Source organism: Eptesicus fuscus, chromosome 12 (assembly GCF_027574615.1).
Source record: "Eptesicus fuscus isolate TK198812 chromosome 12, DD_ASM_mEF_20220401, whole genome shotgun sequence".
Classification (NCBI taxonomy): Eukaryota; Metazoa; Chordata; class Mammalia; order Chiroptera; family Vespertilionidae; genus Eptesicus; species Eptesicus fuscus.
Window position 1 is genome coordinate 80,653,673 of NC_072484.1, and position 144,179 is coordinate 80,797,851.

Sequence of the window (144,179 nt, forward strand, 5' to 3'; positions counted from 1 at the left end):
AATATAATGGGAACCCCCTATCATTTTAAATCTTCTAATACCCACATTTTAAAACACAAAAAAAGGTAAACTTATTAATTTTAATATTGTCATTTATTGACTAACTTATATATATGTAATAGTATTTCAGCATATAATCAATGTAAAATAGAAATATATACAGGGTGGGGTAAAAGTAGGTTTTCAGTTGTTCAGTAGGTTTTCCATTGTATATGGAAAATAATACAATAATTAATAAACAATAATACAAGAATAGCCCTCACTGGTTTGGCTCAATGGATGGAGCATTGGCCTGTGGACTCAAGGGTCCCAGGTTCAATTCCGGTCAAGGGCATGTGCTTTGGTTGCGGGCGCATCCCCAGTGCGGGGTGTGCAGGAGGCAGCTGAACGATGTTTCTGATTCTCTATCCCTCTCCCTTCCTCTCTGTAAAAAAAAAATCAATAAAATGTATATTTTTTAAAAATACAAGAATAAACTGTTTTGCATACTCACAACTGTAAGCCTACTTTTGCCCCACCCTGTATTTAACATCCTTTTTTCATACTAAGTCTTTGAAATTCATTATGTAGTTTAAATTGGTAGCACAACTTAGATTAAACACACTTCAGACACACATGGCTAGTGGCTAGCAGATTGGGCTGCACAGACCACACTGCTGTCATTTGTAGACATCTTTCAGAGGCTATCTCATCTTGTAGTCCTGAAACACAACTAGACCAGCTCCTCCCTCAGAACAGGGCTCTGTTCTTTGTATGTCTCTATGATATCCTGCCCAGGCCTGGGCACATATACATACAGTCCATGAAGACTTATTAATTGATTTCCTTTTGCCCTGACCTGTTATGGAGAGAAAACAGCCATCCCCATCATCTTCACACATTTAGATTACTCAGCTCAAGGCTCTCTAGTTCCGCATTGGGTATGACGTTAAATGAGCTGACTTCCAAGCTTCTTTCTGTTTCCAAGAGTCTATGATTTTATCCTTTCTAACACTAGCTGCAATCATTGTCCCACTACCGTCTCAGCCTCCTCTTTTCCTTCATTACAAACAGTTCTTACATCCCTCCCTCATTTCCTCTCTTAAAAACTCATTAATCACCTTCATGCTCCCTCTGGAGCCAACTTCAGGCAATTCTCAGATTTAGAGGCTTAAGTGGAACACTGGAGTCTAATAGAGGACAATTGGGGGCACTATATCAGATGCTCCTGTTTCTACATGCCCTCAGAACCCAGCCTTGTGTTTATATACAGCCCTGAGAAAAATGGCCCGTGGTTAAAGCATTAAGTGCCTGAGGAAAAGTAGAGTGCAGGGTTAAGTGCACAGGCACTGGGATCAGACAGCCTGTGATCAAATACCCGTTCAGCAAGAGAGCATGTAGAAAGTCTCTAAACTTCAGTGTGTCCTAGTAGCTATGAGGTTAAATGAGATAACTTAAGTAAAGGACTTAAGACAGTGCCCCTACATAATAGTGCTCAATAAGTGGCAGGTGACTATTAAAGTTGGTGTGTTTTTGAATTGCTAGGAAGGGACCTGATCTTCCTTGCATGACTCAGCCAGAACCGCTGTGGGCTGAAACGGACTGAGCACTATTTGGATTGTGCCTAACTTAGAGCAAAACTATTTTTCTTTCACATTAGACATTTAATCACTCTAATCTCAAGACCTAATTTCAGTCCTTATCTTAAAATGTTGTTGCTGGTGTCCTCATCTCCTCACTACCTGGTATTCGCTGGTGACTTTCAACTGGCTTTTAAGAAACTTGTAAATTGCTGGTATCTCAGAGAGCTCCTGAGCCAGGGCCTTGTCTCCATGCTGCTCAAAGACACCTTCATGCAGTTTGCAAATAAACAACTTCTCCCCCTGGAAGAAAGAACAAATAGTTCATAATTGGCAATCTGCATAATGAGTAGTGCATCTATGCAAATATAACATTTGGAATAATCTATTAATATCTCTACTCCGATGTCTGTGGGCAACCACTTCCCCTGCTAAAGAGTCAGAGCCAAATATTTTCTGACTCCTCTTGAGGTGGGAAGAAAGATTGACAAGCTGCTGTCTTCTTGGGGTTACAATTAGAAATCTGGAGACCACTGGAGTTGGAAGGGATCTCAGAGCCTTTTTAGTCCCTCCCCACACCCACCTCTCACATTAAGGATGAGGAGTCCAGTCCAGAGAGGCATAAAGACTCTTGGGTTCCCATGCTCTTAGTGACAGACCCAGTGGCAGTCCCCCATCCTCAGCCCTCCCCGATATGCCAACACATGTCTCTCCTGCTGATCAGGTGTCTGCTGCTATAAAATACAGCCTTCCACTTGGAATTGTCTCTAGCTATCACCTGCCTCCCCCCTCCCTTTATTAAATGCTTTCTGATCTGTACTTCTAACCTAGAGAACCAGCTTCTAGGACTGCAGGACAGACAGTTGGGGAACTCAGACAAAAGTGTCTGGTCCCAAACAAAGTGGCCGTTGGTGTTAACCAGAAGATACATCCCCTGGGTTGGGCTGAGCCCCTCTCTTGTTGTAGGAGACTCTTGCATACACACACACACACACACACACACACACACACACACACACACGAATAAATAAACCCTCAGATTTGCATAGGTAATACTACTGAACCACCAGCGATGTGAGCAGGACAGTCTCTGTGAGCAAACGGCCACATTTCTTTAACCTCTTCCTTTTATCCCATACTCTCCAGCCAATCTTCGGCAGCCCCACCATTTCCATTATGCTCTTCTCCTTCCCTAGAGGCAACAGTGGCTCCTTCTGTCACCCAAATAGCTAACAAGCAGCAGTGCATGTCCACATTCCTGCTGGCCAAGGAAGGGTAAAACACTGACTGGGGACAATGAACCATTGACCATGTTGGAAGAGGAACAGTGTGGGTCTGGGAGATTTGGGCTACATCCTGACATGAATACTACTAAGTCATAAGTTCTTGATCTTTCTTTAAGGCACAGGGCAAATATTTCCCCCTCTCTGGTCCTTTCACTAGACTTGATCTCACTTCTTCAATTTAATTAACAGCCCCTCCTCCTGCTACAGCTTCTACAGAGCACCATTTTACTTTTCACAATTTATATTTTGCTGAGTTGTTCACATGTCTCTCCTCTAGGCTGGATTGTGAATCTCATTGTCTCCTAAAGTCCTGAGCACCTTGTACAATGTCTGCCACTAATAAACACTCAGCAAGTGTTTGACAAATGACAGATGAGTAAATTAAGTCATAAAAACCTCTCCAGACTTTAATTTCCACATCAGGAAAATGAGGTACTTGGACTTTCTCAATTTAATTCTATGACTCTAAGATATTATTGAGCACCTGCTGTGTGCTCAAATCCTGCTAAGGGTTGCTGAGAATGAAGGGAAGTATGAAACCTGCTCCTGGCCCTCATGAGTCTAGTTGGAAAGACAAACATTCAGTAAAGAAAATCATTTCAGGCTAAACTGATTGGTTTTAGTTTACACAGTAGAGGTTCAGAGAAAAGACAGATTACTGCCAGGTGGAACATTTATAGACATTCTCAATGGCATGCGGTAGGTGGGTGGGTGGGTGGGCACAGGGTGGGAGCATTCCAAGAGGAGATGACTACATGAGCCTTGGCATGACTTTAGGGGTTGGCATTTAAGCCCTTATCTGTAGAAGGGAAATGGCAACTTCAGGAGCTCCGGACACTGATTTCTGGCCATCAATTCAATAAGAGACATTTACAAGTAGATTTTGGTTCTTTTCTCTTGCTCTTTCTTTAGCCTCTCACTGTATACCCACTTCTTCCTAAAAATAGGTCCTTGTATTTCTATCTTAATAAAACATTTTCCACCCATGTTATCCTCTCAAAATGTTCCTTCACTTCCTAACCCCTTTGAAATGTGACTTATATTCCTGCTCTAACAGCCCCACACCACCTGCCTGCTTCTTCTACCATGTGCTGAGACCCTTTACGAAGACCTCCAAACATCTGTAACTGCCAAACTCCAAAGCTATTTCTTATTCCTGATCCCCCTTTACCTCTGGCACTATTAGCTCTGTTGACCACCAGTCTACCTCTCTGGAAGTGTCTTCTCTGGTTTCTGTGGTCCATACAACAGTGACTTTTTCATCACAGACCTCACTCTCTGTCTTTTTTTACTGCCTCTCTTCCTCCCTAAACACAGATATTCCCCCCCAAACCTGAGATCCCTACCCTCCATTCCTTGATGGTTACATCTTTTTATAACATTGGCTTCCACCCAGATGGCTTGTGAATTCATAATACTAAACATAACACCTATCCCAAGCTTTGGACACTGGCTTCCAACTACCAGCTAAACTCTCAGCCTGGAATCCTAGCAACATCTCAAAACCAGTGTCTAAAACCAGCCTTTCATATTTGCTCTTAACCTAGCTCTTTGCCCCACCTCTATTCCTCCTTTCCCCTGTCTCCTTCCCAGCCACATTTATTCCAAAACTTACACCTTGTAAATTATCTCTCCTTGGCACCTCAGATTCATCTTCTGTTCATTTCACATGCCCACCTGTTTGTTTGGATAATCTCTAGTCTTAGACACCTGCCCTGTCACTCTCACTTCCAATCCATATGAAACTGCCAGGTGCACCTGCTCTGTGCTATGGTTCTAATGATCTCAATTTAAAATGAACCCTTGGTCTGGGCATCCTAGCCTCTTTCTTCTATGGCCCCATTTTCCAGCTTTACCTCCTACCAGTACCTACTCAATCTCCAGTTATAGGGATCTTGACTGTTTTGCAAAGGTATCCCATAAATTCTAATCTCTGTGGCTTTCTCAAGCTCATCTGCCTTTCTAGAAGATCCTACCCCCCACAATTACCATAAAAAATTACATGTCATTCAAAATTCCTGTGAAATTGCCTTTTTTTCTTGTACCCAGAAGTCAGTGTAATCTCTATCTCTGTTTTCTGTGGCTCCAAACTAGACAATGAGCTCCTAAGGCTAGGAGCTAAGTCTTACTCGTTCTTGAAGTCTCTGAGTATTTAGCATAGTGCCTTAAAGGCCCCCATTATAAAATGAATTGAATTGGATTGAACTGAACTTAATTGAATTACGGGTAAAGAGGTCTGAAGACTGCTCCCTTTATTCCTTATCTCCAGAGTAAAATCTTTGGAGAACTACTTCTTGAGACAAATATGTGAGCTATAGTACAGTTAACATATAGAATTGAACTTGGGCTGCTATCTCCTATTTCTAGTGAAAACTGATTTCAAAGACTTCTGGAAATAGTTTTTCCTTTCAAATTCTGACATAACATGATATAGGCAGGTGATTTAGCAGAAAGTGTTTTGGATTAATTTATCCCTCATATGCAAACACACTTATGGGCCAACATTTTACTAGTGCTCTTTGGAAGGTACGGTTCCTGTTTGAAAGTTTAAGAGCTTAATGGAACTCTATGAGAAGAGGGTCCATGTTTGTTTTATTTACCAAGGTTACCCACAGAACCTAGAAAACGAAAGTGTACAGTAGATTTTTACTGAATGAATTTAATGAGAAGATGATACTTGACCAGAGAGATAATTAAATTAAAACCCAAGGTAGTAAATGATAAAACACATACACACACACACACACATACACACACACACACACACACAAGAAAGACAGGTGACTGCATGTTATTAATCCTTGAATTTCCCTTCCTACCCTCACTCCCACCTCAAATCTAGCACAGTGTCTGGAACAACCCGGACGGGCATGTTAGAGATGGGACAACCATAGGTGTCACAGAAAACAAACTCCCACCTTGTACAGGAAATGCTCTCAAGAGTCTTTAACAAATGTCCTCCAGGCTCTATTTAAATTACCTCAGGAATAGTAAACTCACTGACATCTACATTGTTGGACAGTTCTCTGTGTTAAAAAGACAATTTCTATATTGAGCCAAAAGCTGGCTTCTTATAAATTCCACCCCCTGGTCCTACTTCTGCCTCCAAAGTAACATAGTGAAAGTCTATTTTCTCTTCTATGTGATGGCCTTTTCTATGTTTGATGACAGTTACTATGTGTCCAACATGTGACCTATTCTCCAGGCTCACTGCCTTGTCCCCATTCCCTAGACCAGTCTTCCTATGACCTGGTTCCAAAGCCTCTCTTCATAATCATTACCTTCCTCTGAATGTGTCACAAGTACCCAGTGATACTCTAAAATGTGATTTCCAGACCTGCTCTATCTGAACTGTCCCCTTCTACAATGCAAGCCCCATCTACCTCTTAATGAGGCCTAAGGGCACACCAATTTTTATCAAAGCTTTACCATTTGCTCACACTAAATGCATAATTATGTAAACTTTATGCCCTTTTTAAGTAAATTCCTCCCCACCAAGGTTCCCATTTTCTAATTTTGCAGTTATCACAGGACTTGACCATAGCCAAAAAGAATGTTATGCATGTACTCCATTTTATGCCTAGATTTGTAGGAAAGGAGCTCTCCACAAACTAACTAAAGACCATATGTAAGTCATTTTCCATCTCACCTTCCAAATGGCACAGTAATGCCCATTCCACCTTCCTCACTAGAGTAATATAAAGCTCAAATAAGAAATAAATATTCAAATAGAAATTATTAAGATGATTCAAGCTGCCTCTATACTCTGAGCCTCTCTCCTATGATGGTAATGAGGGTTAGCCTTGTTCAGATTGTAGTGCCCTGGAAAGAACAAGGGGTTACATGCTACAATATCAGCCCTTGCTAACTCTCTGGCCATAAGAACCCATTTAACCTTATAGAAATTGTCAGTATCCTGCAAAATCCACCAGGAACATATCTATAGTTGAACATGTTGGGTTTATTACTCTTTGCAGCAAGGAAGAATGCACACTATGAGTAACCATGGGTCATCTCAGTAATAGGATATTAGAAAGAACCTATTATAGAATTGAGGCCTTGGTTGGGTGATTTACAACAGAGTTAATGAAATAAAGGTGTGCTCTAGTTTGGATACTATCAGAAAGTGGAGAAAAATCTATGATTGGGTATCTTAGTAAATCTTCTCTGTAGTGAGAATGAGAATAAATCTATAACTGATAAAGAAGTCACTCATGTTACCCAAGGGGGGGAGATTGTTTTGTATTTGTGGGTGGTATGGTAGCCTGGTTTTTTCTATGATTAGACAAAATTATGAACTAGCCTTGCTTTGTCTCATTTATCCTGGTCTCAGGGTAACTTTGTCTGAGGTTAGTATTTTTTTTATGTTCAACGTGAGAATAACATGACCTAACTGTGAGTGGTAGGCCAGCTTTCAGATGTCAGGGGCTGCTCTTTTTTTCTTTCTCAAAATTAATTTAGCTATTGTAAACCTCCTTGAATCTCATCTAGAAAACAGAAATAACAACTCTCAGTACTGGGGTCAGGGATCAAAAGTGGTAACATTTATAAAAAATGCCTTGTCAATGCTATAGTTGTTTGATAAATATAAAACTGCCTTGCTCAGCTCTGGCCTCCAGGATCTATGACCTGTAGATGTTCTTGAGTTTTCTGGGGCCCCATTAGGTCATCACCTCTCAGAAGAAAAATCTTACCTTTAGCTTCGTAGCTTGAGTCCTCTGAGGAAGCTGCTCTTGAACTCTTCTGATAAACCTCTCTCACAGACAAAGCCAACCAGCTTTCTGCACTTGTTAGACACTTAATTATCTCCTTCCCCAGCTGGATCAGAGCTCTCTTTTTTGAGCAGAACTGAGCAGGCCTGAATCCCTCTTCCATGTAATTCAAGTGGATAGCAAAGCTTGGCACACATTTGGTTAAAAAATAATTGTACTTTTCAAATCAAAACATCATTGGATGTTAGATTTGGAAGACTCTAGACACATTTTTTGACCAAACCTCTTATTTTATAGTTGAGGAAATTAAGGATGAGGAAAGGAAAGACCTCCTGAGTTTAGTTTCCTGTGGTCTCTTGACCACAGTCATGCCAAACTGCATAAGCCACAAAGACACAAGACTGGATTTGATATATTCCCTTTGCTTCTAGATCCTGACCTGAGCCAATTGAGGACTTCAACACTTGAGTCAATATTGTATTTTATTTTTCTTAGCGTATCTTATGCATAGTTTTTAGGGATCTAATAATATGGACTACAAATGCCTTAAGGGACAGACTAGCTGGAGACAAAATTGTGGTTTCAACTCAATTCAAGTAACATTTGGGAGTAATACTTGTGTTAGATGCTGGTGATGTAAAAAAGAATGAAAAACAATCTCTACTTTTAAAGAGCTTTTACTTCTGCGGTAAAGATAGTACATGGCAGAATGTATTGATTAGTATAATGGGTCTCAAGGACAGTGGGGTTTCATTCTACCTGAAGGTATAAGGGTGACTGCATGCAAAATGGGCATTTACACTTTAGTTCCTTTCTGTGCCTTGGTCTGCAGTATACCTAGCTACCATATTATGTCTTCCAAGATTCCCCGCATACATACTTAACTCCACACCATTTTTGCTACCTGGACACTAAATGATTACCTACCCTGCCTTATTAAAAAGAATCATATGTGTCAAAGTGAGCTTAAACCAGATGTCATTAGTCCCTGAAATATTTGTATTTTAGGCATAATCTCTGTATAAAAAACATAATAAAGTTCTAGACACTTGGTAGCCACTTCTTAAATACTTCCAATTGATTGCATGACACTAGTATTTTTAGATGTCTCTTTTTATACCTAATGTAACTCTTTTGAAAATTGCTGCTAGATACCCTTTGCTCTCTGACCATGGCTGTCTTGCATAATATATGGTATAGAAAAAGTTTAGAACTGCAAAAAAACTTCTAAATTATCTAGTTTAGTGATGGAAAACAATTTTAATCTCAAGGAAAAGTTCCATTTGGTTGATAGTGACTGTTTCAAATTGTGTTGAGAAAGATTCTAAGTCTAGTTCAGTAGGAAAGAGCGATGTGACCTATTAACACTATATACTCTGGGCACAGACTGCCTGGTTTAATTTGTGCTACACGTGTACCTTCTCTGATGTATTCCAGTGCCTATATTTGACATAAAAATCAAATTAAAAACTAGAGAGGGAAAGTTACTTGTTCAAGATCACAATGGGTTAGTGAGAAAAGCAGGACCTAGACCCAGGTCTCCCAATTCCATAGACTGCTTTTCCCACAATTCCATGCAGCTCCCAGAAGCAGCTAGAAGTTCTATGCAGACTGTCTGTGGAAAACTAAATACTAAAAGAGCTCAGCTCCATGTGGAAAACACAGTGACCATATGGAAGCAACTTTAACCAAAACTCCATCCAGCTCATCAAATCCCAGAGGCTGAGTTGAAATGGCTTAGGGGTCACCCAGAGGAACTGTCCAGCCAGTGCAAGAGTCTTTTCTACAGTTTCCCTGAGCATCTTAAACAAAATTTCAATATAGGCAAGGTTTATATTTGTTACACCCTCACCTCCCTTGCCTTCTCTCCTTCTCCCCAACCTCCTGGGGCTCCTTTCATGGGCCTCCAAGTGTTCAAACATTTATGATGTTCTCGATCCAATTCTACCTTCAACCTAGGTTTAATCTTGCTTCACCTTGTTCCATAAGTTAAAATATCTAAATCTTATCCCTCCTGGATGTTATAGAAGAACAATCTGAAAAATATCCTTAGGTGGCTTCCCTAATCTCTGTTTTCCCAGCTTCTTTATTTTCTCCACTTCTGGACCCATTTTTTCCTGCCCCAAGGAGCCCCTGACATTGAGGTGAGGTGAGAAGGATCAGTGAGGTTAATGTGAGATTCATTTGCAGGGTAGGTTGGAGGAGAAGAAACAATACCAAGGGTAAATCCCCAGAAAATGAACAAAAGTTTAGAGAGCCAAGGAGTGTCTTTTGGTTGAGTAGAGGGGGAAGACAATCACTCTTATACACAAGTTTATGCTAGCATAGGCACTACACAAGGAACTAGAGATTGGACGTAAATTACGCTTGGCTGAAAATGAGAGAGCTGACACAAGAAGCCTTTGTACTTTTTCTTAAGACCATTGGGACCTAACCCCACTGCACTAAAAGGAGGAGTAAGAGCTTGAGGAGACGCATTGACTAACTATGACATGCTGGCTCTGCCTCCAGCAGTTGATTTCACCTTCAAGGTGAAGAGTACCATGGACCCGCCCAGGACCAGCCTGGAGATCCATGAACAAATTCTCTTGCTGTGCAAAATTTGGATCATACCTTTGCTCTCTCAAGGGCTTCATGGCTCTAGGATTTTCTATGTTCCTCAGTGAAAATCAGCCCACAGACTTCATAAAAGTAACATCCCCCACTTGCTTGGGGCTACAGAGGATGCCCCAAAGACACCCCCAACCTGCCTTGGCCTGTCTGTAAATAAAGGAATTGATTTAGGATTGACTGTTAGGCATTGCTGCCCTCTGCTGGGTGGTATGTAGCCAACTGCCCCCATAAGGTGCTCTGTCCACCTCCCAGCTGCCCAACCACTGCCCCTGTCTTGCATTTCATGTTCAAGTGGAAAACCACAAGGACACTGAGGACCCAGAGGGTATGCACATGTTTGTATTTGGGGGATATGGACATGTGAGTATAAACCCAAATGGCCAGTAGCCCTCAATTATGTGAAAGCTCCCCTATGACTGAGATCTTAACAGCTCTCTCACTCAGCTGAAAACCACACACTATCAGCATGATGGCACCTTCAAGCAAAAGTGACCAGGGGACTTTCAAGGTTCACCTGCCTTTTGTTATTGATAAGCCAAAATACAGAAGCAAAATGGGAATAATTGGACAGCAAGGGAACATCAGGATATTGTAATTGTTCTCCTTGGAGATGAAAAGGGAAGCTGAAAAACATCTGCATGCTGAAATCTGCTCCGATGTGCTAAGTGGGCCAAGAAAACCTGCAACCACGACATGGGGCTAATTTACTGCTCTAATCACCAGCATCCAATCTGAAGCCAGACATTATCTTAAAGTACACACCAGTTCCAGGTGGTGCACAGCAAATGTTTGATTAGTGCTACCAAATTCCCTGCAACTTGATAAGGCTTCCAAGTGTGCAGGAATGATGGGGCTGAACTGCTGGAGCTGGGCTGCCGGCTCCAAGGCAAGCTGTTTGCCTTTGGGTCATAACCTTCCTAAGAAATGCATCCCAGCCCTCCTCGCAGGGTGCAGAGACACTGGGTTTAAACAGGCAAAAACAACCAAAAAGAAAATCACACACACACACCAAAAATAAATTTACACAGGATCACAGGGAGGTAGACTGAGCAGATGACAAAGAACCAGATTATTTCCAGTGAGGCTTAAAAATGGAATAAAGGGAGAGTGGGAAATTAAAAACCCATAGAGTATCTAATATGTGCCAGGTGCTGGATGCTTTATATATCATTAATGTCATATCAAACTACATGGTTATCACTATTTTCCCATTTTTCAGATGAGAGAACTTAGGTGCAGACACTTTAAAGCACTTGCCTAAGATATTTAATGTTTTAATTGATTTTAGAGAGAGAAGAAGGGAGAAGGAGAGAGAAAGAGAGAGAAACATCAATGATGAGAGAGAATCATTGATTGACTGCCTCCTGCATTCCCCCTATTAGGGATCGAGCCCTCAACCCGGGCATGTGCCCTACCTGGGAATTGAACCATGACCTCCTGGTTCATGGGTAGACACTCAACTACTAGGCACATTGGGCTGGCTCGCCTAAGATATTTTAGCTAGAAAATTATGGAGTCATATTTGAACCCAGGATTGAGTTAAAAGCCTTCAAAGTAAATGGCTTTGAAGAAATAGAGGTTCATATGAGGTAGTAGAGATGTTAAGTTGTTCTAGCAGTTATACAGAAAAGTAAGAGGAAGAATATAGGTCAGTTAATGGCTTCAGAAAATATGGAAATAAATAGACTTGAGGCAGCCCGGGCTTCCACTGCATGCTGTGGGTGAGGCAGAAGACACAGTGCCTTCCCTCAAGGAACTCAGGGTGTATTTGAAGGAGAGGAGATTGGTTGGCCAAGAAAGGGGAGGTGCAGAGTTGAGAGCTGCATAGACAAAGGATGATCAAATCAGCAGAGGGAGGAGCTTCAAGCAAATGGTGGAGGCCAAAGTGATGGTGGTGGGTTATTCTGGGGCAAATGACAAAGCCCACGTGAGAAGTTACATCTATCTAGCTGAAGTTGGTTAAAAAATTGCAGCTGGAAACAACTTCTCACCAGTTTTTACTTCTCACCAAACCAAAGAGTCAAATGTCTCATGGAAATTTCATATCCCAAACCCAATAGATGGGATGGGAGATAGTATTAAAACTGAAGGGTGGGCCAGGACAGAGTTGGGATTGGTGACAAGGAACTCAGTTATCATGACACCTGGAGTTAGAGCTGTTTCTTTCAGTGTCTTCTAGAATTGAGACCTCAGGAGGGTTTTGGGAAGCCAGGAGCCAATCACAACATTGTGGTCTGAAGGCACCCTTAGTGGACCCAAGCATTGCCTCTGCACCCATCTTCTCCATTAGAACTTATCTAGCTGGGTCCCTTCTGAAAAGGCTTGCTTCCTGCTCAGTGGCATGGGCATAGCTGCATTAACAGATAAGTCTTGCTAACACATAAATAACTCTAGACTCCCCCTTCATTCAACATCTGCTAAGATGCTTTTCAGAAGCAGAATATCGCGTGGTTGACAGCATGGATGCCAGGGTCAGGCTGGGATTTGAGCCTCTGTGGTGATACCCACTGGCTGTGGGACCTTGAGTGTGTTACATGACCTCCTGAAGCTTTGGTTTCCTCAGCTGTAGAATTGGGATGATGACAGCACCTACCTCCCAGGGACACTGTGAACGTTGACGGCAATAATACATGCAAACCACTTAGCACATAACCAGACACATGGTGAGCACTTGCAGTAAATAGCAACTTATTATTAGCATAATTATGATTCAGCCTGAATTATTCACTGTGAACATTCTATGAATGTTAACTCCCCCTCCAGACCTGGGTTCAAACTGTTTCAGGAATGCTCTTGTTTGAATTACTCTTTTTCTCTAAAGTGGTCCCAGCCCAGTTGCCATTTCTTCTTTTGGGTGCTCACTGATACTCTATACTTTGAGGAATCTCTCTCCATAAGAATGTTGCTATGTCTACCTTACAAATTTCTTCTTTATAGCAGTTATTGATGCCCACGTCTTGTTCCTACATTATAAGAATAAGCTCCCTGTATCAGTCAAAATAGGCTAGACTGTTCTGTAGCATCAAATAACCTCCTGATCTCAAAGGTTTTAAACAGTAAAGGCTTTTATCTCACTCATGCTCCTTGTCCATCAGCTGAGGGACTCTGCTCATGGCAATCACTCAGGGGCCAAGCTAATGCAACAGTTACCATCTCATTCTCTGCTGGTCATCATGCATAAAAAAAAAGAGAGAGAGAGCTCTGGAGGCTCTCACGCCAGCACATGTATGCTCCAGCCTGGAAGTAACACACACAACTTCTGGACACATATCATTAGCAAACTAGTCATCCGCCCTGCTTCCAGCACAAGGAGGCAGCCAATTCAACCCTACCAGTACCTCCTCACTCCCAAGGTGAGCAGAATGAGTAAGTGGTGAGAGTGAGTGATGACTATCGCACTCCTGGAAAGCAAAGGCAATCTCCAATTCCACTTTGCCCACACAGTTAACCCATACATCTTTACCAAGCAATGTGCCTTATACAGAGTAAGGGCACAGGAGAAATCTTTGAGTTAAAAACTGAGTGACTATATCAGTGTACAATTGTTTTATCTCTCCCAATAATAAACTTAGATCAAAAATCTCTTAGTGCATGGTGATAAAAATCTTGAGTATCTTCAGGACAAGTCAGAAGGGATGGTATTTGGGTACAGGACACAAATATCATCTGTTATTCAAACCACAGGTTTTTAAATGTAAAAAGGTATATGAATTATTATGACAGTCAATAACTGAGAAGGATTCATTGCCCTAAGGAAACTGATTCACACATGAGATAACATTTACACATGAGGTAGCTGGAAAACAATCTGCAGCTACTTGTAGAAAATGCATGAAAATTGGTACATAGTGTGTCCAGTGTCCACAGGAGGAACTGAAAAATAGATCAATTCTTGAGGTCAGGTTCTATGGGAAGGAGGTAATTCTTGACCTGATTTTTAAGGTAGTATGCAGCTTGGAAAAGTTTGGAGAAGGAAAAAGTCCTGTATCTAAAGCTCACCTTGTTCATATCTTGAAGAAACTATGAATCTGAAATGAGGCCTTCCTCCATCACAGAGGGGGAACGGTTTTACCCTTAGTTCTTAACAACAAGAGCAGTTATAATTATTTGAGAGCTTCTTCCATTCCCTCTTGACATCTGTGGCCACTCTGGTCAGTTCTCTTCAATGCCTCAAGGCTAGGTGCACCTGGGGTTGAAAATGTTTATGGATTGAGGTATAGAATCCTAAACTCTTCATTTCTACTATCTCCTCTCATATTCCCTAAGAGAACATGAAAAAATAGAAATTCCACCCATGTTTCTCATTCCAGATGCTAGCTAGAAAGAAGAGCATCTTGGCACTTGCATGGAAAAGAGGAACAAATCACAAATTTCTCCATCACGATCTATGAATATAGACTGTAGGCGTCCTCAAACGACGGCCCGCGGGCCACATGTGGGTGTTTTTGCCGTTTTGTTTTATTACTTCAAAATAAGATATGTGCAGTGTGCATAGGAATTTGTTCATAGTTTTTTTTTAAACTATAGTCCAACCCTCCAACGGTCTGAGGGACAGTGAACTGGCCCCCTGTTTAAAAAGTTTGAGGACCCCTGATATAGAAGGTGCATAAAGGCCACAGGTGCACACCCATATGTATTTGTGTCAGATCGGACTATGAAGCCAAGGGATCCTTACACATCTAAACGTGGGTTTCCACCTTCACAGAGGCATACTGGTGTGCTGGAAGCATCAAATAAGGATTTTTAAAATATTGAATACATAATTAAGTGAAGACAGAAGTAAAATATTCACATATATAAATATGTGCATATAGACACACAGTAATCTGGCATGGTTGAGAACAAGAGTTAATCCTTTGAGACATAAAACCTTTTGATTTAAAACAGTTTTGATAGAAACTTTTCTAAAACATGGGGCACAAGTGTGAGCCCTGGGATACAGAAGTAACTGACCATCCTGAAGCTATTTCCTGGTGCTAAAGATCTTCTTTCTGAGCAATTATTGGCTGGCTGTGGAAACTTATAGCTTGGGGGGTGAAACAGAATGTGTGCCAACTCCAGCGCAGGCTTGCAATTTATTTTCTTGACTAAATTTTCCTATTGGTTTGATGCTTTATAATTTTTCTTCCTCATACACGTGGGCTACCGATTCCATCTTTATCATTTCTTGAACCATGGAACATTGCTCTCTTTCTTCAAAAGTAATGGTCAATCCAGAGGCCAAACTAAGCTTTTCCAAAAGGATTGTCTTATTCTTCAGCGTCATACTATTCCTCATCTTCAAAGGACCATTTTTGCAATATAAAAGGCATCTTGCCTTTAGTTACTCTCAGGGTCCCAAAGCAACTTCATCCAACATTTTGTCTCCCTTGGATTAAGTCAGTGGTCGGCAAACTGCTGATTGTGAGCCTACACAGTTTGCCGCTCTGTTGACTAATGAGTTGCCGACCACTGCTAGACTAAATGTTACCGTGTAGTTGGAAGCTGTGAGGATTAGGCAATTGTGGCATATTATGTACAAAGAGGTAAAGAGTAGAATATGACAGTAGTCGGCAAACTCATTAGTCAACAGAGCGGCAAACCTCGGCTCGCGAGCCGCATGTGGCTCGCGAGTCGCAGTTTGCCGACCACTGGATTAAGTAAATGTGCAAACATTGCAAAATTGCCACCTTTTAGGGTTTTACTGAAAACGGTTTCCCAAACAGTTGTTCAACTACTACAGAATTAAAAGCTGCTGTATATTTGAGGATATTTGCTCACAGGTGCCAGAGGGCAAGGTAAGCCTTGGGCAAAATAAGAAAATTGGCTGTTTGTCATACCTCACCTAATGCTTCTCTCTTTCATTCTCCCCTATTTCCTGAGCCTAGTGCCCTTGCTAACCCTTATTCCAAAAGACCTGCATATTAGATCCCACACTCACTCTAAGAAGCAAAATTGTTGCTAAAAGACCTTTGCATTTTGACAGATATCCAAACTTTAGGCTATAAGGTCACTGTGGCAACCCTTCAGTGTTTGGGAGAAAATTTGCGAGGAGGAAAGGGACTTTCCATAGGCCCTGGAGCTGCAGAACATAGGTTGTGCCTTATTCTCCCTACACACAAGGCTGCAGACAAGAACCGTGCTCTGGAAAGAACCGAGTTCTGGGGCAGGCACTGACATGTCCAGGTGGTGCTAAAGAAAGACCTCTTTTTGCCCTAGCCGGGTTCAGTCCCAGTCAAGGGCATGTACCTTGGTTGCAGGTTTGATCCCTGGTCCTGGTTGGGGCATGTGCAGGAGGCAACCAATCGATGTGTCTCTCTCACATTGATGTTTCTCTGTCTCTCCCCCTCTCTTCCACTATCTCTAAAAAATCAATGGACAGTATTCTCAGGTGAAGATTAATAAAAAAAAAAAGAGAGAGACACCTCTGTCCTGCTTCCTCTGTTCCTCCCTGCCATCATCTCACTGGACTTCATGAGGCAAGTAGTGAGTTATCTCAGGCAGTATCTCATCACTGCCTCATGTGCTTGTAGGCCTCCAAGAATGGGACGATCTGGCCATCTGTCAGTCTACCCAGCCTCATGGCAGGAATGGTGCTCCATTGTGCTGTCTGTCCACATCCTTATGGGCCAATTCATTCATTCCTCATGGACTAATTCATCATTAAATAAAAGTTCCCTGAACACCTAATAAATGCCAGGGACTTTTCTAGTAGTGAACAAAGATATAAAAATCTTACTCTAATGCAACTTGCATTATATTATCTAACAGAGATAAGAAAAGGGGTGCACAAATAGAATGGGCTGTATATAGAATGTTGAGGAAAGGGGTTAGGAGGTGAGTGTGTATGAGGGCCATGATTTTAGTTGGGGTGATCAGGTAAGTAATGTCAATTGCTACCTGTCATGAATGGCCACTGGGGCCAGGCATTGTGCTGAGCACCTTTGAACTTTCACAATAACCCCTGATGACACTCAACATTGCTAAGGTCCATTTCACAGATGAGGGAAGCAACATTCAGAAAGGTTAAATACACTATCCTGGGACACACAGAAAGGAGCAAAAGCAGGATCCAAATCCGAGAATCCTAATCACTGTGCTGCATCACCAACTGGGAATAGGCAAGGTCACACAAGGACATCTGGGCCCCTTGGGAACCTCAGGACACGCTCTCACCAACAACCTCCCTGCCCCCAGCACACACACTTTTCACCTATCCTTGCTGGTTTTGTACTCTTTATCTAAGGGTTTAATTATATTTGATTTATGTGAATTCTTGTTACTAAATGTTCAGAAGGAGGAGAATTGAAAAAAAGCACAGTTGACTGGTTCCAGGTAAAGGCTGGTGGGCAATGAAAGTCTCGGCGCTTCATAGCACAGCATGGTATCAACGTGCCCAATGTTGACCGGAGTTCACCATAAAATGTCAGAGTGCATTTAATAGCTCTGTTTAAGGTGGACCAGAGTAGAATAACATATTTTTAAAGAATTCCATTGAAACAGTTATTGTATACAGTATTTGCTTTATTTGGCACATACTATGCTTACATAAAGAATTCACTTACCTAAAATGCTGAAGTAGGGTATCATTTTGTGTGACTATACATGTTATATCTGAATCTTTGAACATATGTCCATGGATTTATATGCGAATATGTATGCATATAGTTTCCTATCTCATGTTGAAATAAAAATGCACAGACAATTAGAAAGTTCCATTTTTATTTAAATTGAGACTAAACTTGTTTTTTAAAGAGTACATTTGCTTTCTAATAATGTGCATCAACTTCTTTTCTTTCTTAAGCAGTAAATTCTTAGTAAATGAAGATGGGGCATGATAGAGTTTTCTTCATTGGCTCCTTCAGCATTCTCTCTATAAAAACACTTGACTGGAAATCCTCTCCTCTCTCAGTGTCTCCCCTATACCTATGTGATGATATTGTTAAATATTAATTTGATATGTTGATAACATTTTAAAGCTATTTAATATTCATATTATCTTAACCTATATTTGAAATAACATAAAAAGGTCTAAGAAGACCCCCAAAACCCAAACATGCCTTGCCCCCTTCTGTCTATCCATGCCTGAAATTTTTCCCATAGTTGATGACTTGCTTGATGGAAGCCTTGTTGTCTGGCAGCATACACTTATAAAAGGTATTCATCCCTCGAAGATGTGACACGTAAGTTGCTTTAATGGAAAATCAAGTGCCAGTTCATTTTTGTCCACAGAAAATGTTGTCTCTGTGCGTCATGGAAATTCAAGGTCTGGAACAAGCAACTCAGAAAACTTTGAAGGTCTGCTAGCCCAAAGGGTGGGAGAAAACTTGATGCTCTTGAGAGCAATAACGCAAGCCCTAGGAGTAGACCCAACTCATCCACTCTCACTTGGCCTCTTCCAAGTTGTCTGAGGGAACACCCAACTTGCTCTCTTCCCCACCCTGTTTTGCATAGCTCTGCTTTGTAGGCTGGATGGACAACACCCATCATTTTTCTACCAGTCTTCTTATCAGAGCAGCAGCCAACACTCACTGAGTTCACACTGTAGAGATGCACCTTACAAGCATTATGATCCCATTGAATCCTCCCAAAGCTCTCTACGGTATCATCATTCCAACTTTACAGAAGAGAGAATAGAGACCAAGGTCTCACCATAGCAAGTGATGGGGGTGGGATCCAGATGCAGGTGTAAATGGCTCCAGGCTCTTAGCTCCTCCTCACCCTTTCAGATGCTCTTAATTCATTCAAGTTTGCCTAGTTAGAGCAACTCAGCAGTTTATGATTTGCCTCCTAAAAGAAGCCGTAAACATTATGCACATTAAATACTATTTTGTGATGCAATGATACTTTCACTAGTTCAAGATTATGGGGCCAATAACTTAATTAAAAATGCTTTGTCTACTTCTTCTCATTGTTCTGTTGTGTACCAAGATATCAGGAGTTATTTTGTACTGTCGTCAGTTTGCTGCTTTAGACATCCCCACTCCTCTTCATTGATTTAATATACTAGTAATATATTAGGGTGCTGGAAATAAAAAAATCAGACTGTAAAACTGTGTTTAAATAGAAACTAAAGACACACTGAATCAAGTCCTTGGGCTTCATTACAAGTAAAATATATATGAGATTCGTAGCATCCTTTGCAACTCACAGTGTTTGGGTTATTTTAAATTTAGAATCACAGATTGTCAAAGTAGAAATTACTTTTAAGACATTATTTTTTTATAATGGTCATCCTATATATATGATATATGTCTCGTTATGGTTTTGATTTGCATTTCCCTAATGACTAGTGATGTTGAGCATGTTTTCATATACCAATGGCCATTATATGTTTCTTTGGGAAAATGTCTGTTAAAGTCCTTTGCCCATTTTGGGGGTTATTTGGTTTTTTTTTGTTTTGTTTTTTTGTTCTTGAGTTGTAGGAGTTCCTTATATATTTTTTTTCCTTTATATATTTTGGATATTAAACTCCTTATATGAAAGTTATATGACTATTTGAAAGTTATATGACTTTCAAATATTCTCTCCCATTCCATAGGCTGCCTTTTTACTCTATCAATTATTTTGTTTGTTGAAATTAGAACCCTTGTGCACTGTTGGAAATCTAAAATGCTGCCACCATTCTGGAAAGCAGTATGGAGGTTCCACAAAGAATTAAGAATAACACTACTACATGGTCTAGCAATGTCACTTCCAGGTATTTATATTTTTTAAAATGGAAATAAAGATCTCAAAGATATATTTGTACTCCCATGTTTATTGCAGCCAAGAGATGGGGACAACCTAGATGTTCATCAATGGATGAATAGATTTAACAAATGTGGTATACACATACAATGAAACATCATTCAGCCTTTAAAAAAAGAAATCTTGTTATATGCTACAACATGGATGAGACTTGAGGACGTTATGCTAGGTGAAATAAGCCAGTCACAGAAGGACAAAATCTGGATGATTCCTACTTTTAAAAAGTAGTCAAACTCATAGAAGCAGAGAGTTAAATGGTAGTTGCCAGAGCTGGAGGCAGGGGGATATGGGGAATTGCTCTTCAATGGGGTATAGAGTTTTAGTCATGCAAGATGAGAAAGTTCTAGAAACCTATACAACAATGTATATACAATTAACAATACTGTCATGTACACTTACATTTTATTAAAAAGTAGATTGTATATTATATGTTTTTTAGAACAACGAGAGAGAGAGAGAGAGAGAGCGAGAGAGAGCGAGAGAGAGAGAGAGAGAGAGATCTAATCTAGCTTCTTCTTTTGCCAATGAAAAAATTGAGGCTTAGAAAGAATGGGTAGTTTTCTCAAATCACAAAATTAGTTAGAGAAAGAACCAGACCTGAACCCACACACTCAGTGATCTGCTCCTGCATTTGCCAAGATTTCTGCCTCCTTCACTGCAGGGCCCCCAGGGAGAAACACAAGATGCATCGAATCTGAAGTTGATAAGGACACCACGTAGCCACAGCCATTTGAATCCAATCCATTGCCTGACAGAGAAATGACACCTAAAACATCTCTGACAGCTAGTCCACAAACTTCTGCCTGAACAAAAGGATGAGCTGCTCAGCATTGGCAAGGAACTCATTCTAGGTTGAATTGTGATCATTTTTAGGACATTATAACTTATATGAAATTGCAATCTGACCCTTACTTCTCCCATTCATGTATTCCAGTCTTACTTTATGGAAAGGCTCCACATGGGAGCCTTTCAAATATTTGGAGACAACTACATTATGTCCCTATAAGTCTTCTCCCCAAGTTAGAATAGGTCCCTCAGCCGACTGGTCATGTGTGATGTCATTTCCAGGTCTCTTACCCTAACCATTCTGATCATCCTCTTCCACACAAATGCTAGTTTGTTTAGGTCCTTTTTCAGATAGTGCTCCCAGCACTGAACACATTGTTTTAGATGTGATCAAACCTATGCAGTGGCCCCCATCTTCATCTGAGTACTCCACAAATTGCAGGGCCTAAGGGAACATTCGATGTTTGTGAAGCATATCCCACAGCTGGAGCATGAAGTGTTTCTGGCCAAATAAATCATTCTTAATCTTTTTTCACTTAACTCCTGGAAAGTCAGTTCATCTACATTCCAATTGTGTAGTTGTTTATTTTTTTTAACCTGAGTTTAAATCTTTATATTTATCTTTACTACAGTTTGTGTTCTTTATTCTTCATCTATATCATATGCAGAGAACTTTTAATCATCTAGTAGCTCTCTTTCCCAGAACCATGTGATTTTATGATCCTTCCTTCTATCCTTTATACAAGCCATTGATAAAATAAAACTGCTGACATGTCAAGGCAGAGTCCTGAATAACTCTACTAGAAACTTATCTCCATCTCTATGTTGGTCCATTATCCAATACCCTTGAGGTCAACTATTTACTCAGATACATATTCATGCAATACTATCATCCTTATTGCTTCCCCAATCAACTTACATCAAATGCTCCAGTGATGTCTTTTATAGCAAAGGGGACCCATCCAGGATGTTGAGTTACACCCAGTTATTTTATCTTTCTAGTTTCCCTGACCTGGAACAGTCCTTCAGTCTTTTCTTGTGTCTCATGCTCTTGAACTTTTTGAAGAATACAGGACAGTCATTTTGCAGGATGCCCTTTAACTTGGGTTGGTCAAATCCTTCCTCAGGATAAGACCCAGGTTACACATTATTTGGTAGGAAATTCCAAAATCAACATTGTATACTTCTCATTGGCATTCTTTCAGGTGGTGTGCAATGTTAGCTTATCCCATTCATGTTGATGCTATGATCACTTGACTAGATAATGTTGTCCATGTTTCTCTACTATAAAGTTACTTTATTCCTTTTGTACTTAATAAGTATTTCATGTGGAGAGACTTTGAGACAATGTAAAGATCTCTTTCATTAGCCCACTCTCAACCACTAGTTTTAACATCATGTTTCTTGCCTTAGTTCATTGTTACTATGATGATCACCAAATGGAAATTTTCTAATTCCACCATTCATTCTACATTTATTAGTTGGAATTCTCCAGTAATGAATAGCTTTATTTTCTCACCATATTTTTATTCACTTATTTATTTATATCATGTTGACTCATGGATTTCTATTCTATTCAATGGGTCATTCTCTGATAAATTAATTTGAATTGTACTTTCCCTGCCCAGCTCTGGAGTCAGAGATTTCTCCAAGGATGCCTAGTTATTTTTAGTGAAGAATGGGCTCAGAGCTTAGGTCTGGGTCCTAGGTGTGCTCAGACTTACTGGGTTTTCTTTTCTCTGAAGACTTTTCAATAGACAGAGCTCACTCCCCTCCTCCCTCAGGTCTTTACTCAAATATCATCTTCATGGGCCTTCCCCGTCTACCCTATTGAAAATTGCAACTCCTGACCCCATTCCTAGCCACAGTTCAACACTCTCCCCTGACTTCATTTTCCCCTACCATTTTTTATCATATAATATTATGTGATTTTACGTATTTACTTTATTATGCCCCTCAATAAAACATTGACTCCATGAGGGTAAGCACTATTCTAGGTAACCAAAACAGGGGGAAAAATCCTTGTTTTCATTAATAAATATGAAAGATATAGAGAAATTACCCAGGAACAAAAGTCAAGGAAGAGTATATACAATGGCCCTAAGCTCAGGAGAGCCAGTCACACCATACGGGAAATGGCAGGAGGCTTGGACTGCTAGTCAAGGAAGGAAGAATAGGGTAACTTGCTGCAGAGTGGCCAGCTGAGCTACACAAGCCAGGGCTATGTGGTTCAGCAAAATAATTTGGTGTATTTCCTACATGCAGCAGGAAATCCCTGTAGGGTTTTAAATACAGGAATGTCCTAATCTACCTTATATCTTTCAAAGAGTCACCAGTTACTTATGGAGGAAGAGTTACATGGGGGCAAGATTTTTAGCAGAGATACTTAAAGGGACATTTGTTGTAGTGGTCTAAGACAGATGATGATGTAGGGTGATGGAAGTAGATGTAATGGTAGAAGATACAGGGAATATTTTGGAGACTATCTCCCTAAAACTACGGGTGATGAATTAGGTGTGATGGGTGAGGAAGAAGAAAGTGTCAGTAATGATACCCAGGTTATAGTTTCAAGAAGAGGGAACTGAATCTGGACCTGCCTGGCTTCAAAGCCTGCCATCATAACTACCTTGGCATCCCCAGATGAAGCTTCACAGGTGAATGTCTGGATCAAGAGTTGCTTTATAAAACCTGTCCTCACTTCCTTTCTTGCCAGGGAGCCAAATCCTCTTCTGGTCACAGAAATGATGATGTAGGCCCTCTACACCTATGGTAGAGGCTTTTGAGGTCTTAACTGAGACCCAGGAGCTGGCAAAGGAAACCGCAGGCAAACCCAGGAACCAGGAATCACATTCCAGCCTTCTCACTCAACACCCCTCCCTTCCTTTCCTCCCACAGAAATGTTTCTCTTTGTAATTGTCTATAAAAGATTATTGTCTGCATTTTATTTAATTATTCCGTATGAAGTAATTATGAGAGAATAATCAGCCAGTTTGCCGATAATAGATGTTTCATGAATGAACACAAAAGATGCTAATAAAAGGCAGAGCCAGCCCTCATCGCTGTCATTATTAGTTTCTCTACATCTTTAATTTTCCTACATTTTTATTGTTTGCCTGAAATTAATTGTCCATTTCTTTTCCCAATCAGGTTTATTGCAAGTGGGCCACTTCTAGATAGCTGTGCCATTGGTGTGTTTATCTGGTGAATGTCCCAACAGGTCTTGTCAATACTGAAATATCTATCTAGAAAGCTAGAAAGAAAACAATCACAAAATCATTGTGTCGTGGTAGGCTACAGGACCTTGCAAGAATTTAGCCACTCCCACCCCCTCACTCCCACCAAGCATCCACTTTTCATAAAAAAAGGAATTGGAATCACTGAGCAAAGTTTGCACAGCTTGCTGCTGGCAGTGCTGAGCCCAAAACCCGAGTCTCTGGGGTGACTCTAGAACAGTGAAGAGCTCTATCAGGATTTAACCAGCCTCACCTGAAAGCTCACTTTCATCCTCTGAAGTACTTCAGAGGATGGTGTGTGAGCTTCACCACCCCTGTGCATAATGTTTACAAGGTTCTTAACCCTCAATGCTGATTTCCTAAAAATAAAGGTTTGTTATGAATAAGACATTTGAGTATCACCTAACAGGATGTATTAGTCTGCTAGGGCTGCCATAGCAAAATACCATGGACTAGGTGTATTAAACAACAGGAATGTATTTTCTCACAGTTCTAGATGTTGGAAGTCCAAGATCAAGGTCAAGGTTTGGAAGTCCAAGATCAAGGACTTCTCTCTCTCTCTCTATCTCTCTCTTTCTTTCTCCCTTTCTCATTCCCATCCTCCCTCTCCACACCTTATTTAACTTTAGTTACCTCCTTAAATGCCCTCTCTCTCTCTCTCTCTTTCTCTCTCTCTACTTTTAAGCTAGAAACTATAGTAATTGCTTAGAGGCAACAATGGTGCTCTATAGCTGTAGGCCATAGACAAAAGGTTTCTCAAGCCCTTGGGAGTGGTTGCCCCTGAGCCCTCTGCATTCCTGTTCACTCTTCCTGTTCACAGGCTGTAGGGCCTGTGTAATGTGTGCAAACTGGGCATGAAGCAGATGGGGACTCACGGGACACTCCGCAGCTTAGTTCACAGCCTCAGCCTTACTCACCGCACTCTCTGGGTAGAGACCATGCTTTATCTGTTCTTCTTTGTATCCCAGCATCAAAAATGGGTTCTGACACAGAGTAACCACTCAGTCAGAGAAGAATGAATGAATGCATGAATGAATGAATGAATGAATGAATGAGGGATTCTCTCTATGAGTCGGATTTGATCACTAAACTCCTCCGCTTAAAATGCTGCAGTGGCTCCCCAGCACCTGGAATGTGAAGCCATGTGGACTTCCATGGCTGGACCATATGACCCTCCAGCCTCAGCACTTCCCACTTTGGCACCAGCCCCTTTCTCCCTGTATGTCCATCTAGGCTAAGCTTCCTGAAGTTTTCAGAATAGCTGAAGCTCTTCTATACATCTATGCCTTTGCTCATGCTGCCTGGAAGGATCCCTCCTTTGTCTGGCTGGCTGAGTTCACCTTCAGGACTCCCTCACTTCTTCCCAGTTTGGGAGGTTCTCCCATTCTCTGGGCTCCCATGGCTTTCCATCTGAACCCTTACTCCAATGTTATATGTGTCCTTTAACTTGTCTGTCTCTCTCTTTTAGGTATGAGGTAACTCTTTAATCTGTGTGTGTGTTTTTAATATTTAGCACAATGCCCAATACACCAGGGATCAATTAGCCTAATGAATTATGATATTAATTTTTGCATTATGTAATAAGAAGACTAGGTTTCTAATTCATTAATCAAAAACCAGTACAGTACACACTTACGAAAGAAAGTTTATGATCTCGGGAGTGCAGGGAATTTGGCTGACTCCTGATTTCCCTCCTTCCCTTCTTTCTTTCTTCCCATCAGTGGGGAGGTGTCTCCCTTAAGTTGCTTCTTTCCTGCTGGAAGGGGAAACTTGAATACAATGGGCTTGATGTAGTAATTCCCAAACCTGTCAGAATCTTGAATACATATCCCCAGGCCATGGTCCCCATGTCTAGTGAATTAGTCTCTGGAGGAGGACCCCATGTGTTTCTGTAATCAGCCAAGTGATAACCGCTGGGATAAGGGAATGGAAACTGAAGTTGGAGTTTCTAACTGGTCTGGCCACTGATGAACTGAGTCTCCTTGGTAAAATCATTCATCTCTTTAGATTTTAACCTTGCTGTCTATGCATGAAAAGGGCGAGATTGGATTAGTATTTGTCAATTTTTTTTTATCAATGGAAAAAATCTTGCACAAAACATAAGACTGGAAATAAAGCAGGTTGTAATGATTGAAGATGAATTCCCACTTAGCCTCATTTTCAGTTCCTTTAACATTGTCCTGTAAAGTCCACAAGGGGCTTCCATGTGGGACTCTAGGACACTCTAGCATAGAAACTGATAAATCCTGGACCAGAAGATATATGTCTCTGCCAATAGCAGCATTTTGTGACTCCATGGTAACAGTGTGCTTACTTGGAGATGAGCCCTCAGGTCACTTTCTAGACAGTCTGGGAAGTTGCAGAACACCCCCAGGGCAGAAGAGCAGCCTGACAATGTACAGGGAACATCTCCAAGCAAGCAAGCAAACAAACAAACAAACAAAAAGTACAGAAGGACACCTGGGACCAGCTCTGGAGCTCTGAGATGCAAAAGTACCTGGAGAAAAACATGGGTGAGCAGAACATGTCTGTGAGATCCAAAGCCAAAGGGCTGAAATAGAAGAATCCAAAGCATCCAAGAAGAATGCTTATAAATCTTAGTAAGAAATCAAGTTGTGCCTATTACTGAAACAGAGGTCAATATCAGGGTTTATCCCAACTAATTCTTCTACACGGAGACACATATAATCTTAATAAGTTCTTAGGACCCATATGATTCTGTTTTAGGACAGTGTCATATTCAAAGAAATAAAATTTAATGACCAAAGCCAGTTTTAAAAATCTAGTCTTATTGGTATCTTTGAAGTCCAAACCATAACACAATACTTTTCTAAAACCCCCTTTTCTCACCTCTCCAATTCTTTTCCATCTCCACAGTTAGAATCTTTCCATTCTGGACGTTCCTCATTTTCTGCTCCACTGACTTCGCCCAGCACTCAGATGAAAACTTCCTTGTCTGGCAAGGATCCTGAGCAGTTTTTAAACATGTGTATCTCCATCTCATGACTCCATGCTTGTGCCTATCTCAGGCTCATTCCTGAATTTCTTTCCTTTCCATTGAACCCACCCAGTAATTTTAACCCAGTTACTCATTCAGAAGAGATGTTTTTGAATGCTGTCTCCAGCACACACATCTTTCTTGATGCTGAGCTTCACTATTACACTCTGCTTGGTTTGACTCTCCCCCTTCCTCCCATCTCCATCCACCCTTTCACCTTGTCTCCTGTTCTGACACTAAACAGACCCACCCAGGCTGGAAGAGAATTCCTGATCAATTAGGCTTAAGAGGGGGCAGACCCTGAGGAGCCAGGTGATCCCGACCTGTCACTCCACAGACTCTCCTTATAAAGACTGTCTCCACAGTGTCACAACCACTAAGCAAAACAGTTGCCCTCATCTGGGACACTAGCAACACTTACTTGCCTGTTCTCAACATTCAAAATCCTGAGTTCTGTAGCTGGTGCAAGACATAGCCCTGACCCTGATGTCAGGTGCCACTCTCCACTGATGTCTCAAACAACACATCACGTGCATCTGGTGGCCTTCCAATGGGGCAGCTGCAGCTCTAATCCATGGGCTGCTTAGAGGAATCCAGCCACAGAGCCAGATCTCAGCATTTCAGCTCACATAATAAGCCACTGCAATTATGAACCTCCCCACGTGCTTGCCTAATTATTACCTAGGTCAGGTTGAAATACACTTGGTGGAAGTCGAGCTGCCTTTCTTTAAGCTGAGGCACAAAGGCTTCACTCTTCACTGTAATATCATTGTTAGGGAAGTCAAGCTGGCATATGTTTTCAGGAACCACCACTGAGATCATTTTTCTCTCTCTCTGGGGTAATTCTGGGAAAGAAAAGCATTCAAAATATTATATTTGCCATCCCTTTGCACATTCATGTCATGTAGCACCTACAATTAATGAGTGGTACTTGTGAGGATGTGAGTCATTACAGCAAAGCATTTAATTCCATTCTTCTCCTACGTGCTGATTTAATCCGCCCTGAGTTAAACCGGAGCTGTACTGCGCTTCCCTGAATAGAGCTCCATGCGATAACATGGTGTGTCCGAATGACAGCGATTTTGCACATGTACATAGTAGCTTCCAGGCTAGGATCTCCAAGAGTTGCTTCACACATGGTAATTGATGGCACCTCTAAGCGTTACATTAAACATTTAATTGAACAGTTAAATGTGGATTAATGAGGCCATTAATTAATATAACAGGGAAGTCTGTAATTCTTATCTGTGGACCACAGAGAAGATTTCCCCACACCATGTATTTGAAACTCCATCACAAAAATTCAAAATCGTGAAGCTGTTGGGAGTGAGGAAAAAAGAGTGCAATGGTGATAGAAATAGCATAAGTCCAGCAAAAAGGAGACTCAGAATTTAGAGACATGAATTCAAGACCAAGCTCTACTGCTAAGAAGCTGTATGACTTTGTGTAAAATACTTTACCTTTCTAGGACTTGGTTTTCTTCACTGAAAAATAAGGAATGTACAACATTGTCCCTAAGATTTCTTTCATTTAACCAATCCTGAGTCTGTGAATTTAACCAAATGGAATCTGAGAGTAGATCCACTTGCTCAGCTATTGACTCCTGTCCATCAAACATTTGGCTCAGAGCTCCAGCCCTTCCAGTTACAGCCTACGCGAGGCAGGTGGAGCAGCACTGGACTTGGAGTCCTAAGTCCCACTTTCCATTCTGCTGCTCCAGGTGATGTTTCAGAAGTCAATAAATGCCCCCAATTCTCCACTTATCATTTTTAAAATGCAGATATAATAATCTACTACAAAGATCATATGAAGTACTTTATATGTGAACCAAAAAGTATAATGCATATGTGAGCTACTATTTATTATCATCACCTACTGAGAGCTGGTTCTGGGAGTCATGTTAGTACCTATGGCTGCTCTTTCATCTCTCTACCTCCCTTCCCTTCTTCTCCCCCTAACTTAATGTTCATTCTCAAGTTTCTATTTTTCTAAATATAGAGCAAACTATCAAGCCTTTGGTAGCCATAGTTCCATAAACAATTATCAAACCCTTTATGACTATGGTAATGAAAATGAAACAGAAAGAAAATCTGAAGTTCCACATGGAGGCATTAACTCTTCCAAAGTAAACCCAGCCCACTGAGCTTTAAGGCAAGCTTGCTTTCCATCCACCCCTTTTCCACAAGAGTGCTTTCAGGATTTTTCTTAGATGGAAATGAAATAACAAATGTATTAAGTATTGTTTGTAGGGTTTTTCCCCCATATAAAGATCATTATACACAGTAGCTTATCTAATGTTATCTACAAAGAATGAGTGTTGGAAAGTCTATAGGCAATTTTGTGGAGAATTCCTATCCTTTAGTAACAAGAAACTCAACTGTTCCTTCCCTCAGAAAAGGAAGCTAGCTTCTTCTGCCAATAAGGCCTCTTGGGTGAGCTTGTAGAGTTGCAGACTTGCTTGTAGAATTGTGTTGCAATATGGTAAGAAGTCACATACATGCCTGAGTTAAAATGCTTAAACAACAGCACTGTTCTAGCATTCTTCAGCTTCCTTTCTTTTTTTCTTTTGTCTCATCTGGACTCAGGCCCAAGTCCCTGACTTCCAGAAAGGCATTCTTTCCTCTCCTTGCTTAAGAAAGAGTAATCAGAATTTTAAGGTAATAGCAACATTTTTGTTTTAAAATATGAAAGTATTTACAACATGTGACTACTTTTTCACCAACATTGTCATTTGGCAAATTGATCAGAGATTCATTGTTTCTGCCAGTGCTCGCCCATAGCAATTAATATGTGGGATCCCAGAATGATAGTTCTGGACCCAATTAACTTCTCATACTAGCTGTGTATTTTTGGACAAGGTGCTTAACTTGGTCCCAAGCCACAGTTGTCTAATCCTAATATATACAAAGCCAGGGGCCGTCATGACCAAAACAACCAGACAGATGACTAAACACAGGCTGAATTGGGCAACAAGGCCGGCGGGGGGAGTGGGGGTTAGTGAGGAACAACCAAATGACTGAACAGCAGGCTGCATGGGGCGACCAGGCCGGCAGGGGGGTTAGTGAGGGATGACCAAACAACTGAACAGCAGACTGTGTAGGGCAACCAGGCTGGCAGGGGGGGCAGTGAGGGGAGACCAGGCTGGCAGGGGGGTGGGGGCAGTGAGGGGCGACCAGGATGGCAGAGGCGGGCAGTTGGGGGCAATCAGGCAGGCAGGCAGGCGAGCTGTTAGGAGCCAGCAGTCCTGGATTGGAGAGGGTGCAGGCTGGGCACCCTTGCCCCCATGCACAAATTTCGTGAACCAAGCCTCTAGTATATAAATAAGCTAATGATAGTGCCTATTTCTAGAATGCTTTGTGAGGGTCAAATGAGATCATACATGTAACTTTATATGGGTGAAAAACCCTACAAGTAATCTAACAGAGTATGGAAAAAAGAAGATCATGTGTAGGTCTATATATGCCTGGCACCAAGAAGTGCCCAATTAAAAAGAGTTAATATCATTATCAAATAAGGGCATGAATGCCTCTTTGCTATGGAGTATTGTGATAATAAGGATACAGCTGCATAATTTCCAAAATAAGTGCAAGTGGAGCGAGTTAGTCTAGGCAAACCCACATTTAGTATCATGTGAGTGGTGTATGGGTTTGCCCTGGACAATGGAAAAGTGTGCACTCAGGCCATTGGTTTAGGCCTAGCACTCAGCATTGCAGGACTGAGTTTCGGTACCTTGCATGGAGCCCAACCCCAGACCACACCATGGGGAGTGCTCAGTTGGAAACTGGCCCTCATTAAATAATAAGCAATGAAACACTCAGAATTTTTCAAGTTATTTGGAATTCTAGGATAATGATTGGGTACTAAGTCTCCTGGGAGAACCCAACAATATAAGAGGAAGGAAATTTCTTCTTTCTTTCTCTCATCACTCTCTTCATTCTACCTATCTATTCATATATCCAGTGAGAAATGAATTGGAACATTTGGGTACATATGCAATTAACTTTTTTAGAGGAAAGTGTGTCTTCTGCAAAATTATATAATTGCATCAAATCCTCTAGAATACAATGGGCCTTTCCATGTTCCAAGCACTGTGCTAGGCATTTAAGATATAATAATTGAGAAATATAGTCCATATCCTCAAAGATCTCATAGCCTTGGAGACAAGATTGTCTTTGCAAAGCCCCAGACTTCCCTTTTCTCTTTTAGTGTTCCTCCCATCCTAAGTGCCCCATGTGTTCACTTGCTCTCAGCAAAGAGTCTGATAAACTTCTTTGCATCAAAGTCTGCTTGGCTACACTACACTAAAGTCTACATATTCAACCTCTTCAAATCACAAGGGGGTCTGCTTTGGATAAGATGATATATCTTAAACCAAAAAAAGTTCTCAAATGACACAATTTTAAGCATTCTTGGAAAGGTATGTAGAGTGAACATTTACATATTGGTATATACTTGCTTACTCTGAAATGAGCTAGCTATTTGGCTAATGAATATATCTTAGTCAGGATCCGCCTTGGTCTTTGCAAAGGCTTAGTCAGGAAGCCACATACCTTGTAGGTACCCTATCACAGACTAGTGAAGAAACTTAAGTTTTGAGTCAGAATTGAGGCCCAGGGGCCGAGGCTGTTTTTCTCTAATTTTATACAACTGAGCACTTCTAGTGTTGCCTGGAATGCCCCATATGTTTGTATACTCTGAGACTTGACCACATACTGAATTTGCTCATCAAAGCTCTAATTGAGCTATCTCCAGTGTTAGATGGCATAAGTCAAATATTAGTCTTAATTTGAATTAGACCATTAACACATCAAACTTCTCTGTCATTCTAGACAACTTCAGAGCCAATCGCTCTCACATTCCAAAGTGTTAAAAAATTGCCACTTCAAAGGGTTCAACTCTTCCCCAATTTTTATTTAGAAAACTGATAATGGTTGAAATAAACCACAGGGGGTCAAAGAGCCAGGTGGCCAGGGAGCTTATACTCAGATGAGAAAAGCTTTGCTGCCTGCTGGTTTAATAGGCTGCCTTATTTCTAATGGGGCTTGAGTGAGCTGAAATCGAGGCCGAGAGAGCATATCAGAGCGATCTTAACATTGAACCACCTGACATTGGATCTGTGGGGGATATTTCATCATTGTCTGCTTGACCTTTGGCCCCTTAGACTTACAACCCATCATTTCTAGGAAGCAGGGACTAAACAAGCCATTTGTTCCCCATCAAATGTACCTGTCCTGATGTGCTGTCAACAGCTGTTTGCATTGCTAACTGTGCCAAGGGAAAACATTTGATGCCGACAAACTCGAATTTCTAACCACCTCTTTTATTTTTGTCACTCCTGGTGCTAATGATGACCTATATTCTCTACCATAATGATTATCTTAAAAGTCTTTTTGGCTTTGAAGAGAGTGTTTGAGTGCTAAGTGCCCGTATTTTGAAAGAATATAATATGGAGAGGTCTATTATCTTAGAATTCATTTGCCCATTTCTTTTCTTTTCCTCTTTTTTTTTTCCTGAGGCAGTGCTGTAAATTAAACTGCTTGAGTTGGCTTTGTAGGTCTCTTTTTTCTTTCCCCTTGTTTTTTTTTTTTCTTTTCTTTTCTTTTCTTTTTTCTTTTTTCTTTTTTTTTTTTTTTTGCATACACAGCAAGGATAACTACACCTCAGATTTATGAGCATTGTGAACAGGTTGCCATAGCAACCACTCTGGCTGCTCTACACCAAATAACCTTGTCATGTGAGCGTTTATCACAGGAACATCAAGGACTGGATTGCACTGTACGCTCTTTGGCTAAACAGCAGGATTTTTCTGAATAATAATTGGTCGTGGCCTTTTATTCCACCAGTCAGAGTTAATCATCCTTGGAATCTGAAATTAACCATAATGGATTCAAGGCGTAGAGTGCAGCCATTCAAAAATTCATCTTTGGAGGAAGAAAACTTTCCACTGGTCTTTGCTCTTTGTTGTATCTAACCACTGTTGTTATTGTTGTTGTTATTATTATTATTGGGAAGGCTTAAGGAGAGGATGAGAATTTAGAAATGGTATATAGAACTCATGAGCATGATATAAGTAAAATGGGCATCTTAACTAGCCTATTATTTATAAGAAGTAAAGATTTTTGAAATGGCCATCAGAACCAGTAGTCTTTTGTTTCCTTCTCAAATTAACTTTACAGGACATTTCATCATTTGAATGGATTTTACTATGTTAAATTATTTTCCATAGATTCATGTTTTACTACACACCCAGAAATTTCAATGTGCTTCTGATGTATCATATTAGGAGGGAAAATGAATGGGGTGTCAAGGATCAGCGAGCTGTCTCCATGCCTATGCAGGATGTGAGTGTGTGCACACAGACATGTGGTACTTGTGTGCATGTGCACAAACCCACAAGATGGACCCCAGAAAGAAAATAATTACATCACAGAATACATCTGGCTTTCTGTCACAGGCAATTATGTTAGATCTGGGAGTGGGTAGGTTTAAAAATTTCAGATTGTGATTATTCATCAGCAGAGAGGTTTTCTGGTCCACGAAGAGTTATCACTTAAAATTCTGCTAAAGATAGGGCCAAACTTCAGAAAATTCACCAAATTGTAGTTTCCTTGAACACTTCCTGTTTTTAGTGACCCTCTCTTCTACACCTTCTTTTTGCACTTCCCTAGTCCCAAAATCTCATATCTTACTGGTCTTCTGTCATCGTTATTGTTAATAATCTTCACACCTTAAGTGTGGCCTCTCCCAATTTTTACGTTAAAAATTAAACATTGAATCTCAAATGGAAGAATTTTAAAAATATGGAAAGAATAGTTTTTTTAAAAGATGAATTGAAGGAGAAAAGGACATTTTTTAAAATTCCCATTAAATTATACCTTCTGGGTAGCCACTAACTTCACCACCTTCTACGAGAAAGATGCAGTCAATAACAATTAAATGAAGTTAAATGATTGGATTTGGAAATGAAAAGTAGCTACATGGGCAGTTGTTGGATAAAGCTCTTCAGGGAAATGACACTGTCCATCCTAAGTCACAACCCTACTCCTGTCTTTTTTAGGTTCTCCCTTAGAAATAAATGTATATATGAGATAGGCAGTAAGCTGAGCTTTGGAAAAGCAAGAACACAGTAGTGGGAACACAGTAATTCATTTATTCACCAACTATATATTAAGCTCCTTATGAATTCCAAGGTCACTACTAGGTACTGTGAGGAAACAGCAACAAATGAGACTATTGCCATTCTCTAGGCACTTACCAACTTGGAGGTGAAATAAAATACTTATAGAACCTCTATGAAAACTGCACTATTGAATGAGAAAGCAACCTCTTGTGAGTGGCATAAAAGTCTGGAGGTGGCAACAGTCACTGGATAATCATGGGAGGGGTCCTGTTGTGTGTAGTATTAGAACAGGACTAATGCTCCAGTGATGCATGGAAGGCTGGTGGCTGGGAAGTGAGCATTCCAGGGCGAGAGGATGGCCAGAGTGAAAGCTAAAGGCACAGAAGTGCTTGATGTGTCCTGAGAATGATCAGCATTTGTTGGGCTCCTGGTTCACATCCATGAGTTGTATGTAAAGTTAAAACTGGAAAGTATCTTGAGGCTAGATTTGAAGCAAGAGTCACTTAAGTGTCATCCTACGATGCTTGGACATTTGTTTGGATGGCATTAGAGAATCATTTCAGATTCTTAAGCAGAAAGATATTGATCGGATTCAAGCTGCGGGAAATTTAATGAGTCTGGGTGAGGAGTAGGAAGAAGATATTTTAGAAGTTTTTTCATCACTTGGAGAGGTGTATTTACGTTAAGTCTCTGTTGAATGAAGCTTTTCTTATTATTTTATGTCTGGGGATAGAGAAGAGGTATTTCTTTTTTGATGGTGGTTTTGAGGTGCTGTTAGCGTTGGGCAGACAGCCCCCTCTCCCACTCCTGGTGAAAACATCAGATCCATGGCTTAGCAATTGGGTAGGAGAATCATTAGAAAAATGCAACTGGTCATATTTAGGCTGGTCAGGCTGAAGTACCAAAGACACAGCCAATTTTATTTCTTAAGTTTTAACAGGAGTTTTGTGAAGAGGGAAGAAGTGATCAATATTGTTGTCCAGTGCTCAGTAAGCTATGACCAAACTGCCAATGAGCATTGCTGCTCACGGCCCATGAGTGCTGGGGTTCGATACTAACAAGAAAATCACATTCACACTGTGTGGCAGAAAACCTTCACAGAATTGTGTCTGAAGCGCAGGGCTCAAGAAGCACACCTTGACCTGGGTTCCTAGTGGCTTCTTCTGACTCTGTTAGAGGGTATGATATGTGTATTAGTAGTTCAGTTTTAAAGTGTGAATAAAATGGAAAATGAGTCCCTCTGTGGTTCCCCTTTACCCTGCCTTGCTCTTGACCATGGAACGATTGAGCAGATTTGTTTTGTGTTGTGGCTCTATCCTAGAAACTGTTCAAAATGATTTTATTTTCCTTTCTCCTTTATCATTTATAAGCTCCATGAGGACAAAAAACACGGTGTCCTTTGTACTCTCAGAAGAGTGGGCATTCTTCCTGCTATTAATGCTCAGCATTGGGTTCTTCCTGATGCAGAACAGCAGCTCTGTGAGCAGTGGTGTGTTATCTGAAGCTGCATAGCAAAGTGCTCCAAAACATAATGGCTTACAACAATAATAATAATTTAATATCTCTCAGTTTCAGAAGGTCATAAATTCAGGAGCAGCATGGCTAGGCTGTTCTGGCTTGGGGTCTCTCATGAATTTTCAGTCAAATGTCAGGGAGGGCTACTATCATCTGAAGATTTGACTAGGGCTAGAAGGCACACAAGTGAGATGACTCACTCGCATGGCTGGCAAGGTGGTGTTGGCTGCTGTTGAGCGTCTTCATTTCTTCACCACAAGGGTCTCTCCACAGGGCTGCTTGAGTGTCCTCACAGCATGGTGGTTGACTTCCCCCAGTGTGAGGGAGGTACTGAGCTGGAAGCTCTTTATGGCCCAGTCTTGGAAGTCACACATCATGGCTTCTGATCTACTCTATGGATCTCGTTGAACAGCGGGATTAGACGGTGTTACTCTAGAAGGTAAAGATCATTAGGAGGCTTCTTGGAGGCTACCTACCACAGAAATGCTGTATCTTGTACCTCATCAGTGGAGTGTGAGGTTCTAGTCTAGTATTCAAAAGATAAATTGCCTTGTTTCTGCTCAAAAATTCTGGGGAAATTTTTACTCCTGTGCTGAAGTTGAGCGGTGTTCACTAGAACACTGCTTTAATCTGACAGTCTGGAATAATGGTTGATAGTGGACCAAATTATTATAAGCATACGCATAAAAATAGTAAACTTTTTATTTTAACTGAAACATAAATGCATGTTCATGTACCAATTCTTTCATATAGAACCAATAATTTTTCTTTGAACAAGGGTCTTCTAATTAAAGTTCTACATCATCTTTCCCCCAAAACCATTCCCAGAATACATAATTCACATTATCTAGTTTTGTTTTTTTAAAGTAAAACAAGAGCCTGAAATGTATTTTTAAGCAACCTGAATGCAGAGTTCATCAAGACCTTTATCATCTTGGCTAATTTCTTAGAGTTGTCTCACCCACACTCAATTCATCACCGGCTCTTTTTTTCAACTTCTCATATTGACTTGTTCCAAAGCAATCAACTTGGTTTTTATCAAAACAACAACTCTCTTTGCATTCATATTTAACAGTTTTGCATAATATTTAAATAAATTACAGAATTTTAACTAAAACTAGCATTAAAAGGTGTAGGAACACACACAATTGATTCTTGGGAAGCATACAGCATAACAAGTAGGAGTGGAGTGCACTGGACTCCTAGAGAGGAGTGTAGCCCTGAAGGTTCATCAGGATGCCTTGAACATAGAGTGAACAGCATCAATTAAGTGGTCATGGACTAAGACAATGTTTGTAGTTAATATTTTAATTTACTTGAATTTCCTTAAAAGTATGCTTTGGAATGACTGACCTTTGTGCTCCTTCCTCAAAAATCAAATCTGTGCAAATAATTGAACTTCCCATGCAGCTGATCATAATCATAGATGTCAACTAACCCCCAATGCTCTCCTCACCAAGCATGTAGGAGAGACCTGATGAAAAAGAAATAAAAGAATGGGAAGATGAATGCTTAAAAATTAATTATGTTTGACCCCAAACCTTAAGGTGACAATGCAGATCAGCTTTTAATTCAGTGATAAATGGTAATACCTAGGCAATAAGTGCATCAACACCAGGCTCAATAGTCAGGGCAGGCTTTGTGGAGGAAAGAGTCTTGACTTTGTCCTTAAATAGGATATGAAACATCCACTCAGATAAGAGATTATATGAAAGGAGTGAGAATGAGTGGGGACAATAAGAGTGTTCATGGAAACAGCAAGGAGAACATGAAGAGAACCTGAAAATGTGATCTCTCAGGGAAGATAGGGCCAAAGAGACCTAGGAGTTTTGATTCACTGTTGGAAATAGAGAGTCATGGCAAGTTTCTGAGCAAGGGAATAGCATGACTAATGGAGTAGTTGAGAACTAGCAGACTGGCAAGAAGACATTGGGTAGATTCAAGTGGGAAGAAGCTGGAACCAGGGCCAGTTTGCAGGGGCTGTTAGAGTGAATTAGGAATAATGTGTAGGAAGGTCCTAACAATTGTAGTTTTGGGGTACAGAGATTTCACTAGGAAAAAATAACTGAATTTGTGAACCCTACAAGCGGGGAGATAAGTAGAAGAAATGAAAGTTTGAGTCTAGGGAGATATGAGAAATCATTGGTGCTAGTTGGTACCATTGATATAGTATGAAAGTTTGGGAAGGGGAGCCAGTGTGAGTAAGGAAATGATGAATGAAGATTTAGGCTGAGTAGGAAGTGACAGTTGCAGTGGGAAGAGGGATGGTGGAAGGTGGAAGACACAGGAGGTCTGGACCCAGGAAGGAGAAACAGAAACCAAGGGGTAGATTCAGGAATTATCCACAGAGAAGCCCATCAGAGACCCCAAAAGTGGGCAGGTTAAACCTCCAGGGAGGGTCCTGCAGAGTGAGGGAAAACTAATGTCAGAACTGATCTTTAGCCAAAACCCCTGCTCCATCCACTGAGCCAGAGCTTTTCATGACAGAAGTGGGGGCTAGAGGTGCTGCTCTCTATGATCTCACAGCCTAAGCTTCCTGCTTTTCATTCTTCATTCTCCCCCTTTGGGAGTTTTGTCCTCTGTCTTTCCTTTCTGGGTCTCCATTTAGACAATAGGCAGTTACACTCTGTAAAAGCATGTGCATAGGTTCAATCCAATTTTATTTTACTGTTATGTGTAGACTGATCCTGGTCCCCCCCCCCCCCCCCCAACAGCCTCTCATTTCTGCCCTTTCTTTTCCTCTCCCCTCCTAACTTTTCTACTGATTCTATTACCTTAAATTTCCCCCTTGTTAAGGATGGGAAGCCCTCCATTAGGACCCACACTCCATTATGTCACACATCATTTAAATTTCTTTATCATTTTCCCACTGGGAAAAGCAGTAATTGATGGTATTTCCATTTATCTTCACTTTCTATGCTCCATCTGGGGAAAAGATGAGGGTTTCAAATAGCTCATTATTTATTTTTCACCAGGCTCAAGTTGAATTCCAGCACCATCCTTATAGGGACCCAGACTTCCCACTACCCCATAATGTTTTATGAGCAGTTTTACAATCCAGACACTGTATTATCATGTCCTTCTGAAAGATGGTTATGTGAATTGTCAGCAAACAGGAGCTGAAAGACAGGGTAATCTGCCCCTGCTTGACGGTTGCTTCGCAGTCCGCCCTGGTGAGAGCCCTTTGCTCTGGGTGCTGTGTGGAGGGGCCTCTGCAGTGGGGCAGGGTGACCACTCCTGTCTAAAATGCTTTCAACCCAGGCTGGTTTGGCTCCGTGGTTAGAGCATGGGCTCGCAGACTGAAGGGTCCCGGGTTCGATTCCTGATCAAGGGCATGTACCTTGGTTGCAGGCTTAATCCCTGGCCCTGGTTGGGCACGTGAAGGAGGCAACAAATCAATGTGTCTCTCTCACATCAATGTCTCTCTCTCTCTCTCTCTCTCTCTCTCTCTCTCTCTCTCTCTCTCTTTCTCCTCCCTCCCTCCCTTCCACTCTCTCTAAATATCAATAGAAAAAAAATATCCTCAGGTGATGACTTAAAAATAAATAATTAAAAGGCTCTCAAGTTCAATGACAGTGCATAAGCTGAGATGCTACCTTGGAACATTCTCACTGCAGAATTCAGAATTGCTTAGTGAGCATCTAGGCTTTCCCATCTATTTCATGGATGAAGAAACTGGAAACTGGGGAACCAGGATCAGGACACACATACAATGACAAGCTCAGGACTGGAAACCAAGCTCTGACAATAAAATAAAATAAAAATCTTGTTAAACAAATTGTTTTGCTAAATACATCACAAATATAATATCCAGCAGGTTTATTCAACTGTCCTCAGTAGAAACGAAAACCCACAGGTGAGGACATGCAGTAATTTGAACTTGCTGTTTTATGTTGAGAAAACAACGTGAGCACAAGGCCTAGCAATTGGCCTGCTTCATCTCATCCCCAGAGTTGGGGCTCAAGTGTTACACTTTTGATTTACCTTGTCAGACTGCATCATTTCACTCGAGATTTATGGAGTTGAGGTGGAGTTTTTTGTATTCCTTATTCAACTTCCTTTTGCTTTTCTACAAGAGAGAGAAATAACTGGCGAGTGGGATCGTTTCTCCCCATTATTTTGGGAACATGCTAACCAAGGCCATTCTTAGGGCTGGCTTTCAGAGATATGCCTGAGATGGGTGAGGGAGTGAGGGCACAGACTTACAGATTTCACAGGACAGCATCAATTAGGAGTCCAAGCTGCACCCTGGGCAGATGGGATTTCCTGTAATAAAATGGGGTTGGGAAGTACAATGTTTAAAAGGCCTGCGATGACATGCAATAACAAGAATACTGGACTTGCACACAGGTTCTGGTTCTGACTTTGCAACCAAATAGCTGCATTACCTTTCGGAGACTCCGTATTCTCATGTATATGATAAGGGAGATGGTTTTGTAGATGCAGAGAGCCAGTCCAGCTCTAACATTCCAGGATTCTATGGAGACTTTGCATCCGGGCGATGGTGAGCAGTGATTGCAAGGAGCATGGGCCGGAAGGGGAATGCAAAGCAAAGACTAATGGAAAACACATGGTGTGGATGACTAGAGGCAGGAAGCTATGGGGTAGGATCAGCAGGCCCAGGGGCTCCCATAAAGGCTTTACTTCTCCAGGGGAAGACTGTTTCCAAACTCACAGCTGAGCACAGGCATGACGAGTTGAACACCCATAATTTACTTTTTCATTGCTCATCAGAGAAGAGCAATTCATAATCATCTCTGTTGACTTTCAAAACACCCCTTTGAAGCAAACAGATTCTATTATCCTGAGTTTACATATGAGATAACTGAGACTCCAGGAAGGTAGGAGACTGCTCAAGATTTATTGTTTATGGGCTGACTTGGATAAGACCCAAAGTTTTCTAGGTCCTACTCACTTTCCTTTTCCAACTCAGTTTGTTATAGCAACCACTTGTATTTTTGTAGAATCTCTTACTTTTAAAGTGTGTTAAAAAAAACACACGATTACCTCACTTTTATCCTACCATGAGCCTGTCAATTGGAGGTCCTAGGGGCTATTTTTCTTGTTTTAGAGATGAGAAAAACAGACCCAGAGAAATTAAGTGATTTTTCCTGTGTTTCCCTTTTTTCTTTTTATTGATTTATTTATTTGTTGTTATTATTATTTTTTAGAGAGAGAAGAAGAAAGAGGGATAGAGAAATAGAAATATTGATAAAAAGGAGCATCAGCTATCGGCTGCCTCCTGCACGTCCCCTATTGGGGATCAAGCCCTCAACCCAGATATGTGCCCCAACTGGGAATCAAACTCTTAGTTCCTGGGTTGAAGCTCAATGCCTGGGCTTGATTTGTTGAAATAGTCAAAGCATGTACCAATGCTTTCCAACCTCTCAATGCTGTCTTTCTCTACCTTCTCAACACCATACCATTGTCTCCTCTATCCTAGATCTGTATCCTTGGTTCAGTCCCTGTTAATCCCCACTGTTGGATTGCCAGTGCATCAATGGAATAAGCTATAGAAGAACAAAGGCTAGATGGCCAACCTGTAGAGATGGCTGGAGAAGAGATATCTGCCCAGGGAGAGGGCACTGAGATTCTCTCCATCTTTAAGGACATACAAAATATACTCACTGGAAGGTATTACAATTACCTTCTAATTATGCAGCTTCTCCTTGAATATGGTTCTTCAGTCAGACCCTCAAATATATTAAGTTGTTCAGAACTTTCCAGTTGACAAGCATTAACTTTCAACCAATCCTCAAAGCAGTTTCCACATTTCCTTTCAAATCTTTTCTGTAGGTAGGTAACACAGCCATGGTGTATTTTTTTTTAATTGGGAAAGGAAGATTTTATTAGTCTGAAAAACTATGTGCTACCCCTGCACTTTATAAATGATGCTTCTTGTCTATTATCAGGATGCACTTTGAGCCTCTAGAAGTGGAGTCAAGTTCATCCTGAGGCACTCACACTCCCTTGCATACAAGATTTGTGATTACAAGAGGGCACGTCCCTGGGAACATAAGAGCAGTCTGTGTCTAGGAAAGTGAACCAAGTAAACTCTCCTTCTTCCTCCTCCTTCACCTCTCTTCATGCCCTTGGCACCACCTCCCTGATGACCCTTTCTATCCCACAGCAATCCAGCACTCAAGACCTAGCTCAAGTCCCACCCCTCCTCTGATCCTTTGTGGACCATCCCATTCCTCTTGGACCTCTCCCTTTCCTGTGCTACCACAGCTAATATTCCTATCCTTCACTGAGAGCCACTCATCGTAATTATCCTCGAATTGCTCACTGACTTGTAAGCATGACTTTTCAACTGGAGTTTAGGCTCCCTGAAGGCAGATGACATACTTTTAACCTCTACACTAGCTAGTCGCATGGAATATGTTAGTTGATTTAAAAATGACTTCCAACTGGAACACACTAATTTAGCCCTTGGCAACACAGACCAGAGCTGACTGAATGAGCGTATATATACGCAGTGGAATAACAGCCCTTGAACAAGATTGAACATTTGCTAAGGAAAGCATTGTGCTGTCCCAGGGTCCTGGCTCGGTCACAGGGAACTAGCATTGGTCACACATGCCTGTGTGAGGAAGCCCTTTCTTTGCTGATTCTGGACCACCCATCACAACAGCAGGAAATCTATCCATCTGCTATCCTCTCTCAGGGAATGACTGCATTGCAACCATCTCCTTCACCTAGTAAGATGCCAAATGTATTCATTCTTCAACACAGAGTTGAAGAAATATTAGTATTGGCTCAGTTGAGACTGTGGGTCATTTTACCCAGCTGAGAGTGACCGAGTTATTCCAAAATACCTACTGAGGGACATAAGTAGCATGGAAATGGATACCCCACCCCTGTCACTGGAAGAGTGTGAGAGGGATTCTTTACATTTGTCATGGGGAAAACCAAACCCCTGAGCTGACATTCACTTCATTTTTCTTCATGGTAAAAGCTATTGACTTCTCCTATTAGTGGGATTAGAAAAAGAAGCACTGGCCTGGAAATCAGGAGGCCTGACTTCTCACCCTGGCTCATGCCCAAGACCTCCTTCCCCTGATTCTTTCCATGAGACCACACCACTTGCACACCTGCCTGTCACTCAGTACCAAGTGATGGGTTCATTTGGGTGGCATGTTTCCTTGAAGACCACCCAGAAGTTCCTGCTGACATGCATGCTTTCTACTTAACATTATTGGCAGCAGGGAGACCAACCTCCAAGGTACACAGTGTTTGTGTAGAAAGGTGTCAAAGTTCCATCTAGAGAGCCTGGGAACCAAGTTCTCTCCCACCTCAGCCACTAATCCATGTGTGACCAGGAAAACTTCTTAAGTCTCTGGGCTTATTTCTCTGTCTATAGATTGAAAATAATAATAATGATAACCCCTACCCAAGGTTTCCTCTGGGACTCTTGTGAGAATTAAATGGTATTAGAAATATGACCATAGTTTGGAAGCAAAACGATGTGGAGAACCAGATGTTTGTCAGAGAATCATCGTGTGTAGTCAAGAGGGCAGTCCAGGCAGGAGAAGTAGCATTGGGTTCTAGTTTGGCCAAGAACTAGGTGACCTTAGGCAAACCATAAGATCTATCTGGGCCTTACTTTTCTAATCTGTCAAATGGGGAAGAAGCTAACTGCCCTATCTTTCAAACAAGGGTTCAGTGAAGATCTGAAATAATGTGTATGAAAGAGCATTGACAAGTATATAACAGTGTTTTCAATTAAGAAAGAGTTCACTGTTTTTAGCAAGTCTATCTGGATTGAAGTCCATTCATTCAGTGTAAGAAACCCATCCTCCTAAGAGGGAGTCCCAGAGGAAGAGATATGTAAATTACCCAGTTACTATACTTGCATTACTTCTGGAAGATGTGTCATTCAATAGAAGCACCAGCCTGGGAATTAAAGATACAAGATAGACATTTATAAGGAAAACTCACAACACAGCCAGTCCCTTGGGATAGCATATATCTTAGCAGTATTATATCCAACTCAAATAAAACAACACCTTTCAAGGGCACAGTGTAACTTCCTCGGATTGTTGGATAGAAATGATCCATGTTTAAGAAGCTATAAAATGGCAACCACAGACCATAACTTTAACATAAAAAACCTGCTTTGCAGAACTATAACTGCAGAAATTGTACACAATATTGGATGTGTGGAGGAGAGATGGTGCTAACATGAATATAAAGCAGAAAACAGCACTGTGTGGGTGCCACAGAATCACAGGAGAGGGAGATTCCTGAGGGCTGGGCAGGTAGCCATCCCTATGAGCTGAAGGTCATGGGAGCCCCCAGGGCACATGGTACCTAAGTTGGTCCTGAAACATGGGTTATAATGGGAAAAGCAGAAGGGAAGGGAAAGATGCCGAGGTGACATGGGGGCATCTAGGTAGGGAGGTGAGCAGAAGAGAATAGCAGGTTTAATGGCAGAATGGGCCAATCCCTCAGACTGCACTTACCAAAGACCCTGCCCTCCCTCACTACCCCAAGTCAAAAGAAGAAAAACTAAAGAAAACTTCCATTGGGTTCTGTTTAATAAATATAAGACATAGAGGTTCAGCTTCTCTGAAATCATTTAAGATGATGACTGGTGGTGCTTGATGAATAGGGTTCATCTTTGGCAATGAACTGGTGATGACCAGTGGTTCCTGATGAGCCTCCCAACTTGTCCCTTCCTGTTGGTTCTAGATTTCTGAGATGAGATGGGCATTTGTTGCTCTCATGGGGGAATCCACATTCTTTTCCTGCAAGCACCGACACTATTCCCTCACAGGACCTGATGGATAAAAGGACTGAGTAGCAGGTGCTTACTGAACAGAGATGAGAGAATCCAGGAGCCAAAGGCAAAATTTACTCTTTTATATATTTGGAGAAACAATTGCCCTGACCATGAATTCAGTTATTTAATGGAGGACAAGGACAAAGATATTAGAGTTCTGAACTTATTGTCATGAAGAGATGTTCACCATGTATCATTAAATTTAAAATCCCTTATAAAATAATATATACAGTATGTTTTTATTTTTTAGAAAAAAATACACTTATTAGATGAATAAGCACAAAATTTTAAAGGCTAAATCCATCAAGCCAGGAGTCTGGGGAGCTCATGTTTCTAGCAAGACCCTGCCTGTGACAGCAGGAGGGCCATGGCTAATCTTAGACTAGAATTAACTCATGTATTTCAGCCTCACAAATAGAACCTAGTCTGAAAAAAGGCCAAAGGTAAAGGAAGACAGAGTGCTGGAGTTTGATCCTCCAAGTCAAGCTACCTCCTGGGGCAGCAGGAAGTCTCCTTCTGTGGCTCCCCTGGAGTCACTGAGTTCTGGTTTCCCTGGTGGGAGGACCTGCCACTTTAGCCAGGTCAGGTAAGGTCTGAGTTTGAGGAACCAGATCCTCTTCCCTCCAGAAGATTTTTTAGTCACTTTCTAAAGAATCAGAGGTGCTCACTGAAAGAAGATCAAGTTGCTTGGGCCCAGTGATTTTTAAGCCTCTAGGAAACTCAATAATCTGCCTTAATTAACTGTCCAGGCTTTCTCCCACTCCTTCATTCATGTACTTCTCACCCAGCCTCCATTCACAGAATACTTGTATGTTAAGTGATTTGAGTTTAGGATGAGCCTTTCTTTGCAACTTTCTCTTTCTGCAAATGTTTAATCAGTTCACGAAAGTAGAGTTGCAACTTTGCAGAGTCAAACGTCATCATTTTTGCAGGTAGAGAAAACAGTCTTTGAGAGTTAAATAACTTTCCCCAAATCATAATAGCTGGTTAATAGTAGAACAGGAACAAAAGACAGGTTTCCAAATTACTAATTCAATATTCTTTCTACTGTTTTATTTTAACAGTTGTATTTATTGGGCACTTGCTACAGGGGGTAAGAGAAAAGCATAAGATATGGCCCCTACCCTCAAGGCTATAAGTCAAATTGAATAGACAAAAACTACATGAGAGAGGTACTTGGATAATTAAGTAACACTGACCAAAGGATTTCAGAGAAGAGCAGTGCGGATGGGAGTCACTGGACTGGCTCCCCCTGTGGAAGGCAACTAGAGCATCAGGAAGACAATGAATAGGGAAACTTCAAGAGGCTGATTGGAAAGTAACTTAACCTGGACACAGAGGACTTGCCCAGGTGGGTGGGCTTCAGATGTTGGTAAGAAGGGATCCACTCACTGCCCACCAAGACAGCGAGATTCATGGGTCAGTGGAGCTGACAGGTGGAATGGGAACCCAGAGAGAGTTGTGAGCTTTTGCCCAGTGAGAAACCTATTCTACCACTGGGTGTGGATGACTTTTCAGAAGGTGGAGGAAACAAGGAGGGAGTTTACGACCTAGGCATGGGTTATGAAAGATTTGGAGAAGGATAAAATGAAGGTAGAGCTCTTACATAATCTACTTTAGATCTTTTACCTTGTATTTGGGTTGATAAATGGACAAGGCTTAACATTGACTAGGCACAGGGAATAGCTTTCTATATATGGTATTATTTGTGCTAAAGCCTGACAATGACCAGTAGATGCTCTTCTTATGAAATTTCTGGAGACAGTATATTTTTAAAAAATTAAGAATATACATGCCTAGCAAATGAATGAGTGTATACTGTGTGTGTGTGTGTGTGTGTGTGTGTGTGTGTGTGTGTGTGTGTGCCATGTCTGATCAGTGAATGAACCCTGGCTCATCACTAACTAGTTCAGTTACCTTGGATAATTTAGTAGACCTCCATGTGCCTTACTTAGTTTCTTTACATAGTTTATTTTATCTTTATAAAGATAATAACATACCTTACAGGATTATGAAAAGAAGTAAATAAGATAAAAACAGCTCACATAGTGCCTACCATATAGTATGCACCCAAATAATAGTTCTCTTTTTCCACTTTCCTGGCTACAATAACCTGGCAAAGAGTAACACTTGAGGGGAATTGGTCTTGGGAGCCAGAAGGCTGGAGGGTAGGATGCTTCATTGGCACAGTTAGAAACTATTAGAAACTGGGAGTCATTGACAAGCAAGAGAGAAATAATGTGTGTGCCATGTACTTTAGAGAGAAAAAAAGAAGCAGTACACATGGATCGGTGACTATGAATTAGAGCTGATGACCTGCCTTCATCAGTCAATCCTCAGTGCCCAGGACTGGGCTTTGCAAAGGGCCCAGGTAATCAGGTGAGGTGAAGAGTCCTTCAACAAGATGAAGGAAAGTAGGACGCTAGGAAGAAGAAGAAACACACTGCCCTGGGTGGGGCCCTGAGCCCTTGGAGGGTTCTTGTCATTCTAACAGAGTCTCTTTTGTTAGGTTGCTTGACAATGGAAGACAGTACATCTAATAAATGAGTCCACACAACCCCTGATTAATGCAAAGAGGGAGATAAAAACTGAGCACAAAGCTTCGCTGTAGAATATCATTCCCCCAGCAAGACAATGCCTCATTTGACTATTTATTCCTAGTCACTATTTGTTTTTATTCTGAGCAGCCATTAACCTCCTACTATGTCTCCATCTTTTATAATAAAAATAGCAATGTTAGAAAAGATAACAACACTCCCAGCATGACACCCTCCCCATGCAGTGTTCTGCGTGGCAACGGGAAGAATGAAAATGACAGGCACTCCTGTGCCAAACGGTGAGACCACAGAGGCCAGCAAGACCCAGGCAACTATTTGAATGAAGCTTCTAGTGTTGCTTTTAGGAAGTTACCATTGTGAAACCCTCCTCCAAGGAAAGTAGCTAGACGAATAAAGGGGTGATTAAGTGACCCAGAATATTCAGTCACTGATCAGAGCCTCACTCAAAATACATGGATTTTTATAACCCAGGAGTTAGCAGGGCACATGCATCCTAACCCAGGGGGCTGACTTCCATGCTGGAAAATAGCCAACATGATCCAAGAGAAGTCACCAACTCCTGTTTCTGTGCTGCACCCTAACACCCTGGCCCTGACCTTCAATCCTGAATTTGGCTGAGTTGGCTGTGATGTGTTCATGATTATTACACTGCTCTTTGCAATGGATTGCATCTACCCAGCATTTTAATTTATACAGTATAGGGTCTTTTAGGTACTCAGTACAGCCTGTGGAGGTGTATAATCCTAAAATGGGCTTTGATAACATAGCCTCAATCACCAAGTGTCTGCTGGGTTGACCTTGACCCATCAACAGCCTTAGGCGTAAGAGTTTGCCTAGGATTTTGATTTCCTTATATTAGCAAATCAATCTTTTTTGCACATTTCTCAAAGACCCTCTTTTATCACCACAGTAGATTTTCTAAACAATCTCTCTTCTTCCTCTTCTCCTAACCCCTCCTCATCCTCCTTTCTCTCTCTCTGGGGATGTGCTCCATCAACTTTTCTCTTTTACCTCCTAAGAATAAAGATTTACCTCCCATGTATTGTATCCTTCTCAATATAGCTGAGATAAACATAGGCCTGAGTCCTGACTTCAACATTTATCAGCCAAAGGACCACAAGCAGGATCATTAACCTAATCAAGCCTCAGTTTCCCCAGCATACACTGAGTGGCCAGATTATTATGATCTCTGAATGCATAATAATCTGGCCACTCAATATATATATACATATTGGAGGCCCGGTGCATGAATTCATGCATGGGTGGGGTCCGGCCAGCCTGGCCAGGGGGAGGGGACATGGGCAGTTGGCTGGCCTGCCTGCTGGTTGAACTCCTGGTCGAGGGGACAATTTGCATATTAGCCTTTTATTATATAGAATATACACTGAATGGCCAGATTATTATGCATTCAGAGATCATAATAATCTGGCCACTCAGTGTATATTCCCCTCTAAGTGCTGATGTGAGGGTTAAATAAAATAATGCCTGCAAAGTGGGGTCCAGAACAGAGAGCATGTCATAGATATCTATATATATAAAAGCCTAAGTGACCATTTAACCGTTCAACCATTTGACTGGTAGCTATGACATGCACTGATCACCAGGGGGAAGATGCTCAATGCATAGGCATGGAAACATGGGACAAACTGATGAATCTCAGGGGGAAAGGGGGTGGGGGGGAGGGCAGGAAGAGATTAACCAAAGATCTTATATGCATATTAGAGGCCCAGTACATGTGTTCATGCACCAGTGGGGTCCCTCAGCCTGGCCTGTGGGGATCGGGCCAAAATTAGCAGTCCAACATCTCCCAAGGGATCTCAGATTGCAAGAGGGTGCAGACCAGGCTGAGGGACCCCACCAGTGCATAAATCCATGCACCAGGCCTCTAGTTCTTTTACAATTAATAAAACTAGAGGCCTGGTGCACGAAATTTGTGCACTGGGGGGGGGGGTGTCCCTCAGGCCAACCTGCACCCTCTCCAATCTGGGACCCCTCAGGGGATGTCCAACTGCCTGTTTAGGCCCGATCCAGGGATCAGGCCTAAACAGGCAGTCAGATATCCCTTTCACAATCCGGGACTGCTGGCTCCCAACTGCTTGCCTGCCTGCCTGATTGCCCCAACCGCTTCTGTCTGCCAGCCTAATCACCCCCTAAACACTCCCCTGCCAGCCTGATTGATGCCTAACTGCTCCCCTGTCATCCTGATCATCCCCAACTGCCCTCCCCTGACAACCCGGTCATCCCCAAATGCCCTCCCCTGCATATTTCCTCTTTATTAGATAGGGTTTTTGTTCTTTAACATATTGGACAACCCTAACTGGTTTGGCTCAGTGGATGGAGCATCAGCCTGCAGACTCAAGGGTCTCAGGTTCGATTCCAGTCAAGGGCATGTACCTTGGTTGGGGGCACATACCCAGTGGGGAGTGTGCAGAAGGCAGCTGATCGATGTTTCTCTCTCATAGATGTTTCTAGCTCTCTATCCCTTTCCCTTCCTCTCTGTAAAAAATCAATAAAATATATTTTTTTAAAAAAGAAACATTTAAGATTCCTCCATATCTGCCTGGCTGGTGTGATTCAGTGGTTGAGACCCCAGGCTGCCACCGCTGGGAGGGGGATCATGCCGTGGGGGTGCACGCCCCTCCCAGCCTGAGACCCCAGCCTAGGCTGCCGCTGCTGGGAGGGGATCATGCTGTGGGGAGTTAATTTGTTTTTGTTTTTTATAAAGGGTTAGGAGGGCCTCTGGGCAGCATTCTGCCAGGCCGCTTACTCTGCCGGCTCTCAGCAGTAGCCCTCCCTGAGACTGGGGGACTCTGGCAGGGCTGAGAGGACTGGGTGTCGCCATCTTGTGGCTATGAGCACCGCCATTTTGTCGTGGAATGATGGTTAATTTGCATATTACTCTTTTATTAGATAGGATTATATTGCCAATATAGTTAGCCAAACAGAAACATTTGTTTTTCCTTGAATGTAATCTCAGCCTGCCTATGTTCATGCCTTTGTCTTCACTATTCACTTATCTTCCTAGACATTCTTCTATGATGAATACAAAAGCCTCAGTCGTTTTTAAAAGTTATCTGAAATGCATATAGCTCCCTCTGGTTTGCTAAATGGACATGCTCATTTTGTCTCTGCACTTTATAGTATTCTTGTGGCACGTACCTTATTCTATAACTTTTCCCTATCTTGAACTTGCCACTAGATTAAAATGATCTGGAATGCTAGGAATATGCAATGGCCAGCCCCTGATATGAGATCAATAAATATTTGTTGAGCTGCATTATCTTAAAGTATCCTGATATCTGTATCTGAGGATGTACGTGCTGTTCAAGGTCACAGGACATTCAAATTCTGAGGAATAATGAGAGAAAGGATATGGAATGGACATGGAGATACTGAGTGGGCATCAGTGACTGTAGTTTTTTTTAAAAAAGTGTGGCTTTTCCTCCTCTGAGAGGGGAATGGTGGAGGGGACAGGATTCAGTCTGGCCAACTTCTCACTGCCTTTGGTTCACTCCATGCTCATAATACTTATTCCTCAACACTATATGGTCCTCTCCACCTCACAGATCTTTATCTCCATCTCTGAGGGGCTTTCCTGGGTTTTGGTGACCACTCTTTATTCACTTATTTCTTCCATCTCTGAATCACAGGTGATTCCATAGTCTGAACCTCCCCCCTTAGCTTTATAGATTGTCTCATACTGTTTTCTCTCTAAAGCATGAGCCCTCAGGGACAGACACCATGCCTTCGCTGCCTTTACTTGATCCATAGCCAGCCAGTGTGGGTCCTTAAGACCGCTGGACTGACAGCCCTGCTTACAAATGGAGGTTGTCTGTCCTCAGTGGTGTGGAGAGGCTTTTTAGTCTGCCAAGACTCTGAGATGTTAACTGTTACCAAGTAAAGGAAAATGTTGTAAGACCTATTTTTTATTTCATGACCTAAAAAGGCTGAAAGTGTAATTCAGTTTAATCAGAAAAGTGTTATTGTTGTTGTTTGTACGAGTTTAAATAAGTTTAGTCCATTAACTGATGGAAATCTGGGTTTTCTTGGACAGAATCAAGAGCAGGGAAAAGCCACGAGCCAGGGCAGTCCTCAGAATCACTGCATTGTGAGTGGGTTTGCTAACTGGCAGCCGGGAAGCAATCTATTTTATTAAGAGATTGAAAAATAGTTTAAAAAACCAGCATGTGAAGATTTCCATCAGAAATAGATGGGCACTTTTTAGACTGCAATTGGTTTCTAAAGAATGGGCAAGATAAGAATTGATAGAGGTGAATAGCTATCAAAACGTGGGATGAAAAAAAGAAGCAAATTGCTACCTACTTGAAGTGAATAGCTCTTGTAATGTGATGGCTTTTAAACTTTAAAATTGTTTTGTATTATGACATATGTAACAGTGGAAATCTGGGTTGAGAGTGTGTATTGGTGTGTTTTTTTCCAATGGAAGATTGCCTGTTTGGTATTTGAATAATAATCTCCATATAAAAATATGGTAATGTAATTATGCTAACTAGTATTTTCTATAATTTGAGACTCTGTTTATAATAATGTATCATATTTTGCAGACAGATAAGAATCTATTTCTCCCCTCCACCTGGGCCTAAAGATAGGAAGAGGAACTTTAATATATAGTTTTCTCCAACCTGGTCCTCTCTAGAGTTAGCATTTCCTGAAGGTGATACAATAAATCTTACCAGGAATACCTTCACTTAACACATGCTGCCAAGGGGAGATGAAGCTGATTCTTCAAAATTTTGCAGATAAACTTGTGTTGACCAAACACACAGAGGTAAACATGCTAGTGTGACAATATTATTCAAACTCAGAAGCAAAGGAAATAAGAGAGTGTTTAAAATTACTTTAGAGAAAATAGAATGGGTAAATTACATGTGTTATTCACGGTGTGTTATCATTGAGAAATTTGTACATGAAAAGTACTCCATCAGCTAGTATAACCATATCATCCACATCAGAAAACGCAAATTGCAAAGTTGTAGATGGGTTTGCACTTGGTAGAGTCCTCTTTTAACTTGGCATCGTACTAAGACAATTTGCACAAGATTGGGTGGTTGTTCTCATTTTTATACGGAAAATATTAACAGTGGTGGAGCCACTACAACTTCCCAGGCAGAAGTTTGCCTTTGACTGGGAAAACTAATTCTGAAAATACTGAATAATGAAGTAAGAGCAACCCATTGGATAGGGTCTGGTGGCTTGTCCCAGGGTCCTGCATCAACCCTGCTCAGGTTTATAGCCTCCTTAACTAGGATGAGCCTTCAGAAAGCTACAGTTTTAAGTAAAAGTGGTAAATATATTGGGAGGTATATTGCAATGTAAATTGGTCTCCATGGCTAATAAGATGGGCCAAATTTAACCTGTTAAAATTTACAAGGCTAAATATAAATTCCTACCTGTAGGTTTCTTAAAAAGTCACAACCAATGAATCACATTATAAGGAAAAGGTAGCTAAGCAGCAGCATATTACATGCCAAAAAAATGCTTAAAAAGTATTTGGGCTCCATTAATAGTAATAGCATGTCCAGAAAGAGGGAGGTGATTACTCCTCACTAAACATAACACACTTGGAATTTTGTGTTAAATTTGAAGGTTTTACCTCTTTAAAAAAGAAGTTAATAAATAGGAGTAAATGCCCAGATTGGTGAATGAGGAATGCTTGAAAAAAATAAGGCCTTTTATGTTGAAAAAAGCAGTCTGCTTTTAAATATGTTGGGGGCAATCAGGCGAATGTGAAAATGGACTTATTCCAAGTGACTGCAGAAGGCAGATGTGGTTCCTGAAACAGCTGGATCTACAGACCACCTTCTCCTTTTCATGATTACTCCCAAGCCCTTTGTTATTGTTTTTCAGGTTTATTGGTGTATAATTGACAAAAATTTACCTACAAGCCCTTTGTATATCTTTGCATCCTCAGAGCATCTCTATAGAGGAAATAGTGAGGGCAGCAATGATCACGCTCCCTCTGCAGACAGGAGAGAGCTGGGAAGGAGGCACATGTAGGGGTGATTAGGCAAATGTTACAAGTCAATTTTTATAGGAACAGAGACAAGCCCTTCCAAAGAGTCTTCATTTCATTTCCTCCATCACTCTCTTCTCTTCTTCCCTTCCCCCAAAGCTTTTTCTTCACAGGTGGGAAGCTCAAACATAATGAACTGACCAGGAGAAGTGTGTTGATTCAAACCTCTTGCAGCATCCTGATTACCTTTCTATGTTTGTTCAATCGTAGTGACAGGTGATTTGAGTTGATGATAGATCTATGCATTTAAAGCCTTGACTGCCTGGATAAATAGGTTGGATGGCTTCCATAATTGGATAATTAAAGCAAAACGGAGATGCCAGGAGGCCAGGCGCTGAGAAAACCAGGGTGGCTGGAGATTTTATTTTGGAAAAGTTAGAACCCATAACTGGAGTAGTAGATGAGGTAAAACCAGAAGGTGCATATTCACAGCAAAAATGGCCTTAGGGAAGGAGGGAGCTTGATTGAATTGAATTGAAATAAAAAATGGAAAGGAAAGACACACTTGAACTTCTTTGCATGTTTTCTATCTAAGCATGTTGATCCCCTTCTCAGGATTCCAGGTTGGGCCAGAGAGGAGACAGCAGGGGGTGGAATCCTCCTCCGAGTAAGTGCTTTCCACTATCAGACCCTCTCTCCCCAGCCTTGTTCAGGGCTCAAGCATGTGCACACACACACATTCCTCTGCTTTGCCCTTTCTTTTCATCTTCTTCCCATGTCCCTCCCATTCTCATTGCCCTTTCAGCATGCTCCATGAGAACTATAGTCCAAATCCAAAACTCTGTAAGAAGTCACCAGAGAGGGCATCCACTAAGACACAGCTGATACCATCAGACCCCAAGGCAGCAGAAAGGAGAGCAGAGCCATAGGGCTGGTACCTCTTTGTTTCCAGGTGGTGAAAACCCATCTCAAGGAGATAGAGCCATTTATCTAGGACCCCACTGCCAAACAAGAAAGTCATTTTCTTCCCCTGCTGATAGTCCAATGTTCTCCTCTCCAGGAGCCAGACATGCCCACCATCACTGGGACACCTCAAGGGCCCCACCTCAGTCAAGCCTCCCCTCTGGGAGCTGGAATATCTACTTTGGCTCCTAGCCACTCCTGTCTCACATGGCCCTGTCTGATTTTTCCCCATGCATACCACCCTGCACTCTAGGTCATTAATGCTCACCATGCAGATAGAGCTTAACCACCGTCCCCCCAACCCCACCAGCAGCAGCACAGAAGTTGTACTTATATGTTGAGCACTCATATGTCAGACACTGTGCTAAGCACATCATCAATAGCTTAGCCCCAGAAATCACCCCATCATTTCTCATTTTGTTGATGAGGAGAATGAGATTTGAAAAGGATAATTCACTTCTTAGCAGATATAACTCACAGAAGGTGAATTCACATTCATACTTGAGAACAAAACCCATACATATGTGAACCAGGTTCCGAGGGCCTGGGAATCTTAAGTTATAAATACTCTTATACTCCTGACTTCCTATTGCCCTTCTGTCTTCAGTCATACACCCAACAGCACATTTATTGGGCAGATACTATATAGGAGAATCCATGCTAGGCACTGAAACTATAGAAGTGAACAGCAGCATGCCACCTTCAAGGACATAGAGCAGGGGTCCTCAAACTTTTTAAACAGGGGGCCAGTTCACTGTCCCCCAGACTGTTGGAGGGCCGAACTATAGTTTAAAAAAAAACTATGAACAAATTCCTATGCACACTGCACATATCTTATTTTGAAGTAAAAAAACAAAATGGCAAAAATACCCGCATGTGGCCCGCGGGCCATAGTTTGAGGACCCCTGACATAGAGAGACAAAAATAAAGACTTCCAGTAAGCATACAACATAGTAAGTTCCTTGCCTATGCTAGGCATTTAATGCATATCCTATATAATAAAACTCTAATATGCAAATCGACCGAATGGTGGAATGACCAGTCACTATGACACACACTGACCACCAGGGGGCAGATGCTCAATGCAGGACTTCCCCCCGGTGGTCAGTATGTTCCCACAGTGGGAGTGCTGCTCAGCCAGAAGCCAGGCTCACAACTGGCGAGCACAGCAGCGGTGGAGCGAGCCTCTCCTGCCTCCGCTGCAGCACTACGAACCCCTCAGGGGGATGTCCGACTGCCAGTTTAGGCCTGCTCCCTATGGGGAATGGGCCTAAGCCAGCAGGCAGGCATCCCCTGAGGGGTCCCAGACTGTGAGAGGGCACAGGCTGGGCTGAGGGATTCCACCCCCCCCCCCGCCCAGTGCACGAATGTCATGCACTGTACCTCTAGTTTGATTAAATAAAATCACTTGAATTACACCTCCCAAATTCACTACTCTGAAAGTAGGAAGCAAATCAGCATTTCTCTGCATGACTGAAAGAAAGGCTCTGTGTGAGCACATGTGTGTATTCATGTATGTGTGTGTGTGAGGAAGAGAGTTTTGGTATAAGACTCTGATTATTTAAGTTGGTTTATAATAGCCAAGGCAACTCTTTAAAGCAAACCATGCTGCTGGAAGCTAAACCGTACCATTTCTATTCAAACTAGCTATGCATAGCATCCCTCAGATTAGAAACCAAGAGTAAAAATATCTTAATGATCTAGCAATAAAGTTAAAGGTTTACGTCTATCCTATGATAGGAAAATGGCCTGGAAGACCAGTTTCTGATGCCTGGAAGGTAATCCAATGACAACAAAGTTACCTGACTAAGAATTCAGCATGGAGCTATGAGGGACATACCTGTAGTTCATTATTGCCCATACCAGACACTAGGTGCTTTCTGTACAATGTCTTCTTTAATCTTTCCTGGTGACCCTGTATAACCCAATTTTAGCTAGGACCTCTAGCATTTCAAGATTGGGTAAAGGTGCCTGGTTTCCTTGTCCGATTCCAGCATGTCATGAAGTTGAGTTAGAATAAGGGATTTGGTATTCATCAAAATGTTCAGTAAAAAAATTGAAGAGCCCTGGCTGGATAGCTCAGTTGGTTAGAACATCCTCCCAATACACCAAGGCTGCAGGTTTGATCCTCAGCCAGGGCACATAAAAGAATCAACCAATGAATGACTAAATAAGTGAACAACAAATCAATATTTCTTTCTCTGTATCTTTCAAATTAATAAATAAGTTTTTGAAATTTTTAAAAACTGAAGTAAAGAAACTACTGATTCTCAAGCTGTCTGTATTTTCTGGGATATTTTCCCCTTGTTTTTTCTCTTAAAATTGTCAATGAGCAGCTATTCCTGGAGCATCTACAACATGCTTGGTCCTGTGGTCAGTTCTGGGATGCAGGGATGAACAGGGTCAACCTGGTTCTTGTTCTTATGATGCTTAGAGTCTAACAATGAAGAGATGCCAAGGACATGTAAAATGACCTCAGACATGTAATTAGCAAAATCATTACAGACTGATCTCTGCTCTACCATGCTAAGGAAAAACACAGACAAGAGCTGTCTAGTCTTAAAGAAGATGGCACCATGTCCACACTAGTGAGGGTTGGGTTCACGGGAAGCTAGAGAGAGACCTTTGTAAGTTGATCAGACCATAGGAATCACAGTGTGGGGGAACCCAGAAGAGAAGAGACCACTCCAGGGACAGAAGTGGTGCCAGCTCACCCTTCCTACCAGAAGAATCTCCCCCCAGACTCCGCCCTGCATATTTCATTCCTAGGAGACTCTGTGCTTTGTTCTCATAGGCAAGGCCACTCCCTTACAAGGGAGCAATTCAACTTTGGAAAGCTGGTTTCAGTGCTCAGCAACTAGTTTAACTGAGTGTTTTTCTTCTCAATGAATTGCTGTTGGCATTATTTAAGCCCAGTCATAATATTGTGGTTCACAGGAAGCTAAAGAGTGACCTTTGTACGTTGATCAAATCATAAAACTAATGAAAATGGATGGCTGGGGCTTCCAGGGGCATGAATATAGGCCTTCTCTAGGCAGCTTAGCCCAAGCTCCTCCATGCAAGCACAGCTCTAAAGAATTTTTTTTCAAAGCCTTTCTTTTCTTTCTCTGAGCCATTAATTTATGCCAGCCTGAACTAAATCCAGAAGTGTTTCTCTATAGCTTTTGCTGACACATACATGCACTGCTCGTATGGCTGTCCTCTGACACTCTATCCATCCCAGCCAGGTCCGTCAACAGGCACTCATTCCAAGACCATAACAGCAGAGTTGAGTAGCCTGAGATTCCAGCATCCAGTCTGGACCTGGTTTCCTCTCACTCCTCACCAGAAGAACTATTCCAGCTTCTTGAAAATGAAAATGGTTCGCTGGGTGCCAGACCACATGGTCACATCAGCAGTTAAGTGGCCAGTGAGCCTCGTAATCCTAGTTAAGTGAGAGGTGAACCTACAAGAGGACAAGGTCTGAGACCACAGCCTAGAAAGTGATTTCCCTATGTGGCGGGCAGAATTCTAAGAGCAAGACATGCCTAAATGGAGTCCAGGCACTATCACTTATGAGTTGTGGAATATTTGGCTGGTTTGACTGTGGAATCCTCTGCTTTGGCATCTGTAAATGAGGAGAGTAATGGAAACTGCATCAGAGATAAAGCCCTTTGCTCAGCCCAGGACACAGAGACATTGTGCAATTAAAACAAAAACAAACAAACAAAAATCCAGCAGCTATTGTTATTGTTACTTTGAGTCCTAGATGAGAATCTGCCTCCAGTGAAGAACTATAGACACCTTGAGTTTTTGGGCCCCCTGCTGGCTTTGCCAGGGTCGCCTCTCTCTGGGAGAAGAAATAACTTCCTGTGTGAGGAGTAGCAAGGCTGTTTTGTTGGTGCTACATTGTTTTCATCTGGTATCTACCTACTTCCCTTCTTTTGGTCTCTTGCTTGGCCTGGCCTCAAGGTTGGACTCTTGGTTTGCAACTGTCTGTCCTACTTTTGCTGCTCCTGGCTGTCTCCGATAGACAGTGGTGCCTTCTCCTCTTCCATGTTGGCTGTCTCTGTCTGCATCCTAGTCAGGCCGATGTTCCAGCCCAATGGGTTGGAAAAATAACAGGGTCCTCTTTTCTAATATAGTTTTGCATAGTTTCTCAGCTTGGGACGTGCTGAACAGAGGCCCTTTCTTGCAGAGATTCCAAGGATAAGTCTGGAAGTACTCTCCTGCTGAGGGGTACTAGATTCCAGGGATTTGGAAATGGAATCAAATCCAAGCAAGCAGCCATTGTGCTGCCCTGGGGCTCTCCTTTTCTCCACCCAGTTAAAACCCTGATACAAGGGTTCCCATCACTGTGAAGGCTGGACCACCGTGGATTTTGGCTTCAGGACAGGTGGTGGGAGAAGGCTTCTAAGGGTGGGACCACTAGTGCTTAGTGCTGGATGGACAATAAGATGAGGAGGCCCCAGAGGAATCTGGTCTGTTTGGCTTCAGTAAAAGAGCCAAGTTAACTTTTAGGTAGGTATGTGTATTTGAAGGCTGCATGGATGGATACCAGGCGATAAGAGGGCCCTCTGACCACAGAGACCAGGAATAAGGGAGCATTTTGTTTTAAATATACCTTTCCTTCTTGCTCCTGATGAATTTAGGAATTAACTCTCTCAGAGACTGTATGAAAGTATACACTGTATTTGTGGGTCTCCAATGCATTCCCATGGCTAAATAAATAAAATAAGAAGATTGAAGTGAGAAAGTTTACTTTCTAATGCTAGCTCTAGGCATTTGATTTGGGGTCCTGTTAATTGCTAAAAAAAAAAAAGGAGATGTGGGGAAGAAGGGTACACCTCAGGGTTATGAGTTAGTGGTAGGGGTGTAGAATAGGAGATCTGGCTGCCCTGTCCCAGGCTGAGAGAGAAGGCATGTCACAGCTGGCTTGTAATAGAGAGAAAATTGGTCTTTTCTATATTCCACTACACAGACCCTCAAATAAAAGCAGCAGAGCATGCAGAACTAGGTTTAAATCCTGGCTCTGCCCCTTTCCAGCTGTGTAGCTGTAGGCAAGTTGTTTAACCTCTCTGAGCCCCCCTTTGTAAAATGAGGAACAGTGCTCAACATCTTTGTATTGGCTTGCTAGGGCTGTGTAACAAAGTACTACAGATTTAGCAGTTTAAACAGATGTTTAGAAGTCTGACATCAAAGGGTTAGCAGGTTTGGTTCCTTTGAGTCTATGAAGAAGCATCTGTCTTGTTCCTCTCCCCTAGAGTATGGTGGTCTGCTGGTAATCTTAGGAAGATTAGGCTATGTAGATGCACAGCCCAGATCTCTACCTCAGCTTCACATGGTGTTCTCCGTGTGTGTGTGTCTCTGTGCCCAAATTTTCCCTTTTTATAAGGATAACAGTCATATTGGACTAGGGGTTCACCCTATTCCAGTATGACCTCATCTTAACTAGTTACATTGGCAGCAACACATTCTGAGATAGTAAAGGTTAGGACTTCAGCATGTGATTTTTTTTCCGGGGCAGGGGGGGCGGAGGGACACACAATTCAATCCATAAGAGGATTATTGAAAAAATTAAAAAGTGTGGCATGTACATAAAGTTCTTTATAGAGACCCCATTACAAAGAGTTCAGTAAAGGGCGCTATTGCTATTGTTCTTTTTTGTTTTGTTTTGCTAAACCTTAATTTACTAGAGATTTATCTTTAGCTGAGCCAGATGACTAGCAAAAAAATCACCTCCCCTATGCATCAACTGTGTCATTTCAGTTTACCCAGGCCACGTGGTGCAGGGGAAGTGGGGTGCTAGACTTTAGAAACTTGGAGGCTATGCCTACACAATGTCAATATATGGGCCAGGCATACTGGCAGATGTCTGGTTATGTACATGTGTGTTTTGAAAATTTTACTAAGGGAAAATCTCTTTGCTTCAACATCTAAACCCCTGAAATGCAACCATGAGATTTATCCTGGATTAATTGCCACTCACAGACCTCATTTTGAAAGATGGTAGACGGCATTCCTCCGCTTTGCTTGAAACGTAGGATTAGGGAAGGAGGAAGACAAGATCATCCAAAAACCTGAGCCCCGTGGAGACAAAACAGGTCTGGTTAACCATGGGAAATGCCTGAGGAGGGGGACCCCTCCAAAGTCAAAGGGATCCACAGGAGGAACTGAAAGCACAATAGAGTGACCGTCACCAAGTCTGCAAATTTGCTTCTATTATAAACAAAGAGGGTTTGGCTCCTCTGTGAAGCTGTCAGCCGTTTACCTGAAGGCAGACTTCTGTGCATGGGCTGGGCGACATCAACCCCTATTCCAGTGTTTTCTGTGGTGCTAGACAAATTGAGAACAGTATCTGTGAATCCAGAGGCTGAGGAGCCACAGCTTGCTCTGTAGCAACCTTACTGTGTGACCTTGGACAAGATTCTTTTCTTCTCCAGGCCTCGGTGGCCTCATCTGTAAAATGAGTGGCTGGACCACCTTCTCTCCATGGACCCTGCTACATTCTTTGATATTCTGATCCTGGCTCAGGCCCAACCCCAAAGTCACTTAGGAAGAAATTCTGCGACACCTGAGTGTGAGGGATAAAGCTGTTCTCAGCTTTGGTTTCTTTCTGGCTGGACTGCTGCTGTGCTTCTGCTGTGCCCCTGGAGCAGGCTTTCGGAAGGGAGAGAAAAGAAAGAAAAATCACCTGCCTGTCTTAAAAAAGGAGAGAGAGCAAAGTGCCATGTGATGGGAAGCGTGGATCGGGCTTGCTCATTCCCACCTCTGAAGCATGAAAAGGCACTTTCCCTGAATAGTGTGAGTGAATATGATGAATGAGGCTATTTGACTAAGCAGGATGAAACTGGCGAGCCAGCGTTCTCTGTATTTTATTTTACCTAATGGCTGTAATCAGAAATCACACCATCATCTTTGAAAAGTGGGAGCCAGTGGTGTGGCGATGCTCACAGGTAATTGTGTGTCTGCAGCTCTTTTGAAGGCCCCACGTCTCCCCTGGAGCCTCCAAGAGATTGAGAACATGGAGGGGGGTCTCCAAGAAAGTCCCAACCAACAGCAAAATAACCAGATCCCTTTGTCAATGCAGTTACAGGGTCTTGCTTCAACTTCCTTTTGTAGATTTAGATGAGATCATCAGTACCTAGTGCAGTGGCTGGCACCAAGTAGTAGGCTTCAAACATATTTATTAAATGAATTAATCAATGAGAGAATAGAGCCATAAGGAGATGGAACTGTGGATAATAGATGGGAACCTCATAGGTGAGGTAAAACATGCACAGATGACTTTTTAGCTCTTTGTGTTGAATTGACACAAGCTATGACAGCGCACAAGAGATGTGTGTGATTTATTCCTTCATGATAAAAACAAAGATGCCTACTTCTGAGCCCTAAGTCTCTCCTTCACTTACTGGGTAAAGCTTAGCGAAGCTGTTCAACCTACCCGTGCTTCAGTTTTCTCATCTCTAAAATGAGGGTAATAACAGTACCAACCTAGCTCATAGGCATGGTGGGAAGACAGAATGAGATAAAACATGTGAACACCATTGTGGCCCAACATGCTACACGTTAGGTTAGATGAGAATGGAGTCAGCCCAATGTGGGCACCACAGATGCACAAGGCAGTTGCTTTTATAAAGGCATGATTTCAAAAGGCTGATGAGGCCCTTCTCTTCTGAATATCATTCCACTGACCTGTGCTGTGCCTAACATTCCTACTCTTAGAATTCTCTATAGGCTAAAGAAATGCCCAGAGAAGTCCCATTAGTGAAGTAAGTTATGTGAGAAGGTGAAGACATTCAGCTATTAACCACTTGTTGTTTCCCAAACTTTAATCTACCTTTAAAGACAGGGCAGTATGCATAGTCATCAAAGCCTGGGCTTTAGAGTCACTCAGATTAAATCTGGGCTATGCTGTTAACTAGCTGTGTGACCTTAGGCAAATTACTTAACTTCTCTGAATCCTAGTGTTCTTGATTGCAAATGGCTATGATATGTACTTGTTGGTGTTACTGTGGAGATAATATGAGATAATGTACATAAAACTCTGCATACATCACTCATGCTCAGTTAAAGGGAATGATTATCATTCATACAAATTTTCTCTCATTGAAGATGTTCACAAGAACATTGTTATGGACTGAATGTTTCCTCTCCCCAAAATGTATATATTGTCCCCCTAAATTTGTATGTTGAAGCACTAGTCCCCAATGGGATAGCACAAGGAGGCAGGACCACTGGGAGGTAATCAGGTATAGATGAGATCACAATGGTGAAAAGTCTTTATAAAAAGAGGAAGAAACCAGAACACTCTCTCTCTTCATCATGTATGGACATAGTGAGAAGATGGTAATTTACAAGCCAGGAAGACACTCCTCACCAAGAACCCATCCATGCTAGCACCCAGATCTCAGGTTTTGATCTCCCAGAACTATGGGAAATAAATGTCTGTTATTTACGCCACCCAGCCTACGATATTTTGTTATAGCAGCCCAAGCTAATACAATGAAAGGCGATTCTCAAAGATTTTCAACAATATTTGGAGCCACAGCAGCATTATTGAAACAAGTTTCAGCTCCCAAAGTGACCACTTTGAAGGATACCCTCATCTTCACGCAACCCCCTTCTCACATTATACAATCAGTGTAGCACGGACCAGTCCATTCTAAAAGCAAACACTGCTGGAATGCACAGAGGACTAGGGAAGGTCAAGTGAAAAAGGTAGTGCCTGACCGGGTGGCTCAGTTGGTTGGAATTCCGTACACAAAAAAGGGTTGCAGTTTCGATTCCCAGTCAGAGCACATACCTAGGTTATGGGTTCGATCCCCAGTTGGGGTGCATACGAGAGGCAACCACTTGGTATTTCTCTCTCACATAGATGTTTCTTTCTCTCTTTCTCACTTCCTTTCTCTCTAAAATCAATAAACATCCTCGGGTGAGGATTTTTAAAAACAGAGGTAGTCTCTAAAAAGAGTTTACCATTTGCAACAGCATGGATGGAACTGGAGAGCATTATGCTAAGCAAAATAAGCCAGTCGGAGAAAGATAAATATCACATGAGCTCACTCATATATAGGATATAATGGTCAACATAATTTGATGAACAAGAATAGATCCAGAGACAAAGGGTGGGGAGTGGGGTGGTTAGAGAGCAACCAAAGGACTTGTATGCATGCATATTAGCATAACCAATGGACCCAGACACTGGGGCTGGGGCGGTGGGGGCTTGCCCCGTGTGGGAATGGCTGGGGAGGGGGGGGGTCAGTTGCAGGGAAAGGAGACATATATAAAACTTTAGACAATAAAATAAAAGAGTTTAGAGTGCTGGGAAATGGAGAGAGAGATCATTCTTGCTTCCTGAAATTGTCAGTATTTTCATGAGCCCCTGGCTTCCTGATTCCCCCTTTTCTGGCTCCCCTCCTTGCTCCCATTCCCCACCCTCACCTTGTGCCAAAGGGAGCCAAGGAGAGAGATTTCTCCCCCTCCTTCCAAAACCTCTGTTTTCAGTTTATTCCTTTCCCCCCAGCATTTTGTAGCTCACGAAGCTGGGAGGTTGCTCTACATGTCTTGTTCACCAGCTGTCACACCCGGGGTCAGTCACTCCCCCAGGGAAATGCCCAGACTCAAGGAGGAAATACCAAGCTAGAAAATGAAAGGGAGCACGAATTCTAGTCTTTTGCTTGTTGTAGAGATTATCTTTCTCTTTTGACTAGAACCTCGCCTTGCCTCTTTGCCACAAGATAGAATTGAAGAATCCACAAGGTCTGCATATCCCACTATTCCACCTTCAATCTTCCAGGGGGAAGTGGAGGTCAGAGAGGAGCAGGGAAGGAAACGCACAAAACAACTCAAGGTAGTGCCATAGTTGGGTTGCAGCAAAGAAAAGGGTTAAACAGAGATTTCCTCCTCTTATCTTATTGAGATCATTTTATGGCTCTGATCTCAAGGGAAAACGAGCAGTTTGCACATTTACCGTTTCCTATCAGTCGACCATCTGTAGGCACCACCTTTCACAAAGAGCTTATACATTAACTGGTCACTTTATCTTTGTAATATATTTGGAAAATCAAAAACCAGCTGTTAGAAAGCTATAAACTGGAGACTTTATTGCATATTGTTTATCATTACTTTAGTATTTGGAGCTTCGTAATGCACGGACTTGGATATCTATCTGTATTGCCAAGGAGGCCAAAGTTTATTTCCCTAATAATATGCAAATGGGGCCTTTATACCAGATAATGAATAATCACTTTAGATTAAAGGCTGAATTTTCTTTTACTGATACTGGCAGTGCAGCCTTTTGCATGCAGTTAATAATTAATTTAAAGAATTACCACTTCAGTGAGCTCTGCTTACATTATTTATTAAGTGTAATTAAAGTATTTATTAGTCAAGTAATAAATGAGGGACAATCCCCAGCACCTTAACAGTGTTGTAAAATAATCAGACCATGTTTATCTGCAAAGCAAGACTGAGTGTGGCTCAAGTGTGTTAATAGATTATTCATGATCAAATGAGCGTTAGCAGCTACCTCGACAATGGGCATGGTTTTGAGGTGCCCAGCTGCTCCCACTGCTTGGTTCATTCTACAGAACACGAGTGCCTTGACTTTTTCTCATTGTTGATTTGCATTGTGTTTGTTGATTTAGAAGCAATAAAAGGGGGATTTATTGGTTCAAGCTAACAACCCCAGTCTGCCATGTTGCTTGTGGCTCAATATGGCTGACCCAATATGCCATTTTGGAATTTCTTGAAGGGCTGCTGAAAGTATTACCTATAATCAAGATACAATTCATTGTCCAAACCAGGACAATGTTGAAAACAAAAGAGGATGTTATTAATAATAATATGTAAATTGAGAGGGTTCTAGGCAAAGTAGGACAGAACCTCTGAAAATTAACAAGGGTTGTATCCACCTAGCTGGGTTGCTTTTATCTGGCTGTGAATATGAGAATCAGTTTCTACTCCTGACTGCCACTCACCACATAAGATTTCAGATAAAACCCTGGCCTTCCCTCAAGTTCAGGCAACGTTGGGCTGTCCATAGTTTTCCTCAGGAAAGCTTGCTTGGTTCCTCCAATCACAAATGGTTACACCCTCCTATAACTCCTACCACACCACTTATACCTCTGTTGGAACATATCTCACTGGCTTGCAGCATCTTCATTTATGTACTTATTTTTAAATCCACTCCATGAAGAGAATGCAAACTCTGAGGAAAGAAAGAGACTGTACTTACAGATTTTTAGTTCTCCCAAATTTCCTACTTTAGCACCTCTCTAATAGTAGGCACGTAATAAACATTTACTAAATAGATTTTATAATTGGGGAGCCCCATTGTTTGTCTTTCTAATCAGCAGAGAGGGTACATTTTTAGTCCAGGATCACTGACCATAACTGACTAGATGGGCCTGTGGAGTGACCATAAGCAGAGGAAAAATGGTCAGCAAGTGATTATCCCAAGGGACATTCAGGTCTACCATGGAAATCACTTGCTAGTGGGATTACTCACAAACCAATGAACAAAGTCTCAAGGTCCACTCTAGTTAGAACAGGGCTTTATTGGCCCTTTAGTATTATGCTCAGCCTTTGTCCTCTAAGTTCTTAATCTGCAATGTTCTCCATCCTATGCTTTCTGTACAACAAGAATAAAACCTAACGAAGTGTATACAGGTTAAGAGACAACTAAGGTTGCCCAGGTGACTGGAGGTTCTCTGTGAATCCTGTGTCTTCATCTACATGAATCCCACCTACCTCATATTCCACCTCTTCTCTGAAGACTTCCTCTGATCACCTCTCTAATCATTTAAAAATCCACGTTGTCCATACCACTCATTTTTTTAACCTTTACATCCTTGGGTTGCACTGCTTCATACACATTAACCTCTGGCTCTCTAGGAAGGGGTGTTGCAGTCTCCTTTTCCTACGTTACCCCACAGTTCTGGGCACACCGGAAGTGCTCAGCAAGTGGAGAAAGGAGAACCAGATCTCACCCAGTTTTCCCTAAACCCTTCCCTCTCCTATCTGTCTGCCTGCCCCCTCACTCACTTCCCAGAATCCCACCAGAAGGGCATTGTCACTTATCAAAAAATATGACCATATTAAAAAGGAAAGGAGGTGATGTGAAGTCAAAGGTAAAGGGGTTGAGTGGCATTTGAGAAAGCAAACCCAATGAATCAAATTTCATGTTTAATAATAGCCAACACAACAGGGCCCAAACTTGTGGGCTTATAAATTGATTTGTCTTCAAACCCCTTTACAAAGCTGTTTCTAGGCGACCGACAGGTTGGCCGTATATCATGTGTGCTCCGGCCTCGTGCTGTGGCAGCCTGCTCCTGACCTCTTAATCAAGCAGAGTGCTGGGGCACAGAGAGGAGATACACGATCACTTACGGAAACACCCAGCTGGCGTCATTCCCACAAACCATCTGCCTGTCTCACTATGGTCAGACTGACTGTCTGCTAATGCCCCCTTCTCTGATGAGCCATTTATATATTTCCCCAGCCTTTTTTTTTTTTTTTTTTTTTTAGTGGAAAACAAATAGTATTATTGGATGTGCTCTGCTTGGCTGCAGCTGTGAATCACAAAGTTGGAAATCACTCCAAGACAGAGTCAGACAGCACATGCTCTGCTTGGTTGGGGAAGAGGTCCAAACTGCTGATCTAGCCTCATGTGATCTTTGATGTTTTATTTATCTATAAACTTGACATGGCCCTGTTAGGAAACATCTTACTGTTGTGCATTTTCCCATCCTTTTTTCGTTTTCAAAGGAAAGGGGCCTCTGCTTTAGTCGTAACCCAGGGTCAACATCTTTGCTTGTCCTTGTCAAGAGGTAATCAGTGTGAAGATAATACAACTTGAGGACTATATGCAGCTGGTAGCAGCAGGGATGGCAGAGGGATAATAGATATCTGACATAATTCTGCTTATCTCTTCACTACTTACCAAAGTCAATAATGGATCAGAAATACAGAGAAGTGAACATCATCAGGTGAACCAAAGGTGGAACCCTTGCCCGTCATTATTGTTCCATTCAACCAGGATTGAATTAGTACCACTGGGAGGAGGGCATCATGCCCTCTAATAGAAAATACACAATCCCTATGTCACAAGGCAACACTCTGACAGTCAGTTAGTCATCCAATCAACAAGTCAATGTTGACTGTATTCTCTGTGGCATCTTAGTGCTTGGGTCTAGCTGAGAGTTTAAACTCAGAGAAACCTGGTTTGAATCCCAGCCCTGTCATTTTACCAACTTTGTGACTTTGTGCAATTTGACCCCTGTAGGCCTCAGTTGGTTTACCTCTGAATTGCAGGTAATATCATCTACTGCTAGAGTTGTTGTCGGGATAAAGTTAAAAGGGACAGTGCCTGTAAAGTATGTAGCCCAAGGTCCTGACACACTAACAATCCACCGTATAATGATGATGAAAATGAAATGCATTAAAAAAAATACATCAAGTGCATTTTTGCTGTCATCAAAGGGTCAATACTCTTCTTCTAGTTTTAGCACTTCTTTGTCATTTGATTTTACATACTAAAACTATTGTATTAGTTCACACCAAGTGTGAGTGAGATGGGAATTTGGTATTTCTGTCCAGGTACCTTGCATTTTAATCCATACATACATTTTAAGTTAGGACAAAATAATGTGACAGAAAATGGGTCAAAGTTTAGGTTAATAATATAGAAATAAGGTTTTTTTAATTCACATAAATGTCATGTATTGATCATTTTTCTTATCATTTACATTTTTCTCTTCAACACCACAAACTAGAAAAACACCATGCTTCCTTATGAGGGTTGTTCCTGGGACAGCTGCTCTGTGGTGCTAGCAGCCAGGTCACAAGTCAAGACCATGAGGGGCTGACTCTGGCAAGACAAGGGCAAGGTCAGACATATGAAAAATGGCTATAGGCAAGAGGTAAGAGCTATAAAACTAGCTAAGGTCTGAGATAGGTCTGAAGAATTCTTCCAGTGGTGTTAGACATCATCAGAGACCAGGTCTTGAATGAAGGACAGCATCTCTCTCCCTTGTAGTGGTCAAGAGAAGCCTTCGCAGCAATTGCTTGGAGGGCTACCTGACCATGTACTCACAGCCAATCTGGACAGTTCAAAGAGCAAGTAGAGGAATTAGTATGATTTTCTCTTGTTTATTGAGTTTATTGGGGAGACACTGGTTAACAAAGTTGCACAGGTTTCAGGTACACAATTCCACAACACATCATCTGTACCAGACATGCCCCTTGCTCTGTAGGTCCCCCATTTCAGGCTGGGCCTGTGGTGAGGAGAGTGAGGCATCGCCTCAAGCCCAGCATTAAAGGAGGTGATTAAAAGTTCAGAAAGCAAGACAAATCATATTTCAATATGTTTTTAAAAATCAAAATTCATGCCAAAAAATCAACATGAGCAAAATATTTAAACTGTAAATGAAGACTGTGCAGTACTGTGCTGAGCTCTACTGAAGCCTGAAGTACAGGAAAACCAGTAGCAGTGATCGCATCTTTAGTCAAGATCCTGATGTTTCACTCATTATGGGTTTTTGCCTTAATCTTTATTTTTTTTAAAATATTGCATTAAAATGCTATTTATCTTGATGACTGAGGTTTTGGGCACCTCCTTCAATTTTGTGCCTAAGGCTAGTACCTCATTTGCCTCACCCTAATCCTGGCCCTGACTCTACATAAATAACAAAAGCTACCACTCACTGGGTAGTTGGTGGGAACATGGCCTTGGACTAAGTGTTTTCTTGTTTAATGCATACACTATCCACAGTAAGTAAGCACTCCATCCTAGACACTCTGCCTTCACCATGCTCCCTCACTTAAGCCTCCTCTTAGTCATTCACAATTCCCAAGCTTCACTTACTTATAGACTAAAAAAAGCCTAAAACTAAAAAGACCCATGGAAATATTCTAATCTTCAGATTTCTTCTTTCTTTATGTAAGAAGTAGAGGCCCAGTGAATGAATTTGTGCATGGGTGAAGTCCTGCCGGCCCGACCCCAATCAGCAGATCAGGGCCAGACCTGTCAGGAGGAGGAGACAGCGGGAGGTTGGCCAGGGACTTCACCATTGGCCGATCAGGGCCGGGCTGGCCATGGGGAGGGGCTGCGGGTGATTGGGCCTACCGGCCCTGCCCCTGAATGGGGCGGGGGGGCTTATCAGGGGCAGAGCTAACTGGGGGGAGGGGCCACAGGCCGATCAGGATGGTGGGGGCTGATCGGGGGTAGGGCCAGCTATGGGGAGGGGCTGTAGGCAGTGGGCCGGCTGCCCTACCCCTGAATAGGGTGGGGGGGCCAATTGGGGTCCAGCTACTTAGGGGAGGGGCCATGGGTGGTTGGCCTGCCAGCCCTGCCCCTGATCGAGGTGGGGGGGGGGGGCAATCAGGGGTAGGGTCGGGTAGGGGGAGAAGCTGTGGGCCGATCATCAGGGTGGTTGGGGCCCATTGGGGGTAGGGCCAACTGGGGGTGTGTGGCTGCAGTAGGTTGGCCAGCCAGCCCCACCCCCTGATAGGGCTGGTTCACTGGCCACAGTGGGTGTCATAGCAACCGGTCGTTCTGGTTGTTACGGTGTTCTGGTTGTTGGCTTTTTATATATATAGATCCTAATGCATATTAGTATGGTCAAGTTATACAACTGGTCCAGGGCTACACAGCTGCTTGGGACTAGCATCTATTCATCAACTCACCAAATGTTTATTCAGCATCTACTTTTGCCTCTGTTGTACACATTGGGACTAGAGTAGGGAACAAAAGAGACAATATCCCTGCTGTCATCAAGCTTACATTCTAGTGGGGGAAGACAATTAATAAACAAACACAGATACACATGTACATATATAGATAAGAATAAGAGCTATGAAAAAGAAAGGAATCACGGTGATGGGGAAAAAAATGATTGGGTGAGATATGGGGCTTTTATTGTATATAAGACAGCCACCTGAGAAGGTGGCTCTGAGCAAACACCTAATAAATGAAGGAAAGAGGAAGCTATGTGGAGGAGATGCGGGTGATGGGAACTAGTCCTAGCAGGGTTTACCCATTTTGGAACTATTGACATTTGGTACTGGAAAATTCTTTAGAAGGGGGGGTTTAACCTGTGCATTGTAAGATGTTTAGCAGCATCCTTGATCTCTACCTACTTGATACCAGCAGTACCCTTCCAAGTTGTAACAACCAAAAACATCCCAGACAGATTATCCCATGGCAGATAAAATTGTCCCCAGTTAGGACCTTGGCTCTAGGCACAGTCAGAGGCAGGTGCCAAGGCTGTGAGTAAGTCAGACTTCCCACAGCTCAGAGCAGTGCCATCTCCAGCCCATCAGCTCCAGCCAGCCCTGAGCACACATCACCTGCAGAGTCAGCATCCTCAGACACACTGCTTGTTTCTGATTAATTTTACCCTTGCCATTGGCTTCCTTTCACCCACAAAGACCAAAAACTCCCTGAGAGCAAGTGTCCAGCCTTCACTCCTCTGTATCCCACAAAGGCCTGGGCTCTGTGCACGGTGGCTGTGTGTGCACACTCCATCTGCTCCTCCCTGGTGGGGACGCTGTCCACGCACACTGTCCCTGAGCTGCAGTCAGCCCATTCTCCCGTGAGTTGCCCTCTCCACATATTTAAAGGTGTGCAGCTTTCACAAAGGGACAGCATGTGATGAAAGTTCACCTTCCACTCAATTAACCTTGAGAGAGAAGAGTTGTTGTTGTTTTTTTCTTTTCTTCCCCAAGAGACTTTTTTTATGACCTTTTGAAGCGTCTTATTTTCTGGGCATAAAGCCAAATGATACACTCTCTTCCCAGCTGCAGGGCTGTTGCAGATTTTCAAAGCTGAGGTAAAGACAGCCTTGGAATAAATGCAAGGTGGGCAGTGGGGTTGGGGGATGTGAGGAAATGCCTTATTATTTCAGCCAAGATGTGCCTGAAGGGATGGAGCCTTTGTGGAGCATGAGCCTGCAGGGCCAATGAGATGCAGGGACTGGAGACAGGGCTGCCAGGCGCTCCCCCCAATTAGAGAATGCACATGAATACACATTTTAAAAAATCAATTCTACTTTGGGTGAAAGTTGAATATTAATAAGTCATAACAAAACACATCTTGCACAGTACTTTTCAATAACCAAAGAGGTTTTTCCCCCCACATATGTAATCTCTTCAAGTCTCAGATTCAACTATCAAATGAGATTGGATGTTGTTTAAAACTGGATCAGTAGAATACAATAAAGAGCAATAGTCTCTTTTCAATGGATTTGTTGGACAGTGGTACCCAAACGCCTCCCTGCGCCATCAGAGAGGTGCAGCTTCCCTGATGGTGGGTTTAGAGGGGAACAGCCCATGCCTCCTCCATCCCTACCCAACATCAACTGCATATATGTGCAGAGTGGAAACGAAGAGAAAGCACCCCAGCCAGCTCTATTTCTTCCTGGGACTTCACCTTTGGCCGCTCTGGTAGCAAATGGAGTATAATGAAACTGGCCTTGTTTGCTTCCCATCTCCCTGTTGGGAAACTTCTAGAATCCTAGGAGCATTATGTGAAAGCAGCAGGCTGGAGAGAGTCCCTGGGTAGTGGTTTGCTGCTGGGGACCAGGAGATTGTGATTGGGAGAAGAGCCACATGGTCAAGAACACAGTCCTAGGAGCTGGACCACCTGGGTTCCAACTCTGGCTTTGACACTTACTGTCTGCATGACATTGGCCAAGTCATTGTACTTCACCGTGCCTTCATTTTCCCATCTGCTACATGGAGATGATGAAAGTAGCTACACTCTAGAGGTGAGAGGAGACAGAGTGTTCTCCAATGTTCTCCAATGGGAAACTGAGTTCTAAGAATTGGAAGTCGCCAAGAGAGGTGGCAGGGAAGTGAGGACATGCATGTACAAGCTCTCCTGAGAAAGAAGTGTGGAGAGAAGGGCCAAAGAGCTGATATGACATTGGGGGTTTGCTCTGGATATGAGAGAGCTAGAAAGAGTCTACTCTGGGGTCTTAGGGTTTCAGCCATGAAGGGAGACAGATATGGAAGAAATGCCTGCTGCCAACCATCTGCCCTCCTGCAGCCTCCAAGTGAGGCCCTTGTACCAGAAACTGAGTCCCCCAAAGGAACAAATATTCGCCCACAGGGACTAATGCAAAGGCATCTCTTAAGTCCCCGTTTCTATCATTCATCTCCACTTGCTGTCATAGGATGAAGGACCAGTGATTTCTGTTCCATGAAATGTTCTTCCCAGAACATTAGAAAAGGGGAATTGGCATCCTAGCAAAGCCCAGAGTGTCCCTGCAGCTTCTGGGCAGGCAATCACACTCCAGGGGTGACACAGGAAACGCTATGGGAGCCCCACACCCCCAAATGTCTTCATCCCCCTCCCCAGCAAAATAATCCTCTTTTCTTCCTGACATTGTGTTTGAAATGACCTACTGGCCATGCATTGAATTCAACAACACCTGCTGGCCCTTCATTGGTCCCACGTTGGTTAAAACTAGAAGTAAGCTTAGAATATTTCTAGTCCAGCCTCCTTTTATTCAGAATAACAAGCTTCGACTCAGAGAGATGTTTGACTTGCTCAAGAGCACATTTACTTGCCTTGGGACAGTCTCTGAGCCCGTGTCCTCATAGGCTTGTGGAGCTGTGATGGCAGAATGAGGGTCAAGTAGTGTCACCTGATGCATGGGTGGTGTGTGAAGTGACACTGTCTCATGACCTTTCACGAATCTGGTAAAGTTAGAAAACCTACAAAATGTTCAGTGCAAGTGAATAAACTAATGTACAGAATACTCTACTTTAGGCTACATATGACTGTAAAATAGGAGGATTATAACGAGGTGCTCTCTATACAGTGGGGGAATCCGAGATGGGAGGATCGTGTGTGGACACTGGTTCTGGGCAGGGATTGGCTTTTAGAGATCCCTCACTTTGTTCGTGCAGCATGTCAGCTAAGTGATTCTATAGAACTAATTGTCAAATCCAAACTCTTTCCAGCAATGAAAAGAGCCCCATCTCAGGTAGGAAAAACTAGCCTGCCATTCACCTCCCCAGGGTGCCCCTCTCTCAAGCTCCAAGCAAATGAGTGTCTTTGGCACTGGGCCATGTTGTGAGAGGGCCATGTTGTCAGCTCCGGAGATGCCACCTGTGACTGGCATTCCCTGAGCTCCATCTACACGTTCACAAGACTTCAGTGTATTTGACCTCCAGGTGCTCTAAAGAGGGATAAATACTGTCCTCCTGGTGTCCTCACCTTCCTTCTGCAGAGAAATTTTGTTTGTCTTTTGGAAAGCTTCCCACTTGGCCATACTGGGGGCTGTCTTGTGATACCCACTATGTCTTCTCCACCTCAAAAAAGCAGTGTGACATTGAGTGTGTCACCTCCCAGGTGGGCCTCATGTCCCTCAACTGTGAAAAAAGCTGAACTGAAAGCACATGGAATGCCAGGACTGCAACTTGAAACCTTCTATTCCTTGGACCTCACCCAGTGCCTGGTACATAAGGCTGCTCAGAAACATTTAAGAATCCAGGGAATATACAGTCCCTTCCATTTCTGACACCTGGGGACTAGATTTGAAAGCTAGAAGCTCTCATGCCAGGACTTCTCTCATTTCGGTGGGTGGCTTTGATCCTAGCTTTGAAGGAAGAGCTTCCCATTAGAGCCTATAAACATGTGGTGAAGGCCTCCCCTGACCCAGCCATTAGGTAACTGTACTTGAAGAACTCATCAGAGACCTGGAGATGGTTGCATTCATCCCCTGGCATCTTCAGCCTCCCCTTCACTGCATCTCCTTCCTCACATCCTTAGCTGTTTCCCACCTGCACCCAGTGCCCATATATGCTCCCACCCAAGTCTACCCTATTTGGTCAGTAATTCAGGATTCCATATTCTATATTCTTCCAACTTCTTTAATACTCAAAACTGCTCTCTTAGAGCCATTGGGTTCTGCAAAATTGGGAGGCCATTTTCATGAAGATGTCAGTGATCCATTCCCTTCTCAAGCATCTTCTCATTGGACAGAAAATAATGCTGCCTTAAACCAATGATGATCCCACCTGGTGCATTTCAAGCAGTCACCGAAGTCAAGTATAGAATAGAAGGTGAAGGCTGAAAATCCTCATTGAGGGCTCTCCACAAATCACACACTGACTTTTCTCCTGCTTTCTGACCACCACCTCCATGCTGTACCCTCCTACTGAAGTCTCCCTGTTGGGATGCTGTCCCCACCTGTACACACCAGGGTTGCCCACTCCACCTTGGGGTAGGGCCAGCCCAGAATCTGTGATTCAGGAGACCTTCCTGACTCTTCCTGAAACCCCTCCATGATATGAGAATAAAGGCAAATAGAATTGGAAAGTCTAGGCTATAGAAAAGCTAAGACAGCCCTAAGGAAGTTGACTCAAGCTAACAACCAAGGCTATGCACTGAATAAAGAAAATATTAATAGCATTTCACATATCTTAAATTAGTAATAGCGGTTACTAATGAGTTCTGTGCTATTAATTCCATTTACCATCCCTCCCTCCCTAGAAACTTTCCACAGTCTCCCTCCCCTGCAGCTTTAATGAGGTACTTGTAAATTCATGTTGCTTTGTTACGGAATATACTCATCCTAAGAAGCATTTGGAATGTGTGGGCTTGATCCTTGGGTGTCTTTAAGATTTTATTGGCTCCTGCCTCCTGGGTCTTGCTGTGTGATTTGGAAACTGGAGAGAGGAAAGACTTCAACTCACTTTTATTGAATTTATTTGGAAGCCAAATGAATATTTTTTCAAACCCTTTCCCAATACCTAGTGTTATAGGCACCTGTTGCAATCCTTCCTACTAGATTTCACCTCCCACTTTCCTCACAAAGGCCATATGAGGCCAACATTATTTTCCCCAACTCATATTTTCTGCCCCCAAAAGCTCACCCCTCTCTTCCACCCACTTTGCCCTTATTTTCTATTTTCTACTCCACCCTTCCCAAGTTCTTGTGTTTCTTATTATTTCTGACACTGACAACCTGCTGGTCCCAGTGGCTCTTGGTTGCAGAGCAGACATGCAGAGGTAAATCATAGTTTGTTAGAAGTTTTTATTGAATTGGGGAAACTTTTACGGGGGAGGGGATTACTATGGTCACGTCTCAGAGATGCTTCTTTGCATTAATTAAGGGACATTGGAGAATGTGAGAGTGAATCTGAGTAATAGGGTCATCTCCAGGAGCCACCTAGCTTGGGTGTAATGGAGCAATTTATAATGAGAATTGCCTTTCTCTTTCCTCCTCCCCTGCTAGGAGCAGCATCTCAGCCATCCCTCTGTAGCACCAGAGTAATCTTTTTCTTTTTTTTAGAACTTAGTCTAATGTATTTTTGACCCTGGGACCTATCCCTCAACTTTGCTAGGAAGCCTCACACAGATATTTGAGATCAAAGGGTCCCAAATAATGTTGGCTCTGTAAAGAGGTAGTTATGAAGCAAAACCCACGTTTGTAGTCAGAGCCAGCCTTGTGTTTAGGCAGAACCTACCAATGCCTGTGTTACAACATGAAAGGCAACTGAAAGACCTTCAAATTCTACCCAAACTCACTTACATGTGCCTAAAATTACATTACTTGAGAGTAAGGATATACTTGGTCAGGTAGCAATTAGTCATCTTTAGCATTTTATAAAAGACAAAAATCCAAAAGGAATTGTGATCCACCAACTTTCTATAATGGGTATGAATGAATGCTAGATAGCTTCCCTCCCTGGGACAGTCTGCAGGGGCATGGAACACGGGGATCATTGCAGGTGAGAATTAAAACGGGACCATGGGGTGTGAGGGGTGTAGAGTGGGAAGGAGAAAGTGCGAGAAATGAACTTCCCAATTTCCCCAGGCACCAGGCTTACCTGTAAGACTTGTGGCCCTCTCAAAGCACTAGAAAACATCAAGTTATCGTTAAAAGAGTGACAAACCCCAAACAAAACAAATCAATGTTTCTGTTTTCATAAATCTGTAGAAAACAACATTTCCTTTTCCCTCTTCAGCAGTTTCAAACACAGGGCAAATATTTTCACACTACTCTATAAATCTGGAGTCTGTTGAACTGTAGGGAATTTCCTCTTCAACTGTCCCTCATAACGACATCAAGAGGGAAAATAAAACCTCAGTACCAAAGGCATAGGCTTTTAGAGCCCACAGACTCGCTAGAATAGGTCCTGGTTTCCATGGAGTCCTCAGCAGGCTGTGGCCTGCATCCTGAGCAGTCGAGGGTTCGCAGGCTGTCTAGTGGGGCAGTAAATCCACCAGTTTTAAGGCCCCCTTGTGAAGCTCCAGGCAGGAGGTGTGTATCATCTACTAGACCCTGAGTGTTGGAGGTAGAGGATTTGAAACAGAGCCAAGGAAGAGGATAGTCAGGGAGGTGGTTCTGCCTCTGTGGCTGTTCCAGGTACTTGAAATGTATCCCTTTAAGGACTGAAGTTTTAATTATTTAGTAGGAAAGCTTTGGAAATGGTAGTGTGTACTTTCTTGAGAGCAATGTGGTGGAGAAGCTTTAGAGGCAGGTGGCTTAACATTTGAATCCCAGTCCTACACTTAAAATGTGAATAAGCCTGAATTCAACACCTGCCTCCTCACCCGGCAGCCATGTGGCCTCCCTGAGCCTCAGTCAGGGAAACAGGAGGCAATGATGGTCCTGACTTTGCGGTGTCAGTGAGGACTAAAGGGGACAAGGCACGCAAAGACTCCAACAGTGTCTGGTGCAGGGTAGGTGCTCAACCAATGACAGGTTTTATTATTTTTTAAACATATTTTTTTATTGATTTCAGAGAGGAAAAGAGAGGGAAAGAGAGATAGAAACATCAATGATGAGAGTGACCATTGATTGGCTGTCTCTTGCACCCCCTCTACTGGGGATTGAGCCCATAATCCGGGCATATGCCCTTAAACAGAATCAAACCCAGAACCCTCCAGTCCGAAGGCTGACCCGTTCCATCTATTGAGCCAAACCAGCTAGGGCACAGCTTTTATTATTATATGGGGATTTTATTATTAAAGACTATAGGAAACAACCAAGGCCATTCAATCTGTAACTTTACAATTGACCCAATGGTGAGGCATGATTTGGTCATAGCCAGGTTTTTAGGGAGTCTTTCCTTTCTGCCTACTTCAGTCATCCTTTCTGCCTACTTCCATTTCCTCTGCGGTTTTCTTCATGTTGGGTGAGGTGGCGCCACAGTGCATACAGGCAAATTCCTATTATGAGGCTGGTGGCCAGCGAGTCAACAATCCCTGGGTCACGAAGGTTTCTGAGGGAGAGAATGTGGGATGTAGAAGCATGCGCTCAGTAGGTAGGGGGTGCCCTGGCACGTAATGGACCCATGCCACACAGGCAGCCCTTAGCCAAAGGCTGATTGAACATGAGTAAGCACATGTGACAAGGTAAGAGCCTCCAAGTTCAGAACTAGCTGAAAAAGCTCAAATCGGCCCAAAGGGATTAGCCCTTCCCGCCCTTTTCTCAATATCTCTGATTACCAGGATGCTTCAGGAGGTTAGTTGACCGGCTGAAGGGACATACTCTTAAATAAATGAGATTTGGGAAGACATTGGAACTCTTACAATGAATAACCGAGTGACCTGGGCAGAAAGTGGTGTCTCCTCCTGGGAGACGGGTGTCCTCCCCTATTAAAGGAGAAGGACTCCACCCTGCCTGCCAGCAGGGGCTCTGCAGTGCCCCTCATCTGGGGCCTGGAAACCTGAGTCCATGTCGGGCCTTTCCTACTAACTAACTGGCTGCCTTTGGGTAACTTTCTCAGCCTCTCAGGACCTCAAATTAACCAACTGCTAAATGATGGCCTTGGTATACTAAATAGCCTCTCAAGTCCCTTTCAGCTCTGAAACCCCATCAGCTTGAGAGAGAGAGAGAGAGAGAGAGAGAGAGAGAGAGAGAGAGAGAGAGAGAGCGCACTGTCAACTTGCAACAAAGTTGTGTGGATGAATTAGTTATATTTCAAATAAGGTAGATTCAAATGCTACCTTTAAAGATAATAAATTAAAAATGGTATGCAATATTAAAGTGTGTGTGTGTGTGTGTGTGTGTGTGTGTGTGTGTGTGTGTGTGTGTTGGGGTGCTGGTATAGTTTACAATTTCTGTTTTCCACTGCTCCTTCTTCACTCTGTGAAATGCTAGAAAGTCTGGAGGGATGATGGCAAGTCTGCCCAATGTCAATTCCACTCACAGAGCAGTCCGTCTTCTTTGGAGTGTGTGCGACCTTTGCAGGTTGTCACATCCTGGGCACGGCACCAAGCAGTCCTCCAAGGGGGCTGGCGTGAAGGAGCAGGCCCTGAGCCATGGGGCGGTGCGAGCGGCAGTTTCCGGGCCCCGTGCCAACCTCCAGATAATTGCCAGCAGCGGGAGAGAAGTGGTCGAGGTTGGCGGAGCCTGTCACTGGCAGATAGACGGCCCCTGCAGCATCATGGCTGGGAGAGGGATGCTGGGAGCCACAGTGCAGAGGGAGGAGGGGTGAAGGCAGAGGGCAGGAGAGGGAAGGGAGAGTCAGAATGTGAGAGACAGACAGACACAGACAATGAAGAGATAGCTAGAGAAATAACAGGAAAGAAAGGGATGGGGATCGCAGAGCTAGCTATCAGTTAAAGAGAAAGACAGATTTGTGGAATGAGACAGATGGAGGAGAGTAAGAGACACAGGGAGAAATGGGGACACAATGGGAGAGGAAAAAATGTGCTCTCTGTCTTAGAGCTTTGCCCAGCATTAATCTCTGGAGCTATTTTGGGGTTTGGTTCAGCAAGAGAGGCAGCCCCTCCAGATCCCACTGAATCTATGTGCAGAAGGGGAAATAGAAAAAGCCCCAAACCAGCTCCATTTCTTCACAAGCCTCATTGTTGGCTGCTCTGGTGGCAAAGGATGGTCAATGAATATGGCCAGGCTTGCCTCCCTCCTTGTTTTGAACCATCTCCATCAGTCCCTGGCAGGGTAGTGAGAGGGTGCTGAGTCCTTCCCTCCTCCATTGGCCCAGGAGGTGGGGCAACAGTGGTGAGGGGAGGACCCCAACGGCCCCTGGGCTGGCTGGTGGGGGAGATGGCTATACCGGGAGGACCCTTGAAGGGAGTAGATGTGTGGGAAGCCACCCAAAGTATGAAATGAAGGTGATTGTCAGGTTGTAAATATCAGAAGCCTCACTGGAGGAAAACAGAAAGAACAATGTCCTCTTGGCTGTCTAGGCACCTAAGATCCGTCAATAACAAGCACCATTTACTGAGCACCTACTTTTGTGCCAAGATTTGGGCCAAGCCCTTTGCATGAGCCATGTGTTTTATCAGCCACAACCCAATGAAGCCTATAATTTATTAGCCCCACTTTGCAGGAAAGCCATGCAAGCTGATTCGCAGCTTGTCTAGTCAGGCCAGAGTTTACTATTTGGTACCCATGTGCAGATGGAGTCACGTGAGATGATATTCGGCGGACATCCACTTTGTGTGATACTGTGCAAGCACCTGGTTAGTAGAAAGTGTGGTGGGGGTGGAGAAGAGGGAGGCAGAAGTAAAAGATGATGGACAAAGATAAAGAGAGACAGGACGCTGCATGCAAGGAGCCTGGAGTCGCCTGGGGGAGAATGGGATGTGCTGTCAGTAGCTTTTACTAATGCAATGGCAGGAGGTGGAGGCTGAAAGTGCTCTGAGGGTCCACCAGAGCCTGAGAGTCATTCTGAATGGGAGGGACAGGCCAGCCACATGGCATGAGTTCAACATGTGCAATTGAAGCGCAGAGAGAAGGTGCCTTCCACATGAACGGAATCACCCAAGCAAAGGCACAGAGGCTACAGAAGTAGGCCACGGTCAGGCTAACATATCTCCTACTGCACACTAGGAGGTTCTTTGTGCAGATAGGGAGCAGTAAGGGACGAGGTTAGATGGGTAGGTTGAGGTTGGACTGAGGAGAGGGTTAAATCCAGGATGTAATGGGCAGTGACTAAGATGTCCAAGCAAAAAGAGATAGGCATCTCAGCCCTCTGCATGGTGCTGTGAATGAATGAATGAATGAATGAATGGCCATATTCACTGATTCTTTCATTCAACAAATATTCATCATGCATCCACTGTGTGCCTAGCCCTGTCCAGACAGATGGGCACAACAGTGAACAAAGCAGGCAGAGTTCCCTGCCTCATGGAGCTCTAATTCTTGCAGGGACACGTGCATTTTATGTTTTGTCTACCAATGATGAGGCACTATCCATATGGGTGGAACTTTTAGGGTTCAAGAGCAAGCAGGAATCATCCCCCTAGGAGCCCCCAGGGCTGCTGTGTAAAAACATCTGGTTTGGGGCAGCTGAGGGACAAGTACAGGGGCCTCTGGGACCTGTGATGGGAGAAGTCACAGACAGAAGGGTCATATTAGAAAGGACTCTCTTAGTTGCAATTAGCAAATTAAACTGGCTGAAACACTAAAAGGTGATTTATAGGCATATGTAGCCAAACTTCTGAAAAACGGGAATGGGACTGGCCTCAGAAATAACCAGAATTGGGGATTTTCATGCTATCCCTCCCTCAATCTTCAATGATGTTTCTCTCAGATGCTGTGTCATTTCCTCAGATGGACTATTGCTGAGGATTCCCCATGTGCCCCCACAGCTTCATATCATGATAGTTCAATGGCCAGATGGGAGAGGTGGCCTCCCCTGTCCAGCTGCTTTTGGAAACTCTTAGGAAAGACACTGGCTGGCCTAGATCATCCCACCCCTTGGGCCAATATGACAGCCTAGGACAGTGATGGGCAACCTTTTGAGCTTGGTATGCCAAACTTCGCCAAAAAACTGAGCATAACTCGGGTAGTGTGTCACTTTGAGGAAAAAACATTATTTTGCGATATTTATAGTTTAAATAACATAAATGTTTCATCCTCGGCATGCGGCCACCTCAGCGGCCACGTGTCGTCAGAAATGGCACTGACACGCGTGTCAGAGGTTCGCCATCACTGGCCTAGGACATGAGTTTCCAGGATGTATGCAGGCTGAGTTACCTATTTCCCTTTATGGCTAGTGGAGACAGAGAGGAACAAAACTAATAGACATCTGCAGCTAGGATTGTGACAACTTAAACTCCACTTAATGGAAAATTATGCTGAGTGGTGCCCCAGCATTCCTCCAAAATACATAATAAAAGGTCACTCCTGCTCAATGATGTCTGGGGCCCAGATATTACTCTCTGCATCCCACCCCACACATTATAAAGTGATACCACTGAGCAATTTAGAGAAAGAAAACACACACTATGAATGAGCTCTCCTGGAGGCAGGTAAGTGGATTCTTTTAAAGATACAGTGTTGGCGTGGAGGAGAGCTGGACCATTTGAAACAAAACAGGTACCAGCGAGTTCCAGGGCTCAGCAGAGGCAGGACTGTAGCTTCCTCTCCCAGCCGCCACCCCCACCTCCCAGCAGGGCTGGAAACTTGGTCAGGAACAGTGCCTCCAGCTAGAGGCTCTTCATTAGCTGGGAAGGCCGGCCCTGCAGGAAATCCCGAGCGGAGAACAGGAACAATTTGAAAGGAGGCAGGAGGCGTTCAGCCAGAATGGTTCTCCAGGGGGTGGAGGGCTAAGTGGAAGCTCAAGCGAAGAGAACCCAAGGGGGACCGAGTGAGGCCATCATTCAGGAAAGAAAAAGAATGCTGACCACCAGGGGAGAGGGCAGGATCTTCCCTGGGAATGAGAAATCAAAAGCAAAACACAGAGAAATTTTAACCAAAAAAAAAAAAAAAAAATCAATGTTTTAAAAACACACCTCCATGCTTCCAGGGAGTTCTAGAAACTTGGGGAAGAGAGAGCCTGCTCTGGTGTGAAGAGCATTGGGCTAGAAATGGAAGCTTCAGGTCTGGCCTCACTTATATCAGTGACACACTCACTTTATTTCCCCATTTGTAAAATGAGCTGACAATCCCCACCTCGCATACAATGCAGTATCAGGTGAGGGTCCACTGAGAAGATGAATAGAAATGCAGTTTTTAAAATACGAAGCCACTCTCTGGTAATTAATTAGGTTAGGTGAATAATTAGAAAATGACAGAAATTGGGTCATTATAACCCTGGGAGGGAGGATGCAGTGAAAGAGGCTGTTTAAGACTCAGGACTCAGGTGAGCTGGTGTCCTGCTAAATGACACAAATGGAAGCAAAGTATTCTATATTTAAAAATTTTTATATATGGCCCAGCTGGCATGGCTCAGTGGTTGAGTGTCACCTATGAACCAGAGGTCATGATTCAATTCCCGGTCAGGGCACATGCAGACTCAATCCCCAGTGTGGGGCATGCAGGAGGCAGCTAATCAATGATTCTCTCTCCTCATTGATATTTCTATCTCTCCCTCTCCCTTCCTCTCTGAAAGGTTACATCCACCTGGTGTCAGAGGGAGTAAAGAGCATACAGAGAGAGGAAACAGCCTCAGACAAGGCAAAGGAGGTGTAGAAAGAGGTGTAGAAAAGAGAACTCCCCAATGGTGGGATGACTCTGAAGACATGTGGAATGGGAGAAGGCTGGAGGACTAGGCAGGGGCCGGATCACCCAGGAACTTGAACTTTATGCGCAGGTATGCAGACCTATAGAAGGCTTTACAGCAAGGGTGAGACACTTTCAGATTTTCTTGTAGCTGTTTGTACAATACAGGGAGTTGAAAAGTATTGATAATCCCAAAATGAAGTGCAATGTGACTCTGGAAGCATTCTCTGATTACTTTAAACTGAGGAAGCTCTTTTAGTCTCTTACTAGTCATATGATTCTGCCTTTATTTTTTATACTAGAGGCCTGGTGCACGAAATTCATGCACGGTGTGTGTGTGTGTGTGTGTGTGTGTGTGTGTGTGTGTGTCCCTCAGCCCAGCCTGCACCCTCTCCAATCTAGGACCCCTTGAGGAATGTCCGACTGCCCGTTTAATGGGCAGTCGGACATCCCTCTCATAATCCAACACTACTGGCTCCCAACTGCTCGCCTGCCTGCCTTCCTGATTGCCCCTAACTGCTTCTGCCTGCCAGCCTGATCACCCCCTAACCACTCCCCTGCCAGCCTGATTGATGCCTAACTGCTGCCCTGCCAGCCTGTTTGCCCCTAACTGCCCTCCCCTACAGGCCTGATCACCCCCAACTGCCCTCCCTTGCAGGCCTGGTCCCTCCCAACTGCCCTCCCCTGCTGGCCATCTTGTGGCGGCCATCTTGTGTCCACATGGAGGCAGCCATCTTGTGTGTTGGAGTGATGGTCAATTTGCATATTACTCTTTTATTAGATAGGATGCACTGCCTTTCAGCTTAATAAATGTTATTGCTCTATTTTTGGTGCATAAATGCTCATCATAATTATAGTATCATTGTAAATTTCAATTGAGTTCCCATCTTTGTGTCATTTACTGTTTTGAATTCAACCTTGTCTGATACATGTCTGATATTAAAATTGGGCTTGATCCCTTGTTTTTGTTTTGTTTGCTTGTTTTGTTTCCTGGTTCAGCCTTTGCCCATCCTTTTATTTTCAATTTTCCAGTTACTTTGTTTTGTGTCTCTTGTACACAGCATATAATTGTGGGGTTGTTTTCTTGTTTTGCTTTGTAATTTAAACAGAGATTCTACTTCTTTTGAATAATATATTTTTACTTTTATAGTTTTTTATCTGATAGATATGCTTGGACTTAGTTTTAACATCATATGATTTCTGCTTTTATTTCACTTTATGGTCTGTGCTTTCTTTTGTTTTTAAATTTGGTATATGTGGGCTTCTTAGGGAGAGTATAGAAAGTTTTAATATTTTTCATTCTTAAAGTGGTTACTTTCATAATACTAAATATAATATACTTAATCTTCTATATTCTTAGTAGCTGCTGACTGTCACCTCTGCAATGATTAATTATATATACTTCTCCTACCTCTCATTTTCTTATTTTACTCAATTTTAATTGATGGTCATGAAGATGATGGTGGTGGTGATGATGATGATGATGATGATGATGATAGAATGATAATACTTCTGCTAATCTTAACTTTATAATTTTTAATACACTTTTCTTTTTTTCATTTCTCAGTTCATTATCCCTAAGTGTAACTTTTGACTCTTGGCTACCTCCCACCTTCTCTCTCTCATCTTCTGAATTCTGTTAGTTTCAGTGTTTTTAACGTTTTAATAGTTTATTACAATTTACATTATTTTCTCTAATCGTAATTGCAATAGGGTTTTTTTCTTAATCCTAAAATAAATGGTTAAAAACTCAGCATCTCTCTTTCTGCCATAGTTTCTATACTCTCCACAGGCTGGTTAAAATTCAGCCTTCACTTTATTCCAGACCAGATCCTGATAACCACATTTTCTGGATTATTCAATGTTTAGTGCAGCATTAGTACATAAACAAAAGTTTGAGCACAAAATGTTTAAATGTTTTTTATTTAATTCTCAATGAGGTTTTGCAAGCATGCTTCCACTGTCTTCTGGCATAACATGTTCCTGTGGAAAACTCTGAAACCAACCTAATTTTCCCCCTTAGAAAAGAAACTTTGATTTTGATTTGTATTGTTTATTTTGGTTTTTTGTTTGTTTGAATGGTAAAAGAATCTTTCTTTACCTTTGGATTGATAGTTCTGCATCAACTTTTTTTCTGAGACAGTTTATGTTTTTGTTTTGCTTTGTATGTAGACTTAAATATCTTATTTCTGGGGATGCTTTGTAATTATATTTCTCCAAATACATCTTCTATTTTTTTCATTACTCTTTGTCAAATATGGCTTGGTCTATTTGTGCATATACATATGTCTATCAAATCTATTTCATTTCCATAGCTATCATGTTCTTTTTCTAATTCTTTTAAAGTGTTAATTCCCATTTTGTTTTGTTCACTTTATCAATCGTATTCTTAAGCCCACTTTTTTTTTCATTTTGAGTAGAGTTTGTTTAACTTTTTGTTGCCTCTAATGGCCCCCTAATTTCTGTGATGACAATATGTTTCTCCCCCACTTCATTCCTGAGCTCTTTCAGTTGTCTTGACATTTCTTCCTTGAGCTCTTCTTTTATATAAGTGATCTTTTTCATTAAGTTTTGTTGTTGTTATTATTTGTCTTTTCTCATATGCTTGGCAGTTTCCTTGAGCTCTATGGCAACACAATCTGGTTATGTGTTCTTTGTCTATTTGTTTTCTCTAATCATTACCCCTCTTTTCTCGCAGTATCTTTGTAGAACTCTTCTGACGGTTTCTTTTTTATTCTGACTCTTATTTGTAACAAGCTTGTTCTTAACCAGCTATTTTGCAGAATGTTTATGGTGCTGGGACCAGGCCATGATGCCATCCAACAGAGAGTCTCTTTCACTTACAGGGTGCACCTTATGACACACATGCATATGTGTGTATCTTGATTTAACCCTGACTTCTTCCCCGAAGAAAGAAGAGATTGGCAGATGCAAGACTGATTAGTATTGAACCTATCTGCTCTGATCTGCCTTCCCATCAGGCTTCTTCCTGCAGAGATGGCTCTCCCCTGTTTCTAGATGGAGCCCACGAGGATCCAGGGATGCTCTCACAGTCAGTCCATTCTCCATAGACTAGTTGTTCCCCCAAAGATGGTGTTGGATCTGCCCTCTTTTATAAGGTCTTCTCTGCCAGCCTTGTTTGAGGTATTCAGCAGCAGATGTCTTTCAATATCTATCTGTCCCTGGTTGAAATGTCATTGCATTTAGAAGCCCTTCCTCAACAAACATAAAGTTTGCATTTCTGCTTCTCATTTTCCTTGTCATTTTGGAATGAATTCAGAAAGAAGTGGGAAGGCCTGTCTTAACACTGCCATCTTAGAGGCAGAAGTCCCTTAAAAGGCTGCAAAGCCCTGTCTCCCTCCCTCTGAATCTCCTGTACCTAATACTATACCTGGGGAAAAGAAGATACTCAATAAATACTTATTCAATGGAATGATGAGTAAAAAAATGAACAACTCTAAAATGTAATAGCTGAGACATAACTACATTTAAGGCCTCTTTTCAAAAGAGCTTCAACAACTAATTCTCCTGGTTTTGCCTTGCAATAGCACAAGGTAGATTTCCCATGGTGTTTCTCATGGTTCAAAGATCTCCTGCTCACTTTTCTCCCATCTTTCATTATATTTTCTTAGAATCCTGCTGACACTCACTATCTGAGCCAAGTCAGAGCACCTGGTACATGTGAAACAGTGAATTCTATGAGAAAACTTTATATAGAGTTTTGTTTTGTTTTCTGGTCTGGTATTTGGCTTTAGTTTTTATGGATGCATTTTGAATTTGTTTCTCCTTGGCCTCCTTCTAACATTGGAAAACTTCTGTATCTTCTTTACCATGAATCATCAGAAAGATAAAGGCAGAATGGTTCCATTCTGCACCCGTTTTGATAAGGAATGTAGATAATTGTTCACATTTCCCTCAGCAACAGGCCCCTGGGTCCCACAAGGGTCAGGGCTCTGTCCAGATGCAGCCAGGAGGAAGGAACCTTTGAGAAGGGGAACAACAAAGATATAAACACTCATTTCAGTCCTTGTAAATTCCATGAGGGTCTTCACCATGGGTGTAACCCAAGAAAATATCAGCTTGGCTCAGTCAGAACAGCTGTTGAGTCCAGGTTTCTTTCAGAACCTTTGACTCAGGAATGTACTCCTAAGTCCCTTCAGTGAGAACCAGCAATATGTCACAGACTATTTGCCTTCCATATGGAACATAATAGGCACTTGAGAAATATTGTGTTAATTTCTTATTTTCCTTAGGTTAAAACAAAAAACTGTCCTACTCACTCAAAACACTTCAGTGTCTAACCCCAGACAAGATTCCTCATTCCTTTTAGAGATCTTCAAGGATGATTTTCTTTCTTTTTTCCCTTTGTCTTGAGTCTCTCAAACTCCTCCAACTTGTTCAGGCTATGTATCCTCATTGCTATGTTGCACATGTCAACAGACATGAAGTCCACGGACAAGTCAATGGCCCATGGAGTGCCCAAGCTGGCCGGCAAGATTTAGAAGGTAGGACAGTATAAAGAGGCAAACTACAGTCCATATTAGTATTCCTAACAAAATCACAATCACTAGATGTCTCTGCCCCTAGCCAGGAGTATCAATACTCTTTCATCTGGACATTCATTGATATTACCCTACAGCCCATATCACCAAAACAGAACTCCCTTTTATGTGCCTGAAAATCTATGTTCATTCCCACTCTAGCCCTATGTGGGTTTTTCATTGGGGGCACCAAGCATCCTGGTCTGTCCAGATCAGTCCCAGTTTGTCTGGTGTCCTGTCCAGTTAAGCATTTGTCCCTGTCAAAAGTGCTTTTTGTATGATAAATTATATGCTCTCCTTAGTTTAACTTAATGCTTAATTTTCAAAAGGCAGCATGAGTCAGATTGCCTATGGTGATAAGAAATGTTTTAATTCCTACCTTTGTAGAAAATTAGGACTCACCAAGATAATGAGACAGGCAGGGACCTGAAGTCCAGGCACACAAATGACCTTAGGCAGGTGATCAGGGAAAAGTTGACACCACCAAGGTGGCCAGACAGGCTCAGAAAAGTTTTGCAAGAAGTCTTGAGAGAAAATCTATCCCAAAGATTAGGGGGAGGGGCAGGTCTCCAGGCTCAAGGGAGATATTTTGGGATAATACAATCCCAAGGTCAGAAAGAAGAGCATTTTTTAAGGAGGAGCATTTTGCATGGTCCTCTTTCCTCCCTCTTTGCTCCTGAACATTTGGCCAGTGATTTCTCTCTATTTCATTTATGGCAATAACTTCAGGTCTTGTGTGTGGTCATAATGGTGATCTATGTATGCCATCTACAGTGGGCATGGATAATGAATCCTATTTTATTTCTTAATTAAGAAATTGAAAGTGCCGCAAATTACTGCAATTAACATGGATTTTCTTCCTCATTTATTTACTTATTTAAATGCCTGAAATTGCACCCTTAGCTTAAACCAACCGCAGGGTTCAGAGCCTGTTAAAATATATAGCATTCATTAAAATATTTATTCTTCTCCAACAGTGAACTTGTAATTTGGAAATGGTGGTGATATCTTTGGATGTGAAATCCTTCTCCCAAAATATATATCTATTGAATTCAAACCATCCAGCTTGGTAATTTTAAAAGTTGAATTTATTGCCAGTCTTTGTGTGACTGACATAAGCTAAGATTTTCAAAAAGCCCTGTGTTATGTTGACCTTAACCAGTATTGTTGTTTTCCTTGTAAGTCCTTGGGGATATGAGCATCACCATGTTTTCAGAAGTTCAACGTTCACTGAAAGATAACAATGACAATATGAGGGTGGTTGAAGCCATCTAACTGTTTCAAAACAACAGTATTTTGAATAAACTATTTAGCTTCAAATTATCTAGTACTTTTGAAGATTCAACCTTGGTCTTCATTCTTGGGTTTTTGTATTTGTATTTAGTTTTGTTTCTAACTGGTTTGCATGGAGACAGAGCTCAAGACACAGTGGTGGAAATCAACCAAAAATATGCTTCAGAAACACAAATCCTTTGGTGTGGGTCAGCAGCCATGGGAAACTATACCCAGCAGGGGTGTAAATGGGTATGGTTTTACCAGAAAGCAACTGGGAAATAGCATCTCAAAAACCTTAAAAGATGCAAACCCTTTGAAGTTCAGCTATTCCACTTCAAGAATTTAGAAAAGAATGAAGACTGTACCAAGGTTTAGCTAACAATTACATTCATGGCAGCCCTGTTTATAACAAATAAAACAGGTAAAATAAAATACCAAAATATGCAGCAATAAAGAGGATTGAGTAAATTATAGTACAACCTTACATTGGAATAATAAACAGCTATTAAAAACTAAGTGGTTTGTATTAGTTATCAATGGCTACATTACTCCAAAACTTAGCAGCTTAAAACAACAAACATATATCTTCTCACAGTTTCTGTGGGTCAGGAATCTATAAGCATGGCTGAGCAGGGTCCCATGACTCACAGCCTCTCAGAAGCTATAGTCAAGGTGTTTGAATCATCTCTAGGCTTAACTTGGAGAGGATCCACTTTCAGGCTCACTCAAGTGGTTGTTAGTAGGATTCAGTTCCTCTGGCCTGTTGGTTGAAGGTCTCCCTCAGTTCCTTGCCTCGTTTTCACTGCCCTATTTTCTGGAGAGCAGCTCATGATGTAACAGTTGGCTTCATCACAGAAATCAGACTAGAGCTGACATCCCATCACTCTTGTTATGTTCTATTGGTTGAGAATAAGTCAGAAGTCCAGCTCACACTCCAGGGGAGTAGATTATACAATGTGAGGATATGAGAGGGCAGGGATCATTAGGGACATCTTAGAAATCATCTACCACAAGCTGAAGTTTATTTATGACAAAAGATTTTCATAATGTCTTATTTGATGAAAGAAAAGCAGGTCACAACGTAGTATGTGCAGTATGGTCCCAGTTTTGTAAATTAAAAACAGTAGGAAAACATATATCCATATATACATAAATGTTCATGAAATAGTCTGTAAGGGTTCCATGGGTTAATGGTGGTTATTCCTGGGTGGTGGTATGACAGATAAGTTTTATGTCTTATTTCCTAAACTATATTTTCTGGTGTTTTCTAAAACAAGAGTGTACTGTTTACAATTTTAAAAAGATTAAATGTTATTAAATTAAAAAACAAAGCAATTACTCTAGACTTCATGTTTCTGACCTCCATCCACATCTATCTTTATAGCACAACTTCTTGCTTACTACCTGAAGCCAACCAAATAGAAGTTCACAGGACCCTTCATAGAATCCATTGATCGCACCGTGACCAAGGATATTGTGAGTACATTCTAGAACTTATTGCTGTGTTTGTGTCTTCTAAAACAATTATTATCACCAAAAATACTACCATGGAAAACAAATTATTTTTCCCTCTGAGGTCACTAGAACCACAACTATGATTGACATGAGGGAACTGAGTCCTCCCCTTAAGCCAGTGTCATCCCAATTCAATTCTGGTTGCTTCCAGACCACAAGCTAGCATGACCACATGGCCACCTTCCCTGTAGAATTCCAAAAGGATAGTTTCTATTTGTGTGTCAAAAATAGATGAACAGATTTGGCACTGCTGAACATATTTGTGAATTTGAAAAAGAAGAGGGGATGGGTGAGTGAGAAGATAAATTCATTTATAATCCCCACACTTCATTAGTTTTCTGTGCAATGACACCAGGAGGGGCTGAGTTGGGATGCCACTGGTTCAGGGTGGGAATAACTTCTCTAGCAATGTAAATGGTATTTTAAGGTTGCTTACTTATGAAACTACTGTTTTTCCAAACATAGATTTTTGGTTGTCTGACAAGTAGACAGCTGATTTATGCCAATATAGAACACAATGAAAACTGCTTAGGATAGATGAACTGGTATTAATGGGGAAGGCAATGGTTTCCAAGATGGCAGGGGATAAAAACCAGGTCTGAAATACTGGTGGATCTTTTTTCCATTGTGATCTATGGTACAATAGCTAGTCTGAGAGATAACACTTGGTGGTTTAATATTACCAAACCAAAAAGTGTCTGCCTACTGGACACAAGGCAGAACCAAATACAGAACACTGAGTATTGCAGAGGTGAAATTAAAGAAATTCATTTGCAGTGCCAAGCTTGAAGGATGGTGAGCTGGTGATCAAGATCTGAACTCCTTAATGGTTTGTAATCAATGGTTTTAAAAACAGAGCTTGAGGGTTAGGGCTTAGGGGTCAAGGGCAAAGCTGATTGGTTAACTCTTGTGTAAGCTTCAGTGGTTTTCTTTGGTCTGATTAATTCAGTTCCTGATTTCATCTTGTCTGATGCCTTTGTTGCTGTGGTCAGGTGATCTAACCAAGTTGAGGAACCAAGATCCTGCAGACTGTCTTATAATTGTGTGTCAGTGATGTTCTGTCTAAAGCAAAAGGCAGCAACTAGACGTCTAGTGACCTTTGTTATTGTTTTAAGTTATCATTGTTTTGTGTTTAACTAGCTATGTTTTTTTATTATTGTTATTGCAAGCAAAGTGTACGTTAAAACATTTTTTCAGGGACTTGTTCACAGGCAGGCCATACTTTCTTAATCTTTGACTGTAAGCTACATGACAACCAAAGCAATTGAAACGTTTAGTTAAAGCCTACGCCTATATCTCTGGACTCTTGATCTAATACCTAAACATGCTTACTGTTAGCTGCTGGTTTCACTAACAATAGAGTACATTTCGCTCATATAAGTCCCAAATGGGTGTGGTGATCGGCAATCCGGGTGCCTCCTATCTTGTGGCTTCGCTGTCTTCTAAAGCAGGCATCCTCAAACTACGGCCCACGGGCCACATGCAGGTGTTTTTGCCATTTTGTTTTTTTACTTCAAAATAAGATATGTGCAGTGTGCATAGGAATTTGTTCATAGTTTTTTTTAAACTATAGTCCAGCCCTCCAACAGTTTGAGGGACAGTGAACTGGCCCCCTGTTTAAAAAGTTTGAGGACCCCTGTAAGCCTCTGAGTTTTATGCTGGATCTTCTGCATCCACTTGGTTTACAAGAAAGGAGAGAGTAAAGATGCCACACCCACTTCCTATCACCCTGGTCTACAGCCAACACACATCACATTTCATTGCAAAGAACTGGTCACATGGGCCTCACTTTGATGAAAGAGGCCTTGGGTTAGTCATTGGCTGGCAGTAATTTCCCAACAACTCCCCTCTGTGGCAGGGGAAAATACATCATGGGCTCCGTTAGGAAAAGTCATAGTGTTAAAAAGTTCTTGCTGAGAAAATTCTTAGTGGGCATTCATACATTGACCACAGAGCAGGGATTAGTTGACTTATCAATTACTCTGAATAATGCATCTTTCTGCCCCACATGAAGGAATTTCTAATACCAATCTCTCATGTCTAAGGCAACAAGCCACTGATAATAGGGCTTTAAAGACTCAAGGTTGTTCTACACTGAAAGTGCCAGGTGTGCCAGCCAATGCCAAAAATCCACCACTGCCACTGGAATCTCAAGATAACAGCCTTCAAACGTCTCTCTCTCTCTCTCTCTCTCTCTCTCTCTCTCTCTCTCTCTCTCAGCCTTAGTTTCTTGTTATAAAGAATGACAAGAATAGGATCTACCTCACAGGGTTGATGTGAAGCCCCAAATAAATAATCACAGTATGCATTAACTCAATACATGAGAGACTTCTCCAGCAGGTATCTTCATATGACGAATAATCTCAGAAATGCCTGCCCTACCAATACTATAACAATTGCTCGTTCTTGTAATATCATTTTTACTATTAAGCTACAATTATGATGATTAACACTACCACAAATAATAAAAATCACTTCTCTACATTGATTTATATTTAAGTATTTGACTTTCATCTCATAACACCATCATAAAGTGGGAAACAGAATCACTATTATCATACCCATTTCATAGGTCAGAGAACTGAGCATCATAGAGGATCAGTGTTAATGACCAAGATCCCATTATAGCTCAGTCAGAGTTGCCATTTGACTCTTAAACCCACGTCTTTTAAGTCAAGATGATACTACTACACCAAATTTAAACTGAGACCTTGTGGGAAAAATTGAATCATTGAGGAGGCATAGTCTCAACCCCTCATTGTTCAGATAAACTGGGGATGCCTTTGAGGATTTTTCTTTTTTATACCACTGGTCTCAGGTTGTCTTATCTCCTTTAAGATTAGTCAGTCTAATTGCACCTCAGTCAGGGGTGGGGAGGAAGGGCAAGTAGTGATGGTGTTGGTAATGTCATTTTACATAAGCCATAAAATGTGCTGGGCTCGTGGACATTACTCCAAGAAACATGAGTTTCTTGGGGCCCCAGAAGGAGGAAAAGTGGGCACTTTTTCTCTACTCTGGCATATTGGAGACATCACTGGTCAATATCACCAACCTTAGGAAGGCAAGTGACAGACTGGAATCCACATCTAGGTTTTTTAGGAGTTTTTGTTGTTGTTGTTGTTGTTTTGTTTTGTGTGGTTTTTTCTGTTTGTTTGTTTTTTGTCTTACATTCAACTTTTGGCCTTTCCCTGATAACTTTAATGACTAATTCTTTAGTGACTTTATTCTTTCCATTGAGAGAAAAAACAATTTCTGGTAGCCTTGTGTTTGCAATATAAGGTCTTTGGAGACCATATTTGACCCTGTGTTGGGTGATTCCAACTGCCAGTAGCAATGAGCTATAATGGACATGGGTCTTAATGTAGAGAGCAGCCCTCAGGCCCAGACCTGCTGCTGACTGTTGTGTTATCATGAGGGTCCTTTAGATTCTATAGGCCACAAATCTGTCAAATCAGGTGGATGATGTACACCCTAGTCACCTCCCCCACTTTCTTATGGAAATACTGGGTTCAAACAAGAAAATAGAAAGTGCTTGGAGAAGCATAGCATGCTAGATAAATGCAGCAGAGAGTCATCATTATCACTGTGCTATTGCCATTATTATTTTGTGGTCATCTCAGCTTTTCTTAACACAGAGCAGTTAAGATGTGGCAACTGTATTTGTTTCCCACTAGGAGGGAGAAGGGGCCAAATAAGGCTCTATTTTTATCCCATTTTAGTGTCCAGTTGTGTTTTCTTTTTTTCACAACAGCTATGTCTAATCAGTTTACAAGTACTTTAATTACAGTGGCATTTCATTATACTTACCCCTAACAAAAAATAGGCTAAGTAAAAAAAAATTTAAATCCTAAAAATGGTGGATTTCCCTAAAGGCTGAGTTAACTTTCACCAGCAACCAGAATACTACTACCTTTGATCTCACCTCTAAACTTGGTACCTATAATTTTTAATGAATTATTTAACAAATTTAAACAATTGTACCTGCAAGTCCACTAATAGAGAGAAAATGACAAAATCCATTAGTCATCATGCTTTGGTTCATAAATTGTCCATTAGCTGAAATACATTTTTTCCTATGGCCATGAGGAGTTATGGAAATAGAAAATTTAAAAATCAATATTGGCAGACTGGGAGAGCTATACAAAGAGAAAGAATATGTCACCTCTAACGCTGGTACATGGCCATTCTGTTGCTTCTTGCAGCATCTCACATACACTTGCCTCCGTAGGTAGACACCTACCTCATTCAAAGGACAAGATAAATGTTGCAAAGTAGGGAAGTTGGAAGAGGTTTTGCAAACTTAAAGCCCAAAGTAACCATTTTACAGATAAGAAAACTAAGGCTCACACAGGAATATCCAAGGTCATACAAACGAGCACATATTAAGATGACACCTAAAGGGTGTATATTAGTTTTATATTGTTGTTGTAACAAATTACCACAATTTTAGTGGCTTAAAGCAACATAAATTTACTATATTACAGTTCTGTAGGTCAGAAGCCTTATATGGGTCTCATTGGCCTAAAACCGAAGAATTGATGATGTTCAAGTCTCTTCTGGAGACTCTGGAAGAATCCATTTTCTAACCCTTTCCAGCTTTTAGAAACGCCTGCATTCCTTAGCTTGTGGCCCCTTCCTCCATCTTCAAAGCTAACAATGTTGCCTCTCTCTGATCTTTTTTCTGAAGTCACATCTTTAACCACAACCCTGACAGGGAATTGATCACCAATAGGGGGCATTCAGGAGGCAGCCAATCAATGATTCTCTCATCATTGATGTTTCTATCTCACTCTCCCTTCTTCTCTGAAATCAATTAAAAATATATATTTAAAAAACAATAAATGAAATAAATGTCATTTGGCCTAAGCCCAAGTCTGATTTTGGCACAGGAGCAAAAGATGTTCTAGTCATCTGAATAGCAAGGAAGAAAAAGATGCGAGGCATTGCTGTATGTTCACTTTTAGGGAAGTCCTGTCACAGAACATCAGGGCTGACCTTAATGTTCATCTTAATGGAAAGGTATCTGCAAGGAGGGTACAATGACTCATCTGTTTCCACCTTTGAACTCTCCCTCCTCCCACCCTCCCAAAGGCTCTCTCTCTTGAGTCACTACTGAGCCCAGCCTCTGTACTAGAATAGCTCTGATTGTCCAAACAGACATCAGGGACTCAAAACCGCCTTCATTTCTCCACATGTCCAGCTGCAACATCTAAAAGAAATGGTATTTAACAAAGGGACTTCCTATATCTCATAGAAGACTGTGTAGACACTGTATTGGGTCAGCCATAGTTGTGGAAAAAATGGGTTTGATTCTCCTGCGTGCCTTGATTCAAGTGGTGAGAGCAAAGCACTTCAACACAGTAAACGTCATTGCCTTCCCATTAAGTCCTTTCAGCAAGAACATAATAATAACACCTTCTGATTCTTGTAAGGCTTCACATTTTACCAAGCACTTCCATCTCTGTTACTTCTTATGAATTTCACAATATTTCTTAGGGAGGAAATTATGTAAAGATGAATAAATAGAGATTCAAAGAGTGACTTACCTTAAGTCACAAAGCTAGAGTCTGAAATTGGACCCAAGCCTTTTGAACACAAGTTGTCTCTATTACATTATCCCGAAAAGTCTACCCTGATAAAAGACCTTTGTGTCCCACAACCCTGGAAGTTTGGGGACAAAAGAGAATCAGGAAGGGTAAAGAAAGCAGAAAGCTGAGGGAAAAATAATATGAATTTCACATTTTGTCTCAGGTCAGTCCTGAGGTTACTAGTTTTTAACTCTTTCTTACTTTACCTCAGTGTTTTTAACTCTCCAAAACATTCTCATGTCCTTATCTCATTTGGTCAGCTCAGCAATACTGTGAGATAGGCAGAGCAGATCTGACAGATGAGGAAACCAAAGAGAAGTTAGATTCTCACCCAAGAATAGATGGCCACTGGGTGGCAGAGTTAGACCTGGAACCCAAATCTTTGGGATAGGAATGGGGTAGGAGAAAAGTACCCACTGAAAGAGGTAGGAAGGAAACATTTCATTAACAGATTAATCAAAATTCATATACATTTCACAACAGATGTAAGTTAAACCATTATGCTGTATGCCTTAAACTTATACAATGATGTATGTCAATTATATATCAATAAAACTGGTAAAAATATATTTAAAAATTCATATAAAAATAAAAACGTATGAGAATAGCCAAAAGAATTTTGAGATAGAATACAAAGAAAAAGGACTTATACCGCAGATATCAAAACACATGATAAAACAGCATGATTGAGGCATAGGGATACAGAGACCAATGGAATATATTCAAAAGTCCAGAAAGAAACTCATGCATTTTTGGAAATTTGGTACATGACAAGGGTGATAACAAATAAATCAGCAAAGTACAAACTATTTGATATATAGTATCACAACAATTGTCTCTCCTTACTGGAAAATTAATATTAGAGCTGTATTTCATACACAAAATATTACAAATAAACTCCAAATTGATTTAAGGCTAAAAGTTATTTTAAAATGTTTAGCCCTAGCTGACATGGCTCAGTGGTTGGAGCGTTGGCCCTTGAACCGAAGAATTGCAGATTTGATTCCTGGTCAAGGGCACAAAGCTGGGTTATAGGTTCAATCCCCAGCCCAGGTTGGGCACATGTGTAAAGCAACCAATAGATGGGTCTCTCTCAGATTGATGTTTCTCTCCCCCACCCCTTTCTTCTCCCTTCCACTCTTTCTGAAAATCAATGGAAAAAATATCCTCAGGTGAGGATTAATCAAAAAACACCAAAAAAACTTAAACTATTAGAAGAAAATTCAGTAAGACATTTTTATATTTAATCAGGAAAAGATTTCTCAAGATTCAAAAAAAAAAGAACAAAAGAAAAAATGAATAAATTAGATTTCATTAAAACTGAAGAGTTCTATATGACCAAAGACACCTGGAACAAAGCCAAATGACAGGTGAGAGATTTGCAAGAGGAGTTTACAATGCATTTGATCAACACAGAATTAATATTTACAATATTGAGGGGTACAATAGATAAAAGCCAAACAACACAATAGAAACAAAGACAAAACATAAAAATGGACAGTCCACAGAAATGTAAATCAAAATGGTCTATAAAAATATGAAAAGATATCCTACCTCTTTAATGATCAAGGAGCTGCCAATTAAAGCTAAGAGATGCCATTTAGCACCCACCAACTGTCAAAACCAAAATGGTTTAACAATACCAAGTTTTTGTGGGAAATGGGCACTGTTGTTCTGAAGGGGGTGCAAATTGTGTTAACCTCCTCAGAGAGCAATTTGGAAATACCTTGTAAGCGTGAAAAAGAATGTATCTCTATGACAACTAGTTTTATATCTAGATATATGCCCTAGAAAAACTCACTCCTATGTGGAACAGGACACCTAAGAGGATGTTTGTTATTTCATTCTTTTCAAGATTGAAAATTAGGGAACAATCTCAATGCCCATCGATAGGACAATGGAGAGGCAGTGTACATTCCAGAGCAGTGAGCCTCGGTGAGCTGGAGGATGTGTCAAGAGGATAATTCTGAAAAACCCAAGCTGAGCGAAAAGAATCAAATCATATTAATATACCATTCACTTTCTTGTTTAAACATACGAAGTAATACTGTCTCTCACTTATGGATTCAAACATGTATGTGGCTTCTCGGAGGAAGCAGGAAAAGAGGCTCAAGGACCATTCCTAGAGGGTTGAGCTGAACCTATAATGTGTTATTTCTTTAATTACAAATAAACTAAAACAAATTTAGGAAGATGTTAACATTATAACACTCTGTGCTGTGGCTATTGTGTTCGATAGAGTAAACAATTGAGGAAAGAAAGTTATTCACCAGCCACCTCTTTGTCCTCTGGTGGAAATGAGAAGGCAGTGGGGAGCATAAGTCTGCAGGACACAAGCTGACAGCTTTGAAATTATTGTGGGTTTGGATTTCAGTTCATATACAAACACCAAGACAGTTCCACACACAGGAGCGGTGGGGTCAAGAAAGAAGCACTGCCAAGCATGATAGTCAAGGCACACAGGGGGCCCAGCCAGCCCTGGCTCTGCCAGGGCATCAAAAACAGCATCTTCTGGCTAGGACTAGGGCCGAGGAATCACAATGGATTAAATACAATAGGAGAGGATTTCAGAGGTAGGCAGTTCAGATTTCAGGGGCTAATATGGTGGCGGCACAATGTCCAGGACTCAGGATCTTTTCATCTTTCTGCTGTGTCATCCATCTCCAAGGTCACATCATTATCTGAGATGGTCACCATCCATGCATGAAACAGGAAGGAGGGGAAGGGGTATGGCAAAATGACGAAATCAAAATGCCACGCAGTCACTTGGTGACCTACAGAACAGAGCAGGCTAAAGCCTTGAGGACAGGTCAGAGGAGCAGTGACTGAAGTTAAGGCTGAGTCTCAGCTTCAACCTTGGGCATTTCTGCTGGGATAGGGGTCACCTTGCCATCATACTACAGAGCCTTTTCCACTTCTTCCCTGGTCCTCGCCAGGACATCCAGGGAAAGACACACTCGTGAACAACTTGTCTCTGGCTCTTGAGGGAATTTGATCACTTATGTATGATGATTTACAAGAGATGCCAATCAAATATCATCAGTGTGGCAGCCGAGAGTCCAGAGAAAAGAGAGGAAAGGGCATCAATGTCTCTGATGTGAGACCAAGCCTACTCTCCCAGAACCTGGGTCGCTCCAGCCCACAAGTCTCACCAGCTTGCTGTGATCTCGAAGGCCACCACAGGGACTTTAGCAGTGGATATGAGCAAAGGCTGGGTGAGATTCCTGTGGGAACACAAGTTTCCTGAAGGGCTGTACTTCATGCCCTTTAATGTGGTGATCTATTTCCAAACCAGACAGTTGAAGTGGGAAAATGAATGAGCAGAGGTCATTCCCAACCCTGAGACCAACGTAATAGTAGCACCCAATTCTTCACACACATAATTTATTCATTGCACACAACCCTCTCTGAAAGAAGTATTACCCTTATTTTTCAAAAAGGTTGGGAACTCAAAAAAGTTAAGTGACATTCCCAAGATCACCAAGTTGGTGTCAAAGCAGAACATAAACCCACCCCAAATATCAACAAATCCCATATCCTCTCCTAAACTTTTTTTCCTTTCAAAAATCTAAAAAATTTCAATGTATAACAGGCTTCATGGGCTAGCTCACCTTACAGGTGGTGGGAGTGAGGTACATGGAGGCTGATGACAGAGATGAAGGTGAACCTCAATTTCTTGGCTCCCAGTTCAACTCTTTCCTCACTATGACTCACTGCCTCCCAGACTATAGCAAGTAATGACCTGACCACCACATTCATTCAAAAATTGATTTAACAAATATGTATTGAGCTTTTACCAAGGGCCAGGCACTGGGGACACAGCAGGTTGAAAATAGAAAGCATCTCTGTTCTCATGGAACTCACATTCAACTGAAAAGATAAATATATCTAAACAGTTCATCAGATGAGAGTAGTAAAGCAGGGTGAGAGGGGCAAAAGAAAGGATATTCTTTTTTAAAGGATGGCCAAGAATGATACCTGGCTATGAGCTTCCCCAGCAAAATCCTTTACAACTTTACCTACCACTTCCTTGTATCCGCAGTGTGGTGTTGGGCCAAAAATGAGCAGGTTAGACACAAAACAGTAGGCATAGGCTCCCCAAGGAAGAAGGGGGATTCAAAAGGGAGCCCAGCACTGCCATAGTCTGACCAGGGGACAGTCCTCACAGTAGGGTGGATGGCCACCATTTAGCATAATCCCAAAGAAAATGGCCCAATGAGTTAGGATCTTAAGGAAGATACCCTCACAATCTGGTAATACACAGCCTTCGAAAGCCTCTGAACACGCTTTATGAGAAAGGGAAATTGAAGATGAATACCTGGAGAATTTCAGTGGTAGGAAAGAGGCCTTCAGACATGCTTCAGGATCTTATTGAAAAGGTTGCTTTCATAAACTAAGAGATTATATCTCTAGGACAAGGTCCTAAAAGTAAAATAGTAAGAAGATTCTGATTGCACCTTAGAAACAATATGGAAATTAATTCCTGTCCAAGACCCAGAGAAAAGGCTTTATGCAAAAATTGCCACACATCATCTATTTTATACCCATAAAGTGGTATATCTGTACATTGATTTGTAAAGCAAGTTTTCTAAAAGGCTTAGCAATCAAATCAATTAACAACAGAGAAAACCATGGCCCAAATACATGTCTGTATTTTACTATTGAAATCGCCCCCAGGAGAATTCTGTGAAGCTGGGGGTTCAAGGAGAGGCCATAAGGAACAGCTGGAGAAGCCTCAGGACAGGGTCCGTGCCAGCCTGGGAAATGGAGAGGCTCAGAGAAGGCTAGGAAGGGCAGCGCCCCGAGCTAAGGGGCTGTGTGCCTGGAGGTGACAGGAACAGCCCGCCTGGATGGCGTAGCTTGCTGCCTGCTCCAAGTGCCATAAGTAATGTTGTAGATGAAGTTGGCAGGAAATGTGCGAAAAGTTAACACTTTCTCTATATCCTCACCTCTCTCTCCCCCATCACCACTCCTGCTTCAGGAAAGTCTCAAATCTATTCTAAAGTTAACCCTCCATCTCAGCTGAGGATTCACCCCCTATTGTCCCCCAATTAGGCTCCTTCATTCTCTCCTAGTCTCTCCCTTTCAATTAGATTCTTTCTTGACAAACATGTCATCTTCCATTTTTGAGAGGAATAAAAAAAGAAAAGGAAAGAACTTTCTTTGGCCCTGTTTTCCCCACAAGTTTGCATTCCATCTCTCCACGTAATTGCCAGACTAAGGAAGTCCTTTCATACTCACTGTCTTCCCTTCCTCATGTTCACCTTCTTTAACACCTCATTGTCTGCTTTCTGCTCCCACAATTCCACAGAAACTTCTCTAACTGCCAGATACAGCAAGCCTTTGGTCTCAGTGGCATTTGTCACTGTATAACCATTGCATGGACCCAACATCTTAAAACATTCGCCTCCTTCAGCCTACATTACCCTATTCCACTGGTCTCTCCTGAAACCTCTCACCTCTTTCCCAGTCCCAAGACCCACCCACCACCACCACCACCACTTTAGTCCTCAACTGGGGAGAAGAGACAGGAATCATCTAAATCACTAGATGGAGTCACATACTTTTTTAGAAAATCTGATAGAAGTTTTAAAGAATCTCCCCCAAATATTGTTTATATATACATATACATGCATATGCATATATAAATAAATATTATTTCAGAGGAAGATGACGAACTCCCTAAACTAAGAGCCTCTGTCCCAGAGAATAGCTTTTTGTATAAAATGGAATTCTGATGCCATGAGGCTGTTCCCTGTTGCTTTTAAACCACATGTTCCTAGGAAGTTCTTGGCTTCCATGGGGTGCTCTAACTAAGTAAAACCATTTATCAGAAGGCAGGAGCCCAAGATTGTCAGCCCAGGTTTCACACCTTAAAGACTTGAGCCAAAATTGGTTCTTTTGTAAAAATAGGCATTATAATTTCTTCCCTATCACACAGGAGATTGGGAATTTGAAAACATTTTGGAAACTTCAGAGTACTGCAGAATTGATTACCATTAAAATCATTGATTAGCATCTTTAGAGAGGCACCCACCAGCAGGTGTCAACATGGGTTTGATTCCTGTCTTTGACAGCATGTTATAACTTGACGTGGGTTCATTTCCCAGTTTGTAAACTGGAGATGATGATAGCTACTCTAGCTACAGCATAGAGCTGGTGGGAATATCAAATGAAATAATGAATGTGGAGGGACCCTGCAACCCCACAAGACTCAGGCGGCTGCCATTTCCTGTCCTCTTCTTTGTCCCTCTCCATGTGCATTAATTGAGCTTTGTGAGCTCAATAGAATGATGATGCACTCTCAAACATCCCACCATGCCCAACAATAGAGCATTCCTACAAAATAATTTGAGTCAAATTAGACTCCAATGAGTTAATCATGGGTAATATAATTATAAGAAGCAGCAAATAAATTGATAATAATTGGCTACTTATTCTTTTTAAAAGAGGGATATAAAGAGAAAGAATATAGTGTGTGAGAAAGATTATCTTTTGTAGAAATAATCACTCCTCCTGGCCACTTGGCCCATATTTGAACCCACCCCAGGAACACTGTTGTTTCTCTGGTATTCTGGGTTTCATAAAATACTCCCTGGCCTAAAGTCCTGGCTTTACCCTGATGTGTGTGTTCCGACCTCTAGTAGTGTGCACAGGTTTTCAGCTCCCCAAGAAAGACCTTGGTGTCTGGACTCATTATGCCTTCGTGTTCCCAGCCCTTTCTTCTGTGCTCCACTGTGCTGAGCTGACATCCAGGGTGGTAAGGGTCAGGGACTGATGCAGACAAACTGGCAAGCTTAAAGTTGATCCATCTTTTCCTTTGCACCAGGTTCTACCTAGTTTCATAAAGAGGTGGGATTTCCATGCTGCTGTACAAAGGGATGGATTAACTACTATCTGGCGAGAAAAAGCCAAGTCGCTGTCAAAATCAGATAACACAGCAAGAAGAATTTCTCAACAGTCTCTAGGACCTGGGAGGGATGAAATGGACCCTTCCTTGAAGAAGTGAGAAGGACCAAGTATCTGGGGCTCGATGTGCAGGAGGATGAGGAAATGGAAGGGAAGCTAACATTTATTGAGCCAAGGATATTACTTACATTACTTCTTCAATCTACTGAGCAATACCCCTGGCACAGATGTATTTTCCATCTTACCAACAATGAACCTTAAAGTCAGGCTAAAACTTGAGAGCTTTACTGAGCTGCAGGAGTGACAAGAAGTAAAGTGATCATTCCTGGTGACCTGCAGAAATGTCATAGACTGGAGAGTGCGAGGTTGCCAAGGGGGCTGAGCACCCAGGGGACTCACCAGCTCCATAGGCAGATTCTGAACAGGGCAGGATGGATCATCACCAGCCGGGGACTAGCCAGTATCAGGTGCTTCACAAGGAAGAGGATAATTCAGAATCATCTATTATAGAGCAACCATCAACTTCAAACCCAGCACCATAGACCCTGCAGACTGTTCCTTCAGCATCAGTACTCAAAACTGGCTTTTCTCTTCCACCTTATAGTAGTGTTACTGTCAAAAAGCCTGTGATACAAAAGTTTGCAGGGCATATTAAATAGGCATATCCCAAGTTCCACTCCTAGAAATTCAGATTCATGAGGCAGGAGTGGAGCAGAAATGTGCCTTGAGCAAACTTCCCAGTTTTTTCCAATTCAGATGAGCTTGGGAGAAAAACTGAGAAACCAACTCTCTGATAGTCTATTGTTTCATATACCATCTTGTACTGTAGACTCTTAGGTCTAACCCCCCACACTGGATTATAAGCTTCTCCGGGGCAGGGACTGTGCCTTCTCATCCTTGTACTCCAGGGTCTAACAGAGTACCTGGCACATGTTTGGTTGGGGTCACCAGATGTGGAGGGTGAACCATAAAACATATTTCATTCCCATAGGAACAGCTTCATATAAAGGGTTTGTGTTGTTGACAAGGGTCACTACATCCCCAAATATCATCGATATAGGCAACAATATTGACCCATGGATGCTAGAGTGATAAGGCTGAGAAGTACCCAAATTCATTCTGCAACATCCATAAAGCAAGGGCACCACTGTGGATCTCTGTGGTCACTCTGATCTGTTAGATTATGCTCCATGCAATGCTTTACTAGAGATTCTTTGATCAATGGAATCCAGTGTAACTTACAGTCACTTTGTAGCTGAGGGAACTGAGGCCTAGGGACACATTCAAGATTGCACCACAAATCAGTGTCAGACTCAGACCTTAGACCCAGGTCTGGATTTTCTGGAAGGGTGCTTCAAAGAAGAACCCATGTTCCAAACCACCGATTCAAAGAAGGACCCATGTTTGGGTTTTGTATTTTATTTTAAAATGATCAGCAATTTTTTTTTCTTTTTTTAATGCCTCCACTGCTTGCTACAGGGACATTTATCACAAGAATAAGGCTTCGTTTTAAAGTTCCCTGTACAGCTCTTACCAGGCCCCTGGGCTATGGAAAGTCTTCTTCCAAGCTCCTCTGAATTCTAAGAGAGAAACAAAATTAGAGTTAATTGAATGTGTGATTCCTATTGATTGTGGCAAGCATGCTTCTTACAGGTCAGATTACAATGCAGAGACATGATAGTGTTTATGACACATAATGGTGTTGTGTGTGCTTTTAGGATGCTGACCCCTTTTCTCAGCCCTGGGATTATAACCTAGAAGCAGGTTTTATAGGATTGGGGGATGAGCTGCAGGGGATTTCACAGAACAAACTGTACAAGGGCGTCTCCACGCTCCACGTGTTAACCAGTACGGAATTATTGATGCTCTGCACTCATTGAGAACCACATCCCTTCCCAGCCAAATGCCTAGCGAATCAAGGAACTAACTCATGGAACTAACTCAATGTCTGGTTCTTAGGTGTCCTCCTTCTTTTTCCTATTCCTTCTATTTTTGGTTGTCAATGTCACCCTCCAGTCTTAATGTTCTTATGACTCCTCAGGTATTCCTGCTACTATGTCAGGTCCCCTGTGAGACACATTCCTGTTGATTCTCAGGCCTGATCTTCCCTTTTCCCCCCTTACCCAAAGTCCCATACACTAAATTACAGAGGAGGGCAGACCCCCATCGGTAGTAGATCCAATGAGTGAGGCTGGGCCCTTTCTTCTTTCTCTACCTGTGCTAATGATTTGAAAATAAATTTGTCTGATACAGATCATCTGCTGATCTTAATACAGGGTAATCAGCCTCATGATTTTCCTATCAAAGAACCTTCTCTTGTGATGCCCCCCACGCCACTGGGAAGTGGGTAAGAGAGAGGATTGTGTCCATTTTGCAGGGTTCCAAAGCTAAGGATCGAGAGTCAAGCTGTAAGAGAGCCCCTTTGAGAACCAATGCTTCCTATGTCCTAGTCTATAAGGGTGTTTATTTCTCCCCAATCACATTCTTGCTGTAGCTAAAATGTGCTCACAGATTGGCTGGTGTGTCCTCAGTAGGATGGAAGGGACAGAGGAGGAAATCTCTGTTTTTATGTCCTGGAATGTTCCAGTGGTTCCAGCTGTGGCTACAGTTCATGACAGCGGGGACTTTTTGCTTGTTTATTTTCTTTTGAAAGATCCTATCTTGATTCCAGCAAACTTTTCAGCAAACAGTACTTTGAGGCAGCTGGGGAAGGAAGGGCTGTTTCTTCCCTGTCATATGTCCTTAAAATAACACGATGGGAGAGGCAAGCCCTCAGGGTCCCCTTGAGGTACCAAGGATAGCATAATGAACTGGCTAATCATACACCATTCACTCCCCAGTTCCAACCGATATGGTAATGAATTGCCAACGAGCCATTCACCAGACTGTAGCCATATGGTGAGGGAAGGGACTCTGGCACACGGTAGCCTCACCGGTGGGCTTGTCTGTGTAATTGTTCCCATCCAGGACCTTCCCGTCTCTATAGCTGCTAATTAACGTCCTGTTTAAGCTGCTGTTGTCAAAACGAATCATTTGTTTGTTTGCTTTTGTGGCTAGGTCTTTCCCTTATCTGGTTAGTAATAGTGACCATTAAGAAATGAAAATGGGAATTTACATAAAAATATTTGAGTTGCACATCTTGCATTACCCAGTGGGTACCCAGGCCTAGCAGCACTGGCCTGTGGTAGCAACTCCATCCAGGAGCTTATTAAACCCAACAAATTATCATCTTTCCATACAGAAACGCAAATAAGGACTCAGTTCATTAATTTCTCCATTGTTCTTTCTGTCTATGGACATTACTCTAGTTGGATCTTGAGCTATAAAATGTGGATTTTATTAGAATAGTGATGATAATAAAAATAATTGGAAGGAGATTTTATTTATCAGAATTATTCCTGTTGGCTCAAGGGGATGGGGAAATTTTGGGGAAAACAATGTTGGTTTTCTTTCTGCTCCTCTGCTGTTTCTTTGCCTCTTTCATTGGTTTTCTATTGTTTTAAATATATTTTTATTGATTTCAGAGAGGAAGGGAGAGGGAGAGAGAGCTAGAAACATCAATGATGAGAGAGAAAATCATTGATTAACTGCCTCCTGCACGCCCCACACTGAGAATTGAGCCCACAACCCGGGCATGTGCCCTGACTGGGAATCAAACCATGACCTCATGGTTCATAGGTCGATGCCCAACCACTGAGCTATGCCAGTCTAGCTGTTACACAATTGAAGCTGGAAAGAGAGTTTGCAGAAAAGCACAACAAAACAGAGCTACTCTGGGAGGACAGGGGAATGATGACCCATTACCAGTAAACATTGAAGCCAATTTGAAAGGAATAACTTTATTAAGGATTTGGGAGAACAGCAGAGAGGGGGAAGCTAGGACCCTGTGTTCTGCTTACATCATCCACGGTGTGTCCAGTGTCTTAAGTCCCCTTGAATATCACCACTAAGGCACAAAGAGGGGATTGGCCCTTTGTTCCCTAAACACACCCTTCTGACAGCCTTTTCCCTCCAAAATTTCCTGTTATTAATCTAAACTGATATCCTTTTATACAATGTTGAATACAAAGAAATGGAGGCAAAGAGGACAGAAAACTGAGGTGAGGTGCCCATGGGATGATACTACTCCCTGAGCCTTCTCCTACAAGACACAGTGGGAGCAATTGCTCTGTCTCCCCACTTCTTGATTTTTCCTGCATCCATAATCCACACCCCAGAAACAGCCAATGTGTTAATTCTGAGAGCAGGATAGTGTCTTAGATGGCATCTGTGACGTGATGTAATGCACACAGATTTCCATATGTGGTCCCTTCCAGTAGTCCTCAGCCCCGAGCACCCAAAGCACATGAGAACACAGAGTCTCAGGAGATGCTGACATTTTAATTGGAAGCATCTGTTGCCTTCTCTGTTATTTTTGGCCATGTTTGGTTTATTTGTATGAGCTGATGTTTGTTTACAGACCCGCCTACGTGTTTCATGGGAGGTGGCGCAAAGCCTGGCTTTGCTTCCCTCTCATCTTCTTCTCAAGGAGCCGACTGGGACATGTGACGGGGCCACTCACTTTCTCCCCAGCCTGTTCACTGCTGGGTTTCTCCCCACAAAACTGGGGGTGAGGTGGGCCACGCCTAGAACAGAAAATCACCTTCCTGGGCCCTAACTGGTTTTGCTCAGTGGATAGAGTGTTAGCCTTTGGACTGAAGGGTCCCAGGCTGGATTCTGTTCAAGGACACATGCCTGGTTGGGGGCTCAATCCCCAGTAGGGGACATGCAGGAGGCAGCTGATCAATGATTCTCTCTCATCATTGATGTTTCTATCTCTCTCTCCCTCTCTCTTCCTCTCTGAAATCAATTTAAAAAAATAGCTATCTATATAATAGAGGAATATGCAAATTAGCTAGGATACCATAACATCATGACCAAACAGCAGGGACCTGAGGCTGCATGGTGCCTGGCCAGGGCTAGGGACGTCAGGCCGCGCCCCAAGCCCAGTGGGGCTTGACAGGGACCTCAGACTGAGCCCCCTGCCCCAGCACCAGGCTGGAGGACCTCAGGCCATGTCTCCTGCCCGCAGGGCTTGACGGAGGACCTGAGGCTATGCTCCCCGCCTGGAGGGGCTTGATGGGGGTGGGGCCGGCCAGGTCTGGGTATCACCCAATGGGGGTGGGGCCAGCTGGGTCTGGGTCTCCTGTGTTTTCGAAGCACATGCAGGTGGTGGGCAGAGAGTTGACTATAGGTCCCACAGCGCGCCCCAGACTCTGACAGGAGGGAGATTTTCATGTACATTTTACTAATTTTCTTTCATCTCTGACACTTCTATTATAGAAAAAGGGAAAATAGCAATATTAAAATATTTCCTCTAATTAATTCCCTTTTAATGTGCACAAATTTTGTGCACCAGGCCACTAGTATTTAAAAAAAAGAAAAGAAAATCACCTTCCTGGGAAAATAGACATTTGGGAGAGAGACACTCACCTCTCCCTACTCCCAGCAAAGGAAGGTGGTGGGCCTCCCTGGAGGGCCCACACAGTGGCAGAGCCACTCTGACACACACACACACACACACACACACACACACACACACACACAAGGCCACCATCCTCAAGTCTCCCACAAGCCTTGTTCCCACCAGCCTCTGAGTCCTGCCCTTCACTTTCTCCTCTATCAGAAAACCCACCCTTCTCTCCATCAAAGCCCAATTGCCTCACTATAGTCATCTAATTGGCCTGATCATACACCCATCAGTGCTCCTATCGATCAATAAATCAATGTGTACTATGTCTTTGCTGTATTCTAAGCTATAGTGGGTTGAACAATGGCACAAAGATCAAGGTTTAAAAAATGGGGAAAAGACATTTACAGGAAAGCCGAGAAAAGATTGTGACTGCATTTCAGGTTATTGAGGCGACAGAGAAGGGGAAAGAAAACAGGATGGAAAAGTTAAGACCACGAAGGACAGGTCGTGTTGGGTTGGCAATCGCTGCTCTAATGGCCGCGGCTCTGCATTTAGTGGGTCCTCACCCTGCCTCTTTGTTCTCAAAAGATGTGTCAAGGCTGAAAGCCTTTAAGATAAATTCTCTTTGTAGAGCTGCTTGGCATGGGAGCCAAGTAGTTGCTTCTCCTGGAACACAGAGCACTGTGGGGTCATGGCCTGGGTGGCTGCCACACCAAGAAATGGATGATGCTCCTTCAGGGTCAGGACTGGAGGAGGCCTTAGAGAGGACTTGATCTGTCCTCCACTTTCCAGAGAAACAGCCTGAAGCTTGAGAAGTGAGGGTGTCCAAACCTCCCCACTGGTGCAAGGCAGAGCTGAGCCCAGAGCATTTCTCCCTCACCTCCTTCTATAGTTATCTGGCACCCACCGCACTCACATCTTTGATGGGTGACTTTGGTGATATTCACCCTCTCTGAGCCTCAGGGTTCTTTTCTGTAAGACTAAGGAGGACAGAATAGAACATTTTTGAGGGCTTCTTATAGAATATCAAGTGTTGGTTGCAATTATTCCCATATTTAAACCTGACACAATTCTGTGTTTTACAGTAGTCATTAAAATCCCTGTGTTATAGGGGAGAAAAAAGTCTCTGTGAGCTTAAGTAAGCTCTTTTAGATCATAAAGCTCGTGGAGTTGAAATTTGAATCATGATTCAAATGGTTTCTCCAGTGCCCCCAGCTGTCCTCAGAGGAAAATGAGAGAGCTTGGAACTCCTGATTAAGCTCCCTGCATGCCCAGGCCCCTTCATGCTGTTCCTGCCAGTGGAGGTAGGGAGTTGGCCCCTGCCCCCAGACCTTGCCACCAATGGAGGGCAGAAGCAGTTACAATGCTCACAAGAGAGCAACCTGGTCCACTCTTTCATGGAGTATCACAATGTCACATTTCCTTTTGCCTACTGGTCAGGGTGCTGCCTCTAGAAAGTGACCCAGGCCAGTCCTCCAACCAGCTACAAGATGAAGTAGCATTCAGCCACACTCCCCACACTCAGGTGTCTGCCCCACCTAGAGAGAGGCATCGAGATGCCCAGAGTGCCTCTCAGAACAGCCAGAGAGGACAGGTCACTAGCTGGTTCTCATCCACCTGCACAGCAGGCAGCCTGCCCCGCTGCCATTTGCAAAGCCCATTCCCCCACTTTGATTCAAGACATTTCCCCACCAACCTGTGCTCAAAGCAGCTGCACTGTCAGACATTTCTTTGGATGCTCACTCACATGCATGCACACCAAGTCCTGTTATTTTTAATAAGACTGCTTTCCCCACACTGTCCGGTGTTCTCAGTGGTTAGAGAGCCAGCCCACACACCAAAGGGTCATGGGTTCAATATGGGTTCAATTCCTGGTCAAGTGCATGTACCTGGGTTGCAGGTTTGATCCCTGGCCCCAGTCGGGGAGTAGGAGGGAGGCAACCAATTGATGTGTCTCTCTCTCACATCGATGTTTTCCTCTCTCTCCCTTCTCTCATCCCCTCCCTTCTACTCTCTCTCAAAATCAATGGGGGCGGGGTGGAAAATATATATATATAAAGACTTTATATATATATATATATTTTTTCCCTTCTCTCCTGGAAATTCTCTAGATCCCTCTGCAGAACAGAGGCCAAGAAGACAGCCACCCATGCCATATGATTTTACAGACAGCAGAAAGGTCCCTATTCCTAGCTCATGTGGTAACTCCCTTTTCATTGTTTACTGGGGCACTCAAGCCAACAGCCTCGCTCTTTTTCTGGCCATCTCAGGGGGCATTACGTGGCCCAGTTTGGCACTTGACATATCCTTGGTTCTTGTTCATATCCAAAGTAGCACCTTATAATGCATAGCCTTGCATTCTTATTTAACTGTTTACTATGTGAGGAACTTTTCTCAACTGCAATGTAGCTCAGGTGGGGCAGGGACTGTATTGGGGGCAGTGGATCTCTGAAACACTACCATTTATGTAGCAACTTAAAAGCTCTTTCAAACTCTCATATACCACTCATAGCCATCGGTCCTTCCAGGATAACTCTCCCTGGAAGACCTTTGTCCACCAAATTGACACCTACCCCTCTTTTAAGGTCCACTTCAAGTATTTTCTTTGTGAGGTCCCTGGCCCATGCCCTATTCCACATGGCATCAGTAACCCCCTTCCTGTGCCCACTCCCTTGGCTCTTTATACACCTCTACTATTATCTGATCACAGTGGTTCCTATTTACCTGTCACATACCTGGATGTCTCTCAATCCAGAAGGTAAGAACCAGGTGGGACGTGCCAAAACCAGGAAGAGCTTGCAGGACAAGGGGGAATCTTAGAAATATATGCTGGAAGAGAAGGAAGTTGGAACTAAGCCGGAAAGGAAGTGGAGACTAATCCAAGTGTCCAAAATTCTCTCACCCATGTCCAGTGCTGCCCTGGAAAGATCTCTCAGGAAAAGCATGGCCTTGGAAGATAGAGAGCCCAAGGCGCGTTATGTGTCACACTGGAGTCAGGCCTCTGGCTGTATGTCAAAAGATCTGGTTTATAGGCAGATATCTGGGAAACACACAGTGTTTGAAGACAGCTAGGCTGTGGCATCAAGGTATTAAGTCAGAAGCCTACTCATGGCAGGGCCTTCATAAGAAGAGGGAGGTAGAGAAACAGGCTCTAGCTCTTGGGGGAGGAGCTTAGCAAGAACCCAGCCAAGCAGACTGAAGTTTGAAACCCTCTTTCTAGGCCAAAGAGGAATAAGGGGACTGAGCAGGTAAACCAAAGCAGGAGCCCAGATGCATGTAGGGAGCACATTTCAAGGGAAATAAATGGTTGGAGACTATGTAACAGGCCTGCGGAGCATCCCTGGGCACCCCCACCAGATAATGGAGGTGAGGCTTCCATATGAGTTCTTGTCCTGGTCAGGTGTGGCTCAGGAGTTAGGGTGAACTAGGCTGGCATGGAGAGAGTGGAGGGAAAAAAGAAGCAAAGGCAGATGGGGTGGTTTCCCAGTCAGGGGGAAGGGTCCTTTCTTATTTTACATTCCCCACATCCAGCAAACTGTCTGATCCATACCAAACAGTCAAGAGAAATTTGCTGCTGTACAGTTTAAGAGTGAGAGAGGTTTCCAGACACCTTTCCATCATTTTGGCAGGTAACTTCCAGCGTTCCTTGCCAGGCCTGCTTACTGGAACCCTGCGTCTAGTTCCATGGAGAAAATGCAATTCCCTCTCTGCAATATTGCTCATTACCAAGAAAAATGATGGCTTGATAGTCTTCCAGCAAGAGAGGATGATCTATTTTATTTGGAAGTTTGGTAATTGATTAGGGCAATAGATTTTCTTCAGGGCAGCCTCCCTGGGAGAGTCTGGCCAGGGCACGAGATTTACATACATCAGGCTCACTCTGCCTTCAAAATGTGTCTCAGAGGATGAGATCACAAGGCCATTACTGGAGTGGGTGGTGGGCTGGAAGGGTGGGGAGGCAGAGTGGAATTCCCAGACATCATTTCTCAACAAGGAGGCCTGTGTCTAGTTCAAAATGCTTTCAAGTGCTTTTCTGTCAGTAACTTTTAGGTAAATCCATTGCCAAGGATCTGTATGCTCTGGGCTATGATCAGAGCATGTGCTTCTTTGGGGGTCTCTGCCGACCAAGCCTTAGTATAGATGAGCCCTGGAAACTTACTATGGACTGGTGTGGTGCCCAGTCATGGTTGCACAAGCCTGTGGCTGCCCCACAGCCTCAGTGAAGTGGTATCCTGGGAGTGCACAGTAAATCCTCACTTAACATCATTGATAGGTTCTGTGACTTTAAGGGAAATGACATTTAATGACACCAATGTTAATTGATATAAACAAGAATTAAGTTCCTACAGCATCTCATCAATGTTAGAACAAAATGACATTGAACAAACCAATGTTATTCAAAGACCTGCTATAAATCATGAGGCCATAGTAGAAGTTAATGGCCCAGCTCTTAGCAAACACATGGTCTCTATCACAAACATCTGAGGCACATCCTATCATATAGCCCCCAACTTTATATCTAACTCTGTGTGTGTCTCTGGGTCAAAACCTGCTCTAGGAAAAACTTTCAGACCTGCCATTTACCCCCCCCCCCCTCCACACACACACACACACCCAATGTTCATATAAATCATTGTGTTCTCTTTCCCAGAGGAACCTTCACTTTAAGGCTTACCACTAACACTCTGAAAAGGAAATTTCTAGCACCATTGCATTGATAAGATAGAGGGGTATTGGGGCGGAGGTGGGAAGGCATGCATACCCCAGACAAAGCACATTTTGTAATGTTTTCGTGTAATGCTACTGCCTTTCATTGAGTCACAAACCATCCTCTAAATTAGTTAGGGCCTATAGGACTCAAATACAAAGTCGAATGTGATACATTAATTATAATAACAGCATTTTGAATTTAACCCCAAATGCAAAGGTTGAAGGGTAAAAGTGTTTAGCTCTTGTCTACATGCATGTAAAGAATTGATGGATGACCTGAGCCTATATTACTGTGCCCCAGATGTCTGAGCATCCTCACTAAGAGTCAGGGCAGCTCAGTCAAGACTGTATCTCCACAAGGGGGCCCAAAGGCACATCTCTGGGAATGTCTAAAAGAATGAGATACTCGTCTGGTCTGTGCCATTCTCACTCTACTTACTCAAACCCACGAGGGAAGAAGTTTCTCCCTTGACCAGCTAGACACAAGTTCCATAGGGCCCCCACAGACTAAGGGAGCATCTCCACCCCTTTTCTACCCACACACAGTGGTGTGCCTGGAATGGTGAAAACTGGCATGCTTCATGCCCCTCCTTGGGTAAGATTCTACCCCTCTACACTGCAGCTCCTAGTTTCATGTCTATAATTAAAAAGGTGGCCCTAAATAGACTAGTAGTACCAGCAACAGATGGGGTGGGCGGGCGGGATTTTCCTCAAGGATGACACCATGGAGGTAAACATCTACTCTGATAAAATGTACCATATTTTTCGGCATATAAGAAGACCTTTTAACCCAGGAAAATCTTCTATACGCCCAGTGGTCTTATACGCCGGAAAATACGGTAAATCTGGCCTGTAGATGAACTTGCCTTGATAGAAAAGTGTAGATGCGTTATGGGAGAGTCCTAAGGTGGGCCTCACCTATATTACTTGCTGAGCAAATAGGGATTTTGGAAAGCATACCAATCAATCAGTAAATGTTATTGCATATCTATGATGTACAAGACTAGATTCTATGAGGGATACAAAGATGAATAAAGCCCCAACCCAGGCTCTTAAGATTTAAGTGGGAACTCACCCATGAAGTAATTACTGCAAACTCCCTATTGCTTACAGGGCACTGAGGTGGCTATTAATATATCAACTAATACCCATTAAATTGTTAATTGGTATATTAATAAATGGATTTATTCCTGCCCATTCTGGCTACCTTCTTTTCCCTATTCACCAATGTATCAAAAATAAAAATTCAAGCACCAGATTCAGTGATTCTCTTGAAACCCAATGAAAGACTATAAGAACCCCATTGAGCATCGTGGCGGCTTTCTCCCAGGATAGGCTGAGGGGAACTCATTGGCCGAACTCTGTTCAGATGTGTTAAAGTACCCTGTGATGTGTGCCTGGCACCACAAGTGTCTGCCACTCAGTAACTGTCAATTAATATTTGTTCAATGAATCAATGATTGATTGAAAATGGAAGAGTTTTCAAGTACTCTTAATATGACTACTGATTCTAGATGTTATGATTTAAAAGTAACTGCCTTGTTATACTAACTCGCATCACTGAGTTAAATCAGTTTTAAGGAGTGATTATGGAGAGTGTGGACAGAATGTAAATTTGGTATTTAAAGACATGGGTACTAAGCTTGATTGGTACTAACCAGCCTGGTTGGCCTTAGGAAGATACTTTAATCTTTCTGAACCTGTTTCCCGATGAAATAGACTGGGAGAGGGGGTACAAGCAGAACCCAGAGGGGTACAGAGGAAGAGACACAGCAGAAGCATCCCACCCAACACTTGAACACCCTCCACAGCTCACCCCCATGGATGGCTGATAACACATGGGGCCTGGGAGGTCATGGGGATTGAAAAACTGCACTTCACAGGAAATGGGATCCAGAGAAAGCAGTACGGACATTAAGACAGACTGTTCTCAGAAATGAAGCAGGGCACGTTCTGCATTCCTCTCCTTTAAGATGATCTAAGGATGCGCAGCCTGGCACACAGCCTCGCAGACCACCCTGGTGACTGCAGGAGGTCCTCATCTCAATTTCAAAGGTGATGGGCAGTGTGCAACCTTAATGTTGATAAGTCATTGAACTAATCATTGATATTCTCCCCTAAGTCCTCTTCCTAAAGATTTTTCTCTATAAAACATAATATTTGGACTTTGAGGGACACATGGAATCTCCTGTACCAAGTATGGGGTCAGAGAGAACATGAAATTGAATTTTCCTTTTTTCTTCTTTATTTCCTTTCCCTCCTCTACTACTTTTCTTCCTTCCTTTCTTCCTCCCTCTTTCTTTCAGCCAAAAATCCAGCAATATTATAAAATGGAAGATTACTGGGGTAATACTTTGGAAATGTTGGTTCTACTCCCAAAATTGCCACTAAGTAAGTGTCAACCTGGAAACGTCACTTTATTTCTCTAGCCCTCAGTATCCTCACTTGTAAATGAAGGTCTCCCCAGATCAGTAATTTTCAAATGCTGCCTCAGGGAGCAGAGAAAGGGGAGAAAGATCAGAGTTAGGTTCCAGCTCTCTGTATGTTCCTCAGCGAGGAGACTCATTTTTTATCTCCTTTACACAGAGGAGGGGACTCCATCATAGTTCATTTGAAAAGAACAAAATGTGCCCTTTGCTTTTTTAAAATATGTTTTTATTGATTTCAGAGAGGAATGGAGAAGGAGAAAGGGATAGAAACATCAATGATAAGAGAGAATCATTGGTCAGCTGCCTTCCGCATTCCCACACTGGGAATCGAGCCCGCAACCTTGGCATGTCCTGACTGGGAATCAGACCATGTCCTCCTGGTTCAACACTCAACCACTGAATCATGCCGGCTGAGCTGCCCTTTGCTTTTAAATACAAAATAATATAAACCCACTGGGCTAGTTGATCTCAAAGGTCTTTTCCCACGCTAGGGTTGTAGGTTTCTACTGTTTATTGAGCTTCTGTCTTGTGAAATACCTTGTGCTCGATGCTCAAAGTAAAAAAAAGGACAAGGGTCCTAGATGAACCATAGAGGTTAAATTAGTGTTGGGGGCGCAGGGAACATGGTGCTCTGAGAAGGAGGAGATTGGGAAGAACTGTAGTGAGCAGAGAAGGCATCACAAAGATGTTCTCTTCTAGACATCCCTGTCTTTCAAGGCATCCCAAGCCTTGAAAGACAGGGATGTCTAGAAGAGAAGGGAGAACATATCACAGAAAAGAAGGCCTGTCCTCTCTCTATTGTCCTCAGGCATGCTATCTATGAGCTGGTACAGGGACACAGAGGTAAGAGAGACAGGCAAGGTGGACACCTCACCAGAAGACCCAGAGGTCTCAGGGACCAGTTCCATTTGGTGGGCTTGATGGTGACAGCAGAGCTTTTCCCACAAGTTCTTCTGACTCCAGTGAGCTTGGAGCAGGCCACCTGAGTCAGCAGGAGGGCAGACAAAATGACCTCTCAAAGTAACTTCCCATGAGACACAGCCCTGGCTGATTCAGCTTGGCTGTGATTCCGAGACATTCCAATATCTGCCCAAAGGGCAGGCCCTCACCCCAGCCAGACTGGCCTCAGCCTGCCTCTCCCAATAGATAATTACACCTCAGGTCTCCAAAGCAGTCCCTATGTGGGTAACCCTTGGAAGTGACATGCTGTTTTCTGATGGGGATTAAAGGAGCTGAAGTAGCCAAAAGGCTTCTCAGCTGGAGAGTTTATTATTTTTTTAATTGTGGCATTAAACCTCAGGCTAGCATTACATGAACATCCATGCTGCTGTCCAACTTGTCCAGTAATAGGTTTCATCACGGCCAGGCCCAGTCTGACCTGGAGAAAGCAGCCATCCGTTCTTGGCCAGGAGTTGTCAGTCCTAGAACTCGAGGAACTTCATGCCCTGACCTCTCCCAGAGCGCCCTTGCCTTTTAAATGATGCCAGACATTCTACCTTTGGGATTTGGGGTGTTCTACTGAAGACTTTAGTACTCTTCTCTCTGGAAGGGAATCTTAGATAGGTTTATAGAGTGCAAAATTAGAAGTTCCTGATTACAGAGAATAGTTAGAGAGTAAGCAGCTTACTCAACAGGAAAACTGCTATAAGAGTTTTATGCTTTATGGTTGAACTGGAGTGTCCAAATTAGTACTGTCTTTGACATCTTCAATGAGATGTGTTAATTCTAAGCTGCTGCTAATAATAATAATAATAATAATAACAATAATAATAATAAACAACATCTAGATTCAATCTGATTTATACTCTATCATATAGAATAAGGAATAAGATGCATAATGTATTTTCCCAATCACAATCCCGTGCTTTAAAGAGCTGTTACCTGCCAAAGCACAGATCACGGCTCTGGCTTATTACAGCATTTCTGTGACATCTTTGAGAGATGCCGTCTCATTTCATAGCTGATACAAATTAGATCCTGTTCACTGTGGGCTACACACTTTAGCTTTCACACTTTATCAAATACTGTAATTTTTAAAAAATAAATAATTATTTTTAAAAATTATACATCCATTGTTTGCATGTACCCAGTGTTAAACTCCAGCATAACTCCTCTATGATAGCATTGTATCTGATCTCTTGGTCATTCATTCGATCTGTTTAGCAACTCTTAAGTACAATTCTAGCCTTCGGGATTACTGGTGGAAAGCCCACATTTATAGTCTGGAGGCGAAATAGACATTAGTCAGGAAAACAGCACTGTAACTGCTGGGATCGTGTAGTGACAGACAGAACCCGGAGGAAAGGATTCTAACTTCCTGGGGCCCCAGGAAAGCTTCACAGATGAGTGGTCAGAGTTGATGCTTTCTGAACTCAGCGCCTGATAGCCAGGGATTAAGACATGGTGACCAGATTCCACCTTCCTTTGTGTTTTCACAAAAAGATGGGTAGTCTAGAGCAGCGGTCGCCAACCTTTCGGACCTCATGGACCACCAGCGGTCCACGGATCACCAGTTGGCAACCGCTGGTCTAGAGGACTAGAGTTAAAAAATTTTTCTAGTCCTTTTCTTACCAAAAAAGAAAAAAAGAACAGGCAGATCTCAAAGTTTTGGACATCTCTTCAATAGAGTGCCACCTTAGTTCCTTATCCCTGGAGAGCAAAGCCAAAGGCGGGCAAGCTGGTTTGCACAGGTGTCAGGAAAATGAGATGTGTCCATCGTGCTTCTGGCAAGCTGAGAGCCAAGAGCCCCCACTGGCAGGGGGCCAGCCCAGTGGCAGGCAAGCAGCATAATACACAATCTAAATGCAAACGTTTAGGGCCTGATTGGGGAATCAATTAACAATAAGCATTTACATCCATTTACAAAATAGCAGTGTGCTACAGTATACCCACATTGTAATTGGAAACTAAAATAATACCAGGAGGAATAATTGTTAAAAACTCTTTTCTAAAAAGACAAGCATAATATTAAGAAAATAAAAAATGTTGTCCATCTGCAGAGTTACATCCTCGGGGAGGCACCACAGAACACACTAACAAGCAACTGAATCCATGTATAAATGAGCTGAAGTCCATGAAGGCGAGGAGAGGCGCGGTGGGGCACAGACTAGAATAATCTCCCTTGCAGATGAGCTGCCCCTAAACCAGACATAGTTCCATGTGATCGCTTCTTATAGGAGCTGGGATGCTCGGAGGCTGGGCACGACCCTCAGGGGAAATTATCTGCTCATTCACGGAGTCCCCAGTGTTAGTTCTAAACCTGGATCCTCCTCTCCCACTTGCACACCCCCCTGCCCACACGTGAGCACATGCGAGCACACACATTTCCCTGGCTCACCCACCTGGGGGAATCCCAGACACATCATTCACTGTCAGCTGCTAGCTGGGGGACTGTCCCTGGAAGGGACTAACTGGGATAAGTGGACAAAGAAGGTGAAGAAAGTTCATAAGCCACAACCTGAGTTCTTGGCATTCAGGAAGGTGCCAAGCCAAATATCTTCTGGCTAATGACTAAGAAATTAATCTGAAGGTTCGGAGAAACCCACTGTGCCCTGGCTCCGGGCCCTGCAGCGCTGAGAACACTTTGATTCTACTCTAAACTTTGGTCTCTGAGTAAAGCCCGAGTCAGGTGCAGTCCTGAGCTAGGAACTAACAGGCTGCTGCCACCGGGCACTTGGCAGTGATATCATGCTACTCGCCCAGCACCTCTGGGTATTAGTAGACTTTGCATACATGGATAGGAGGTGGCCGCTCCTTCTACTTACACACACTGGAAACCACACCTGTGGCATGCTCACGGGTCACAGGTCTGAAGGCCAATGAGCATGCTTTGTACATACTACTTGATTTAAGTTCCCAAAGGTTGGGAACCATATTTGATATGTCCATGGAGACTAAAATGATGCTTTAGCCATAATCTTGGAATGAGCCATTCTACCTGCTGGACTCTGCCTAGCAACACTTCCTCCATCGGTGAGTGTGGATAATCGAGACATGGTTATTGCAGAAGCAAAGCCCATCACTGGAGAAGCATTGAGTCCCTACCAGGTATAAAGCTCAAACTAAACTCCCTTCAAAAATATGAACATATTGCCTGGCCGTTGTGGCTCAGTGGTTGAGCATCGACCCAGGAACCAGAAGGTCACGGTTAGATTCCTGGTCAGGGCACATACCCTGATTACTGACTCAGTCCCCAGTAGGGGGTGTGCAGGAGGCAGCTGATCAATGATTCCCTCTCATCATTGATGTTTCTCTCTCTCTCTCTCCCCTTCCTCTCTCTGAAATCAATAAAAACATTTTTTTAAAAATATGAATGTACTACACATGATTGTTGACAGAGTACATGATGGAGAGCTAAGGTGACAGGTGGTGCAGGTCATGGGTCAGTGTGAATACCTTGAACTTACCCTGTGTCCCCTACAGAGCCTGGCATAGTGCTTTCACATAGCACCAAGGACGACATTAACACCTTTTGAATGACTGATTAAATGTATTTAAAATTGCATTTCTTTCTGGATTTTAATTAAAATTTATGAAATAAACTCAGCATGTAAAGGGAGTTAAGTTAGATCTTTATGGAAAAGTGTTTCTCTGGGAGTTGACAACCATGGGGCTAGAAGCAATGTGGCGCCCTGGGGAGAGCATGAAATTTCAGCATCAGGAAACCTGACCTGCTACCTCTAGCTGTGTGACCTGGGGCAATTTACTTAACCTCTGGGACTGCCATTTCCTCCTCCCTGAGCCCAGAGGTAACAATTTGCCTAATTTGTAGGTGATTGTGCAAAGATCAGGAAAAAAGGCTTAGCAATTGGCAAAGCCCTAAGCAAATATAAACTGTTATTATCATGATTATTACTATTGTAGGAGCCTACATTCCATTCTTTTGAATGACAAGGATGATTTTCCCCATGCTGGCAGGAATAGGGACTTTGAGTGCTTCTTCCAGCAGTTGGGATGGTGTGCACACCTTCTCCCTACCTGCTCTGAGATCCTCTGGGATCTGAACTGCTGGTTCAGAAGACAGTGATGTCTAGAACCAACAGACCCACCGTGGAGGGACCCACACCCTGCCCCTCCCATCACCCCAGTTCTTGATCAGGTGATCCACTAACTATCATGTTTAGTTCACCCATATTTTTGAACCCACATATTTTTATTAATATATAACATTATTTTAGTTTCAGAATCATTCAATACTTGTTTGCAAAATGATCACCACAGTAAGTCTAGTTAACATCCATCTGCATACAGAATTACAAAAATTCTTTTTTTGTGATGAAGACTTTTAAAATGTACTCTCTTAGCAACTTTCAAATATATAATACACTATTCACTATAGCTACCATGCTCTACATTACCTCCTCAGGACATTTATTTTATAAGTGGAGGTTTATACCTTTGACCCCTTCATGCCTGTTACTCACCCCCTCCCTCCACCTCTGGCAACTACCAATCTGTTCTCTGTATCAATGAGCTGGTTTTTGTTTGTTTGTTTAGATTCCACATATAAGAAAGCTCATATGTATTTGTCTTTCTCTGTCTGACTTCACTCAGCATAGTGCACTCAAAGTTCATCCATGTTGTCACAAATGGCAAGATTTTGTTCTTTTTATAGCTAAGTAGTATTCCATTGTATACACTAGTATATATATATACATATATGCATGTGTACATGTATAAAAACATCTTTATTCATCTATCAATGGACACTTGGGTTGTTTTTATATCTTTACTCATAAATAATGTTGCAATAAACATAGAGATAAGCATATATCTTTTTTAATTAGTGTTTTGTTTTCTTCAGGTAAATACCCAGACATGAAATTGTTGGATCATATGGTAGTTCTAGTTTCAACCTTGGAAAGAAACTCCAAGCTGTTTTCCGTAGTGGCTGCACTAGTTCCCATTCCTACCAACAGTGTATGAGGGTTCCCTTTTCTCTGCATCCTCATCAACACTTGTTATTTCTAAGTCCCCATATTTTTAAGAGAGTTTTGAGATTTTAGTCTGGAAGGGACTCGCTGCCTGTTTGATGATCATCTTTGCTTCTGCATTTTCTGGATTATCCACAGTGGAAGGAGTAGTGCTAAGCAGAGTCCAGTAGAGTTGAATGGCTCATTCCAAGATGATGGTTAAAACATCTTTCCCAGCTTTGTCTCATACATTGTACCAAGGACTCTTGGGGACACAGAAGACTCACCCTTAGAGAGTGTCCAGGGTAGGGACTGAGAACCACAAAGGTAGACCCATAGTTACTACCATGTGAGATAAGTGTGATACGGCTCAGGGACAAGAAGCAGGGAAAGGGTCAGAAAAGCTTGGAAGTTTGGGAGGTGCAGGAAAGAAGAGGGGACATTTAAGACAGGAATAGCAGCCTTGGAAAAGACCACCAAGGAGGAAGCCTGTTCTTTTTATTTTTTTTTCCTTTTCTTGTCCTTCTTTTTAACTTACCTTTCGAAGGGAACAGATTTATTTACATGTGAGTTTATATCTGGCTCCAGGGATCTTCAGAATTCACTGTATTCCCTGAACCATCAAGTAGCAAAGTCAAACTGCACCAGAACCCATGGGTGTGTGTGTCAAAACTGTAGATTCTTAGAATCAGAATCTCGGGTTAGACTCCAAATCTGCATTTATACCAAACAGCCTGATTCTGAAGACTCAAGTTGAGGGAGACACGAGGGGGTGTGAGCATGCTGATGATAAGGGTTGGGGAACATCACTAGGAGGCAAGAACATTTACCCAGAGCCATGGGGAAACAGGCCTCAAGTTCACTCACTGAACAAAAGTCTTATTTGGGAGCAACTTGTCATGGAGGAAAGAGTGCTCGGCTGGGAGTCAAGAGACACGGGTTCTAACCCTGCCTTGACTATTTGCCACTGAGTAATGTTAATGTAGTCATGCACCTTTTCTGATCCTCTGTTTGCACAGCTTATGACCAGAGTAACAACCTCCATCACTGGGTTATTGTGGATTTCAAATGAGAGCATGAATGCTAACGCACCTTCAGAAATATAAAGTGTTATGGGCAAGCTGCACTCTGAAAAGGAAGCATTTCTTAGTGTTCGCCCAAAGCAGCTAAACCATAGAAGCATGACCACTAAGAGCCCATGAGGAAGCGTCTAGCTTGCAGTGATAAACTCGAGCAGTCTGCCCTGGCAGGCTTGCCCTTAACATTTCAGGCCACGGGGAGTTTCAACCCTACCCTCTGAGGCCCAGCAGCTTCCCAGCAGCATCTCTCAGCCCCCATCTCTCCTTCTGCTTCAGATGGCCCCAGCTCGGGGCAGGAACAGCCCTACATAACTCACTGCCCGGAATGGAAAGGCCACCAAGCACACTTAATTCTGTGCTGACATTTCCTGGGAAACAAGCCTAGTTCTCCATCGTCCTCTGAAAGAAGCTGATGGTTTTAGTAATAGGGCTTTCTTCAGGAAATGCCATTCATGCATTCATTCATTCATTCATTCTAGACAACAAATATTTATTGATTTTTTTTTCCATTGCACTTGTTGTTGCTGCTGCTGTTGTCATTTGCTGTGTGAAGATGTAATTTGCTTGCTTTCCTTGGGCTCTCATCTGATTTCTCAGTTCTAACCAACATGTGGGCCATTGGAAAATCATATTACCCAACAGCGACACCCGATTACCTTGGGCCATGGAAGTCAGAGGACATTTTTAAGGACACCTAGTTTAGACAATCTGGATTGCTTGGGGTTCCTATTATTTCTAAATTGCTATGCACAGCATATCACAGCTTTGTGTATGTACAGCCAGAAAAACTGATCCATTTAGAGTTCAAGTCAAGAGCAGTCCAGGTGTCTTATCATAACCCATAGACGGTCTACAACAGGCTGGAGTCTCACCCATCACTAGGAAATAGAAACTCAGGGGTCTCCACTTTGAAAACTGGAAAAGGAGAAAGAGAGAGAATACTTCCTTATGTTAGATGAAATGGCATAAAGTATTCTTCCTCCTTCCCCTGCCCATCCTTTTAACTCTCCTTTACACATACCTGGGGGTTCTTTAACTGTGGTTTCTATTGATGATGAAGCAAGGAAAATAAGTTGCAGTTAATCATAGAAATAAGCAAATGAGATAAGGATTGACTTCATTGGATCAGCCCTAGTGTCCCATTTCCCCATCTCTCTCTCCCAGGAAGGGTCAGGTGGATTGTGCTTGCCATAAATGATTGATTATAGTGCCACTGGTACAGTCTACCTTGCATGTCTTGAGAAATGTCCCTTCTCCAACCACTTCCAGGCCCCCTAGGGATGTTCCTTGGCTCCATTTCCCTTTATTACTAGCCATTAACTCCTTTGACTTGCACTGAACATGTGCCAAAGCCCTTGGCACAGACACAGGAATCACTTTTATTAAACACTAGTGATGAAAATATGCTTATATCACTCATGATAATTTCAAATGCTCACAAACTTAACTGGCTGTGCATTCCAATTAGTGTTTTACAAATCTACTCAAGAATTATTTTCATATTTTTATAGGACTCATAAGACCAGAAGTATATATTCTGATAGTGTCCTAGATGAACTGTGACCCATGACCATACCCAATGCACTGGCAACTCTAAATTTCCAATTATACAAATTCAAGTTGATGACAGACATGCCATTTTTTACACAGTTGGTGGCAGCCATTTGTTTCTAAGTGTTTGCTGGTGCATCTTGGGTCTCTTTAATATCACACAAGTCTCATCAGAATCAACCCACTAGTTCAAAGGATATTTGTAAAGGGGAAATAAAAAATGATAAATGGTCAACAAAAGCATCATTTTATTTGTTTAAATGAAGAAAGGATGCATAAGGTATTAAAATGTTCTCTCCTATCTGAGAGACAGTTTCAGAGAAAATAAACTGATATTGCACATGTAAGTATTTGGCTTATGCAGGGAGGGTCTTCGGTGTAGCAAATTTTAGCCTGTACAACCATTCTTTTCCCAACAGTGACCCCTCATGGTTTACAGTCAATGGGATTTCCTATCCAGCTGAAGGGAATTTTTTAAAAAATTCTCTTGCCCAGCCAGCATAGCTCAGTGGTTGAGGGTCAACTCATATGAACCAGGAGGTCACAGTTTGATTCCCAGTCAGGGCACATGCCCGGGTTGCAGGCTCAATCCCCAGTAGGGGGTGTGTAGGAGGCAGCCGATCAATGATTCTCTGTCATCATTGATGTTTCTGTCTCTCTCTCCCTCTCTTTTCATCTCTAAAATCAATAAAAATATTTTTTTTCTAAATCCTCTTTGCTGGTGTAATCTGAGGGTACCATGTGTGACAAGACTAGCAGCCATTGTCAGGATGCTTTGACACTGCAACAAAATATCAGTTTCTAATTCTGGTGCCTAATTGGGAGGTGAGCTCTTCTAACCAATAGGTTGACGCTATCAGACATTCCTACCAAGGCTAACTGTGCTCGGCACTGGGGGGGAAAGAGGAAAGTATCACCTGATACTGAGTCAAGTAGCTTGTAATTTGCTTGGGAAGAAAAAGAAACTAACCAGAAAATCCAGTAAATGAAAAAAACTAGGGCCAAACTAGTGCTTCAGATAAGAAACAATATTGAAGTAAAGTTGAGAGGTCAGCAAAGAGTCACAGGTGGATAATATTAGAGAACTATTAGATCCATGAAGAGGAGGAGGTGGATAGAATATCTGATTTAGCTGTAACAGAAAATTCGTGCAGAAGAAGGAGGGGAAATAAATGCATTGTGGACAGGCAGAATGGAGCGAGATTGCACAGGCCTATAGTTAAAACCCACTCCATTTTTTCCTAAAGGAGTGGGTTTTAACTTTCCCTATCTTTTATGATTATCTGGAATAGGAACTTTACAGGCAAGGAGGGAATTGCTATAAAGTTTGCCATGACCCCCCACAGAACACAAATAGAGGAAATGTAGTTAAAGGAGGAGGTATTGGACAGGAAGAAGATTCTTGAAATCAGAATAATAGATGCGGGGTGGATAACAATGGAAAGTTATAAACATAAAATGTCAGAGCTGCAAGATTCTGAGGGATAATCTACCAAAGCCTTCATTTTATAGATCAGGAAAGTAAGGCCCAGAGAGGGGCATGTCTTGCCCAAGCTCATGCAGCTGGTGAATGGCAGAGCTGAGATCAGCTAGTATCTGTTCCCAAGAATCCTCCAAGAAAAGACAGCTTGCCTCTGTTCCGGGATGGCAGCTTTGTCCATGTTCTTATGAACAATAGGATCCTGAGTCCTTACACGGCACCTCTCAGTGTTGAAGAGACAACACAGGCAAATCCAAGATGAGATAATTAGGGAAGAAGTCACCTTGATGGTCTCATTTTTCATCTCTTAAAATCTTAACAGCATATCCCCTTCAATGTATTACTTGTTATAGATGATGTTGTTGAAATAGCTTAAGAGAAAAACAAGAGGACAAGTTCCCACCTAAAATGAGCAGCAGCAACAAAATTACATAAATTACCTGATTAATTTACTCAAATTTTTTTTGCAAGAAGAAAGAGAGAAATTTTATATATATATATGAAACTATATGTAGATCTCTGTATTTTCTACCAAGTTCCTTGAGACCTGCCCTAATATAATGTCATTCTATTGGACCTAAAGAGTTTTTCTTTTTCATCTCACATTATCATCTTCATTTTTTCCTAATACTAATGGCTGTCCTAGCCACTCTCAGTTCTAAGTCTCCATATCTAACCTTCTCTAAGCCTTGACAACTCTCTATGATTAAACATGTTGGAATTATTTGTTGAATGAGAGTCAATAAAGTGCTGCATGAGAGCCTAAGGAGAAAGGAAAGTACAGGGGCTTTACTTGCAATGTATTCTATGGGGAGCTATTTTAGTTGTTTGGAGATTTTGCACATGGGGTCCAAGATCCAAGTTGCTACTAGTCTGGCCTCTGAATAAATGAGGTACTAAAATAATAATAGTAAAGAAGTGCACTCCTAAAACAATAGTATGTCAAGTCTCAAAGGAACTTTAGAGTTTATCTGGTCTGACTCTCACATTTTATAGCTACTTGTTCAGGGTCAAACAAGGGATAAGTTGGGCCTTCATGGTGGCTGTGGGACTTTTGCAAAGGGTTAAAAATGGAGCAGGAATATATAAAATAATAGATGTAGGAAACTCAGAGGTCATTACTCCTACCTTGCATTAGATGAAGGGTAACCCTGAGATTACACAGGGGAACTGGCCAGTTCCTGGTCAGTTATCGGGTGAGTTGGCTCCTAAATCCTAATACCATTTTTCAGCCTAATATGCTATTCACTGTATCACAGGACATCCTGGCAGCCATTGATGGAAAGAAAAAACTACCCTTCAAATATTAGCATTCTATAAAATCTGAGTTCACTGGGACTCTCAGGAAATAAAGCATTCTGGTTAAATGAATTAGCCAGTTAGTGAGACCCAAGGTTTGCTTCGTGTCTGTAATTCTAGTACACTCTCCCATCTGCTATGATATCTGATTCTCACAAAGAGGCAACCAGAAAGCGCCTCCTGTTTATGATCATTTTTTTTATTTTTTTGGAAACCATTCCAAAATGTCAGATTTCCATTTTCTTTTTATTCTCAGTCTAGTCTAGTGAACATCACGGGGCCTTTGTTTGCTGATGAAGGATCTCGCTAGCACTGTGTAACGCTTGCTATTAATGACAAGGTTGAGATAGATTACTTTTCACACTTCTATTATTTCTGACAACTTTTCCAACTTGAGCTGAATGTGACAAATAGACAAAGATTTTGTTGAAAATATAATTTGTTTCTACCTTTTTCTAGTCTGGAGTATGTGATGGGAATAAAAGTTAAGACATTAGGTTTCTTGAGATGCCACAGTACACAGGATCAGTTCCTCAGTGACATTCTTTGAGATCTGTACTTCCATCCTTGCTTCTCAGATAAAAAATCTGAGGCTAGGGGAGGTTAAATAACTTGCACATGATCGTATAAATAGTGATGGGGCTGGGATTTTAACCTAGCTCTGAGTCCGTAGTCAACAATGACTATGCAAGGACTGGGGATATATTCCCAATTATTTGACTTTGAATGAAAGCCTCAGTATTAACAATTCTATATGGAGGCAAAATATAAATGTTTGGTAGTTCTTTATCTTTTGGGGGGGTCACTCTTCCTGTCTGGGCTTCAGTTTCTTCATATATAAAATAAGAAAAGAAGTGAACCAGCCCCCTACTTACTAAACCATCCTTATCCAGCAGCATGAGTCTGTTTTCTTTAGCATAGTTGAACTTGGAGCTATAGGCATTGAAAGACCTGCTTTTTGTCATCTGAGGAGATTTAATCAAAGAGACAATATGGCCATGAATGAGCAAGTCAAGAACAAATTAATAAAATAGACTTTCTACATTTTCTTAAGCCAATAGATTACACACTAAATGTGAGTAAAGAAGCCAGGTGTTCCAAACTTTGACCTTCAAATACAGGGCTGCTAAGACCATTGACTTCCTACTTTTCAAGCTGTCCCAGAGGGCTTCTTGGAGGACATGAGATTCATTTTATCATGTGTAAGAGGGAAAACACCCTTGAAAGAGCCAAAGATGGTGTGTCCTAATAGTCTGTTAATGCTGAGAGAATGCTCTGAGTCACAAGTGGGATGGTCTTGAAGTTGAATGCACAAAGTGTGTTAGTTTCCTGGGGCTGCTATAACAAAGTACCACCAACTAAGTGGCTGCAAACAACAGAAATGTATTATTTCATAGTTTGGAAGCTAAGTGTTTGAAATTAAGGTGTTGTCAGGGTTGGTTCCTCCTCAGAGCACTGAGATAATTCAACCTGTGCCTTTCTCCTAGCTTCTGGTGATGGCTAGCAATCGTTGTCATTCCTTGACTTGTAGATGTATATCTTCAATCTCTGCCTCTGTCCTTATATATTATTTCTCTCTGTGTGTCTCTGTCTTCTTAAGAGGACAGTCTAATTGGATTAAGGGCCCACCCTTCTCCAGTAGAAATTAATCTTAAACTTAGTTAATTAGGTTAGCTACAATCCTATTTCCAAATAAAGTCACATTCTAAGATACTGAGCAGTTGAGATTTCAACAGATCTTTTGGGGAGACACAATTCAGCCAATGACAAAGTGTAAAAAGCAGAGTGACTGGATGTGAATAGCAGCAAAACACACACACACAACAACAACAACAACCCCACATAAGTAAGAAGATCCAGGTTTGCTGGATTGTGAGAACAGTGAAGCTAAGGGATTCCTGGGCAGGCAAAGTCATAGCAGCAAAAGCATTCCCTGAGTCCTGGCCTTAACAGGGCCCGTCACTGGATGCTGCATAGCAAATAGACTGCAGTAGCCATGGGAGGGGACAGAAAGCAGATAGGAGTCTCTAACTGGCATCCAGGTAAGTGTTGCCACCAACTGAAATGAGAGAATGATCAGGAGTTCAGTTTGGGATGTAGGACAGAGATTGAAAGGAGGCAGTTGGATATACAATTCTGGAGTTCAACAGAGAGTTCTGAGTTAGAAATAAAAATTTGGTGTCCATCAACATATAGATGGCATTTGTTATCTATAACTGTGGAGTACATTATTCCAAAACTTAGCAACCTAAAATAACACCCATTTATTCACACAGTTTCAAAGGGCAGGAATCTGGGAGCAGCTCAGTGAGTCCGCAGTCATTGTTAGGCTCACCTGGAGCTGGAGAATCCACTTCCAAGCCCAGTTCCTGGCTGGCTGTTGACCAGAGGCTTCAGTTCCCTGACCTCTGGGCCTCCCTGTAGGGCTACTCACACAGCATGGCAGCTTGCTTCCCCAGGGCAAATAATTCAAGAGAAAATGAGAGAGGAAAGAATGACAGAGGCTGCAGTCGTTTTTATAACTTAATCTCAAAAGTGACATGCCGTATTTCTGCCATATGCTGTTAGTCACAAATACCAACCCTGGCATCATGTGGCAGGTACACAATATGAATACCAGGAGGTGGAGATCATTGGGGTTCATCTTGGAATTTGGTTTTTACATTATTTAAACCATGAAATAGAAGGAGATCACCAAAGATCCCTCTCTCCCTTCCTTCCTTCCTTCCTTCCTTCTTTCTTACCTTTCTTCTTCTTTTCCTTTGTCTTTTTTTTGCTTGTTTGTTTCTTTTCTCTTTTTTATCTTCTATCTCCTCCTTCCTGCTACATAGCTGCTGACTACCTACTATGTGACAGGCCTGTGTAAGGTCACTGGGGTCAGAGACAACTTAAACACAGTGCTTGTCCCTGAGGAGTTCTCAGGGATGGTGAGGCAGCCAAGTAAGCAAATAACCATACCCAGCACCATCTCATGTTCCCAAACTGAACAGACCAGGTGCCCTGGGAGCCCAAAGAGGGAAGCAGTGAACTCTGGGTGGATATGGGGATTCCAGAAAACCTCATAGCAAAATATGGAGCATTTAAAAGCTGCCATGGGGGTCTAGAACATTCAGAAACAGCTTCAGGGAGAAAGTTGGGGACCAAGAATAAGAGAACCATTGTACTGTGAAGACCCCTCCTGTCTTCCTCCTGGCTTTGGGCTCTGTTTGTGGGATGGGCTTCTAGAGACCCTCCCTCCAGGGCATGGGTGCTCACTGCCATCAGAGGTGGCACCTCAGCAGGCCAGGTTGAAGAAGCTTGTTAGGCCGAGGGCTGGGTGCGCCTCCCGCAGGTGGGATATGTAATGGTGTGGCCTCAGAGCTGAGTATCAGATCAAATCCAGACCCTGCCTCTATCCCCAGGCAGCCCGCCCTGCTGGAGCCCAGCCCAGCAGCCCCATTGATCCCAGACCATGCAGGAGAGCCTTTGAAATACGGCTGCCTCTTCCTGGGCCTGCTCCCTGTGCCCCCACGGTGTCATTTCCAAATCCATTACATTCCAATGGCTTTGGGATCTTTTAATTACATGTGACGAAGCTTTGCCGTTGCTGGAATTAGACGGCCTGTGTTGACGATTTATAGGCCTCAGCTTTCACGCAAGCAGGGTAATAAATAACATGAAATGGGCCCTTCAGTATTAAAAACTTCAGAGCTACCCACTAAGCCATGACAGAAAGAAAAAAAAAAAATGAAAGGGTAAAAAAATAAAAAGAAAACAGTAATGTCTGTGTCTCATGTGTTTAAAATACTGTATGTGAAACAGGGGATGTCAAAAATACGGGGTGTTGAGCAATAGGCAACTCATAAAATTTTATCTCCGGTATGAGGATTTCCAACCATATAATGAGGACTTTCCCTTTTCTTTTTCTTTTTTAATCCTGGGCATTTTGTGTCTGATGAGGTGACTGAGGGGGCAGGTTGGCTGTTACACCCATTTTGCTTCCTCAAATTTAATAGCAGGGTAAAGACTGCAGGGTGAAGCAACCCCTGTGCCCCCCCCCCCTTCCCACCCCACTCCCCACCTGGGCTCTCCTCCTGTTCCTCTTGGCCAGCCTTGTATCTTTCCTCAGACTTTTGCTCACTCTGGTCTCCATAACTGGGACAACCTCCCTGCTCCTTTCCTTCCAACCATATCCTCTGACCCACCCTTCCCCCATAGCCCAGAGGCCTCCTTTGACCTCATACAGTGTCTGCCCCAAACAAACCACATTCAGGGTGTGTCAGAGGCTGAATTGGGGAGTTAGTAAGCCCAGTGGTACTCAGAAGCCTTATCTATCCTGCCAGAATGGAAGCTGCCTGACAGCCAGGGCTGGGCGTCTTCCTTTCTTTTCCATCTTGGCACCTGGCACAGAGCTGAGCACACAGCAGAAACTCCACGAGGCCCTTGTGGTTAAGAAGCTAAGAATCAGGAATTCAGTTGGGTTGCAGTCCAAGGAGGCAAGAAATTGAATGTGAAAGAGGGTGACGAGAGGAAGGGCTGGGGCTGGGAAAGAAGGAGAAATGTCTCATTGCAGCCTTCTGGATTGGGAAGGACATGAGTTCAGGACACCTACAGCACAGCGGGGCCTTCTCATAGGATTGTACAAATGGGAATCAAAGAGCATTGGGATCCAAGGCCATGCTGGAGGCAGGGGTGTTTTGTGCTCTTTACCCACTGACCTACATTGCTAGATCTCATAGCATCAGTGGGTACTGTCTAGTAGATCAGGTACCCTACAGGTTTAGATTAAATCCCTTATTTCATAGGTGAAGTATATGAAACTTGGAGAGTTCATAATGAAAGCAAAAATGTGATAGTGAATTTTCTACAGTGAGAAGGGGTGGACTAATAGCATCAGCTATTTACTCACCATTTTACCCTCTGCAGCTGGACGTGGCCTTGGACCCCAGGGCTGTTATTTATTTAACATTTAATATTATTTCATATTTCTGTTTAATTTTAATTATTTTATATGTATTTATTCTTTGCTATTTGTCTTTAAATTGACCCACATTTTTTAAAAATTAGTCTTACCCTAATAATACCTATGGTGTCAGGGTTTTACAAAGATGATAGGTGGCTAGACATATAGCTAGATAGAGATACATATATACACACATATATACATAATATCTATAATATAAAATATTATATTATTATTAAGTTTCTGTTATATATAAAAAATCAAAATAAATATATAAGCATTAAAATATGAAATAGTCACCCATGGATGGCCTAAAATATTCTTACATACCAACCACTAGTGGTGTATGCTTGCCCCTTAGAAAGTACTAGTCTAGATGATTTTCATGGAATCTTACAATTCTCTGATTCCTGAAAGAGGTTTGGTTTTATGAGTATAGGCCACACAGGGAACACTTCCCCTTTTTCTCTCTGCATTTCTTCTCCCCCATGAAGGCTTCTGTGCAGAAACTAGGTAATATAGCAGGCCTGAGGCTGCCACCTGTAGGAAGGCCTGCTTGCAAGGCAGGTGTTTGGGAACTCGGATTTCAGGAAAGTTCCCCTGTTCCCTAACTGGTCAGCGGGGCTCCCTGTGCCTGAACTGTGTGTGCAAACAATGTGGTTTATGCTGAGCAACTGCTTGCTTCTCTGGGCGTCTGGAATTCAGGTCTGTGCTAGGCTAGACAGAGGGTGTTTGTAGCCCCCAGTGAAAACACAGGGCATTGTGTTTCTAATGAGCTTCCCTGGTAGAGGACACTGCACGTGTGTTATCACATTCAGTGCTAGAGGAATGAAGTATGTCCTGCGTGATGCCACTGGGAGAGGACTCTTGAAGCTTGTGTCTGTTTCCTCCATACTGCTGTGTGCCTGTTCCTTTTGCTGCTTTTGTTTTGTGTCCTTTCACTGTAATACATTTTAGCCATGGGTGCAGCTCTATGATGAGTCCTGAACCACTAAACCTGGGAGTGGTCTTGGGAACCCCACATACAGCTGCCTTCTATGGCCATTCCGCCCTCCAATTCCCTTGCTATTCTGAACCCCGGAAGCAAGTTTGATATAAATACAGTCATGAAACTCTGTCCTTTGTTTTTTCAATTAACACATCATTGGTAATATGTGGTGTCTCTCTCCTGTTCATGAATAAGCTTCTACAAAAGCAAGAGATCGTTTCTTATATGACTTTGATTTGCATTGGTGTTTGTGCCTAATAATGTCTTATTCATAGCAGTGGTTGTTCTAGGTTTCATTTTTTGAGAAAAGAATATAAAACACAACAAAAAGATGGATGCAATATATGGTTATTGTAAAAAATAACTTAGAGAAGCAAAAATAAATAAATAAATCATCCATGATTCCCTGACTAGAAATAATGATTTTAACCACTTGGTTATATATCCTATTATTCCTCTCACTACCCAGAAGTAGCTTTCATAAAAATGATATCATGATTTTTGTTAGTTACCTTTTCTTACTTAATATAAAATGAACATTTTCCCATGTGATTACATATTTATCAATGCTGTCATTTTAAGAGTTAGTTAATAATAATAACTCATTATGTATCCCAAACTGGTGACTCGCAGGCAAAACACCACCTATAGACATGCTTTTTGTGTATGCAGCATAGTATTGACATACCCAATACTTATAAATAGTATGTTGGAATTAGTTGCCAACATCTGTATATTGGGAGACTTCACATAAAAGTCTATATTTTCTGCTTTTCTTAAAAAAATGTTAACGCCACATTTCTATCATGTGATATGGAGGAAGCTGAGTAGAAGCTGCCCTTTTTAGATGGCACTTGAGCTCTCTATATGCCTCAGTCCCCACCATGCCCTATGGCATCCCTGTAATGGAGGCTGAGGATCAGTTGCTACTTATCATGCTCTTGGGCTGATTTTCTTTTGTTATAATCACGAGAGAAGTGAAACATTTCTTATACTCACATGTCCATCAAAAGCTAGACCAAAAGAGACAAAGAAGGCAGTTTGTTTCAGCAAAATGGAAGAGATCATATTTCTGCAGTCCTCAAACTGTGTGCCAAGGAACCCCAGTGTACCACAGGGAAACCACAAGAGCATTGCAGGATGTTTTTAGTGATCCAGGAACACACTCTGATACTCAGTACTGTCAAATATTGCCCAAACTACCAGCTTGATGGAGTTCAAAGTTTCAACATTAGACCAAGACACATATGATATTGGCAAAACTGGGTTTTTATTAGTTGCTGTGTTAAAAAGAAAGTACCATGCAAAAATCAATGTGAGAAAGGAAATGAGGGTGGAGGTGTCCAATCTGATTCCAAGGCTTGAGTAAGTGTACAATCCCCACCAGATACTCACATCTCATTAGTAATTAATTATGATTATTGAAGAATGAAATATAAATATAATTTTTCTTTCAATTTATGTGTAATATTTTTTCAGACAGCTACTAAATTGTTAGGACACAAATACTTTTTAGTTTATTTGGACCTATATACTTACATGAGACATTTAGTTTAGCCTAAGGGTGCTGTAAAAATACAACTGAGGCAAAGTTTGGCAACATTTGGCATGTTCCTTGTGGAACTAAAGATACTGTACTGACTGGTTTCACTCTTGCCGGACTATTCTCAACCCACATGGCCACTGTGTCCTTACAGCTGTCACCACCTGTATAAGACACATCCAATGCCTGCCCCTAGCCCTGAGACACTTAGATTGCCTTTTACTGCTTAAAAAACAAAGAGGAGCTCTGCATAGCAAATATTCTCAGGCATTCAAGATCACATTCTTAGAATAAGTTCCTAGAAGAATTGCTGAATCAAAGATTAACCAAACCAAACTTTTAAGGTTATGAAAATTATTTCTGGATTTATTTGGCTTCACTTGGGAATCCCCATGACAGAAAGCTGCCCAGCATACAATGAGTACAGAATGCTTGGGGACTGAGTTCAATTGGGTTGAATCGAATTGAAGGGAATCAAATCAAACTGAATCTCTAAAAGCACTGGGTGGAGCCTTTTCTTGCCTTTGCCTGACTTGCCGCCCCCTCTGACAGGCTCTGGAAGCGCAGTCAGCATCACTGGAACAGGAGAGCTCTTGCTTTGCAAAAGAACCTGGTGGGCAGGTTCCTTTACAAAGCAATCTTTTCTGAACCCTGAATGACCAAAGAGCTGAATATTTATGCCTGGCTTTGATGCCAGACTAATTTTAGATCTACCACTGACTAGTTATTGACTTTGGACACATTACTTAAACTTCTGTGCCTTAGTTTTCTCATCTGTATAATGGGAACAATAACAGAAACTACTTCATGAGTTTGTGATGGAGATACAAATGAGATAATTTATGTGAATGCTTTGCATAGTGCCCCCCATATATTAAGCTCTCAATGATAGGCAATTTTATTATTCTCTTGGATGTTTTTAGATGTCCTCAAAGCAAGATCTACCTGAATTCCCATTCCTTCCTGCAGGCTGGCTGCTCTTATTACTGGTCAAAGGGACATACCAGACCATGCCCAGCCTTCTCAACCCAGGAATTAATCCATTTCCTATCTTGGTCCCTGGACCCTTTCGAGCCAACCTGAGAAGGAGGCATTGTCTAATCTGTTCCTGATTAGGAGACAGGTCAAGAGGTCCAGGGCTCCTTCTTGTCTGAAATAGAGGCAGCTACCAGAGCAACCTGATCATAACAGTTACAAAGCCAAGAATATTGCCATCTGAGCAAAGCAAAAGAAAAAAAAATAGTAAGATCTTTGTTGATTTTGGTTTAAGAAGCGCAAAGCATTTTTTCCTGGTCTTCATCATGGTTAGAGACCCATTGCCTTGAACATTAGAGGCCCATATCCCACCCTTAACATGTCTGCTCTGGGACAATTTTCTCAGAGACATTTGAAGCCTGACTTTGTGTCCTTGAAATTCCGGATGCCTCATTCCCCATGCCCCTTTTCCTCTACTCTCGTCCCAGTCTGTCTCATCCTACAGAAACTCCTCCCTTTCCTCAGGTATCTTCAGAATATAGAATAAACTAAGATTCTCTGAAATAAACTAAGCCAGACAATGGGAATGCCCACAGACTGCCCCCACCCCCCGCCAGATGCATGAGTTTCACAGCCCATGTTATAACTGATAGAACTCTTAGCTTGGAACCCAGGAGCTGCATTTTACTCCCTGTCCTGCCCTCTGTCAGCCTTCTGGTGACAGCCTTGATCTTCAGTTTACTCACCTTTAAACTGGGAATGACAATGTCTATGGGATGATAAAATGAGATGACCTCATGAAAATGCTTTGTAAAATGTATATATAACTGTGAGGGGTTTTAATCAAGAAAAAAATTGACGCACACTGTGTGTTGATGGGGCCCAGGAAGACTTCTTGTAGAAGACTTGGAGAACAGAGGGATGCATACAGGTGGGTAATGAGAAAGTCTAGGAGGGCCAGGAGGGTCTGGCTTAAGTGTAAGAACAAAAGGGCTATCCCAGAGCAGACATAAGAGGGGAAGACTGAAAGATGGACAGGGGAGGTAGGATTCAAATAAGACTTTGTAGCCCAGAAATTGGAGTCCTTTTTTAACTAATCAATTATTCAAAAGATTATTAGGAAGAACCTTCTAAGGGCTAAGCCTGGTGCCAACTTGATTTCAGGTGTCAGGGAACTCTCTAATCTGTTCCTGGGAGGCAGGATCACCAAAGTCAAAATGAGAGAATGAGCCAAGAGAGCAGTGAATTCAGGGGCAGATATCCAGTGGGAGCTTGAGAAAAGGAGGAAGCAGGCCTGACATGTGGTGTCATCTTGGGCTCAGGGCTGAGGGTGGGGGTGAAAGGGTGGGCCTGAGGCTGCCTGAAGAAGCCTTTGTGCCTTCACCACCACCACATTAGCTTTCCCAACAGCATCTGATCAAGATTTCCTTCAGTGAAGACTAAGATCCCAAGGGAAATGACCAGAAGAAAACTTTAGAGCTAGATGGTGTCAGTTCACTCCAATTCTGAGCCCTCATTGTACCCAAGGTGAGGCGTGGACGGGTTATGGCACTTAGCCTACAAATGGAAAGCAGGTCTCCAGCTCATCATTTGGTGATCGTCTCACTCCTTGATGGTGACTTAAATGGAGCCAAAGCATAGGACCCTAGACTGTGGGCACAGGCCTGGAGAGCATGCTGGGAATCTGCAGTGGGTATTATAAAGACCCCATGTACCTACACAAAGGTGAAAAGGGACCCCAAAGAATGGAGAGAGAAGCACTCTTGATCATCTCATAATCGTGCCAAAGGTTGGTTTCCGCCCTGTTTTCCTTCCCAGGTTACCAATTACCTCTGCTTCATGCCAGGATTTGGGCTATGCATTATGTCAATAATGGGGTGTGAGTGAAAGTGAAGTTCCAAGGGCTGGAAATGTGACTGCAAGGGGCTTCTTCACCTTCTCTAGATTGGAGTACTTCAAGAAATGGGAGCTTGTCTTCTGGTCCATCCATGCTCTGCCCTCAATGGATACATGGAGCCAATAAACTAGGGTGGCCCCATTGAAGGGCTAAGATGTGCGGGGCTCACAATTTATGCAAACAATAGAGATTCAGAGGTGCTACTAGCGTGGCAGGGCCAGAGCCAGCCAAGCTGCAGGAAGCATTTGTAGAAAAGGCTGGAGCAGCTGCCTCCTCCAATCCTGCACACGCCTCTGCGGGGCCTCGCCTCTGCCCTCCCCAGACAGGAGACAGCTTGTTCCGGAGACACTTGTGAACATGAAAAGGGAGAGGGAGGGAGGCAGAAGGGAAGAAATCTATTCTACCTCACAGATTTCCATCTATACCCCGGTGGAGCGTGGGTAATTTGTTATGCCTAATGAGCAAGAGCTGCCTTATGTGAAGGCAAAAATGCCAGTGGGATGAGAAGGCGAGTTGCTATGGGAGACCAAGGGGCCCTACTGAAGTTTGTACAGCCTGGCGAGGGAATCTTCACGGGAGGAAGGAGCGGCTGTCTCCTTCCACCAGGGTAATCTGCCCTTGCATTTGGACTGAGCTTTCTGTGTTTCCAGGCTCTGTTACATCTATTGTTATAGTTGAGCTTTACGGCCAACCAATGTAGTGGGTGGGTCTGGTGCTATTTTCCCGATTTTTCAGGTGAAAGGACTGAGGCTCAGAGGAGTTAAAGAAATTGTCCCAAGTCCTAGACGTAAGAGATGGATATATCTCCAGATTCCTAGTTTCCAAATATTTTTCCACATTTGTCTTGCTTTTTAAAGGGGACTGAGGACAATTTAGGGATATCAATGACACCAAACCCTATATTGAAAGATGGAAATGGACAATGTAAGGTGAGTCGACCTAGAGGAGGACAACCCACAGACATCATCATCAAAGAGAAGCTTAGATAAATGCATGCATTGCAATTGTAAAAATTACCCAGGAAACCTGGATGGGAGTATCCAGCTGAGCAGGGTAGGGCTCACACCCTGACTTATTGCTTTCCAGGCCGACCTCTCAACACTGCCCATGTCTCCTATGCCTCAGCCACGCAGAACCATGGTGCTCCCTGGATCCACCAGACTGTTCCCACTTCCATGCCCCTGTGCATCCTCTTCCTGAAACTTCAAGTTCAAATCTCAAAGTTTTAAAATCCCATAATGAGTTTATCTCTCCCTCCTCTGAAATCATATTCAAATGCAGATGTGTCCCCTCCATCTATCGCCTCCACTCTACTATGAACTTTTTGAAGGTAGGATCCATGATTTACTCATTACTCAATCCCCAGTGCCTGCTAAAGGGCCTGGCATTTATTAGGATCCTAGTAGATGCTTATTAATTGAATGGTTCCACCATCAGAAGCATCTTAATTTAAAACAAAACCATTCATTGAGCATCTCCTTGAGCTGGTCATCATGTAGGCAATGGGGTGTGAGCTACTGCTCCCGCACTCTAGTGCTCATGGAGACCTTTGGAAAAACAGAAAGAATGTTGCACTATATTGAATCTGGGCAATTTAATTGATGTTATAGGAGTTGGAGTGTGGTGAAAATCTGAGCTGTTTCAGGAAGGATATGAAGATCAATGAAAGAAGAAAAGGAATTAAAGGACATTCCAAGACTTTATTGGGAGCACTAGGGGCTGGGTTTTATGGCAGCTGCAAGATGAACATGAGGCACAGTCCCAGTTGTCATGAACTGAGAGGTACAAAGCCAACACAGACGAGGCAAATGGAAGAAAATTAAGGACTATGTGCTAAGGAGGTATTTATTTCCACCATGGAGATGTCAGAAAAGTGGAGCTAGAGTAATTAGGAAGGTTTTGTGGAAGAGGGTACGTGAGCTGGGATTTGGATTATATTTAGATTTAGAAAGATACACATTCCTAGAGTAAGGGACAATCATGGGTCTAGAACCAATAGCTAATCACTATGGCTTAAACCAAGCAACAAGTAGCCATAAATGTACCCTCTAACCTAGGACAGGCTCCACCGTAGGCAGAAAACACATAGAGAAATGACACCTTCCGTTGCACCAAGACACTAATTTTTTTAAATCTGGAGAATTAAGAAAGAAGAACTCCAGATGGATTTTTCAACACAGTGAGGAATTGGGCGGTGTGATGGCAGATGGCTATTTCAGCTGCACGTGGGTAAAAATAATTTCAACTCCCCAATACCCAAGACTGCTCTGAACTTGTGAAAACCTCTGAAGGAAAAGCTGCAGTGTGATGCTCAAAGCACAGAGCTGCTGCAGATGGGGCCCGAGGGCTGGGAGCTCACCACCAAGAACATATCTACCGCTGTTGGAACAACAGTGCCCAGGCCACTTGGGGGAGGCCCCTTCTCAGCAGATGCTATCAGGACTGAGTCTCAATTTTAGCCCAGCTGGGGAAAGTTCTCTGGCATTTCTTCTACGTGGAGAGGCAGGGAAAGGGAGATGAGTCCATTTGAGGACTATGTGTGGGGGCTGTGAGTTGAAGACATTGGGGGAGCAGAAAATATCCAGAAGGAGATAGAGGTGTGTGTGTGCTCATGAGAGGGAAGGTGACCCCAAGGGGGCAGGGTGATGACTGTGAAAGTTGACACTTTTGGGATGTCTGATGGCTGCAGATGTTGCCAAACTGGCTTTACTGTGTTAGGCTGGGTTTTCCCACATTTACTGTCATTTGCACTACACCCCAGAGATGGAAGCTCACTTTTCCATTGACTGCCACCTTGTGGAACATGGATATTTTGTCACACTCCATCATAGGGGCTACCAGCATGAAGTGACCACAGGAGTGAGGGAGTCAGCCAGGCCCCTGGCAGCATGATGGATCAGGCATTCGAAAGGTCTGGTGCCAGAGAGCAGAGATAAGTAGGCAAGGACTAAGAGGGACATGTGTCAATATCTGCTAGGAAATTAAATTCCAGAGGAATGATCTAGAACAGGAGTGGTTAACAGGAGCTGGTGGCTAGTTAGTCTCTGGTTCAAGGTCCAGAGGTCAAAGGTGCAGGCTGGAGACACTGAGTGAACTCTGACTCGAAATGGAGGCGATGCTTTCTGCCTTATCCAATAGATCCTGGCATCTAGGGACCACATTCATTCATGATGTCACTGTGGTTTCCTGGGCAGGATGGATTTGGCTGGGCAGCATGGTGAGTATACCTTAACTAGAGGAGGATATAAGTCACAGCAACACAGCAGAAAGGATGAAGAACACTGTGACATCAGGGGAAACTGAGTTCTTAAAGGGAATCATTTACTTGTGTCCCATCCAATTGGTCCCCCTATTTTAAGGTGGCAGGATGAAGAGGGTTTATATATCACAGTGATTCTCAGTAGCAAACACAACAGGACATCTCTCCAAATGAATTCAAGAGACCTCAGTGTCATGACCAACCCCAAGGAGAAGCAAGTGACAGAATCTAGTTTACAATCTGGCCCATGGACTGGACTGGGGCTCAGAGCCTAATTCTAGCACAAGAAAAATTAAAGTGGGACTTGATCCACATGTTAGACCATTCAGGGCAAGGCAGAGAAACATTGGTAATGGATACTTTTGATTTATTGGTTCAGAAAGATATTCAAATGCCTCCTTGTGTTTACATGGGTGAGAGAAAGGATGGTGGGGACCTGAAGTGAGGTTTACTACACACCAAGCCAGCTCCCATCTAGCCAGGGTCTGTATCCACCGCATCCTATCAACCACCTCCGTTCTGCTCTTCTTACCCTGCCCTCATCATGCTTGCCTGTCATGTCCAGGTGGACCTAACTCCTTTAAGAGATCTTATGACCCACTCTGTCTCTTGTCAATGACACTTCTTCATTCTGTCCCCATGGAAACTACAGACACTTTCCTAATGATGCCTTCTCTCCTTGATTTCCCCCTTAAATCAGGATCAGCCACCAACAGGAGACAGAGCCTTCTGACCCCAGATGGCAGATAAGGGGATTATTGAGGACAGAGGAGAGTAAAATGGACCCAAACAAATGCTCCATGCAATTCTGTTAGGTCATAAAAGCAATGGGTACCCTCTCCATGTTACAGAAGAGGTAACTAGTTCACAGTACCCTAACCACAAAGGGGAGAAGGGAGCAGGACTGGGCTCTCCAAACCCCATGTTCCTCTCCTCCCTCAATCTTTCTTAGTCCCCCAGTGCCCATCACACACTCTGAACTCAGTACAAGTGTTCTATTCTCAAGGAACTGATATTCTGCGGGGGGAGACACAAACACAAATCAACATGAAGTCAGGTGGCATTGGGTGGGGAAAGTAAAGCTTAGAAGAAGGATCAGGAGTGCTGGGGGCAATGATGGCTGTGTTAGACGAGGTGGGAAGGGATGGCAGCTCAGATGAGGAGACGAGTGGGCAGTGATTTGGAAGGGGGAAGGAGACCAGCTATCAGAACAACTGGGACAGGTGCATTACCAGCAGAAGAGAGCAGCAAGTACAGAAGATGTGAGGGGGTAGTTTTTCCAGCATTTTGAGAAGTAGCTAAGGGCTGGGGTGAAATGAGCAAAGGGGAGAATAGTAGCAGACAAGGCCAATGCAGGAGGCCATGGCAGGAGTTGGCTCTGACTCAGAGCGAGATGGCAGCCATGAGAGGACGTAAGCTTAAGAGGACCTGACCTCCTAAGAGGACCACCATGACTACAGTGTTGGGAGAGGGACATGAAGCAGGGAGAAGCATGCTCAGGCTAAAGGAGTAATCCAGGTTAGAGATGATGATCAATAGACCAAGGGATCCCAAACTTCCCAGCTCAAAGACCTGGTTTGCATTAAATAACCTCTCAGTATAACAGTTACCATTTTAATCTTTTGACTGGACAAACACTTAAGGTCCATATTGCTAAATAAGTCCAGTGTTCATGTTGCAACAGCATTTACATGCCTTTGAAAAACAGTTGTACATGGATGCATGCTCGTTGCATTATTTATGAGGTCTGCAACTACATGTTCAATGCAGTGATTTTCAGCCCCCTTTTCCCCTGTTGTGACCCAAAAATAGGCCACTGAAACTTTTGCTTCTGTCACCTTTCCCATTGCATTGACCAGTTTATGTCCTGTTTCCTTGGGCCTCTCTGCTAGAAGGGTCTAATAATCTCATGTGGGCTAGGGTGTCAATAATGGTAACTGAGCAAGGACTCAAAACTTGAAATTGATTCCTACTTGGGATTCAAAAGGTCCAAGAATAGCCAAAACTTGTAGGCGAAATATGTGTGAGTATCTGCAGTATGAGGTCAACTTTCATTAGATTCTCAAAGGGCCCTTACTAAGAAAAAGAAGGAGAGAGGTAAAGCCCAAAAGTTTAATGAGTTATTCCTCCCAGATACTATATATATTTTAACAAGGATTTTTAATGCTTGACCCCAAACAGTGAGCACCAGATGGGGGAAGAGGGGGAGCACAGACATTTTGAATCCATCAGGATTCATTTCACCCCAAGTTGAAAGACCCACACAATTTAAAGGTAAAAGCATAACTTCTCTGATTCCAGAAAGACAACTTCCCTTCTCTCCTAACATCGGTCTTGGACCCTGACCCTGATGGGCTCATTAAACATTTGTAGAATGAAAAAGAAAAAGCTAAACAGGTGTTCCCATCTGAGAAACAACAGAAGGGCAAGGTCATTGCAAAGGAACACACATATTGGGAGCAATAAATAAACAAATAATCCGAAGCCTCTCTGCTACCTTTGGGTCAATCACACTTGATGTGAAGGTCAAGAGTGTTACAATGCCCCGCTTCACCAAGGGGCATGAAGGCTGAGGCTTGTGGTCTGCTAGAAGAATTTGCAGGGTGTAATTATGTACCCCTTCAACATCCCACCGCCTTCCACGCGATGTGAAACAATGTGTCACAGTCCCGAACAGTCAAGGCAGTAATTTACAAGAGTCAGCAATTCCACAGGGCAGGTAGGCCATATTTCAAAATGGGAAAGGGAGCTGGGGGAACGAAGGAGGGGGGGACCAGCCGATCAATTTACAAAGATCCTGTTTCTCTGCCACTCTGTTGACCTTTCAGGCAAGACCTAATGCCAATTAGCTCAGTTATAAAGTCCATAATTCTTGTGGGGCAAGCCGTGTGTAGCACATGATCATTTTACAACGTTTGCCCTAATTTGCAGCCCCCAAACATGGACTCCTGGGACTGCAAGGTGGGGGTGGGGGAGTTCGTTGGCAAGCGGCGGGAGCAGCTGGAAGGGATCACAGAGCACAATTACTGTCTGCGCATGGCCACATCTGGAAAACAGCTCCGTGCTGGCTTTAAAATGGTATTAATGAAGAATGGAACCTTGTGCTGGCAAGGACGGGGTTGGGGGAAGGGGGGTGATGGAAGGAAATAAGAGGGGGGCACCCTTCTGCCCAACTTGGTGGGGATGAAAAGACAACAAAGAAAACAGCCGGCAGGGTATAAGACCAAATCCAGGGAGAAGAGGGTGTTGACAAGAGAGAGGCGACAGAGCGATGCTGTTCCTTTAGGAGAGGTCTCTAAGCCTCCTCCCCTTTGCCATCTTCAAAGTGGGGCGCCCCTACAGGACAGGCCCTCTTTGTAATGATGGAGCAGACATTTGTCTGTACTGTGGGATTTTAGTGATATCTGGAAGATTCCCAACTAAAAGAACATATTCCACCAGTACCTAAATTCTACCATTACACATTCAGTCCTTTGGTCATGGGGTTTCTTCTCCTGAGATGGATTTAAAAATGCAGATGCACCTGCTGCCTTTAGGTTACCAGCATCTAGTAGTTGTCCCATAAATATTTGTTGGGTAGAACTGAAGTGAAGGAGCTGGATAAGTCATTGTGTGACTATGGCCACATTAATTCCTATCTCTGATCTTTTAGCTATAAGGGTGATGCTAGACCAGTGATGCTCAACTGTGAGGCCAGAGGGAGAGGGGGGCACATCAAATTCCATGGGGAGCGGAGAGGTAGCATTCTTAGTTTGAGAAAGAATATCAAATCTATATATATAAAAACCTAAGCAACCAGGCAACCAGTCAGTAGCTATGACGCGCACTGACCACCAGGGGACAGACACTCAACACAGGAGCTGCCGAGCTGCGGTCTCTTGGTAGTGGCGGTTCTCAGGTAACGCACCCATAATCAGAGAGGAGGGAGCCCAATTCCGGGGTGCGTCACCCAAGAACCACCCTCTCACAATCCAGGACCCCTTAGGAGATGTCAGAGAGCTGGTTCAAGCCCGTTCCCAGCAGGCCAGACTGAGGAACTCCACCAGTGCATGAATCCATGCACTGGGCCTCTAGTAGTATAATATAGTTTTATATTTGGAAAACCGAAGAGTCTGCCCCCTAATACAAAAACAAAACAAAACTTGCCTAACATGAACTACAGAAAGAAATGCTCAATGGCATCTTTCTGGCTGGTGAGGACTCATAAACTGGCCTTAGAATTCAGAATGTGCACTTCCTCTCCCACCAAAATTCAAAGCATCTCTAGATCTCTCAGGGAAGGAGGGGGCTTGTTTAACTGTGGGTCAAAAAAGGTTGAGAAGCTCCGAGGAGACAGATTGGAGGCCTCCAGCTCATGTTCTCCATTTGGCACTTTAATGTTCCTTTATCAAGACAGCGTAGCTGCTCAGGTTCCCAAGGTCTAGGTACCCTTAAAGGGACAGCAAGGACAAATTGCAAAGGAAACAGGGAGTCAGGGAGGTGTAACCAAATATCCCCTCCTTGCTCTGTGCCTGTTTCTCTGCCTGCCCAACATTGCATCTTTGGCATTGCTTAGGAGTTTGGAGGGCATGGCCAACCATGTTTTA